We start from the raw sequence: 144,179 nt of genomic DNA, 5'->3' as shown, positions 1-144,179 counted from the left end.
TGTAATGTTAATAAAAATTACATAATTCATGATACATTTCTTATCAAATATATTTTTTCTTAAATGCCTAGTTTGTACTTAATTTACACATTTATATCAAACATAATGCTTCAGATACTTCTTCATAAATTACATATATGTGAAATCAGTTTAACTAAATTTTATTGCATTCTGTTTTTCCAACTAGTGAAATTAGGCAATAGTTATATTGAATTTTCAATTTTTAATTAAAATCCAAACTAATATATTGTTTCAGTTACTTTTCATTTGAAAGATACTATTTTTTCTTTGATAAAGTAATTTTAATGAGACAGCGTAAATTAGTTCACATTTACCTTTTGGCTGTTTGTTTTTTATTACTAATTATAATGACCAGCAATAAACTGATGTTCCCGTTCATTTACACAGCTTCTTACTGGCATTATTTGCTCTATGTTTGTTAAACTGTCAGTATATCTAACAAACATTTTTAAAAATAAAAGTTCATTTTAATCAACATTATTGTTTCAGCTGAAGGCATATTGCTTATAACATTAAAAATATATTTAGCATTTATAAATATAAAGATATATGTGTATATACATGTCCATACACTTTAAGTAGGCTATGTGTATATGCAGAGGTAAAGTTGAAAAGAGGGAACAATTCAGATAACGTAATTGAAAATCATTTTAAAAGAGAAAAATTTTCAAAATGGAATGAGGCGACACAGACCAACCTAATTCACAGAAGCAGTAGTGATTTAGCAGGAAGTCAACAGGTACTCAGGCAAGCTTGTTAAAGGATTTTACTTTCTGGCTTTTAGGGCATGTATCTGTACCATGACTAAGTTGGTCCTGGATTGCTTGATTTATTCTTCATTTTTTTCCTCGGATGTATTAATAGAACAATCAATGAAACCTTGGCAGGGATCAGAATTGGCCATTAAAGGAGCCCAATATAATGAATCATGCATAGAGTTGCTTTTTTCTTTTTTTGATAAGCAAACAGAACTGAACTTCGTTGTGCAAATGTTACATATAAATGCATTGAGTGGCTTTTTATTATATTTATAATATCTACCTTTCAAAAACGTTGGATACAAATTTTTTGGCTCTATAGTCCTTCAGAAAAATTATATAAAAATGTATTAAATATGCAGTGTAAAAAACACTTAAGCAAGTGGTTATATACTCCAGGTGTTTCACACATTTATATAGGTTGACAATTATTTAGGTAGCAGCTGAAAAAAGAGATGATCAAGAATGTCATTTGCTGCAATTTTGTCAGATCATGTTTGTTTTGAATATACATTTCTGACTTTGTAAATTAAAATTGTATTTGTTTACAACTGGCAAAAGTGATGCATTATTAAGAAGATCAAAAAAATTGAATGGTATACAAGAAAAATCATTTTTTCAAGCAAGAATTGCTTATTAGTTTATTTGAGAAGTTAGAAAATGAAATGTTTTACTGATGGGTATAAATTTACCTGAGAATTCCACAGAAAGATTAAGATAATGTAATTCCATTCTGAAGAGAAATGAAATAGTTTTTCAATTTCACATAATCCCAGTTTTCAAGTACATTTGGGTACTACTTTAGAAAAGATCTATGCATATGTTTGCATAATCAATACGGACTAGAAAATTTTGTTCAGTCTTATGTTTGTGACCATGTTATCATTTCATACCATGGACAAAGACATTCCTAAGGGATCAATGAATCAAGCTGATTATCCTGGTCCATTCACTTTGGGACTCCCTTGTGGTATTTGTGAAGCAGGCTCACTGTCCACTGGTTACCACTTTGGCCCACTACATCTTGGGCTGCAATGTCTACTACCTGTATGAGTCCAGAGAGAAAGAACACTCACATGGCAAGTTAAGAAATTTAATTATCCACAGATAAGCAGCAAGGGATGGTAGAAGCCTAGTTTTTGTGGTGAGCCAATCCCCTAAGGCTCAGAGAAGTCATCCAAGTTGAATAGTAACTTGGGCTGCAGATTTGCATTTGCACTGCGGCTAAGAGACCTCAAAAAGTAGTCTGCCTAGGATTTTATACTTTGGTGGGAAAATGACACCCTGGGCTAAAGCGTTGCATGACATCATGTTCTGGGGAAGGCAGGAACACAGCCTGGGCTTTTCTAGTCTGTTCCTCCTTATCTCACATGTTGCATTCCCAGAACAATCTATAGATATTTTTGAGAACTAACTACAAGTGAGAAAGTGAGGAGAACTTGGTTAGTCCAAGGCCACCCAGAGATGTGTCTTGCAACTTTGTCTGCTGGATGGTTGCTTTGAAAGGCATGAAGTTTTGGGGGATTTGTCAAAAGTGAGAAGCTTTCTAGATGATGCTAATATGTATCTGGGCATATTCAGGCATTTCATTTCCTCTTCAATGATAAGCTTGATGATTAACCAGCTCTCCCTTGTACGAAAAACGCGAGTGGAAATGAGATTTGCCCTAGGTGTTTTACCCTCTCCTTTACACAGGACACTAATGCTTACTGGGATTCCCAAGGACTATATTTTAGTTGAAAAAATAATACACACCTCTTTGACCACCAAGCTTTAAACTCAGATCCTCTGGTAATGGTTGTTGGATCCTGCTTAAGGTTCGAGTTACCTAAATTTCTTTGGAGCTGTAATTGGATACAGCTAGAAAAAAAAATGTGCTCTGGAGAGAAACTTAGTGACGGGTAGCAGAAATATTATTAGAAAACTCTTGACTCAAGACATTTGTATAATGTTGGCAGTGTTACTCATCACTTAAGAGTGTTATGAGTTTTGTATTATATAATTGTATATAAAAGACTCAGATGAGTGACTTGGAAATGAATATGTACCAATTCAATGAAGTTTTTATGATGTGTTGGCACTGCAAAGAAAACCTCTCCAATTTTAGCACCATTTTACTTGCACCTACTTTTCCCTTTTTAATCCTTTTGCTTACATCATATTTGACACATATTTTCTCCTTTTCTCCACTTGTTTCTCATGCATATCTTTCAACAAATTTTCTATTATAAATGTCAGAAAGGACTCTGGTGAGTTTAGAACTTGTGACCCCCAGGGTGTTAAAAGCATTAAACAGTTAGGCAAGGTCAACCCTAAAATCAGAATGGGTAAATGGCCTGGTCTCTGAGAGCTTTTTGTTTGCTTTCTTGAAACTAAGGTGAACTAATAATACATTCTTCATTATCCTGAAGTATAAAGCTTTACCTACGTAAGATGCCTTACAAATGTTAATGAATGTTAATAACAGCCATATGGCAAAACTAATTTATGTTTGGATTCAGCATTGGAAAGTTTCCTAATATTTACTCCTAAAGTATGACCATCTAATTTTTGATCTACTCTGGGATACTTTAGCCAGCTCAGAGGATACGGAAAAAGCAAGGGTATGCAAAGGCAGTCATGGAAAGTGCCTGGACTTAGGAGCTGGGTGAACTTAGGCATGTATTCAGTTTCTCTGTGTTGTAGTTTGTTTGCTTGTTTGTTTTGCTTTATTTTTCATTTGTAAAACTTACCTGCTTCATAGGGTTGTTATGAGGATTAAACAAATCTCTGCATGTAAAGAACAGTTCCAGCAACATAGAAAGTGCCCATTGAAAGTAGGCTGGTGGTTTGTTATTACGCATTTTTGAATACAAATTGCATTCACCGAGCACTTCATAAGTGTAAGGACCTGTAGTAATATCATATACTCTTTCAATTAATAATTTTTATTTAATACATGAATATTACAATCCTGCTATTGCTTAAAGCACATAATTGTAGCTTTGTCTTCTGGCAAAGTATGTTGTCATCATTTGATTAAAGCTACGGTTTAAAATTCTTGGTTGTGGGGTTGACTGACTTCAGATTTGGAGCCCAGACGATTACTCTTTTCTGCATTATGATTAGCCGTGGTTAATATTCATTTATTTTGCAATATAATAACAATTATTTTAGAGTAAAATAGCATGACACTTCTATCAGAGGCCAAACAGATAAAAATGAGTTTGTTTCCACAGAGGAAGAAATAAAATACCTGTAGACATAGGATCTTCCAACATGTCAATTGATCCAAAACATTCTAAAAATGTTTTGGGTGGGTACCTAGATTTCTCCTTAATTCTAGAATTGCAGAACGTTAACATTAATTGGGGCTACTAAATAATGGAGCTAACATTATTTAGTAGCTAGCTCTACTGTCCTCAGTAGGAAAAGTTCCTGACTTTCTTAAGATCACTGAAGTAGTGGAATTAGAGTCAGAAAGCGGCTCTGCTGATTGTTTGGAACATGCTATTTTCTGCCTTGAGCACAACTAACCCTTAGAGCAAGGTGTATAGAAGACATTTAATAAGAATTTGTGGAAGGAATGAATGCTGACTTAAATTCAGGACTCTTTGTGTTATTTCCCAATTATCTGTAACTTTAATCTTACCAAAGGCTCTGAGACTGATGTTATACTAAGGCCTGAAAAATATAAATTACCCTTGGTTAGTGATTCCTAGAGGAGGATTGAATAAATAATGCTCTATCTCAGCCTGGATTTTGAGTGTTATTCTTGCAGTCACCTGGTGATTTGGGTCCTGTTTCCTTGTGCTTATGTCCCCCTATGGGGTAAATCAGTTGATTAGCTACTGAGTAATTTCTATTAGCCCAGTTTTCCCAGTGGCTGGAGTCCTATCTTGTTCCCTTTGCCCTTCCTAAGACTTGATATAAAATGAGGCTGATACATTACTTGATTTGTAAGGATATCATGATGAATCATTGAATTAATGCATGTAAAACCCTTAGGTCCAGGATATAATAAACACTTAATAAATATTAATTCATGAGACAAAATATATAGTGCAATTAAGTTTTTTCAATATTACCCTGAAAACCAACCTCTTTCTTTACTGAATCAACTTTAAGAATCAATAAAGAATATACATAAAATTCAACTTTCTTTGCGTATGAAACCCAAAGATCAAACCCAATTTCATAACTAGAATAAAGTAACTATGTTTGTTGAAGGGCCTGGTAGAATATGGCCGCACATATTGCAGGTTCAAATGGTGATGCTGACAGCAGAAGCCACTCCTGCTAGGGTAAGTTATTCCTAGCCAGCCTTATTGGGTACCTTGTCAAACAGTTGTCGAGAGTGGAATATTGGGTAAATGAGACAAGCTAGTGGAGACAAGCGTGGGCTGCCAGCAGAGGAAAAAAGGCAGAAAAGGACAGATATTATTTTTAAAACTTGGCAGATAGAAGAAAAACAAACAGTAATATAATTAGGTGTCTCATTCAACAATTAGAGGAGTCAAGGGATAATTCTTTTCTCTTTTTTTTGAGACAGAGTCTCGCTTTGTTGCCCAGGCTGGAGTGCAGTGGCACGAACTCAGCTCACTGCAACCTCTGCCTCCCAGGTTCAAGCAATTCTCCTGCTTCAGCCTCCTGAAGCTGGGATTACAGGCACGTGATAACATGCCTGGCTAATTTTTGTATTTTTAGTAGAGACGGGGTTTCACCATATTGGACAACTGGTCTCGAACTCCTGACTTTGTGATCTGCCTACCTTGGCCTCCCAAAGTGCTGGGATTATAGGGGTGAGCCACCGCGCCTGGCTGATAATTCTTAATTCTCAATGTGGTGAAATCCCTTGGATATTTCCAAGACAGTTGAGTTGTCATTGTTCTTATTGATTCTGTCCTTTTGGGAAGTAGTCAAGGTAGCATCAGCCAGAGACATGTCTTCCTCCTCATGTTCTTATAGCCGCCCAACTTCTCCTTTAAGGCCATCACAGAACAATTCTTTATGACATGAACTGCAACTGGAGAGAGAGATTCAAAGCATCTTTTACTGCTGTACAGGTCGGTGTAGCAAAGATAGAGAGAAAGGAGTCAGTACTTAAAATTTTTAGAGAAACAATCAGGACTTAAAGGACTTAAAGATTGATTATGCTCATGCAAAGAGGAGTGGAAGAAATGTGGTTGAGAGCTATAAATAAATGGTGGTGTTAATGTAAATGGTAACAGATAGGAAAGGGTTGGGTGGATTTAGAAGCCTGGACAAAAGCAACCTGCCTCTCAAAAATAATTCTTCAGGACAGTTGCAATTTATTTCACCACTAGCAGCATCACAGATACGAGTAAGCCAACAAGAAAATGTAAAATTTAAAAAGCATCATGTATGCGCAAGGCAGATAAAATCTAACATAAAGCTCTCTTTCAAGTGTATTTTGTCACAGAAACTTTACCTCATTGCAATGAATTCATTTTTCTGTATTTTGTTTAGAGTATATAAAAGAAAATATAGGCCTTCGAATAGGACACTTTAAAGTATTCATGTCTTCTCTCATCACAGCTTGTATTGTAAGCAGATTGTTACTTAGTTGTATAAAACACACTTAAATGTGTTGTAAATAACTTTGAGAAAGTGCAGGAAGTTTATTAATAGTACTTGACATGTGTTTAAAGTATTGAAGCATATTTGACCTCAAATTATGGAACAAGAACATTAACCCACATTTTCTGTGATAAGAAGTCATAAAATAATACTTCACATTTAACTCCATTGAACATTTTGATTAGGGCTTGCTTTATCATGGTGGAAAAAATAAAAGAAAGAACATTACTATTAAAATTATTGCAAGGAAAAATGGCAGTACATATGCCAATCAATAAGAATTAATTAAGTATCCACAGTGCCCTCACCACTAGGCACTAGATAACAGTAAAAAATTGTTGCTTACTTTATATGTACTTCTCCCTATTCTTACTAATAGAGCTCTCGTGTTAACCAGAGTGATCGTCTTGGGTTACCTGTCATTCCTCTGACCAAAATGCTTTCTTCTAGTCACAGTATAATGTAAAATTTTTACACAGGCATTCTAAGGAGCCCTGCATGATCTAGACTCCTGTTACTTCTCTGACTCTGTCTCTTACTGTTTTTCCCACCTGGATATTCTCTGTTATAGCCATTGGTTTCCTTGCTTTCTCTAACTTGCTTTGCATGATTCTAATGCACGGCTTTTGCACTGGCTAGTTTCTCTCCCTGAAAGATTCTTCGTGCAGATATAAGGCTAATTTCTTCTCCTTCAGTAACTCTCTACTTAAATGTCATCTATTCAACAAAAGCCACCAGGACCACCCTATTAAAAATTACACCCACCTGAAACCTCTACCTGCCTGACCATCACTCCTAATCCCCCTTACCTGCTCACTTTGTCTGAACAGTTACCATGTTAATGTACTATGCATTTATTAAGCTCATTGCTTACTGTTTGTTATTTACCACTAGAATATAAGCATCACATATGCAGATTTTTTGTCTACTTTATTTATTACTGTATCTATAAATCCCCAGAACAGTGCCTGGCACATAGAAGATGTTCAGTTAATATTTGCTGAATCAAATTTCTAGCTGTGGTAATATGTCTAGCTAAATTTTCAAATTCCTTTAAAGATTCAGGTCTTGTCTATGAGATTTAAGCACGAGTTCTTTTCATGGACTCTTCAGGAAAGTTTTGTTGTTGTTGTTGTTTTCTTTTTTTTTTTAGAATTTTTTCTCCTGTATTCTCTGTATTTTTTTGAAAAGTAAAAATGTATCATTTTTTAGTTGCTATGTGAATTTTCTCAAAATGAAAGCATTCTAGTCATCAATAATACCGATCCTTCCTCATTCATGCTACGTATTCGGTAGTTCAACGAATCTACCTATTTTACTTTCAAAGTATCTCACGTTTTCTCACTCTTCCAGTTTCTATTGCCACTTTCTGAATTGCCCCCACCCATTTCACTATAATGAATTATATTTACTAAAATAGAAATCTGTATCATGTCACCACACCCTTTATTCTTTTTTATTTTGTTTTTGATACGGAGTCTCGCTCTTTCACCCAGGCTGGAATGCAGTGGCGCGATCTCAGCTCACTGCAACCTCCACCTTGTAGAATCAAGCCTCAGCCTCCTGAGTAGCTGGGACTACAGTCACATGCCACCACGGCCGGCTAATTTTTGTATTTTTAGTAGAGATGAGGTTTCACCATATTAGTCAGGCTGGTCTTTAACTCCTGACCTCAGGTGATCCACCCGCCTCAGCCTCCCAAAGAGCTGGGATTACAGGCGTTAGCTGCCACACTCAGCCCAAACCCTTTATTCTTATTTTTCCTTTGCTTACAAAATAAAGTACTAACTACTCATCATAGAACTCTAGATCCTTTGAAATCTGTTTCCGCTCTATCTTTTAAGAGTATTCTTAACTCGATCCCCATTCTCCTGCACCCTAAACTCCAGTCACACAGATATAATTTTGTTGTCCAAAACTGTTGTAAATTTTTCTTCAGTTTTGCCTTTGCAAGTGCTGGTTTTTAACTAAAAGTACTTTCTGTCTTGTGGTTGGTAAAAATGCTGCTTATTTACCTTAATTGGGACATGTAATTATGCTGAAGTATAGCATGCAACCTCTAACTCGTGGTTTAATACAATATAATGGTGGTATTCAAAGTATGGTCCATGGACACCTTGAAGTCCCTGAAACCCTTCCAAGGTCCTGGTGAGGGCAAACTATTTCAAAATAATATTAAAATGGCATTTTTCTTTTTGACTTTGTTGACATTTGCACCCATGATAGTACCTTGTGGGGAAAGGTGGTGGCATCAAACAAAGTTACTATTATGCATTATATTCTTCACTACATAAGATTCTACATTTGTGCCCACAAGAGGAAAAAAAAAGGTTAGTGTTCTTTAAAAAATGTACTTGATGAGGCAGTGAAAATTATCAATTAAATTTTGACTCTTGAATACATGTCTTTTTAATATTCTGTGTGACACGATGGGAAGAATACACAAAGCACTCCCACTGCATGCAAAGTAGGATGATTTTCTCCAAGAAAAGTACCTATGCACTAGTTTGAGTTTTGAGCTGAATTGGCACATTTTAATGGAACACTGTTTTTACTTGAATAACGACTGACAAACTACATTTATTCGAAATTAGATATTTGGCAGACATTTAAAAACATCAATGAAGTGAGTCTGTCACTTCATGAAAATCAACAGAGACTTTTATGATCAATGATACATTTCAGGATTTCAAATGAAAGAATTTTGAAAATCATATGTTTGCCACAGGGAGTTTGATGGCACCCAAATACCTGAAGATTTTGCCGATGAGACTGGTGGTGATAGTAACACTTGTAACTTTTTTATTTTTATTTTTTAGATGGGGTTTCACTCTTGTTTCTCAGGCTGGAGTGCAGTGGTGTGATCTCAGATCACTCCAACCTCTGCCTCCCGGGTTCAAGTGATTTTCCTGCTTCAGCCTCCCGAGTAGCTGGGATTACAGGCACGTGCCACCATGCCTGGCTAATTTTTGTATTTTTAGTAGAGATGGGATTTCACCATGTTGGCCAGGCTGGTCTTGAACTCCTGACCTCAGGGGATCCACCTGCCTCAGCCTACCAAAGTGCTGGGATTACAGGCATGAGCCACCACTCCTGGACAATTTTTTTATATTGAAAAATAAAACTTGCCAAAAGCTAAAAGATCTGAATGGCTAAGTCAACCAATTTTTTTTTCCAGATGACCAATGCATCATGTTAAAAAATCGTGACAATAAAAGATCCATTCACAGTGCAAGATAAATGATGGATATTAATGTAACAATATAAAAAGTTCATTGATATGGTTTAGGTTCCAGATTGCAATTAACCTTTAATAAAGTATAATTTATTGAGTATTTTCATTTAACATCAAAGAAGAAGATACATAATTACCTGGAAAGATTGTTTAAACACTCTTCGTTTTACCAACTACATAGTTGTATGAGCTCAGATTCCTTCATATGCTTCTACCAAAACAATGCATCTCAACTGATTTGATAGAGAACCAAGTAAGAAAAACTAATTTTATTCTATGAAGGCAGACATAAGAAGACTTGAATTTGTAAGTAAATTAAATGCAACTTGCTATGATCTAAGGTTTGTGTCCACCCAAAGTTATATGCTTAAATCCTAACCCCCAAGGTGATGGTATTAAAAGGTAGGGCCTTCAGGAGGTAATTAATGAATGAGGATGGGGCCCTCATGAATGACATTAGTGTACTTATAAAAGAGGCCTGAGGAAGGTTGTTTGCCCCTTCCACCACTTGAGGACCAATGACAATGTGAAGCTGCCATCTATGAACCACAGAGCAATCCCTCACCAGATACCAAATCTGTAGACACCCTGATTTTGAACTTCCCCATCTCTAGAACTATGAGAAAAAAAATTCTGCTATTTATAATTTACTCAGTTTTGCTGGGTGCGGTGGCTCATGCCTGTAATTCCAGAACTTTGGGAGGCTGAGGCAGGAGGATCCCCTGAGGTCAGGAGTTCAAGACCAGCCTGGCCAACATGGCAAAACCCTGTTTCTACTAAAAATACAAAAATTAGCTGAATGAGATGGCACGAGTCTGTAATCCCAGCTACTTGGGAGGCTGAGGTAGAAGAATCACTTGAACCTGGGAGGCGGAGGTTGCAGTGAGCTGAGATCATGCCACTGCACTTCAGCCTGGGAGACAATGTGAGGCTCCATCTCAAAAAAAAAAAAAAGTTACTCAGTCTAAAGTATTTCATTTTAGCAGCCCAAACAGACTCAGATAGGTCTTCTCACTCACTAATTTGTTCTTTTTAATTTTATTTTTAATATTTTTTTAATTTTTTGTTTTATATTTTAATTAAGATAATATATTTTATGTTAAGGTTGATTAAAATATATTATTTTAATTAAAATATAAACAATTTAACAAATTTCTATTTTATTTATTTACTTGTTATTTGTATAAATTCAAGTGGTACAAGTGCAGTTTTGTTACATGAATATATTGAGGAATAATTAGGTCTGGGTTTTTATGTATAACCTTCACCTAGTAAGTAATTTCTCATCTCTCACCCCTGTCCCACCCTCTCACCTTTTGGAGTCTCCAATGTGTTCATGATTCCAGACTTTATGTCCATGTGTACACATTATTTAGCTCCCACTTGCAAGTGAGAACATGCAGTATTTGGTCTTCTCTTTCTTAGTTGTTTCCCTTAAGATAACGGCCTCCAATTCCATCCATGTTGCTGCAAAAGACATGATTTCATTATTTTTAATGGCTAAATAGTATTCCATTGTGTGTATATACACATATGGTAATATTTATCATATATATGTTGTATGTGTGTGTATATATAGATATATAAAAATTGGCCATTTGTATGTCTTCTTTTGCATGACATCTATGCATATCCTTTGTCCATTTTTAAATAGAGCTATTTGTAAGGCAGGATTTTTCATGACTACTTTGTTGGACCTGTGACAGGGATGTCCTGTTTACTCGGTCTGCCATGCTCAGCTCCTTGCAAGAGCGAGCACATGAGTGAGCAAGTCTTGCTGCTCCAGATACCAGCAGGAGCAAGCTCCATGCAGAGCCCACGGCAGTGCCCAGGTGTGGGTGTGGGCGATACCAAAGACCAGAAGGCATATTACAATGCTCTCTTAGCTCTGCTGTCCATAGAGATTGGTGTGTCATTAGCTCAGCTGGTCCCTTTCCTTATCACATGGGGCAAGCTGCAGTCCACTGGCGAGGGCAAAGGGCCAGTGTGGAAGCCTTTTTTGGGTACTTGCACTCAGTGGGTCCCAAGCTCTTGTTCAGTGTCCAGGAGGAATGAGGTCAAGTGGACACTTGAAATATAGTGAAGGCTGGTAATTTTATTTAGCAATGGAAATGGCTCTCTGTGGAGAGGGGAGCTGAAAAGAGGAGCTGGAGAAGGGACAGGATGGGCAGGTAGTCTTCTCTTGAGGTCTGACCAGCTCTTGCCTGAAGTAAAGCCATCTCTCCAAAATCAAACCATCTCTCCTCTGAAGTCCAACCATCTCTAAGAAGTCAAGTTGCCTCTCCTCAGTCAAGCCACCTCTCTCTCCTATAGCAACTGAGTCTAGGGTCTTTATAGGTACAGGATGGAGGATGGGGTGGGCCATATGTAGTTTTGGAGAAGGCAACATTTGATTGGCAAAAAGGCATTATTCAGAAAGAACAAATCAGGAGAGAGCAGGCAAACAGGAATAGAAGTTCTTGCTTTGGACAGTGGCTTTTGGGCTTTTTGGCTTGAAGATGGGCTTTCACCAGGAACCTGATCCTGTCTGCCTCCTGCCTCTATCATATTTTGTTATTGTTGTTGCTATTTGAGTTCCTTGTGTGTATAGCAGTCTCCTGTTAGATGCTAGTTTGCAAATATTTTCTCCAGTTCTATAGGTTTTCTGTTCACTTTGTTGATTATTTCTTTTTCTATGCAGAAGCTTTTCAGCTTGAGCCCCATTTTCTATTTTTGTTTCTGTTGCTTGTGCTTTTGAGGTCTTAGTCATGAATTCTTTGACTTAGACCAATGTCAAAAAAGTTTATCTAGGTTTTCTTCTACTATTTCTATTTTTCAAGTCTTACTTTTAAGTCTTTAATCCACTTTCAGTTGATTTTTTTGTATATGGTGAGAGATAGGGGTCCAGTTCCATTCTTCTGCATATGGCTATCCAGTTTTCTCAGCATTATTTAATTGAAAAGGATGTCTTTTCTTCATCATATGTTTTTGTTGACTTTGTCAAAGATCAGTTGGCTATAAGCATGTGGCTTTATTTCTGGGTTCTCTATTCTGTTTCATTAATCTCTGTGTTTATTTTTATATTAGTACCATGCCGTTTTAGTTACTGTAGCCTTAAAGTATAATTCAAGGTCAGGTAATGTGATGCCTCCAGCTTTGTTCTTTTTGCATAAGATTGCTTTAATTTTTATTTTAATTTGAAGCACAGTAATTATTGATAGATAAAACCTACATACAAAAAAGCTCTCTGGGGTCCTCAATAGTTTTTAAGAGAGTGAAGGAATTCCGAGACCGATGTGTCTGAGAACAGACCAATAAAATTTGCTTTCTCATTTATGCTACAGGCCTAACACAGTAAGCTAGGAGATCATATTTCAAACTGTCATTCAGGAAACCAGGATGAGAGGGGCTTTCCTATCTTGCATTTATACCATTTGTAAATTTTAACTTGTTTACGAGCAAGGAAACAGATGTAAAATACCCATAGCCACAGGCTAAATTCTGTGCAGTGGTTTAAACATATCTAGAGACAGGAAAAGACAGTGAGGGAAGATGTCAAGAAGGAGTTTCAAGCAGGAAGTATTAGATGAGTTTAGATATTCAATTAGTGATAGTAAATATACAGATGAATTGGTTGGCACAGGAGGAGTATTCACAGACAGATGAACAACATTGAAGAAGGTTCTGCTGGATTTGTCACAATGACATTCATGAACGTGAGGAATGGTTTCCAACATTAATGGAAGGTCTACATTAGTGGATGGAGGGAGAAGGGTATTTGGAAAGCCAGGTAAGATCAGATAGTGATGAAGTTTTTTATTTTTATTTATTTTTTTGAAACGGAGTCTCGCTCTGTCGCCCAGGCTGGAGTGCAGTGGTGCAATCTCAGCTCACTGCAGCCTCCACCCTCCTGGTTCAACTGATTCTCATGCCTCAGCCTCCCAAGTAGCTGGGACTATAGGCATGTGCCACTGCACCCAGCTAATTTTTGTATTTTTAGTAGACATGGGGTTTTACCATGTTGGCCAGGTTGCTCTCAAACTCCTGACCTCAGGTTATTTGCCCACCTCAGCCTCCCAAAGTGCTGGGATTAGAGGTGTGAGCCACCATGCCCGCCGATAGTAATGTATTTTTAAAATGAGGCCAAACAGTTCATATTTGATTTATAAAATACAAGAGTTTTGATTTTGAGAAGGGTTATGATGCATGTAGCACTTGAAGAAGTTTAGATTGGTATCAGTGGTTTGTGGAATCGTTAATTGAATGTGTCTGAGACTGAAATTAGCAAAGTCAGCTAAGGATTTTTGAACAAATCCTAAGCATTAGCAGTATTTATTTGTAACTGGGGGTTGAGGGAGAGAGTTTAGAAAAGGTGAGGGAAGAACAAACATAAGAGACAGTTGGAAAAAAACATAAATTAGTTTTGTTGGCTGACTGGATATTGGGAATAAAAAGTTTGAGGTATTTGTGTAATACTTCAAACTTTATACTCTTTGTAGAGTTTTTTGACTCTTTTTCTAGCCATTTCTCTACTTAGAAAAAATTCCTCCATTCAATATATGCCCACAGAAATTATCATTCCTAACTTGAGTCACAATTTTTTTTTTTAGAATAAAATTAATTTAATTTTCTTTTTTTTTCTTTTGAAATACACTATTGATTATTGTAAACTATAGTCACCGTACTGATCTATCAAACAGTAGATCTTATTTTTTCTTTCTTTTTTTTCTTTTTATTATTATTATTATTATTATTATTATTATTATTATTATACTTTAGGCTCTATGGTACATGTGCGCAATGTGCAGGTAAGTTACATATGTATACATGTGCCATGCTGGTGCGCTGCACCCACCAACTCGTCATCTAGCATTAGGTATATCTCCCAATGCTATCCCTCTCCTCTCCCCCCACCCCACAACAGTCCCCGAAGTGTGATGTTCCCCTTCCTGTGTCCATGTGTTCTCATTGTTCAATTCCCACCTATGAGTGAGAATATGCGGTGTTTGGTTTTTTGTTCTTGTGATAGTTTACTAAGAATGATGATTTCCAATTTCATCCATGTCCCTACAAAGGACATGAACTCATCATTTTTTATGGCTGCATAGTATTCCATGGTGTATATGTGCCACATTTTCTTAATCCAGTCTATCATTGTTGGACATTTGGGTTGGTTCCAAGTCTTTGCTATTGTGAATAATGCTGCAATAAACATACGTGTGCATGTGTCTTTATAGCAGCATGATTTATAGTCCTTTGGGTATATACCCAGTAATGGGATGGCTGGGTCAAATAGAATTTCTAGTTCTAGATCCCTGAGGAATCGCCACACTGACTTCCACAAGGGTTGAACTAGTTTACAGTCCCACCAACAGTGTCAAAGTGTTCCTATTTCTCCACATCCTCTACAGCACCTGTTGTTTCCTGACTTTTTAATGATTGCCATTCTAACTGGTGTGAGATGGTATCTCATTGTGGTTTTGATTTGCATTTCTCTGATGGCCAGTGATGGTGAGCATTTTTTCATGTGTTTTTTGGCTGCATAAATGTCTTCTTTTGAGAAGTGTCTGTTCATGTCCTTCACCCACTTTTTGATGGGGTTGTTTGTTTTTTTCTTGTAAATTTGTTGGAGTTCATTGTAGATTCTGGATATTAGCCCTTTGTCAGATGAGTAGGTTGCGAAAATTTTCTCCCATTTTGTAGGTTGCCTGTTCACTCTGATGGTAGTTTCCTTTGCTGTGCAAAAGCTCTTTAGTTTAATTAGATCCCATTTGTCAATTTTGGCTTTTGTTGCCATCGCTTTTGGTGTTTTAGACATGAAGTCCTTGCCCATGCCTATGTCCTGAATGGTAATGCCTAGGTTTTCTTCTAGGGTTTTTATGGTTTTAGGTCTAACATTTAAGTCTTTAATCCATCTTGAATTGATTTTTGTATAAGGTGTAAGGAAGGGATCCAGTTTCAGTTTTCTACATATGGCTAGCCAGTTTTCCCAGCACCATTTATTAAATAGGGAATCCTTTCCCCATTGCTTGTTTTTCTCAGGTTTGTCAAAGATCAGATAGTTGTAGATATGTGGCATTATTTCTGACGGCTCTGTTCTGTTCCATTGATCTATACCTCTGTTTTGGTACCAGTACCATGCTGTTTTGGTTACTGTAGCCTTGTAGTATAGTTTGAAGTCAGGTAGTGTGATGCCTCCAGCTTTATTCTTTTGGCTTAGGACTGACTTGGCGATGCGGGCTCTTTTTTGGTTCCATATGAACTTTAAAGTAGTTTTTTCCAATTCTGTGAAGAAAGTCATTGGTAACTTGATGGGGATGGCATTGAATCTGTAAATTACCTTGGGAAGGATGGCCATTTCCATGATATTGATTCTTCCTACCCATGAGCATGGAATGTTCTTCCATTTGTTTGTATCCTCTTTTATTTCCTTGAGCAGTGGTTTGTAGTTCTCCTTGAAGAGGTCCTTTACATCCCTTGTAAGTTGGATTCCTAGGTATTTTATTCTCTTTGAAGCAATTGTGAATGGGAGTTCACTCATGATTTGGCTCTCTGTTTGTCTGTTATTGATGTATAAGAATGCTTGTGATTTTTGTACATTGATTTTGTATCCTGAGATTTTGCTGAAGTTGCTTATCAGCTTAAGGAGATTTTGGGCTGAGACAATGGGGTTTTCTAGATATACTATCATGTCATCTGCAAACAGGGACAATTTGACTTCCTCTTTTCCTAATTGAATACCCTTGATTTCCTTCTCTTGCCTAATTGCCCTGGCCAGAACTTCCAACACTATGTTGAATAGAAGTGGTGAGAGAGGGCATCCCTGTCTTGTGCCAGTTTTCAAAGGGAATGCTTCCAGTTTTTGCCCATTCAGTATGATATTGGCTGTGGGTTTGTCATAAATAGCTCTTATTATTTTGAGATACGTCCCATCAATACCTAATTTATTGAGAGTTTTTAGTATGAAGGGTTGTTGAATTTTGTCAAAGGCCTTTTCTGCATCTATTGAGATAATCATGTGGTTTTTGTCTTTGGTTCAGTTTATATGCTGGATTACATTTATTGATTTGCGTATATTGAACCAGCCTTGCATCCCAGGGATGAAGCCTACTTGATCATGGTGGATAAGCTTTTTGATGTGCTACTGGATTCTGTTTGCCAGTATTTTATTGAGGATTTTTGCATCAATGTTCATCAAGGATATTGGTCTAAAATTCTCTTTTTTTGTTGTGTCTCTGCCAGGCTTTGGTATCAGGATGATGCTGGCCTCATAAAATGAGTTAGGGAGGATTCCCTCTTTTTCTATTGATTGGAATAGTTTCAGAAGGAATGGTACCAGCTCCTCCTTGTACCTCTGGTAGAATTCGGCTGTGAACCCATCTGGTCCTGGACTTTTTTTTGGTTGGTAAGCTATTGATTATTGCCACAATTTCAGCTCCTGTTATTGGTCTATTCAGAGATTCAACTTCTTCCTGGTTTAGTCTTGGGAGGGTGTATGTGTTGAGGAATTCATCCATTTCTTCTAGATTTTCTAGTTTATTTGCGTAGAGGTGTTTGTAATATTCTCTAATGGTAGTTTGTATTTCTGTGAGATCGGTGGTGATATCCCCTTTATCATTTTTTATTGCATCTATTTGATTCTTCTCTCTTTTTTTCTTTATTAATCTTGCTAGCGGTCTATCAATTTTGTTGATCCTTTCAAAAAACCAGCTCCTGGATTCATTGATTTTTTGAAGGGTTTTTTGTGTCTCTATTTCCTTCAGTTCTGCTCTGATTTTAGTTATTTCTTGCCTTCTGCTAGCTTTTGAATGTGTTTGCTCTTGCTTTTCTAGTTCTTTTAATTGTGATGTTAGGGTGTCAATTTTGGATCTTTCCTGCTTTCTCTTGTGGGCATTTAGTGCTATAAATTTCCCTCTACACACTGCTTTGAATGTGTCCCAGAGATTCTGGTATGTTGTGTCTTGGTTCTCGTTGGTTTCAAAGAACATCTTTATTTCTGCCTTCATTTCATTATGTACCCAGTAGTCATTCAGGAGCAGGTTGCTCAGTTTCCACGTAGTTGAGCGGTTTTGAGTGAGATTCTTAATCCTGAGTTCCAGCTTGATTGCACTGTGATCTGAGAGATAGTTTGTTATAATTTCTGTTCTTTTACATTTATTGAGGAGAGCTTTACTTCCAAGTATATGGTCAATTTTTGAATAAGTGTGGTGTGGTGCTCAAAAAAATGTATATTCTGTTGATTTGGGGTGGAGAGTTCTGTAGATGTCTATTAGGTCTGCTTGGTGCAGAGCTGAGTTCAATTCCTGGGTATCCTTGTGAACTTTCTGTCTCGCTGATCTGTCTAATGTTGACAGTGGGGTGTTAAAGTCTCCCATTATTAATGTGTGGGAGTCTAAGTCTCTTTGTAGGTCACTCAGGACTTGCTTTATGAATCTGGGTGCTCCTGTATTGGGTGCATATATATTTAGGATAGTTAGCTCTTCTTGTTGAATTAATCCCTTTACCATTATGTAATGGCCTTCTTTGTCTCTTTTGATCTTTGTTGGTTTAAAGTCTGTTTTATCAGAGACTAGGATTGCAACCCCTGCCTTTTTTTGTTTTCCATTTGCTTGGTAGATCTTCCTCCATCCTTTTATTCTGAGCCTATGTGTGTCTCTGCACGTGAGATGGGTTTCCTGAATACAGCACACTGATGGGTCTTGAGTCTTTATCCAATTTGCCAGTCTGTGTCTTTTAATTGGAGCATTTAGTCCATTTACATTTAAAGTTAATATTGTTATGTGTGAATCTGATCCTGTCATTATGATGTTAGCTGGTTATTTTGCTCATTAGTTGATGCAGTCTGTTCCTAGTCTCGATGGTCTTTACATTTCGGTATGATTTTGCAGTGGCTGGTACCGGTTGTGCCTTTCCATGTTTAGCGCTTCCTTCAGGAGCTCTTTTAGGGCAGGCCTGGTGGTGACAAAGTCTCTCAGCATTTGCTTGTCTGTAAAGTATTTTATTTCTCCTTCACTTATGAAGCTTAGTTTGGCAGGATATGAAATTCTGGGTTGAAAATTCTTTTCTTTAAGAATGTTGAATATTGGCCCCCACTCTCTTCTGGCTTGTAGGGTTTCTGCCGAGAGATCCGCTGTTAGTCTGATGGGCTTCCCTTTGATGGTAACCCGACGTTTCTCTCTGGCTGCCCTTAACATTTTTTCCTTCATTTCAACTTTGGTGAATCTGACAATTATGTGTCTTGGAGTTGCTCTTCTCGAGGAGTATCTTTGTGGTGTTCTCTGTATTTCCTGAATCTGAATGTTGGCCTGCCTTGCTAGATTGGGGAAGTTCTCCTGGATAATATCCTGCAGAGTGTTTTCCAACTTGTTTCCATTCTCCCCGTCACTTTCAGGTACACCAATCAGACGTAGATTTGGTCTTTTCACATAGTCCCACATTTCTTGGAGGCTTTGCTTGTTTCTTTTTATTCTTTTTTCTCTAAACTCCTTTCTCGCTTCGTCTCATTCATTTCATCTTCCAGGGCTGATACCCTTTCTTCCATTTGATCGCATCGGCTCCTGAGGCTTCTGCATTCTTCACGTAGTTCTTGAGCCTTGGTTTTCAGCTCCATCAGCTCCTTTAAGCACTTCTCTGTATTGGTTATTCTAGTTATACATTCTTCTAAATTTTTTTCAAAGTTTTCAACTTCTTTGCCTTTGGTTTGAATATCCTCCCGTAGCTCGGAGTAATTTGATCGTCTGAAGCCTTCTTCTCTCATCTCGTCAAAGTCATTCTCCGTCCAACTTTGTTCCGTTGCTGGTGAGGAACTGCGTTCCTTTGGAGGAGGAGAGGTACTCTGCTTTTTAGAGTTTCCAGTTTTTCTGCTCTGTTTTTTCCCCATCTTTGTGGTTTTATCTACTTTTGGTCTTTGATGATGGTGATGTACAGATGGGTTTTTGGTGTGGATGTCCTTTCTGTTAGTTTTCCTTCTAACAGACAGGACCCTCAGCTGCAGGTCTGTTGGAGTACCTGGCCGGCCGTGTGAGGTGTCAGTCTGCCCCTGCTGGGGGGTGCCTCCCAGTTAGGCTGCTCGGGGGTCAGGGGTCAGGGACCCACTTGAGGAGGCAGTCTGCCGGTTCTCAGATCTCCAGCTGTGTGCTGGGAGAACCACTGCTCTCCTCAAAGCTGTCAGACAGGGACATTTAAGTCTGCAGAGGTTACTGCTGTCTTTTTGTTTGTCTGTGCCCTGCCCCCAGAGGTGGAGCCTACAGAGGCAGGCAGGCCTCCTTGAGCTGTGGTGGGCTCCACCCAGTTCAAGCTTCCAGGCTGCTTTGCTTACCTAAGCGCGTCCGGGCAATGGCGGGCGCCCCTCCCCCAGCCTCGCTGCCGACTTGCTGTTTGATCTCAGACTGCTGTGCTAGCAATCAGCGAGACTCCGTGGGCGTAGGATCCTCTGAGCCAGGTGCGGGCTATACTCTCCTGGGGCACCGTTTCCTAAGCCCGTCGGAAAAGCACAGTATTCGGGTGGGAGTGGCCCAATTTTCCAGGTGCCGTCTGTCACCCATGGAAAGGGAACTCTCTGACCCCTTGCGCTTCCCGAGTGAGGCAATGCCTCGCCCCTGCTTCGGCTGGCGCACGGTGCACTCACCCACTGACCTGCGCCCACTGTCTGGCACTCCCTAGTGAGATGAACACGGTACCTCAGATGGAAATGCAGAAATCACCGGTCTTCTGCGTCGCTCACGCTGGGAACTGTAGACCGGAGCTGTTCCTATTCGGCCATCTTGGCTCCTCCCCCGAGTCACAATTTTTTTCCTTACACATATACTTAGATAAGTAGATCTCAAAAGTCATCAGTATAAGTTAAGTTCCATATACCTCTGTGGCCTAACACAATGGTTGGCATATGCTCAGTTCTAAATATTTATTTACTGTATAGTTGCTTTATATATTTAATGTTTCAACTTAGGAAGAATGATTTATTTGTTCATCTAAGGCTCGGAAATACAAGAAGGAGTATCATTGGGTATATATGTATTTTGAAAAAGAACATTGACCAAATTTCAGTTTTAATTTAAACTTAGTAAATTTTAAAGTCAGAGTTACAGAATACATAGCATCCTATATACACTGTAGCATTGTTTTTCCTTTCTATGTTGCATAATTGCATAAAATATATTTCTATTAATAGTAAATATTGTACTATAAGTCAATCTGGGAAAGTCTATTAGACAAAATTATAGTGAAAAATAATATAAAAGTGTGAATTCCTATGTATGACTTACACTTTCATGTATTTTTAGTATATTAGGAAAGGTATGAGCCCACACTTATACGTCATCAGGAACTGGTCAGATATTTTTCTAAGTGCTTTCAACACAGTAATTAATTTAATCCTCAAAATAACACTATGAAGGAGGTATTATTATTATTTCTGCTTTACACGTGAAGAAATTGAAGTAAAGGATCATAAGGAACTTGCACAGTGTCATGTAAGTGTATCATATATGTTTGTGACAGAGGCAGTATTTGTCTCAGGCAGTCCATAACCTCTGTCTTTGGAATGGAGCTTTTCCTATTAGGACATCATAGAGTTATAAACATCTCATAAAAATGTCATTAAATTCCATATGATAGTATTTTATATATATATACAGGGTGATATTTTTCTCCTTCAAGAAAGAGCAGATTGAATTTTGCCAACTGGAGAATACAGGAAGAATTCACAGTTTCTTAGAAAATCCTATGTATTTATAGATCCAAAATAGTCAAATGTGTCTTATTTTACAATGAAATCTTAAAGTTAGGATCTGAAATTAGGAAGTAAGGATGCAAAGCTCTCCTCTATGGATTTAGAAACTAAAGTTCTCAAACACAAATGCAAAATTAGCTATGTAGATGATTCAAAGCATATGTGAGTATTGGAAATAGCAAAAGGCTCTTATCAAAAGAATAAGCAGCATGTTATATACACTAAGAACTTCTAAAAAATGTGCATGTGAGAGCCACCAAAATCATGAACACATCATTATTATTATCATTATCATTATCATTTTCATCAGTTGCTATTTTTTAAATATACAGGGTTCATGATACAGAATTAAATGCTGCAAGACCACAAAAATATTTAAAAATTGCAAAAGAGCTCAAAAAGTAAAAACTGCTGTGTGTTACTAGAGAAATTAAAATAGTGGCTCATTTACTGATTAAAGCTTAACACTTTCCAACAAGTGAAAGTATGACATTTAGTATTTTGCAGGTAGTTTCTACAAGAGGGAAATTGTATATGAAAGAGTTAACATAGAGTTAAAATTATCTGCAATCAGACCCTGCTGAATGTTTGAGAATCTGACTCAATATTTGGAACCAATTAAATTTTCCTATATATAGAGTTGACATTCCTGCTTAAAAAAATCGAAGTGCCCTTTTTCTTTATTGTTTTGCTGCAGGTAGATTTATGATTTTTAGAGGGAAACTATCTCTTTCCACACAAGGATTTAGATTTAAAATAAAATCTTGAAGTCCAAATGACAGCCTTTATAGACATAACATACAATCAAATTCAGTGACATGGTTGTTTATTTGAAAATAGAATGAAAATGTGCTTTCTTAAAAGAAAAGGTAGTATTCAGTTCACATTTTCACATTACAATTAAAACAAACAAAATAAATCAAAACACAGTTGCTTTAATCTTTAAATGATGCATAGAGCATATAGGTTGGGATTAAAATAAGATAATCATTCCAAAACTTTATCCTTATGGGTGAGTAAAACTAGTGGACCAGTTGCCAAATACCTTTAGAAAAATGATACATGGGTATACTTTTTATATAGAATGGATCTGCTTGAAGAGTTGGCAGAAATTTAAATATTTTTGAAACTAAATTAAATATTAGTTGTCTAGAGGTGACTACAATTGAAATGACCCTGGTAAAAACTGTTTCCTGTAAATTGTGAGTAGTAGCTTCATAAATCTACTTAGCATGCTATAGTTTTATGCATGTCTGCATGTATGTATTGAGTAAAAAATAGACTTAATTTTATACTGTTCATTTCATTTTATTATTCATTTTAATTCTTATTGTTTTGGAGAAGCTCAAAAAGTCACAGAAATATTTGAAAAATATAGACCTATAATGTGAAGGTGGCCAGCCCTCTCTAAGAAATAGAGATAAAAATCTATTCTCTTGAAACAAGTAAATTAAGGGATAATGATTTATATCTTAAAATCACCTTGAGGATTTCTTAAAGAGTGACTTTTCTCTGATGAGTGTCAGAATCACCTGGTTCAGGTATCTGGGATTTAAGCAAAATTCACAAGTGATGCTGATGCACACCAAAATTTCGTTGCTTGATTGCCTTAAAAATTATCTTGATTCATAGAAGTTCCATGACACATTTTATGCTCTTTCTTTGGTTCCCTTGGCATTGTCTCAAGAACTTTCACCCTTGAAGCTTTGCTAGACAGGCAACTCTACTGCAATCTGTAGGTTTCCACCACTGAGGCTAGCTAGTTCCACAGCAGTCTTTGTATCCTTCCCCAAAACTTGAATGAACTGTCATACCTAGGGATGTGTAATCTTGCCTTGAGAGAGGCCAATTACCTTATCCAGATGAAGCAACCAGAAACACAGCAAAGTTCACCTACTGTCAGGAGAAATTTGACTAATGGAAATAGGCAGTGGGAGAGAATTGGGTAGATGTATCATTCTCTTCTGTTCTTCCCGCAGACTACCCTGAGGCATGATTTCTCCATTTAGCATACCTAGAGATGTAGCACGTGACTGAATGGACACACGTGCTATTGATTTACTTTCACAGCTCATCAACAAGCTAGTGCAACTCTTCTCATTCTTTGTTTCACTAAATTTTTACTCCTGTATTTTATCCTGTATTTTTTTTTTAAAGAAACTAAGGCAAAGACAGTCTATGTGCACACATTTTAAAAGAAATATATCTATTATATTAAGTCAAACATGTTTGTATTTATAAAGTATCTTTAATTCAAGTCTACAAAAATAAAATGAATCACAGAAGAAAACAAATCCAGTCTTATTATAAGAGCTATTAATGCAGAAACCCAGAGTTGCATAGAGAACACAAATTATTTATTTTCATGGTGTTTTTGACCAACACTTCTTAAATGTCCCAGTTCACAATCTAATTTATTGAGATAAAAAAGATTCTTGAACTCTTTCTTTCATTCCACATACCCACAAGTCCCTACTAATTCCCCCATAAAACCAACACTCAGAAGTAATTGTTTTATTTTGAAGAAGTGGAGACTGTAAAATGTGTTTACTTGTTATTATGAAATGCAAGCGACTGTGATGTATGGAAGAATCAGTGGGAGTGATGCTTTTCTTATCAATATTAATTATCTTATTTTCTCATCAATTTAATCGGTAGTGGAGGAAATAGAGGACAAAGATGGCCAAATGTTTTAAAATTTGATTAGTATATTTCCAGCTTGAGTCCTTCAAATTAAGTAGCCTTCTTCCCTTTTCGCTTTTTTATATAAAAATTTCACTTAAAAATCATCCTAGATTAAGCTACCATTTACTTTCTTCACAGAATTGGAAAAAACTTTAAATTTCATATGGAATCAAAAAAGAACCTGTATAGCCAAGATAATCCTAAGCAAAAAGAATAAAGCTGGAGGCATCATGCTACCTGACTTCAAATTATACTACAAGGCTACAGTAACAAAAACAGCATGGTACTGCTACCAAACTGATATATAGACCAATGGAACACAACAGAGGCTTTAGAAGTAACACCACACGTCTACAACCATCTGATCTTTGACAAACTTGACAAAAACAAGAAATGGAGAAAGATCCCCTATTTAATAAATGATGTTGGGAATACTGGCTAGCTATATGCAGAAAGCTGAAACTGGACCCCTTCCTTACACCTTATGCAAAAATTAACTCAATATGGATTAAAGACTTAAACGTAAGACCTAAAACTATAAAAACCCTAGAAGAAAACCTAGGCAATACCACTCAGGACATAGGCATGGGCAAAAACTTCATGACTAAAACACCAAAAGCAATGGCAACAAGCCAGAATTGACAAGTGGGATCTGATTAAACTAAAGGGCTTCTGCACAGCAAAAGAAACTATCATCAGAGTGAACAGGCAACCTACAGAATGGGAGAAAATTTTTGCAATCTATCCATCTGACAAAGGGCTGATATCCACAATCTACAAATAACTTAAATAGTTTTACAAGAAAAAAACAAACAACCCCTTCAAAAAGTGGGTGAAGAATATGAACAGACACTTCTCAAAAGAAGACATTTATGCTGCCAACAAACATATGAAAAAAAGCTCATCATCACTGGTCATTAGAGAAATGCAAATCAAAACCACAATGAGATTCCATCTCACACCAGTTAGAATGGCGATCACTAAAAAGTCCGGAAACAACAGAGGCTGGAGAAGATGTAGAGAAATATGAACGCTTTTACACTGTTGGTGGGAGTGTAAATTAGTTTAACCATTGTGGAACACAGTGTTTCGATTCCTCAAGGATCTAGAACTAGAAATACCATTTGATCCTGCAATCCCATTACTGGGTATATACCCAAAGGGTTATAAATCATTCTACTATAAAGACACATACACATGTATGTTTATTGCAGCACTGTTCACAATAGTAAAGACTTGGAACCATCCCAAATGTTGGTCAATGATAGACTGGGTAAAGAAAATGTGGCACATATACACCATGGAATACTTTGCAGCCATCAAAAAGGATGAGTTCGTGTCCTTTGCAGGGGCATGGATGAAGCTGGAAACCATCATCATTCTCAGCAAACTAACACAAGAACAGAAAACCAAACACTGTGTTCTCACTCATAAGTGGGAGTTAAACAATGAGAACATATGGGCACAGGGAGGGGAACATCACACACCGGCCTGTCATGGGGTGGGCAGCTAGGGGAGGGATGGCATTAGGAGAAATACCTAATGTAGATGACAGGTTGATGGATGCAGCACCCACCACGGCATGTATATACCTATGTAACAAAACTGCACGTTCTGCACATGTACCCCAGAACTTAAAGTATTATTAAAAAAGGGTCATCTTAGAAATAAGAATCATGTTTTACATGAAATGGAGGATCTATATTGTGACTTGTTTATCTATATGTGTTCTCTAGATTAAATACAAGTCTGCTGCAGTTTGTTGGAAGTCCGCTCCAGACCCTGTCTGCCTGGGTATCAGCAGCGGAGGCCGCAGAACAGCAAAGATTGCTACCTGCTCCTTTCTCTGGAAGATTCATCCCAGATTGGCACCGGCCTGATGCCAGCTGGAGCTCTCCTGTATGAGGTGTCTGTCACCCCCTTTTGGGAGGTCTCTGCCAGTCAGGAGGCACGGGAGTCAGGGACCCATTTGAGGAGGCAGTCTGTCCCTTAGCAGAGCTTGGGCACTGTGCTGGGAGAACCCTCCTTGTCAGGATCCGCTGCACTCTTCATAGCCGGCAGGCAGGAATGTTTAAGTCTGCTGAAGCTGCGCCCACAGCTGCCCCTTCCCCCAGGTGCTCTCTCCCAGGGAGATAGGAGTTTTATATATAAGCCCCTGACTGGGACTCCTGCCTTTCTTTCAGAGATGCCCTGCCCAGTGAGGAGGAATCTAGCGAAGCAGTCTGGCAACAGCCACTTTGCCGCACTGTGATGAGTTCTGCCTAGTTTTGAGCACCGTCAGGGGAAAGTGGCCAACTCAAGCCTCAGTTATGGTGGATGCCCCTCCCCCCACCAAGCTCGATCATCCCAAGTTGACTTCAGACTGCTGTGGTGGCAGTGAGAATTTCAAACCAGTGGTTCTTAGCTTGCTGGGCTCCGTGGGAGTGGGATCAGCTGAGCGAGACCACTTGGCTCTCTGGCTTCAAGCCCCCTTTCTAGGGGAGTGAATGGTTCTGTCTTGCTGGGGTTCCAGGCATCACTGGGGTATGAAAAAATAACTGCAGCTAGCTCAGTGTCTGCCCTGGTGGCGTAGGCATACGAGGGAATCTCCTGGTCTGCGGATTGCAAAAACCATGGGAGAAGCGTAGTATCTGGGTCAGATAGCACAGCCCCTTGTGGCTTCCCTTGGCTAGGGGAGGGAGGTCCCTAGCCCCTTGCATTTCCCAGGTGAGGCAACGCCTCACCCTGCTTCTGCTCGCCCTCCATGGGCTGCAATCACTACCTAACCAGTCCCGATGAGATGAGCAGGGTACCTCAGTTGGAAATGCAGAAATCACCCGCCTTCTGCCTTGGTCTCACTGGGAGCTGCAGACAGGAACTGTTCCTATTCAGCCATCTTGCCTCTATCTGTAAGAGATTTTTACTGTTCTACGACAAATTACCAGAAACTTAGTGGCTTTGAAATGACATTTAACATCTCACAGTTGCTTTGGATCTTTGGATCAGGAGTTTAGCCAAGGCTTAGCTGGGTTGGTTCTATACTTCAGGATCTCTCACAAGCTGAAGTCATGGGGTTGGCTAGGCAGTAGTCATCTCAAGGCTCAACTAGGAAAGGAGCTTCTTCTAAGCTCATTCACCTGGTGGAGGGTAAGATTCAGTACCTCTTGAAGTGGTAGACTGAGGGCGTCAGTTGTTTGCTGAACTGTTGGAGAAAGGCTGCACTTAGTTCCTTGCTACTTGGGTTGCTCCACAGAGTAGCTCAAAATATGAGAGCTTGCTTTATAAGAGCAAGTAAGTTAGAAATGTGAGCAAGAGAGAAGATGAGAGAGAGAAAGAGAGAGAGAAAGAGAGAGCTAGAGAGAGAGAACAAAATGAAAGTCACTGTCTTCCATCATTTAATTTTAGCATTGACATCCCATCTCTTTTGCCACATTCTACTCATTAAAAGAAAGCCAAGGAGAGGGTATTACACAGGAGCATAAGTAACAGGAGTCAGAGAGCATTGGGAACCATTTCAGAAGCTGCCTAACGTCATCTCCTAGAATTTATTAAAGACTAGGGAATAATATATGTATAAATTCATTTTATGCTTATAAATTCATTTTATACAAGTAAACAAGTTTTTTTACAAAAATAGTCATCATTGTGAAGAAATGTCTTAAAACATTTTCCTTAAATAAATATTTTGCTCTAACAGTATCATTTAAAAACAATTTTATTTGTATATTGTCTCATAGATGCCATACTTGGTAATATGCATTTGGGCCCAGTTTAAATCTAGCTATCTGTCAATCAACCTACTATTTCTGTTTGAGGTGAGTTGTATGTTGTAATAAAATATACAAGTTTAAAACATGTGTTTTGTTCTCAAGGAACTAGCCATCTTCCTGAAAAGCCAAACCTATAAAATGTGAAAAATTATAAATTAAACTTTACATGTATAAGTGATAAACTGAATGATACAGACATTAAATAATGCAGAGATTGCTAGAGAAAAAAAAATCAACAAAGTTGAAGTAGGTACGAAAGGTTTTATTTAGGAGTTGAAGCTTGAGGTGGGCCTTGAAAAATAGTGAGTGCATTTGTTATTCTCTGCCTACAAGTCTACAACCTCCTTCCTAATTTTTGGGGCATTCTCAATTGTGTATTTTCTAGCAAAAAGAAACATCTTACCTCTCAAAGTACCGATTATCTCCATGCCAACTGGCACGGAGTGCACTGATGAATGACTTTGTCTATCAAATATTCCTTAGCTAAAATTTTTCATATGCAGCAAATTAGACAAAGATGAAGTAAATTCCTTTGTGGTGGTGTGTGGTGATGTGTTCTTTGCTGCTTGGCTCTCCAGAATTGCTTGGATTTTTCTTGATTTTTCTAGGTCTAGTTTTCCAGTAATTCTGTTGGCTGCTTATCAATTCCTCTTCTGCTTTAAGATAGACAGCATCTGTTTACCTTGCTTGCTTTCATCAAATTGGTAGACATAGCCAAATGACATGTAGGTAAAGAACCATGGTAAGTTTGCTTCAGGTTAGGGAGACAGCATGAACAAAGGGCTGTGGGCCTACAATATGTTACTGGTGTTTGAAAACTATTTGGTATTTTTCGGCATAATTAATAACATGGACAGATGTTTATGTCTGATTTGGTAAGCATGTTTGTGACAAGCACCATAAAGTAAATAGAGAATGCTAATTAGATAACACCTGTCTCTGATATAGATGAATGTGCATATTTTCAGTCTTAAAAGCTGAAAAAGCTTTGTGCCACTTCATGGAACTAGGAACTGGAAGAAAGTTGGACTGACAGGGCTTGCCTCCTGTTATGCAGGCAATCCTCCAAGCAATAGCTTCTGCATTGGAAAATGGGGCTTGTAATAGAGAAAAAATAAGAAGAAGTAATAGTTTGTGTGTGTGTGTGTTTGATTTTGGAGTGTAGGGTAAAGAGAAAGCAGATGTGATTGGAAATTTAAGACTCAGACCCCTTTTCTCAAGAAATATAAGTAAATAAGACCTCTTGTCTTATTTACTTTTCGGTTGAGAGGAATTAGTCTGCACAATATTTGGAGATGAAGGAGAATCCCTTGAATTTCCAAAAGTTGTCCTGTGTCTAGGGTGGTACCAGCACTTTGGAGAGACAATGATTTCTAAACTGCTAAATGCCAGATATTTTACTCCGGGAAGATTTGTTGCTGCAATAAAGCAGCAAGCATAAAGACCTTAAATATAAAGTAATTTTTTTAGTTATTAACACAGCCTTTAAAAATAATTTTTTTTACTATAACCTGGAGCTAGGTGGCTTTGAGGGACTATAAAACCAATAAAGCATTCAGCATAGCATAATATGAAAGTCGAGGTAATGTTATTTTAATAAACATTTAAGTCCGTCTGAAGTCATATGCATTTTTAATTGCTTTCACCTCTTTACCAGACCTTGCTAACTTGAAAGAGATTGCTATAGGGTGTCACTACTGTTTATGCATATTATTGAACAGTTGGCTTCTGAAATTTGTGGAATCTATTTCCAAAGTGAAGGCTGAAATTTTAATGTGACCCCTTAGCATTCTATTTCTGCTAGACCCATAAGCCTTGTAAGTGCAGAGTTAACAGTGCATTTCACTCTGACTTCATCATTTACTAGTAAACCTAAATAGCATTTGAGAAGAGTACATAATAAATGCATTCAGACATTGCAGCTGTTTTTTGTCTGTTTTCCAAACACATAATGTGCTAATTTGGAAAAAAAAATCAACAACAGCTGCAAATACATGTCAACAGCAAGGTCTTCAAGGGAAGGCCTTAATAGGTTTTGTTAATCAGTGGTGAACCAGGTGTGAATAAATAATTAACACACTTGATAACGGAGGCTTGTTGCCACTACTGCTGTAGCTAAAGTTCTGATAACCTTTCCTTTAAGTTCAGGATTTACCCACAATATTTTTTTTTCAAATGTAATCACTACAAATTCAATAAAGTTAATGTCATATTTTTTTAAAAGAATATTGAGTATGGATATCAGGAAAGAAACCTCACATAATTTAGGATGCCTTTTAATCTTACAATAACAATAAATGTCTAATAATCTATTTCATTAGCATATTATTTTGTTAAACAAAGACCTTGTGCCTGTTAGTATAGAAATGATTAATCAAAATTAATCTCATATAGAATATGTCAGTATATTTATTAACATTATGATTGTTCATTTTCCTTTTGACAACTGAAAATTCCATAATACAAAAGATGCATGATCATAACAGTATGTGAGCATAAGATGCACACAAGAACTCTGTGGTTATTACCCTTAAATCTGGTATGGTAAATGTTAATAAACTTACATGTATTTTAACCACTTACTGTGTAAGGGAATAGAAAAGAAATATAAAGCACATTAACTATTCTTATTGTGTATAAAATATAATTGATGAAATCAACATTTGTGGATATTAACAAACAGGCAACAAGACAGAAGAGTCATCATTTTATAGAAGATGTACCTACTATGCACTAGGTTTTAGAATATGCCAGTAGTTCTAAACTAGTGGTTCCAGGATCAGCCACATCAGCATCACCCGGAAACTAGTTTAAAAGGCAGATTCTGAGGCCCTTCCAGAAACCCAGTCTGAACTCTGAGGGTGAGCCCCAGAGATTTGTGGTTTAAGAAGCCCCTCCGGGGGATTTTGATGCTTGCTAAATGTTAAGAATTATTTTTCTATGTTAGCCACAAATTTGTATAACAGAACAGTGTTAATTGCCAAATGCATGGTTGGATGACTAAGGCCCACATCTGGGAACAAAAGCTGTTTTACATGCCACACACACTCTGTCAGAAAAACCAGCAGCTGTTGGTGTCACTTCTCTGTTAGACTTTCTGGAGGCACCAGGCAGCAGAAAAGTCACTTATCACCAGTTTTTTTTTTTTTTTTTATCTTGATATAAGAAATGGACAGTGTGGGAAAAGGTTCAGTCACCTTTTGAAAAAGAGCAGTATATATATATATATATATATATATATATTTTTTTTTTTTTTTTTTTTTTTTTTTTCTTTGGAGACAGGATCTCACTCTGTTACCCAGCCTGGAGTACAGTGGTGGGATCATGGCTCACTGCAACCTCTGCCTCCCAGGCTCAAGCATTCTTCCCATTTCAGCCTCCCAAGCAGCTGGGACTACAGGTGCACACTACCATGCCCAGCTAATTTCTTATATTTTGTAGAGACAGGGTTTCTCCATGTTGTCCAGGCTGGCCTCCAACTCCTGAGCTCAAGCAATCTACCTGCCTCTGCCTCCCAGATTGGTGGGATTACAGGAGTAAGTCTCTGCGACTGGCCTAAAAGAGCAGTATTCTTAAAGTAGGGCTATCCCCCTTCTCCAGCTCATGGCAGTTGAGGAGATTAGAGGTGCTTTGCTTTCCCAAGTTAAGGGTGGGAACATCAAGTGATTGACTAGTAAAGTGACAATTGACAAAATGCTCACTCCTCCAACAATAGAAGGATTGATATTAACCTGTCAACTGAAAACTGGAATCAGAGGAGTGCCTAAAGAGGTCGACCAAGCTTGGAAGCAAGGCTAGAGAAGTTTCTATAGGTAACCTATTTTGAAGCTGTTGGCAATTAATTAGGTTGAAAGGAATCACTTGTCTATACCGAAGAAGAGGGTTAGATAGGATATGTAGAGACCTAGGATCTAGAAAATAACTCTTTTGACATCATGTTTTTCACTGGCCATGTAACCTTGAGCAAATCTCATTTTGTTTTAAAAATTAGAATAATAAGACTATATAGCTTAAAGAGTGTTGTATAGATTAAGGCAATGTACATTATTTAGTTTGAGGCATGATACATAGTAATTGGTCAATAAATTGAGTGTACATTAAGATTTTTCAAATCTTATTGTTTTTATATTTTTGATCAAAGTTCTAAAAGGTGGTTTATAAAATTAGCCACAACTGCAGGTACAGAGAACTGACTATAATATTTGGATATTTATTATTTTCTCCCTTCCTGTGTTTTACATTTTCCTCTGGAAATATATATATATGTGTATATATATTTATAAATATATATATGTGTATATATATTTATAAATATATATGTGTATATATATTTATAAATATATGTGTATATATATTTATAAATATATGTGTATATATTTATAAATATATATGTGTATATATATTTATAAATATATGTGTATATATATATAAATATATATGTGTATATATATTTATAAATATATATGTGTATATATATTTATAAATATATATGTGTATATATATTTATAAATATATATGTGTATATATATTTATAAATATATATGTGTATATATATTTATAAATATATATGTGTATATATATTTATAAATATATATGTGTATATATATTTATAAATATATATGTGTATATATATTTATAAATATATATGTGTATATATTTATAAATATATATGTGTATATATATTTATAAATATATATGTGTATACATATAAAAAAAGTGTATATATAAATATATATAAGTGTATATATATTTATATATGTGTATATATATTTATATATGTAGATATATAAAAATATATATATATAAAAATATATGTATATATAAATATATGTGTATATATAAATATATATGTGTATATATATAAATATATATGTATATATAAAAATACATATATAAATATATGTATATATATAAATATATATGTGTGTATATATAAATATATATAAATATATATAAATATATATGTGTATATATAAATATATATAAATATATATGTGTATATATAAATATATATAAATATATATGTGTATATATAAATATAAATATATGTGTATATATAAATATATATAAATATATATGTGTATATATAAATATATATAAATATATATGTGTATATATAAATATATATAAATATATATAAAATATATGTGTATATATAAATATGTGTATATATATAAATATATAAATATATATGTGTATATATATACACATATACACATATATATATGAATATATATATATATATATATCCTCTGGATTTAGGTGGCCTTGTGTACCCAGTTATGTATAAGAAATAATTGCTACCTGCCGACAATGTACAGCTATATTTTGTTTCAACATGCAGAATGTGTTCTGAAAGGTGACAGGGATGTTTACATTAAGTTTAGCCAGTGCAGAGATCCTCTCTCTCAGATTTTGTTACTGGAATATGAATGCTTTGTTGGTTTCTCATCAAGTTCAGGCAGATTTCGAGTTTCCATTTACTTTTAAAGGCCTGTGTACCTCTTTTGTTTTATTTTACACGCCACAAAATCTAGTTTCTCAAAAAGTGCACATGTGCACAATATTGAGCTAGAACCATCCATCACATAAGTGATACTTAGCAGATAAGCAAAACACATTAACATTTAAACAAAAATGAGTTTTTGCCCCATCATGTTACCTACTTCTGATATAGGAGCTGTGAGAAACAGGCACTGAACAAAAATGCCTATCGGGAAACATGATTGAACCTGCAGTAAAGCTGGATTCCTGTGATGGAGAAATCTTTTATAATGAGGTGTGACTGAATTAAACACCTGGTGGTTGCAATATCAAATTAAATCACACCCTTTGAACTCAATTTCACTTATGAAGTAACTGTAGTTTTTTTTTTTTTTAAATGCACTGTGAAAATAAACTCATCAACCAGAATGCTGTGAAAGTGGGGATAAGGTAAGGGGAAGCTGGTTTCAAAAAGGCGTCGTTATCGTCTCTTCTTAATTAATAAGGAATCATCTTTGTATTCATCTATATAAATTAATTTTGGTAAATTGCTTCATAATGTCTGTCATAACTCACAATAATATTTCCAAGTTGCGAGTTAACGATTTATGTTATTCGTTTTTCTACTCAGTCTCTTTTAATGGATAGGTGATCAAAATTATACTAACAATCATAACAAAGCAATACTACTTCGAACAATTATAACTAACATCTACTAAACGCTTTCTTTGAAGCATGTATACTTGTCATCCTAGAATCTTTACAGGCATTAACTTAAGTCACAAGGAAGACACTTTATGTGGATTACCTCTGCAAGGTCCATAAGAAATTACACTCCCTAAATTGGCCCTTCACCCTTCACCATGACTCCTAAGGTTATCTGGCTGCCACAAATGATGCAGCATTCCTTGAGATATCTAGTTCTCTTCCATTTCTGAGTCTTTGACTTGTGGTTTGCCCTTTGCCTTAGAACTCCCTTTAGCTTTCCACTTCAATTCCAATCCCCCTTTTGGACTAGTTTTAGGTATCACTCTCTTTAGGGAGACTTCACTTTCTTTGTCTGTTTTGTGTTGCTATAGGAGAATACCTGAAGCTGGGTGATTTCTAAAGAAAGAAGTTTATTTGACTCACAATTCTGTGGCTGGAAAGTCCAAGATTGGGCAACTGCATCTGGTAAGAGCCTCCCTCATGCTGCCTTGACTCATGATCCCAGAATAACGAATGCTTCCTGCAATCGTCATCCTTACCAGGTTGGGAACACTTGGATATCTTATGCTCCTTGTGAATAGGGACTGTATTTTGTTATTCACATGTAGCAAAGTTCCAGGGCACAGTGGATTACCAATATATATTTGCTGAAACCATGAATAAGCTAGATACTTTTAAATTTTTATAATTACATTTAGACTATTTTCCAAATAATTCCTGGGTTACAAAACAACATACATAAAAAAGGCTGTGGACACAGCAGGGCAAGAATATTCAGGCATTTACAAATGAACAATTCACTTTCTGTGAAAATCTTGATATGTTGAAAAAAGGATAGAGAAATAGATCGTGGAGCATTAGCCAGTTAATTCTAAGGATATTGACTTTAAAAAGTCCTAAGTCAGGGTTTTACTTTACCCTTTAGTCATTGAGGATTTTCAAGTCCACTTAAAAGGCATTGCCAAATGTGTATTATATGAGTGTTTTAAAGCTAATAGCAAGGGAATTGGATGAATAAAAGGAAACAAAGAAGAACTCTAAAATAAAATAAAAATGCAAAATGAGAATCTAAGCTGTATGGAGTTATATAGAATGAATAGTCAATTGCCGCATTTCTGCAAGATGTATTCATCTGTTTCTTGAGTAAAGTAATGTTCAAACTAACTTTAAACTTTATTGTTTTTTAGCAGGCTTTTGATGATTAATGATACCTCTAATTTGAGTGCTTTGAGGAGCAATATTTAAATAGGAAGCAGATAGTGATTAAATAGCAAACAAATTTTGTGAAAATTTAATCTATGACTTTCAGAAATCAGATAAGAAATAAAAAAACATATATATATTTTAAAATAAGTATTGAAAACAAATCAAATGTTGTGTGGTGTAAATGGCATGCATTATTTATAGAATCAATTACAATCAGAAGTATTACATATGCACATGTATCAATTATGCTAAATAGATTTCACATATTTAATGACTAAAGACTCATAGCTGCCTCAGAACTAATTATAAAATGAATAAGCTATTACCCATCTTCCTAGATGTTTCTAAAATGTCTTTGAATATTTAGCATTGTTTTGAGCAAGATGTTGTATTAGTTTTATACATTTGACAGCAAATTAAATGTATTAATCACATTGATTTGCATTCATTTTTTTCACTATCATGCCTAGAATGATTCAGTTCTAGAAGAATTATCTAAAGGAATTTTTGTAGTATGATTGAAACATTATGAGCTTCCAGTTCTGTTGAAATAGTAGTGCCTTGAAAATTTTAGTAGCTTTTCTTATTCTACATGCATGTTTTGTTCATATTTCAGATGATGCAAACTTGGACCATAATAAATAATAACTAAAACAAGGTAATTTTTTTCCCAGGTATCAGGAAAAAATACAGACAACTCTTCTTTAAAATATGAAGTTGGTGTTTCTGTTCACCTATTAAAGTTGTTGCTTTAAAAAAATAGTATTAAAAAGGAAGTGTTTCCATCATTTCCTTCTTTGTGTTCCTGTGATCAGTATGAGGAGGTCATGGTATGTGGTGGCTAAAAATGCCCGCTTTGTTCTTGGTGTCTGACATATTTTATGTGCTCAATGAAAATTTATTGATGAATGGATTCAAATTCTCTTTCACTCTTTGTCGTCATGTACTTGGGCAAGTACTTAGTGTCTCTAAGCCCCATTTTCCCTGTTATGATTAAATGATAGATTTGGGATATGCTTAGACTTCTTAATTATGTTCTATCTTACCAGTTCCCTGTGGTCCTAGACCCTCCTTTTACCATGTACCCTGAAAGCAGGGAACTTCTGTATGGAGAAGCCTCTGTATCTAATGTGTTTGCTGGATGTAAATAACTTGGTAGTAACTGGCTACATACCATTCTTATATAAATGTCCCTCTCTTCAAAGTGTTAATTATTCCTGGCACTTCATGAAATTAGACATATTCTGATTGTAAGCCTACTCTCCAGAGCTTATTGTGAGAAACTGCTTAGGACTATACTAGACCAAGCTGCTAGAGGTGCTCTGTGGAAGACACAGAAGGCCTAGCTGGTTGATTTGTTTCAAGACAGTTATCTGAAGTTCATGCCAAGAATGTAACAATCTAGCTGCCATGCCATGTATGTTGCCTAATTTATACAATGATGAACAGCATTTTATTGTTCACACAGAGATTTCTTCATCCTGTTGTTGAATATCAGACATTTTCCTTCATGGGAAGCTAAAGTTGCCATGACAAATGGTGAACTAAGGTCAGATACAGGACGTTTTGGTAATTTTCTTTTTTCCAATATCATTTATATTAAAATTTTCATGCAATTGTGAGTAATAAAATACTAAAGTAGTGAAAATATTTCATATTGAAAGTTTCAGTAGTTCAATTTATTATTGAAGTATTATTATATATTGAAGTTTCAGCAGTTCAATTTAAAAACAGTGATACACTTACCTGTTAAATTTTTTTTCTGAAAAATGTCAACATTTAGGACTTTTAAAAAATAAGGCAGATTCTTATTAATTGCTTCTAAATTGTGTAGGTTCCTTCCACTCACTGTACTTTGCTACCTGGTTCTATGAGAAAGTCCATTTTTCCAAAGATGCTTGACTTCCATGCTCTTCACATAAAATTGCTGTTTTTAAAATTCTTAAAAATATGTTAAGTACATTTATTATTCTGTCCTCAGGCTGCTAATAAAGACATACCTGAGACTGGGTAATTTGTAAAAGAAAGAGGTTTAATTGACTCATGGTTGTTCATGGCTTGGGAGGCCTCACAATCGTGGAGGAAGGCCAAATTAGGAGTAGAGGCACATCTTACATGGTGGCAAGCAAGAGAGCATGTGGAGGGGAACTCCTTTTTATAAAACCATCAGATCTCATGTGACTTATTCAATATCATGCCAACAGCATGGGAAAGACCTGCCCCCATGATTAAATCACCTCCCACCGGGTCCCTCCTGCAACATGTGGGAATTATGGGAGCTACAATTCAAGATGAGATTTTCATAGGAACACAGCCAAACCATATCAGTATAGTACCAGGCAGATAGCAAATGCCCGTGACATAGATACTTTATTATGTATCATGGATAAGGCAAAAGGCCAGGCTTAAGAATTTAATTGGATGGTATGAACAGAATTTGTTTTCATAGGCAGTTAATTGACTAAAGTGGAGATGTACACAAAAGTACTTGAATAAAAAGAACCCATCTGAATCTCCTGACATTGCATGGTTTCTATGTGGAAGTCATTCCAAATTTTCTGATTTAATCTTATCTTTTTAAGTAATGGAGAAACTCAGTGCTGTTAGATGGAAGTGCCCACACAGAATTCAAGGCCTTACTCAGAAATATGGTTTTCCTTTAAAGTAAAGACACTTCTTCCCTGCATATAAATATGAGCTCAGCAATTACCAGCAGATATAAATAACCAGCTGTCACTTATTGTGGGGATAATTGTAGGTACTTGATCCTTCCTAATTAACAATTTGTTCTGAAATACATATCTGTCTTTGTATATGAGAATCACACATCTCTGAGAGGAGATAACTTGTTCAAAGTCACATTTTGGGAGGCAGAATAGAGAACTGAACCAGGCTCAGTGCAGTCAAAGCCTATGCTTTTTTCTTATGTTGCTATCCTGCTTGTCTTACTCATAGCTAATTCTTACAGTACATATTGGATTCCCTTTTGTTGACTCATTGCAGAATGCCTCTGAATAAAGAAGTTCTCCATAGAGGTCCACATGATTTTTTTTCAATGCCATATCATGGCTACAAATCAAGGGAATGGAGATATTTTTTTCTCTCCTTTATACCAGGTGAAGCCAAAGAGAGGGTTAAAATGTCTCGGATCAAATATTGCTAGTTTAGCAGAAAGCTAATATCTTGAAAAATAAGAAAAAATTTCTAGAAATTATTTTTTTCTATATTTATGCTTCAATATTTTAGGATTATTTTAGTTTTTTTCTGTTTTGTTTGAATGTCCTCGAGGTCTCCTAATATCTTTCTCTCTAGGTGTAGGCCAAGAACCAGCACCAAGGACATTTCATGGGGACATTTGAGAAATGCAGACACACAGGTCCCACCCAGACCTAGTGAATCAGCACCTGCTTTTTTTTTTTTTCAAAATCCTTAGGTGAGTCATAGGCACATTAAAGTTTGAGACTCTCTGTCTTAATATGCCATCAGAATGCTTTTAAAAAGCCTTGGAAACTAGAGAGTAAACACAAGCATTATGATCTCTCAAGGATCAACAATTCTATTTTGATATGCTTATACTTCCTAATGGGAACAGAAGCATTTCATAAATAATCAATCATCTGTCAGGTCCACTCTGGTTCCCAGCCTCAGTAACTGGTCTCCCTACAATTGATGTCACTTGTCCATCTGTAGAACTCCCTTACCTTGCTTCTGAATTCCTGGAATAAACACTTATCTAACAAAAGAGCGACTTTGTATTCTCTGGTTCAGCCTCAAGTCATCTCTAGTTTTCTCCTGGTTCCTGCAGTTTATATAATTTGGCTTGTCTCTTGTATACTGTTCCTGTGTCTTCCAATTAATAAAGACTCACATAATGCATCTTTCTCTCTCAAGATTACATTTCCCTTCTTTCTGTTTTTTTTTCTTTCTTTTGAGATGGAGTCTTGCTCTGTCACCCAGGCTGGAGTGTGGTGGCGCAATCTCGGCTCACTGCAACCTCTGCCTCCTAGGTTTAAGCGATTCCCCTGCCTCAGCCTTCCCAGCAGCTGGGATCGCAGGTGTGTGCCACCATGTCCGGCTAATTTTTGTATTTTTAGTACAGACTGGGTTTCTCCATGTTGGTCTGGCTGGTCTCAAACTCCTGACCCTGTGATCCACCTGCCTCAGCCTCCCAAAGTGCTGGGATTACAGGCCTGAGCCACAGCACCTAGTCCCTTCTTTTTTTTTTTTTTTTTTTTTTTTGGTCTGGTGGTTGGTACCTGCGCACCTATTGGCCTGCCAATAGTTTGCTTCTTGTATTTTCTGATGTCACCTTTCAGCCTTGTATTTGTCCATTTTCACAATGGTATAAAGAAATACCTGAGATTCAAGAATGTATAAGAAAAAGAGGTATAATTGGCTCATGATTCTGCAGGCTGTACAGTAAGCATGGCAACACATGCTTCTGGGGAGACCTCACGGAGATTTTACAATCATGGTGGAAGGCAAAGGGGAAGCAGTCTTGTCTCACATGGCCAGAGCAGGAGGAAGGTGAGGAGAAGGTGCCACATACTTTTAAACAACACTTTAAGAACTCGCTATTGAGACCAAGAGGGATGATGCTAAACCATTAGAAAATGCCCCCCGATCCTATCACCTACTACCAGGTCCCATTTCCAACCCTGGGGATTAGAATTCAACATGAGATTTGGGCAGAGACACGGATTCAAACCATATCATTTCACCACTGGCCCTTCTCAAATCTCATGTCCTTCTCACATTGCAAAATACAATCATGCCTTCCCAACAGTCCCCCAAAGTCTTAACTCATTTCAGCATTAACTCAAAAGTCCAAAGTCTAAAGTTTCATGTGAGACAAGGCTAGTCCCTTCTGCATATGAGCCTGTAAAACCAAAAGCAAGTTAGTTACTTCCAAGATACAATGGGGGTACAAGCATTGGGTAAACATTCCCATTCCAAAAAGGAGAAATTGGCCACAAGAAAGGGGCTACAAGCCCTGTGAAAGTTGAAAACCCAGAGGGCAGTCAATAAATATTAAAGCTCCAAAATAATCTCTTCTGACTCCAGGTCTTAACATATAAGCCACACTGATACAAGGGGTAGGCTTCCAAGGCCTTGGGCAGCTCTGCCCCTATTGCTTTGCAGAGGGCAGCCCCCATGGCCCCTTCTCCCTTTTAGAATGGGAATATTTACCCAATGCCTGTACTCTTATTGTATCTTGGAAGTAACTAACTTGTTTCTGATTTTACAGGCTCATACGCAGAAGGACTAGCCTTGTCTCAGATGATACTTTGGACTTTAGACTTTTGAGTTAATGCTGAAATGAGTTAAGACTTTGGGGGACTGTTGAGAAGGCATAATTGTATTTTGCAATATGAAAAGGACATGAGATTTGGGACAGGCCAGTGGTGGAATGATATGGTTTGAATCTGCGTCCCTGCCCAAATCTCATGGTGAATTGTAGTCCCCAGTGTTGGAGGTGGGACTTGGTGGGAGATGATTGGATCTTGGGGACATTTTTGAATGGTTTAGCACTGTCCCACTTGGTTGCAATAGTGACTTCTTCTGAGATCTGGTTGTTTAAAAGTGTATGGCACCTCTCCCCTCTCTCTCTTCCTCCTGCTCTGGCCATGTAAGACAAGGCTGCTTCCCCTTTGCCTTCCACCATGATTGTAAAGTCTCCCAGATGCCTCCCCAGAAGCAGATGTTGCCATGCTTCCTGTACAGTCTGTGGAATCATGAACAAATTAAACCTGTTTTCTTTATATATTACTGAATCTCAGGCATTTAGCAGTGTGAGAAGTGACTAATGCAAGCTGGATTGCCATGCTCTTGCCTGCTCCAGCATCCTATTACTTAGCTTTAATAGCAATATTTCAAATCTATGCTGCCTAGTCCTTGTGGTAAGGACTCATTTAGCTTTATTCTTTGCCCCTTCAACTCCACATCTTTTCAAGGCTGACACTGGAGGCATATTTTCTGTCCTGGAGGGTGATTCGAAATCCAAATTCTAGAGAATTCTTGTCTCACTTTACGTGACTAGGAGCTCCAAAACTTGGCAATATGGCCCAATCAAAATAACAAACATAGATAAGCCTGTGAAAAAAATCTTTTGTTTTGGATATCATTTTAAAAACATATAGATTAACTATGAATTTGTAAAAACCGGCATGTCTGTCTTTCCCTTAACTATGTTCTGTCAGTTTTCAATGAAGAAGAGTATGATTTTCAAAACTACTGAACTTAAAAAATGTGGTAAGTTGGGCTATTTTCATATTTTCTTTAGAATCCACTAACAGCAGAGATATTATTAATTCACTATGTGAAATGAAAGTTTTGGCAAAAATAAAATCCATGAAACTTTAGAAAACAAATGTTAAAGTTTATTCAGAATATTATTCCGAAAAAGATAAAGATTTGGCTTTAGCTTAGCTATTTGAAATTAAAAAAATAAAACCGACCTACATCTATGCTGCTTGGTCCTTTTCCTGGCCCAGCATTATTACCAATCTTCAGGATATCTTACTTTTGAGGACTTGTGTCTAGAGTGAAGACAGAGCACCAGATTTTCCTAGAAATCTCCTTCTCTGTCTGACTTTTCCTCTGCTCTGTGCTTTAGCACTACCTACCTTGCTACCTGAGGTCTAATATGCATTGGAACAAACTCATTCATTTTTCTTGTCATGTTACATTCAGTCACTTCTATCGTCAGCATCCCCTGTTAGAATTTACAAAATCCTCTCTTTTTTCACCAAAAATTCTAGTTGTCACTTTGATTAGCATAAAACTATATTGCCATAATCTCTTTTTTATTGGCTTCCCAGTGTCCATTTGTTCTTTCTCCAATAGTTTGTGTATGACTTTCAGATCACTTGAAATGCCTTCTGCTCCCAATATGGCCATTTACTTAGTGAACATATCCAACTTCCAAAAAGAAAAAAAAGAACCACATGGTTTAAATTTCTCTATTCTGTCATTTTAAAAGAAAATTTTAGTATTAAAGATTTGTACTCTCTGTATACACATATTATATATGTTAATACAATGTATGCACAAATAATCATGTATGTGCATAATATTTATATAAATATATAATATATACATGTTAGTGTTGTATATGTGTATCTGTCTAGACACACATATATGGGAAAATACCCATAAGTATTCAGATCAATGCATTTTCATGAACTGAATACACTTGAGTAACACTTCAGTTCCCAGATTAAAGAAGAGAACATATCTACCATATCTTTTAACTTTGTACTAAGGTAAAGACATTATTCAGAGTGCTCTTGTTATCATGTTCCTATGATCATCAGTCAGAATGGGCTAGGTCATGCTGCAGTAATAAACAATGCCAATCCTCAAAGCCCTATTTATTGCATTCTTACTGTGTATTAAATATTGTGTTTAGCACTATAAGTTAAACAGCTTAAATAAAAGATGTGAATTTGACTCAAGTGCTATAAAATCATACTGGAAGATATGTAAGGTTTTTGCTGAAGATGCTGTTTTTCCCAATTTGTTTGAACTATACTACCAAAATGGCATTCAAGGCTTATACTACAAGTTTCGGCCCACCCTTGAAGTAACTCTCTTATGTCTACAGGATTGCAAGATCATTGGAAACTATTTCCATTATGTCCTAAAATTTTTTGTGTGTCATATCTAAAAATTTTTTGCCAAACCTCAGTTATAATAATTTGCTTCTATGTTTTCTAGATATTGTATAGATTTAGATTTTATAATTATATCTATGATTTATTTTGAGTTAAATTTAATTTATGCTATGAGACATTAATCAAAATTTTTTATGTTTATATGGATATTTATTTGTTCTAGTACTATTTGTAGCAAAGATGTATCATTTCCCACTGAATTTCTTTTTGCAGTGTTGTCAAAAATAATTTTTCATATACATTTGGGTCTATTTCTGAACTGTATTCTGTTTTATTTTTAAATCTGTCTATCTTTATGCCCAAGTCACAACTTTGTAATTACTATAGTTTTATAATAAATATTGAAACTAGATAGTGCTAGTCCATCACTTTTTTTCTTTTGACAAGATTTTTGGCTGTTATACGTACTTTAGATTTCCATGTGAATATTAGAATCAGTTTGTCAATTTCTGAAAAAAAAATCCTGCAGTGATTTTAATTGGGATTATGTGGGGGAAAATTGATACCTTAACAGTTTTAAATCTTCTGAACTATATGTCTTCATTTATGTGGTCTCTATTTTATGTCTACCATGTTTTCTCATAGTCACATTACTGATATAGCAGATTTTTTGTCAGGTTTATGCCTAAGTATTTCATTGTTCTTGATTCTGATAAAAATGGGATTTTTATAAAGGTCATACAAATAGGAAGAGAGGAAGTCAAACATCCCTGTTTGCAGATTACATCTAACACCAGTCAGAATGCTGTTATTAAAAAGTAAAAAAAAAACAGATGCTGGTGATGTTGTGGAGAAAAAGGAATGCTTATACGCTGTTGGTGGGAGTGTAAATTAGTTCAGCTCTTGTAGAAGACAGTGTGGTGATTCCTCAAAGACCTAGAGACAGAAATCGTTCAACACAGTTGAGTATATACCCAAAGGAATACAAATCACTCTATTATAAAGACCCATGCACACATATGTTCATTGCAGCCCTATTCACAATAGCAAAGACATGGAATCAACCTAAATGTCCATCAATGATAGACTTGATAAAGGAAATGTGGCACATATACACCATGAAATACTATGCAGCCATAAAAAAGAATGAGATCATGTCCATTGCATGGACATGGATAGAGCTGGAGGCCATGATGATTGGCAAACTAACACAGGAACAGAAAACCAAATATTGCATGTTCTCACTCATAAGTGGAGGCTAAATGGTGAGAACACATGGATACATAGAGGGGAACAACACACACTGGGGCTTATCCAAGTGTACAGGGTGGAAGGAGAGAAGAGGATCAGAAACAATAACTAATAGGTATTAAGCTTAACACCTAGGTGATGAAATAATCTGTACAACAAACTCCCATGACATAAATTTACCTATGTAACAAACCTGCACATGTATCCCTGAACTTAAAATAAAAGTTAAGAAAATAAAGAGTGTGGTTCAAAATATGTAATATTTTTAAAACTTTCAAGTCCTTTTTTGGTTGTATTATTTAAGAGGGTGATTTAGGGTTCCTAGTACATATCTTAACTTATCACACAGTCAAATCATATTATACTACTCAGTTTGTATACAAATCTTAGAGCCGTACATTTCCATTTCTATCTCTTTCCACCACCTGCCTTCTCAGACAAAACAAAGCAAAACAAAGCAAACACAAAAATCAAACAAATCCTTACTTTTTTGGTAGAGTACTTGACTTTCTTTCATTGATGGTGGTTTTGAACTTCTCACCTCAAGAACTATTAAAGAATAAATTTGTGTTGTTTTAAGCTATAACTTTTGGAGTAATTTATTAAAGCAGAAATAGGAAGCTAATACACTTCTCAAATTTCAGGGATCATTATCTTTTGTTGGCTAGTGACTTAAAAACAATTATATTATATATTGTGTTTGTTTCCTTTTGGCTATTCCAGGTTGGAAGATAAGTCTGATCTCTGTTACTCCATCTGAACTAAAACTAAAAAGCCTAACTGATTTTTTTTTAAAAAATTGAGGGGAACTGTAAAGAAACAATTATTTAATTTCCTTAAGACTCATGCATGGAGTTTCTTGTTTTATGGATCGAAGTTATTATTCTTCAGTGTATAAATTTTATGCAGTTGATGACTTGAAGGTAGGAAATGTGAGTGGTATAAAGATGGTGTCTCCTCCTAATAGTAAAAAAGAAAGTAATTTATACTGCTGTTTGGTGAAGGTAGCGTAGTACAGTGTTTAGAAAAAGAGCTTTGCAGTTAGATCTCAGTTTATTTTTTTATTTTACTCCTTTCTACTTTGCGATTGAGGCAAAGTGTTATCTACTCTGAGCCTTGATTCTGTTATCTACAAGACAAAGGTAATGTTCTGATGATTATTGCAAAAAATGTTTTTTGATTTATTATCTTTTCTAATGAAAGAGTGAAACTTTAGACAATGCAGAAATTCTAGGACCAGGCTACTATTTCCTCTTAAAAAATGGTTAGAGTTGGGGAAGAAGGGTTTAGATGCTTGGTTAGTATCTAGGGGCTTTTGATAAAAACTAGAGTGCTAAGGAAGCAATTGTAAATTTCCATATGGTAAGTGATATTTTTATAGTTAAAGCTGAGACTTGAATTGTCTGTAAGAATTTTTCAAATTGAGACTATCCTTTAGTCTCAAGAGTGAGCTAAAACTGAGCCAAAACTGAGAGCCAAAATTCTTTTGTTCCAAGGAAAATACTTTGAATGATCTGGTTAATTAACTTCAAAGTAAATCCCAAAACATTTGGTCTGATTCAGCCCCCTGATGGAGCCACCCTCTCCCAAGTGAACTCTAGGCCTTACATAAAAGGAAAACAGCACTTACTGAATGCCTACCATTTACAATTTTAGCCCTTAAACCACATGACTTCACAAACCCCACACCTTTCATCATGGGTGTTCTCCCATCCTCTGACTCAGCTCTACCCACTTGCTGCTTCTCCACTGCTTTTTATCTTGTTTGCCTCTGTCATTCCACACATGTTGATTTTTGATAACTGTCTGCCTATATCTGGTCCAGGGACTTCTCCCGTTTGTTAGAACATTCCCGAACTCAAGGAACGAAAAGGTTACATTACAGAATAAAATAAACTGAAATTTTATGTTATATAACTCTTCTAGGATATAAAATTTTTTATATTATAGTTTATATTATCCTGACCTAGAGGTAGGCTACCCACTTTGAACCTTGCCCACTATTTCCTAACTGTGTCTCCATATGAAAGCCGCTTAATTTTTCTTATCTCCCTTATGTGTAAACAGAGACAATAATGGTATCTCTTTCTTTAGGTACCTATAAGAATTAAGTGACTAATATGTGTAAAAGCGCTTAAAACTGCGGTGCATGAAAAGCACAAGATAAATTAATAATCATATTTCAAAATGTATGAAAATATATTGTGATAATTAATGGCTACTAATGATGTTATTCTACTGATAAATATATTAATTACCTGGTTTTTATAACATTGCCAGTTGATATTTAAAATCCTTCCTTCCTGTAAGTATTTTAAAATACTTCCTGTAATATTTAAAATACTTACTGTGCCTCCTAAATAACATATACTAAGGGAAACATGATGATTTCTTCCCATTGATTATTTCACTTATATATATTCCATATTAGAACTTGGCTACCAAATATAGATCTATTAGGAAATAAAGACAAAGTTGGAAATCTTCTGCTGATTTAAAAATACACAAAACACCTAAATTTTGGATTATTTCTTTTCTCTCTAGAAAGCCTATGTGTTTTGCTAATATAATCTTATGTTTTGATACACCATCAGAGGCATCAGAATTATAGACCTAGCGATTGTTACTGAACTGCTTTTGCAAACTCAATGCCCTGTTTTACAGACAGGTAAGGAATCAGGTAACTCATAGCTTTGCGGACATTGTTTTATATTGTTTAATCTATTAGGGCAGAAGTTAGTGGGGAGGAAGAAATGAGGAGCTATTATTTAACAGCTTTAATGTTTCAGTTGTGCAAGATGAATACGTTCTAGAGATCTGCTGTACAACATTGTGCCTATGGTTAATAATATTGTATTGTACACTTAAAATTTGTCAAGAAGGTAGATCTCATGTTACGTGTTCTTACCACGATAGGCTATGTAAGGAGTGTGGATTGCTTATTTGCAAACGAATATCCCAAGCATGATCTAGACTTCTTTATAATATAATATACCCACAAATCATTTAGGGAGCTTGTGAAAGTATGGATTCTGAATCTGGTCTTCAGTGTGGCCTGAAGATTCTGCAGTTATAGCAAGGTCCCAGGTGGCCTGTCAATGCTGCTATTTCCTGAACCACACTATGAGCAGCGAGGTTGTAAGATATAGGGGACTGCAGCAAGGATAGGCTAAAAACTAAAGCACATTAGCTATTTTGAGGTCCACTACTGGTCCCCAAGTGCATCTTCTGCACAAACTTGAGATGAATGTATTCTGTCGTTTTGAGATTCTTAATAAATTGTATTACTAAAATGTGCCTCCTGGATAACATGTACTAAGGGCAACGTGATGATTTCATCCTATTGATTATTTCACTTATATACATTCCACATTAGAACTTGGCTACCAAATATATATTCATTAGTAAATAAAGACCAAGTTGGAAGTCTTCTGCTGATTTATGTGTGGTCATAACATAAACATAACAAGTTGAAAATTAGATCATTTAAAAAAATCATTCAAATAATTAAGTTGCCTATAGAATACCAAAATTTATGCCCTACTTCTTCCCTAACCCCTTGTCAAAATAGTTATAATCAACAGATCTATAGACATAGATAATAATATGTTCATACACATGTTGCCTTAAAAAACAAATAAACAAATATTGGCTGAGGAACTATCTGAATACAAGGCAAATTTCTGAAAATTTAAATACAATAGCAATGATTAGAGAACAGCAAATCATTAATATTGGAACATGTATTTGTAAGGCAAAATATTTCAAAGAAAGATGAATAATTTTTAATTAATGTTTATTTTTAATGGAAAACATATGAAGGTATCAAAATATTCTACAGAAGAAAATCAAATAAATGTTCCTTGGTAGCTTAATTCCAAGAAAAATTACTTTTGAAAATTTAATTCTCTCATCTCTTTAAAGAATAGTTAGAATAGTTTGTTATTTACCTCATGTATGCAAGCATTCTACTTCTGAGAGATCTTGTTTTTGTTTGTTTGTTTGTTTTGTTTTGTTTTGTGGTTTTTTTTTAGACGTAGTCTCGCTCTATCACCGGGCTGGAGTGCAGTGGTGCAATCTTGGCTCACTGCAATCTCCGTCTCCCCGGTTCTAGCGATTCTCTTGCCTCAGCCTCCCGAGGAGCTAGGACTACAGGTGCCCTCCACCACGCTGAGCTAATTTTTGTAATTTTAGTAGAGTCGGGTTTTCACCATGTTGGCCAGAATGTTCCCGATCTTCCGACCTCATGCACTGCCTGCCTCGGCCTCCCAAAGTGCTGGGATTACAGGCGTGAGCCCCCACGCCCGGTGGAGATCTTGTTTTAATCTAGCTAACATTGGTCTAGGCATCTACTGCTCATCAGTCTCTATTATGCTTGAAGGTTAAGATATTGTGCCCTAAATGACACACTGGTTACCATTCACAATGCTATGCACTAATACAGATTTATTTTTCATAAAAGATTTGAGCCCAAATAGAACAATATTAGATAGCTTTGCTGCTTCAAAAAGGTGCTTTGCCTTTCCCACAATTTCCTTTAATTTCTTTGATTGTTATTTCTAATTACTAGAGAATTTTACATTTGGGTCCCACTACCTTATAAAGCTGTTATCTCTAGAAGTGTTTATGACAGGGTTGGATGTTACCATGGAAATCATTGTGCTACTATACATTTTACATTCTGATTTTGATGTAATATTAAGATGATTATGGATTATAGTTGTTCAAATTTTAAAGATTTAGTACTATGATGACAAGGAATAAAATTTTAAACATTTAAAGGTTAACAGATTTATGTTACAATGTGAACATGTCAAGTGTTCTTTTTCTCTGTTATGAATATATTCATTAGGGGGAATAATACAGTTTAATAACCTTTAAATATATGAAGCTATCATTTTATTACCAATTAAGTAAAAAATGATTCCTTCAATGAGCGAAGATTTGTTTTACTATCCTTATAAATGGAATTAATTAGGTCCAATAAGTGTAAAGTCACTTGCCATCTTAATAAAATCCATATTCTTGATTGCACTAAACCAGTCACTTTCCAGATACCTCTAATTCATTTAGTGTGCATTCATTTTGCTTCTAACAAGTGCTTGAAAGATACAAGTGACTACAATGGGTGTTATTTCTCCATATTTTATTTATTTATAAGTTAGAGATCTGGTTACAAAGATACAGAGTAGGAACCGGTCATTGCTGTGCTTATTTCATTAAAATGATGTATTTTGGTTTCAAAAAGAAAGGTACTATCAATATCAAAATAGCAGAAATCCCAGCGAGTTAGGCAAATTCTAGCTCTTAGATATTAGGTTGCTTTCCCATATGTTATTTTTGGAGCGATGAAAGGCTTTTTAGTAGCTCTTTTCAGAAATATTGTTTTGACTTGCTTCATTATTTCATTCAGTCTGCTAAAACATCACATCCTAAGAGAAGATCTGAACACACTATGTAAAATAATAGTTCCTAACCCTCGGTACTTATTCCATGGTATTTTTTTTCAGAGCACCAATTATCGCTTGGGATTGTATATCCTTTATTTAAAAACTTAGATATAGTTGTGATATTCTAATGCACTCACTAGTCTATAATTTTCATGAAGGCAGGAGCCTGATTTACTTTACTCATTGCTCATCCTAGCATCTTGAGCAATATCTGGTATAGCATGTGCTCAACAAAAACGTTTTCTTGGGTGAATAAAGGAATACATTACCCACTGTGAGCACTGCCCAAGGGCAAAGCATGCAGATTACATATTTGATACCAACTGTTACACTGATTCAGAGTAGTCAGTTGTTTTTGAAAACACAGCAAAGTAGGGAAGGGGCAAGTCAACTGCTTGAAACACAGATGGGCTCACCTTATCCTCAGGAGTCTGTCTTTATATTTAATTTCTTGATTTCTACCTTTTCCTTGCTTTATATATTTTTCCTTACACACTACTATTTTCTTTGTAATTCAAAATGAATTGATAAATAGTGTGAGAGATAAAAACCAAAATAAATGAATCTTTATTGTACAACTGCTAAAATTTTCACAAATGGCTAACAAGAAGTGAGAGAAACAGATAAGAGAACTTGGGCAGGGAAACTTTAGTTGTTATTTCTTCACACAATATGTAACATTTGGGGAACAGATTTAGTAATCTGTCTTGTTGTTTATATTGAAATAATTGTTGCCACAAACAGATGAACTTCAGATGAACTTTAGTTTTAAATATTATTTAACATTTCTTGAAAGAGACTTTTTTTAATACAGTGTCCTTGCTGTGCAAATGGAAACTCCTAAAAATTCCACTAGGACAAAGGGTAAATTCTAAAGGAAAAACAAATTGAAGTAGAGAACAATCTTCTTGGATTTGTTTTTCTTTATTTACGTTTCCGTCCATACACCACGCCATTGCTCATATGCCTCTGGCCACTGTTAGAAATGATCAAGACAATATTAACAATTGATCTTCCACATCTAACTCAAGATAAAAGCCAAACTAAATCAATAATTTCACCATTGTACAACACTTTGCTGTAATTTACTTCTAGGGTAATTTACTGCGTATGTGCATGAATGATCGAGAATTTTATCCACAAGAGTGTCTTCAACTCAGCCTTAAGGCAAGTTGCAAAAATATCATTCTACTCATTCTCATATTTTATCTGCCCCGAGCAGCTATACTTTTGGATCTACTCAATACAATTAATTTCTGCACATTTCAGAGAAGGGAATGTGGTTCCACAGGTGTCATTTGTATTTCTATATTAACTCATAAACTTAGGGCATTGTATTAGGTTTACAGAAAATGCAGCATGAGAAAATCGCTTTACAATCAGTGGGAGACTCCTAGGGGGTAGATTATTTCCTAGGAATAAATGTGTGACTGTGTGAGAGAGATAGGATCAGGGCTGAAAACTCGCTTGTTCATTTCACTATGCCTCAGCTAAATGACTAAGCAGTGAGGTAAGAATATGGAAAGAGGGATTCCATTAAAACGGTCTCCAGGGGGTTTAGACAAAGAATCTTGTGATTACAGGTTGGGCTCATCCATGCCCTGTCGTTTTGAACTGAATTGGCCATTCAAAGACAGATCTTAATTTTTCTTGGTCGTTAGAGTAATAATAATGGACCTTGCTTGTTCTCTACAAAATACAAATAAAAACATAACATTTAAACAAACAAAAATGAAAACTTCACAAATCCGAATTTTCTATCTAAAACTTTTTTTTTTTTTTTTTTTTTTTTTACAGAATGAACCCAAATTCTAAAGCTGCATCAAAAACATGAGTGTTGTTTGTGACAAGTCCCAAGTGGATGGGACAAAGGACTATTAGCCATGAATGGTTCTTATTCTACCTCAGACTAATTAAGTAACATTAAGCAAGTCATTGGACATCCCAATGTTTCCAGAGTCTCCTGGTGTGTAAAATGGAGATGTTCCCTATCCTAAAGCACAGTTAAAGTGCTAAAGTGATAAAATGGTATTGTGGATACAAAAGGGCTTGGAAGGGCCATGCCAGTGTTTTGCAAATAAAACTATCAATAAAGATGTCCATATATATATAATATAATATACAATATTATATGGTATGTTTTTATATAATATATATATTATATTCTACATTTTTATCCAGTTTATTAAGCAATTTAGGGAAAGTGCTAAGATGGAGTATAAAAGAACTATAGCTAGGAAACAGGTTGATTGTAAGAATTACTATAAACTCAACCAAACTTTGGTCAGTTTGGTCATTTGCTATTATTGTGTGATTTTTTTTACTAAATATAGATAGATCTCCCATATTATAGATGTGTGGAAGCTTAGGTTCTTAACTCCTAAACTTACTACCAAGTGGTAATAAGTGCAAATCTCAAATTCATTCTACCATATACAACAAATAAACAGTTAACTAGAGCACACACATACTCTTATAAAGCCTCCGCTTGCTAAACTTTTAGGAATGTGTGATTTTATCTTTCTTAAAGCATCATCAAGATACATGCAACAATATTCTAACAAAATTTGATTTATGAATGAGGTTATGCAATCTGCCTGTAACGTTTCTGGACAGAGGATCTATCAGACCACTAAACTTTAAATGCTATATCTTCTTCATACAAATAAGGAAGTATCTGTATAATATTTATTGCTGTTTCACATATTTTAATTTCATCCTACCAGTGAATATCATCTCTGATACCAGTATCAGAACAAAGGTTCTGTTGGAAGCTGGATGAGAGATAAAGGTAATTGAAACAGTAGCATCTCTGAATATGAGTTTAACACTTGAATATTTCAAATGAAAACCAAGCACCCCTGAAGAGCTATTTCTGACTGAAATTCCTCAGATTAGTAAGTACCAACAGGGTGTAGATTAAAACAAATTTACACTTACTTGTCATTTTGCCTATTCAGAAAGATTTTAAAGTAAATTGCTAGCAGTACAAGAGCCCTGTGTGCAAATTTATCAGTATATTTCCTGACTTCTTGGTTCTAATCAGAATATTGCTCAGTCACCAAGTTCTAATATGGTCAGTTATTCTATGATGCTTGTTTAGAAGATGTAAATTTATTCCAATGTGTTTGATATGCTAGGGAACAATTTGAGTGTAACATTAATTTTGCATTTATTTATGGGCAATTTCATCCATGAGAAACTGTAAGTGAATACGGGAAACTGTCCCCGGTGAACTGAGCCTGGTAGGATACACAAACTACACACATGTAACACACTCCTTAGTTCATCACAGCATGTGTGATGAGCCACACCTGTCCACATGTGGTATGTAACTTTCAGGTAACACTTCCACCACCTCCTGATAAGCAAACTTTCTTTTCAAATAAAATGCCATATTAATTGCAGGATTTATGTATTTCCTAACCACGTAACATGCAAAATTTTACTACTTTTTTTGGTTGCTATCATTTCTTAAATGTGTTACCGTTGAAGATTTCAAGTGTTGTTCATGACCAAATTTTCCATGGTTGAGTAGATTTTTTTAATGGTTTGATTTTGTTTAGCACAGTGATTCCTAAGAACATATGAGATTTAATTGCAGAACTGGCAGTATTTACAACGAAACTCCCCACATAGTGTTTTCAGATGTCTGCAGTACTGGCTAGAAGCACAAACAGCATATAGGCTACTTTTTGTAGAGTCTATATAACTCTGTAACTACTTTTCCTTATTTTCATAAGTAGTGGTGATTGGCCTAGGTAACTGGGTAAAGTGTGTTGAAAGTAGATAAAGATATTTCAGTGTGCTTCCTGATAAGCCATGGGATTATCTGGAAAAAAAAAATAAGATGACTTGGCTTTTAAAATTTTACTTGGAATTTCCCTTGATTGTTGGATTTATTTTCTCTCAGTCTCCATGTCTCAGAGTTTATATAATAAACTCTTGATATTAGTTGAGTAAATATACAAATATATGAACTGTGTAGATACCTTTAAAAGAATAAGTAGAAATTCCCCCACAAAATACACTAGGGATATAGAGGCAGCATGGTCTGATGATGGTCAGCGTGGTCTAATGATGACATCTACCAGGCACCAGCTGATAGGAATCAACCAAAGCCATGGCACCCCTTGTTCAGTCAATAGAGATACTGGCTACTCATTTGTTGAAAACAGAACATGGGATTAGCTTTTTAGTCTCGCTAAAAGACCATGTGTTGACCCTAGACAAAGCAACAATTTTATCATCAGGCTATTTCAGTTAAGAAAAATATGTTAGAATCATTTTCTCTTTCTTTCTTATATACATAATGACATGACCAGAAAAACTAATCATTTAACAAATATAATCTGAACTAATGTTAAACAAAATGTATACAATCTGAAGATTTGTGGCAAGTTTTAATTTACTAAATAATAATGATATAAGTGAATTTCACTGCTACATTCAAGTCCATCAGCCCAGAGAGCATCTCACATTCACTGTTTCTCAGTATGATTAGATCCAAGTGGGAATAACAGGAGACTTTCAATATTTTCTGGTCAATCAATTGCATTGTTTCAATGATATTTCTTTGGACTGTGTATGGGTTATTGTATCCATACCCGTGGAGCATTTGTAATATTATTCAAAATAAGGTTCACAGTGATATTCATTTCTAAGTAAAGAAGAATCCTGTTAAATAGAAGCCACACAATTAGAAAGCTTTGTCAGAATTTTCCTACGTGTATATATGGACCGTAATTATTCCTGCTTGAAAGATGAACCTGAGGTTCTGTCAAATCCTAAATTGTCTATTGAATTATCAGTATGAATTTGGAATAATCAGTATATTCATATTCTACTGAATGCAAATAATTTGAAAATATGTTCTACATAGATTATATCAATGCTGAAACAGATCTTTCAGTGAAGCATAGCTGTTTGGAATAGAAACTCTCATAGCTTTAAGTCATTCAGACATGAGTTAAAATCTTGGGGTTTTCCACTAGTTACGACTTCTGTCATCTCATTTTACTGTTATAAGCCTCTGGTTATTCATATATGAAATGGTACACTCATGTTTACTTTACATGGTGATTATAAATTTAAATGAGATAACACAATATCAAATACCTGATGTATTTATTCTCAGTGCAAAGTATTGGTTTTCAATCTCTTATTCTTCCCCTTCATTCTCTGACAATTTCAGTTTTAAATGACATTTTATGGCAATATGTAATTCAGCAATTGATTTATAAAAATATTATTTTGTCGGGGTTTTGAAAGAATTGATGCTATCTTCTAAGTTATGTTGTAAAAAAATAAACAGGGTGGTAACTTTCTTCACTCTAACTTGATAATGTTAGTAATATAGAATATAGGCTTCAATAACTCTTCTAATTCAAATATAGCCACAAAACTCCCATCAAAGCTCATCCTGTTTTTGGTATAACAATGTCTAGCATCACAAAATTTCCCACAAGATCAGCAGAATTATATAGCTTCCTCCAATGCAACAAAAGTTTTATGTGGTTGATCATTCAGTAATTGTCCAGTGAAATTTGTAAATAATGAAATTCACTAGAAGGAGTTGAGAAGTCATCCTCATTTGGCTCTTATAATCAGTTTTGCTTCTTCCTTTCTACACGTTGGCAACAATGTTTTAGGATATCAGAACTAGATTTCTGTGATTGGTGTTTGTGTAGTGTCACCCATGGGATGTTTGAACATTTTACTGGGGAGCAGTGGGCCTACTTTAAAATCTGATTGATAGATTTGCTTATGGAACACATGAAAATAAAATAATTATATGGGTCACATGGTCCATGTATAAATGATATGAAAAAAGATTCTGTGGTTCATAATAAAAGCATCAAGTTTGCAAAAATCTTAAAATCACAAACTCAACTTCTTAGAACAGTATTTTTTCCTTGAGATTTTTTTTTTTGACAAGAAGGCATCAGAATAAGTAAGATTCCTTGTTTTCTTTTACTTTATTTAAATTGTAAGTAGTAATGACATGGCATATTTATTAGCATCTGTTCCTGTCAGTCATGCAGAAGACATAACATAAGAAAATTCTATTCTCATTTTCCTACAATTAGATATAATGAACCATGATGGTCTTTTTGATCAACTACAAAGATTAAGTAACTTTACCTTAAAAATTTCGTGAAGCCAGCTGTGTGAGTCCAACATCTCTCATCTTAATTTATTACCAAAAGTTGGTGGATTTAAATTACTTTACATAGAGATGTTTAATAATTTGAAACTATGTACCATATTGTAGATAATTGAAAACATTTCCTGAATTAATTAAGAGAGCTTCTTAAATTGTTTCAAGTTAATTTTTCAGTCCTGAGATATCCAGAAAATTTCTTTCAATTTACTTTGCAAACTCAAAATACTTCATGGACTCAAAGTTTGGGGTTGAGGGATTTTCCAAAGAAGTGTGTCCTTAGAATAGTACCCAGTCTTTGGGTAGAGATTCCTAGGAGGATAAACCTTTGAAGTAAGGATAAACTACAAATAGATGGGCTCTCACAGGGATAAACTCAGGTCTGAAAAATCTCAAACTGATTGGATTAAGGTATTGTGAGATTGCTAGTGTCCATAGCACAGCTATGTAGATATGTATGTATATAGTTATGTAGCTATATAAGCTACATAGCACAGCTATGTAGATATGTATGTATGTATACAGCTATGTAGCTATATAAGGTAGATATAAGTACTCTTTTATGAAGAAAATATCACTATCTTAAATCATTCTTATAATTTATGTATAATGTCTAGTGTGCAATTAAAAATAAGACATTTAGGGAGGCAATGCTACAGCACTGAAAAGCAAGAGGAATAATAGATAGTAAAAGGAGACCTAGAGAGGACCTAGGTAATGGGAGAAATTCAGAGAAAATAATATAAATGATTACAGAAATTGAGATGGAGAAAATATTTTAAGAAATATATAAAAATTCTTGAGGAATATAAACGGAAAAAATACTGTAACCCAACTTAAGAACTCAGTCAATGTGTTTAATAATAAATTAGTTATAGGTAAAGAAAGTTGGTGAACAGGGAAATAGGTCTCAAGTGAACATTGAGACTGATATTTGAAAAGACCAAAAAAAAAAAAAAAACCAACAACAACAACAAACAAACCACACAAAAGGTTAAAATAAGCATATGGATAAGATGACAATATATTCATGCTATTTAATGACAAGAATATGATCTGAGAAATTTGTCCTTAGGTGATTACTTCACTGTGAGAACATCATAGAGTGTACTTACACAAACCTAGATGGTATAGCCTACTACACACCTAGACTATGTAGTATAGACTATTGCTCCCAGACTACAAAGCTGTATGGAATGTTACTGAACTAAATATTATAATATGGCATTATAATCATATGAAACTACTAATGTATACGTGATCTGTTCTTGACAGAATTGTCATTATGTGGTGCATAACCACAATTAATTTCTAAACTGGAAGGTTTGAGAGTAAAATTTGGTCACCAAATTAGTTCAATAAATATATTATTTATAAACTTTGGTCAGTAAAACCAAGATACATTGTCATTCCCTACATAGCATACATTTAAAAGGCCAAATATAGTGTATTTCAAGTCACAGAATGGGAAAATTAAGAAAATGGAGTGAATAAGTATTTGCAGAGATAATAGTATAGAATTTTCCAAAATTAATGAAATACATCAAGTCAAAATTTCACCAAACCCTATGAAGCCCTTCAAAACCTGTCCAAACTCAAATTCACTTTTGGTATGAAAGATTAGGCTCCTAATAAATAAATCATCCAAATATATAACTATTTACTCTAAAATACAAAAACAACTGTCTCAGCGAACTAAAGCGGGAGAACTTTGCTAGAAGTATCCAATTTGGTGTGAGCTTTGCATTTCCTGGATAAACTCTGCCATCTTCTAGGTTAGGGTATTCAAAAGAAGGAGACTTAGACATAGGGCCACAGGACAGCACAGAGGGAGCCCCAGAAAGAAGTGAGAGAGAGTACATGCCCAGTTTAGTGTATAATCTCTGCCATTGTATCTCCCTGACTTATGAACTGCTCATATGCAGGGTAGATGAAAAGCATTCTAAACTGTGATCCAAGCTGCTTCACACTTCAGATGTAGCAAATTTGCAGTCTAAGCATTACCAAGTTAATTTTCAACCAAAACAAAAACAGTCTTTGAAACTATATACTGGAACCCAAAGCAATATAAAAGTACTCTTCCTAAGGTCATGAGAAGTGAATGGCACCCAGATGATGTTGGAGTCACCCTCCTCACTCATTCCTAGGCTGCTGCTGGAATGGTGCAAGAGTTGTGCCTGCCACATCTATCTCTGGTTCAGGTTTCCAATTGCAGAGGGGTTGGTGGTTACATCATTGATATTCACAATGTCCAGGATAAATATGCCAAATTATTCAACATAAAAAATATTAAAAGGTAAAAATAAAAGAAACTATGACCATTTCAATAGATGAAGAAAAAGCAAAAGAGCTTTTGTGCATTGAAAAAATTCAACACACATTCGTGATAAAATAAATCGGCAAATTAGGAGTAATAGAGAACTTCATTAACTTCATGAGTGGCATATATGGAAAAACCTTCAGGTAACATCATAAACTGATTTAAAAAAAATGAAGTGGTTTCCCTCTAAGATTGAGAAAAAAGCATGAATGTCTTTTCTCTACAATTCTAACCAACATGGTACTGAAGTGATAACTATTCCAACTGCATAACTTAAATAGATGCACTATATTGTAAGTAAATTATTCCTCATATAAGCATATTTAAAAATCCACTTACATTTAATAGCCATCAAAGTCTGCAAGAAACTATGAAAGAATACTAAATCTTGGTAAATAATAGTAAAACTTCAATAAAACAAAGACAAAAAGGAAATCTTTTTTTTTAACAATTTTTTTTTCTTTATTATTATTATTATTATTAAATGATGAGTTCATGTCCTTTGTAGGGACATGGATGAAATTGGAAATCATCATTCTCAGTAAACTATTGCAAGAACAAAAAGGAAGTCTTAAATGCAGCTTGAGAATATTATGAAGTTAATATTTTATGTCCTGCATTGTCCAATAAACGTTATCCATAGACTTGAATAAGTAAAAAATCTGCATTGCAATCTCTAGAAGAACTGTATTCAAAATGCTTCAAGATTGCATAGAAAAAAAATAATTGATGTAAAAATGTGGAATGAAAACAATAATCAATTCAAAGATGTTAAGTAATGAAAAACAGGCATAGATTAAGTGAGACAAATTAAATGCTAATAGTTTATTATGCTAAATATCATAATTAAATGGCAAAACCAATAAGACTGGTTAAGAAACAGCAACTACATGCTACTTAGAAGAAACACACTTAGAAAAATGAAATTAGAATAATTGAAAAATATATGCCATGCAAATACAAAAGAAAAGAAATCTAATAAAAATGTTTAAACTGCAGATAAGATGAAACATCTTGTTAGCTAAAGAGTGACATTTTATGAAAATCTTTTGTTATGACAGGAATATATAGCGATTCTAAATGGTAAGACCCATTAATATAACTTCAAATATAGCTAACAAAATTGGCAGCAACTGAAAAGAAAAAAGATAAATACACTATTATATTTGGAGATTTTCAAATAATTTTCTCAGTAGCAGAACAAGTAGACTGAAAATTAGAAACATATACAAGAGTTTAACAAAAACTAAGTCAACAAACACGGTCTAATTATCATATACACAACATTGCACCCACCAAATGAAGAATAAAGATCTCTTTAAATAGCTCAAAGATAATTTACTGAAATTGAACATATGCTGATGCATAAAGCAAGGAACAACAATTTCAAGTGAATAAAATCTTAGAATATGTTTCAGATCCAGTGGAGTTAAGACAGAAATCATTAACAAAAGAAAAGGTAGAAATCTAATAAATAATTTGAATTCACAAAATGCATTTCTTATAACTTTTAGGTTTAAAGAAAATATAGAAATGGGAATGTGTAAATATGATATATCAAAAGTTGAGAGATAGATCTATATTTCACTGAAAGAAAATGTAGAGCCATACATGTGTACATTAAAAAGAAGAAAGCTGGAACATTAATAATCCAAGACTATACTAAAGGTCATTAGAAAAATCACAGCAAATTATGCCTGACAATAACAAAATATAGAAAGCTGTATGGGAACAAACAGATATGTTTAAAGCAGAAAATAAACCTATAAGTAGAGCTGTAACTAAGTCAGAAGGTAGTTCTTTGCGAAAACCAATACAACTGACAAACACTTCAAACAGCTAGAAAGACTAATAAAGAACGAGTAACTAATAATTAAGCAATATAATAAATTTGAAAATATATAAAGAAAGATACATCTAATTTTAGAGAAAAAATAGCATGTATTATGAAAAAGCTAGGTCAATAATTTTGATAATTTAAATGAAATGTACAAGGTCTAAAAAAATAAACCTATCAAAACTCACATAAGAAAAAAATAAACAATTAAGACTTTTGATACATACTCAGTATTAATCATCTATCACTCTGGCTCAGATTGCTTCACTGATGAATTGTATCACATATTTAAGGACAGAATAACATCTCTCTTATGTAAACTGTAAGAGTAAATAAGAAGACAGAAAATATTTCTCAACTTTTTAAATGAAGTCAGCATTACCTTGATAGCAAAACTTTGGCACAGTCGTTGTATCAGTCTGTTCTCACACTGCTAATAAAGACATACTTGAGACTGGGTAATTTATAAAGGAAAGAGGTTTAATTGACTCACAGTTCAGCATGGCTGGGGAGGCCTCACAAAACTTACAATCATGGCAGAATGGGAAGCAAACACATTCTTCTTCACATGGAGGCAGGAAGGAGAAGAATGAGAGAAGTGCAGAGTGAAGTGGGGTAAAGTCCCTCAAAAAACCATCAGATCTCATTAGAATTCACTTACTATCATGAGAAGAGCACAGAGGAACTGCCCCCATTATTCAATCACGTCTGAAGAGGTCCCTCTCCCAATATGTGGGGACTACAATTCAGGATGAGATTTGGGTGGAGACACAGAGCCAGACATATCAGTCATGATAATAAAAGGAAAGTACAAGCCAATCTCATTTATTAATTCAGAAGCAAAAACCCTAAACAAATATGAACCAACAAAATTCAGCGACAGAATTTACATCAATAACCAAGCAGGACATATTTCAAGAATTCCAGAATGACTTCCTATTTGAAAATCAATCAATATTACTCAGAAAGCTAATGGAGTAATAATATTAATACAATCATACTATTATCTCAAAATATTTAGAAATACATTTGATACAATCTGAAACCCATTCATAAGAAATTTGTGGAAACCTGAAAACTTTGGAAACCTTTATTATTATTAAATAACAGTTTATTACTAAAATGATAAAGATACTTATAAAAGAGACTTCATAATATACCACACATATCTGTGAATGTTTTTTTCAAATCTGCTTTATTCGTATGTGACATCATCTCCTGAAGAAGCTGTAAATTCTTTTAAATTGGGAGCCATGCCATGCAATCAATTTTGTATTTGTCTCTGCCACTGTACTGGGAAAATAATGCACACTGAATTGATTCCAAAGTCAGGGATTTTTATTCAATTTTCTCTCTGCTTGGAATTCTGTTGATCCCTATCTTCATAGAGCTAGTTGATTGTCATCATTCATATCTACTCAAAGATCTTCTCAGAGAGAACCTTGCCAAACGTCCTAGCCAAAATCATTCCCCAAAGTCTCTCTGGAGAAGGATGTAACTATGTTATCAGGGATAAAAACAGTCAGCTGATGTGACTATGCATTCATGTATGCATGCCACAGTATTAAGTCTTTCTAAGTGTCAAGGGTTCTTCTGCATAGATGGGATAGAATAGTGATGAAAACGTAACCCCTGATCTGCTCCATTTTCTGAGAAGATAGATAGTTAAAGCAGCAAATATTAAAATCTCAGAAAATGATGAATGCTTGATGTTAATAAATCATAGTGGCACCTACAAAAGAAATTGTAGCACTTTCCATCCCTGGGTTCCTCCTGTCAGTAGTAGCACCAAAGATTGAGATTATATTTTCATAATTCAAAAAATGCATTATGATAATCACTTTCTCCTTAACAATATGTGTTTCAAAAAAGTAGTAAAATGAGATTATATGTGTGTGTGTGTGTGTGTGTGTGTATATATATATATATAATTTATTTATTTATTTATTTTTTGAGACAGAGTCTCCCTCTGTCCCCAAGGATGGAGTGCAGTGGCACGATCTCAGCTCACTGCAACCTTCACCTCCCAAGTTCAAGCAGTTCTCCCTGCCTCAGCCTCCTCAGCAGCTGGGATTACAGGAGCCGGCCACCACACCTGGCTAGTTTTTATATTTCAGTAGAGATGAGGTTTTGCCATGTTGGCCAGGCTGGTCTCAAACACCTGACCTCAGGTGATCTGCCCGCCTCGGCCTCCCCAAGTGCTGGGAGTACAGATGTGAGCCGCCATGCCCGGCTGTATTTATATTTTTATAATCTTTACAATTACATTAAAAATGAGATCTGTATATTTTGATCAACATTTAGAAACAATGTTTTTAGTACCACATATTGGAAACTTTAAAAAATATTTTTCAAAATGATTTTGATGTAGTTTTTAGTAGGAGTTAGGCATTAAGAATGTGACTTTTCCTTTCCTGTAAACTCCAGAATTTATCCTCCAAATTGTCAGGTGTATACTTCTTTTTAATAAAGCTCTTGTCATTCTGTAGTGGTGCATTACTAATTAGACAATTATTTCTGTACTGGTAAAGCATCACTTGAAGTATTTATTATAGCTCTTGGACTGTTAAAGAGTTACCCAGTTATAAATTGCTAACATTACATTAGGTATCATTTGCCACACAGTTCAAAATTGCTTGTCTTTTCTCAAAGCAAGTGTTGCATAATTGCAGTAAGTGACTGCAATTACAAACCCATAACTTCCAAGAATGACATTTATTGACTTAATTGAAGTAAATTAGGAATGAAACGTCTATCTACAAACACAAAGTTAATAAATATTGCCCTTTATAGAAGACCTTAATTGTATAAATTTTGTAATCTGTACATTCTGTATTTGTTTCTATATTCTTGTATTCAACAAATATTTTTAGAGTACCTAGTATATGTAAAGAAACGTAGACACGAATATCAATAGGATCAGCATTATAATGTAATGAGAGTTAATGATTTCATGTTCAATGTGACCTGGGAATTTGGCTGCTTATATGCCATCTTAGCCAGAATTAGTAGAAGCATGGTGACTAAATTGAGAGAGGCAATATTTCCATTCCATGGTGATCCATGTTGGTCAGATAACAGATAGGATTATACTTTTTTAAAAAAATACAGGGCCTCACTCTGTCACCCAGGCTGGAGCATAGGGGCCTATTCATGGCTCACTGCAGCCTCCACCTCTTGGGTTCAAGAGATGCTTCCACCTCAGCCTTCCAAGTTGCTGGGACTACTACCCACCTCAAGAGGGTCCCTGACCCTGTGCCACCTGTCTGGGTGAGACCTCCCAACATGGGTCTGCAGACACCTCATACAGGAGAGTTCCATCTGGCATCAGGTTGGTGCCCTTCTGGGATGAAGCTTCTGGAGGAAGGATCAGATAGCAATCTTTGCTGTTCTGCAACCTTTACTGGTGATACCCAGGTGAACAGGGGCTGCAGTGGACCCCCAGCAAACTGCAGCAGACCTGCAGAAGAGGGGCCGGACTGATAGAAGAAAAACAAACAGGAAGCAACAACAACGACAACAGCAGCATCAACAAAAAAGACCCCACAAAAACCCCATCCAAAGTCACCAGCCTCAAAGGTAGATAAACTCACAAAGAGGAGGAAAAACAAATGCAAAATGCTGCAAATCCCAAAAGTCAGAATGCCTCTTCTCTTCCAAATGGTTGCAACATGTCTCCAGCAAGGGAACAGAATGGGGCTAAAGCTGAGATGGATGAACTGACAGAAGTAGGTTTTAGAAAGTGAATTTTAGAAAAATGAATTTCCCTGAGCTAAAAGATTATGTTCTAACTCAGTGCAGAGAAGCCAAGAAGCAGGATAAAAAATTACAGGTGCTGTTAACTAGAATAACCATTCTAGAGAGGAACATAAATGACTTGAGGGAGCTGAAAGACAGAGCATGAGAACTTTGTCATGCAAACACAAGTATCAATAGCCTAATCGACCAAGCAGAAGAGAGAATATGAGAGCTTGAAGACTATCTTGCTGAAATAAAACAGACAGACAAGATTAGAGAAAAAAGAATGAAAAGAAACAAAAGCTCCAAGAATTATGAAACTATGTAAAAAGACTGAACCTATGACTGACTGGAGTAGCTGAAAGAGATGGGAGAAAGGAACCAAGTTGGAAAACACACTTCAGGATATCATCCAGGATAACTTCTTCAACCTAGCAAGACAAGCCAATATTCAAATTCAAGAAAGCCAGAGAATCCCGATAAGACACTTCATAAAAAGATCTACCCCAAGACACATAATCATCTTATTCTCTAAGGTCAAAATGAGAGAAAAAATGTTAAGGGTAGCAAGAGACAAAGGCCAGGTCACCTACAAAAGGAAGTCCATCAGACTAATGGCAGACATCTCTGTGGAAACCTTGCAATCTAGAAGATTGGGGGCCAATATTCAACATTCTTAAAGAAAAGAAATTCTAACCCAGAATTTCATATCCAGCCAAACTAAGCTTCATAAGCAAAGGAGAAATAAAATCTTTTTTCAGAGAAGCAAATGCTGAGGAATTTTGTGACCACCAGGCCTACCTTGCAAGAGCTCCTGAAGGAAGCACTAAACATGGACAGGAAAACCTGTTACCAGCCACTGCAGAAACACAATGAAGTACACAGACCAATGACACTATGAAGCAATTACATTAACAAATCTGCAAAATTTACCAGCCAGCATCATGATGACAGAATCAAATTCACACACAACAATATTAACCTTAAATGTAAATGGGCTAAATGCCACAATTAAAAGACACAGAATGGCAAGCTGCATACAAAGACAGGAACCATTTGTGTGCTGTACTCAAGAGACACATCTCATGTGCAAAGACGCACATAGACTCAAAATAAAAAGAAGGAGGAAAATTTACCAAGCAATTGGAAAGAAGAAAAAAGCAGGGGTTTCAATCTTAGTTTCTGACAAAATAGACTTTAAATTAGCAAAACTCAAAAAAGACAGAGAAGGGCATTACATAATGTTGAATTGTTCAGTTTAATAAGAAGAGCTAACTATCCTAAATATATATGCACCCAATACAGTAACACACAGATTCATAAAACAAGTTATTAGAGACCTACAAAGACACTTAGGCCTCCAAACAATAATAGTGGGAGACTTTAATACTCCACTATCTGTATTAGACAGATCATCAAGACAGAAAATACCACCAGAGAATATTATAAACACCTCTATGTAAATAAACTGGAAAATCTAGAAGAAATAGATAAATTCCTGGACACATACACCAGCCCAAGACTGAACTAGGAAGAAGTCGAATCCCTGAATAGACCAATAACAAGTTCTGAAATTGAGGCAGTAATAAATAGCCTACCAACCAAAAAAAATATCCCAGGTCCAGATGGAGTTACAGCCAAATGCTACCAGAGGTACAAAGAGAAGCTGGTACCATTTCTCCTGAAACTATTGCAAACAATTGAAAAGGAGAGACTCCTCCCTAACTCATTTTATGAGGCTAGCATCATCCTGATACCAAAACCCAGCAGAGATGCAACAGAAAAAGAAAACGTCAGGCCAACATCCCTGATTACCATCGATGCAAAAATCCTCAGTAAAGTACTGGCAAACTGAATTTAGCAGCACATCAAAAAGCTCATCCACCATGATCAAGTCAGCTTCATCTCTGGGATGCAAGGCTGGTTCAACATACACAAATTAATAAACATAATCCATCACACAAACAGAACTGAAGACAAAAACCACATGATAATCTCAATAGATGCAGAAAACACCTTTGATAAAATTCAACATTCCTTCATGTTAAAAACTCTCAATAAACTATATTGAAGGAACATACCTCGACATAATAAGGGCGATTTATGATAAACCCACAGCCAGTATCATACCAACTGGGCAAAAATGGAGGCATTCCTCTTGAAAACTGGCACAAGACAAGGATGCCCTCTCTCACAATTCTTATTCAACGTAGTGTTGGAAGTTCTGGCCAGGGCAATCAGGCAAGACAAAGAAATAAAGGTTATTCAAACAGGAAGAGAGGAAGTCAAATGGTCTTTATTTGCAGATGACATAATCCTATATCTAGAAAACCCTGTCATCTCAGCCCAAAAGTTTCTTAAGCTGATAAACAACTTTAGCAAAGTCTCAAGATACAAAATCAATGTTCAGAAATCACAAGCATTCCTATACACCAACAGCAGACAAACAGAAACCCAAATCATGAATGAACTCCCATTCACATTTTCCACAAAGAGAATAAAATACCTAGGAATACAGCTAACTAGAGAAGTGAAGGACCTCTTCAAGGAGAACTCTAAACCACTTCCCAAGGAAATCAGAGAGGACATAAGCAGATGAAAAAACATTCCATACTCATGGATAGGAAGAATCAGTATCAAGGAAATGGCCATACTGCCCAAAGCAATTTCTAGATTTAATGGTATTCCCATTAAACCACCATTGACATCCTTCACAGAATTAGGAAAAACTATTTAAAAATTCACATGGAACTAAAAAAGAGCTTGCATAGCCAGGACAATCCTAAGCAAAAAGAACAAAGCTGGAGTCACCATGCTACCCGACTTCAAACTATACTACATGGCCACAGTAACCAAAACAGCATGGTATGGGTAAAAAAGCAGGCACACAGACCAATGGAACAGAATAGAGAACTCAGAAATAAAACGACACATCCAAAACCATCTGATATTTGACAAACCTGACAAAAACAAGCAATGGGGAAAGGATTTCCTATTCAATAAGTGGTGCTGGGGGAACTGGCTAGCCATATGCAGAAAATTGAAACTAGATCCTTTCCTTACACCTTATACAAAAATTAACTCAAGGTTGATTAAACACATAAATGTAAACCCAAAACTATAAAAACCCTATAACTAAATCTAGGCAATGCTATTCAGGTCACAGGCATGGACAAAGACTTTATGATGAAATCGCCAAAAGTAATTGCAACAAAAGCAAAGTTTGACAAATGGGATAATTAAACTAAAGAACTTCTGTACAGCAATTAAACTATCATCAAAGTGAACAGACAACCTACAGAATAGGAGAAAATTTTTGCAATGTATCCATCTGACAAAAGTGCAATATCCAGAAGCTGCAAGTAAGTTAAGCAAATTTACAAGAAAAAACAACTCCATTAAAAAGTGGGCAAAGGATATGAGCATACAGTTTCAAAAAAAAGACATACATGTGACCAACAAACACAGGAAAAAATAGCTCAACATCACTGATCATTAGAGAAATGAAATTCAAAATCACAATGAGATACTATCTCATGCCAATCGGAATAGTGATTATTAAAAAGTCAGGAAACAACAGATGCTGACGAGGTTGTGGAGAAATAGGAAAGTTTTTACACTGTTGGTAGGAATGTAAATTAATTCAACCATTGTGGAAGGCAGTGTGGCAATTCCTCAAAGATTTAGAACCAGAAATACCATTTGACCCAGGAATCCCATTACCGGGTATATACACAAAGGATTATAAATCATTCTATTTTAAAGATACATGCATGTGTATGTTCATCACAGCGCTATTCACAATAGCAATGACATAGAATCAACCCAAATGCCCATCAATGATAGAATGGATAAAGAAAGTGTGGTACATATACACCACGGAATACTATGCAGACATAAAATAAGGAACATCACGTCCTTTGCAAGGACATGGATGAAGCTGAAAACCATTATCCTCAGCAAACTAACACAAGAACAGAAAACTAAGCACCACATGTTCTCACTTATAAGTGGGAGCTGAACAATGAGAACGCATGGACACGGAGGGGAACAACACTTACTGGGTCCTGTTGGGGGAAGGCAGGGGTTGGAGAGCATTATGAAAAAGAGCTAATGCACGATGGGCTTAATACCTGGGTGATGGGTTGATAGGTGCTCCAAACCACCATGGCACATGTATACCTATGTAACAAACCTGCACATCCTGCACATGTACCCCAGAACTAAATAAAAAAGAAAAAAGAAAAAGAAAAATGACCAACCAAACAAACCAAAAGGAACCTGAAGGAAAGTTATAATGAGGATAAAAACGGCTAGTAATGAATAAAAAAAAAATCAATAAGCCCATTTAAAAAAAGTATTAGTTCTTTGAAAACAAAAAGTAGCTAAGCCTATCAAGAAAGAATAAAGGGGAAAAGTGACATCAAATTATATATGAAAAAAAGTAAGATAATATATAGGTGAACCTTGTAAAATACTGGAGAAAATAAAATATTTTATATGAAATGTAAATTGCCTGAACGGACTTCAGAAATGCTGGAAAAGCAATGATCAAACATCCTGGAAAAAAATGAGAGCATAAAATACATTAAGCTCTCTGCCCCCATGTCAATTCTTTCAAATCTTTAAAAAATTCCAAACTCCCTTGCTACTTTAACTGTTTCAGAATTGAAAAGGTGGGGGGCGGTGGATTACAGATTATTTTCACAAAGAAAGTGTAAGATTGTATGAACTTCCAAAACAACATGTAAGTGAAAACTACGATACATTAGCCTCACTTTTGAAGCTTAGTGTAAAAATGCTTAAAAATATTAACAAATAGAAATATGCAACACATTAAAAGACAAACTTATCATGTAAGATTGTATCCATTAACAAAATATAGGTTTTTTTATAAATCTACTATTTTAATTTATAAACAAAATTAATCAAAAGTAAAATAACACTAAAAGTGTTTATAGTTACTTAAAAGGCAATTGATGAAAATTAATATTCATTTCTGATAAAAACTGTTTCAGAAATATGTATGAATATACACACATACAGCCAAAGCCATAATCATGCTTAAATGTGAATTGCTAGGTCATTACCGTTACAGTCAACAATGCTCAATGTTGGCACTATCTTAAAGTACTTTCTGACAGTTCTTGACAATGCGGTTAATTAAGAGAAAGACATAATTAGTATAAACATTGGAAGAAAAAAATCTAAGTTCTTATTATGTGCCAGTGATATAGTATTATACCTGGAAAACATGAGAAAGTCAATAGAAAAGTTCATGGAAACAACAGAAGAATTCAATGAGAGCTATTTATAAGATAAAATACAGGAAAGCAATAGCTTTTTTACCTGCATATTATAAATATACAGAATATACTAAGTCTCTGCAACTGGAAGTGTTCAAGCAGAGAGAAGGCAATTGTCTGTCAGTGATAATGTGGAAGGACCACCTACTTGGGTAGGAGTGCAATTATTCTGGGTGAGTATTCTGAATATCTTCTTGGACATTGGACCTTGGCCCATTGTTCTGACTTACTGTATGTACATACATGATTTTGATTCCTGCCTCTTCCCTCTTATTGATTTGAACTTGTCTTGATCCTTCCAAATAGACCATATCAAACTGAATTTTTCAATCGGATGGATTTCTGTCTTCTAATTAGATCTTCAGTATGTACTCAAAAGTCTGGAACATAGTGAACATTAAATAAATACTTATACAATGATCACATTTGCCCTAATGTTCCACTTAATTCTCATTTACATATTGGTTTTGTCTCTCAGGATGAGGGTTTTGTAAAGTTTGATATGCATAATTATTTCCAGATTTCTGTTCCAATATTGAGGATTAGAGTTCTCCTATTCATCCTGTCCAAAATTATGTCTTCTAGACATTCTTCACTGAGAATCTTTCCAAACCAAAAATATATATGTGAAAGGTTCAGGGGTTTTGGAACTATGCTAATTATAAAGAAAGGTTTTTATTTATATGCATATATTCCATTATTTTTTCTGGAAAATTGGTTCATAAATTTCATTTTAATTACACTGTATATCCTTTTCCTGTGCTTTGCTGTGTCTTGCTGATCCCAGACCCATGCCTTTCAATACTCACATTTGGGTGACAGAATTTGTGTTCCTGGAGATGCTGCATTTGATATTTTCACCATCATTATCAATGATACGTGTGAATGATAACATTCAGCCATTATATAGGGCAAAGTGTATGGGCTCTTTTTTGTGTCCACAGTATATTATATGGTGTTTGGCATATGTTATAGGCTAAAATATTTTTTCATGACTTAATGCCTGAGTTAATCAGTGAATAAATTCCATCAAGACAGTTTACTTAATACGATCTTCTAGGACACACTCAGTTTAGCAGCGTAGACACAATGAAAAAGAATAACTTAACCATAGAGAATACCTGACAGCATGAATTTTCAAATGGCTATTTTAGGGCTAACTAGGCTTGCATAACTATAATCAGAAATAGCCAAAAAAGAGATTAGGCCAACAGTGTAGAGTGTTTTAGCCTCTATTTCTAGGAGGCAATTGCTATCACTGTATATCTCTACGTGACAAGCATAACTTTGAGTTTTAATCTAACTATATTTTCACTCTTTCATTTTTTATTTATTTTTGCTACTGTGATGTATGCCTTAGGGAAAATGTATCTTGCTAATTATTTTAGTCTTAATACTTAAAAATCAATAGTGTATATGTGCCATGTATTAAAAGAATAAGGATAGTTGGCAACAGTACAATCTCTAAATGTGGGCTCTGTAGGATGCATCAACTACCAAGAGGAAACTTCTTGTAGCCATTCTCAGAGACGGGAAGCTGAACGGGGAAAGTAGGAAACTATATTTCTTCTGTCCATATACTTATGAGAGCAAAAATGATCATAAGATTAAATACATATTCTATTTTTCATCTTTCTAAATTTAGATATGCCATGTGTTCTTGAATGCAAAATAATTATACCTAAGCAAAATGCTCCTCAGTGACATCCTATTTTGCTCCCCATGACTCAGGTTAGAGAAATTGGTGGAGATCCACAAGTCCTTATGGCACAGTCACTAGTTATTTTAATCAAGTTAAATGTTTCCTAATTTCTAAGGGTTACACAATTTCTGATAAAAAAATCATTACATGATGTCATGATGTATTATGTAGTGAGAAAAATACAAAGTTAATTTTTGGTAGTTTGGATATCCTGGTTTCTAAATTATGAAGACAATTAAACGAAAAAGAATTGTTTCTTTACATATTTTTAGGAAAGGGGATAAAATGAGCTTTACTGTTTATGAAATTAGAGTAGCATTTTTCCTACAAATGTTTATAAATTAATTATTTAAAAATATTTATACCCATTTATGTTAACTCATTTTTAAAGTCCAATTCAACTTTTAAAAATTTTACTTAAGTCTAATCTTACTTTACAAACCACCTCAATTAAATAAGCATTTACTGACACTCTGAAGTATTATAGTAGTCTGTGATGAAATGAGGTAAAGCTGAATAGACTTTAGTTCTGTTATCAAAGAAACAATCATCTCATTTATAAGGCAGACAAATAAACAAAGTCATAAAAAATTCTTTTATGTATCCTTCCTTTCCATTCCCTAAACACTCTCTTTTACTCTGCTCCATTTCTCCCTTTGTTTAGACTTCTCTTCATGTATTCTTTCATACCCCAACTTTTTCCTCTCATGAGACTCAGCTTATACTCCATTAACATTAAGCATGCTTCTTATTATAAATAAGAAATTTTGGTAGCAATCGAGGATGTTTATTTACATATAGAGTGATAAACAGTGATATGAGATCATTATTTAAATTGCTAGATGTAGTGATTTTATTGTGGTTATGTAAGAAGGCATCTTTATTCTTATGGATGGATATTGAAGTACAATGAGCGAGAAGTCACAAATTTTAACTGACCTTAGGTGCTATAGAAGGAAAAAATATGTGAAGCATTTACTTCAATATACTATTAATTATTAAATCTAGAAGATGAATGCATGTATTCTCTTTATAATTCTGTATATTTGAAATTTTTTATAATAAAAATTTAGGAAATGGGCCCTTGGAAAGGTGCAAATGCATACATTGTCCTTTGTGTCTCAGATAAAAGCATTCTCACAATGAGTGCGCCTGTATTTAACCCATTATGCTTATATTTTATTCTCCTTCCAAATTGCCTACTAAATTGTTTCTAAATTGCTTGAAGACAGAGATCCAGTATTTTCTAAACTTTAGGAATCAGCCTTGTCTTCAGCATACTTGCATTTCTCTAAAACATTTGTATCATGCATGAATTGTAAATCAGACAATATAAATAAAAGTGGTTTAAACAATGTATCATTATCTGCCTGATCTTTATTCTAGAGTGGCTTCATCTTTAACATTGCCATAGCCAAGATGGCTGATGAGGTCCAGTCTTCCTGTAAGTGTGGAGAATAGAAATGAGACAAGGGATCAAAACAGCCAGTATTATGTGTTATTATCTTAAGAAGCCTTCCCCAGGGTACTATTCAACAACTTTCCCATGAATCTCCATGGCCATGACTAGTTAGGAGGGAAGTTGAGGATTCAGTCTTTTAGCTGGACAAGTTGCCACCTTGAATACAATTTATTTTATGTTTCTGAGAAGGAAGAGGACAGTAAGGTAGTCAATTTACATTCTCTGTACAACTTTGGTTGACAATAAATTATGTTTTGTAAAAGTTAAATTTGAGTAGGAGTAGTTAATATTGACCTTTGTGAAAGCTATATATATAAATTCTCATTCAAAGACAGTAACTGTTGTCCATATTTTAAGAAAGTTAAATAATCTTTGGCTTATAGAGAAAACTGGTGCTAATTTAAAAAGATATTCATCATTTTATTCTTAATTAGCTTTATAATATAGTAGATACTCCATTTCCCCTCTGTTCTGTTATTATTGTTGGGCCACAGAGCCCATAATCTAGCATAATAATTAAATATAAGAAGAAAGCCTAAAAAATAAAAACTAACTTTTCTGCTGTACAATATATTAACTTTTCTAATGGTTATCAGTCATCCATAAGAATTATTTTATTTTTGCTTATGTTGCTACTGTGTAATCTGAAATGGTTTCTTAGCTGGATGATTTTTATTCTATGAATTAAAGAAACTTCACTGACACAGTTTGTCATTATTCTTATATTCTTATGTTATTAGACTTTCAACTATGTTATCAAAGCTAATGGTTTATTACCCCTCCCTGTCACTCTTTCCCTTTCTTCACCTGACTTCTCTCTGTAGCTGCCTTTCTGTAGCTCTCATCACCATAGAAAGGATTGCCTTTTTCTTGTGATCTGTCTGCGGCCAAACAACTTGAAACCAGAATTTTATGTATGGAACAAGACAGGAAAGAGTGAAATGAGGGAGGAAGGAGGATAACTTCATTATTATTAGGAGAGTGAGATTGATGCTGTAGGTACTCAAATATATCTGTGGCAAGTGAATGAATAAATAAAAAGATACACTTAAGACAGAAAAGCACAAAGTCTCACCCTAACGAAACAGAAAGCTTGGTCTCAAGCCTCACGTACTTTGTATAAAGCATCACTAGTGTTCTTTATCAAAGAAACAATCATCTCATTTAAAAGGCAGACAAATAAACAAAGTCATAAAAAAAACTCTTATGTATCTTTCCTTTCCATTCCCTAAACACTCTCTTTTACTCTGCTCCATTTCTCCCTTTGTTTAGACTTTTCTTCATGTGTTCTTTCATACCCCAACTTTTTCCTCTCATGAGACTCAGCTTATACTGCATCAACATTAAGGGTGCTTCTTATCATAAATAAGAAATTTTGGTAGCAATTGAGGAAGTCTATTTACATACAGAATGTTAAACAGTGATATCTTTTAGCCCAGTGGTTCTCAAACTGGCTACACATTGAAACTATCTAAGGGAACTTTTTAAAAATTCTCATACCTGAGCCGTATCTCTGGAGAGCCTCATTTTATTGATCTTGTGTGGAGTCCTGGTCTCTCTAGTTGATCATTCTGTGCCTTCAGAGTTGAGAACCACTTTTAAGCTTAATTGTTTTTCTTAGAAATTACAAATGGATCTGACTTTTAGAACTTTGCATTTCTTTGGTCATCCAGTTAATTGTGATACAGTTCTTTCAAGAAATAAACTGATAAAACATTTCTCGATTTTTGATTTAATTAGATACAGAGGAATAAACTTTGCTGTTTAACTCTTCTTTGGATTGTCAGCCAATTTAACCGTCTACTCTGAGCGAGGTATCTGTTGTGCTAGTGGCTACATCAGCTGTTCTTCACAGACTCTTTATTCCATAAAGAAGAAAAATTATTGCATGATGTGTGGGACTTCTAGCTTTGATTGTTTACTGCAAAGTAACTTATAGGGATTAGAATTAGAAACATGGTTCTAATCTCTGAAGCTGGTTCTTGATGTCCCAGATCAGCAAAATATCCAGTAAGTTTTACATTCAGACTTATTATTTCAGACTTAAGTAATGCCCTTTTCCTTCTTAACATTAGTTTTAACAAATAGAATATTTAAGTAAGAAACTGTGAGTTCCGAGTGTTTTTGAAAATCTCAAAATTCCACTCCAAAATTCAGTGTTTTTGAAATGGTTGAAAGAATTAACAAATATTCCAGATTAGTCTTTCAGCAATGACTATTCTGAAAATATGGCTACTTCTTTTGGGATTGACTGGTGGGGGGGAGGCGGAGGGTTTACAAACATAGAAAATAATTCAGGAATAAGGTATCAAATGTATAGAATTACCAAGTAAATTTATTTGCATCTGTAAGCCAAGTATATCAATGAGGAAGATGGAATCGAAAAAGAGAAAGAAGTGGATCTGTAGCCTTAATATGTATTGATTTATCTTACTCAGATTGACAGCGTAAATTGCCCTGAAATCACCGGGTAATTAGGCAACCTTCTGCATGGCCCTGAAGCGGCAGTCTTGCTACTACATAATTAATAATGTTCTTTTCAAAGTATGAGAGATAATCCTTTGATTGAATGCTCAAGTTTCGTTACATTACTAAATAAAATGAAACAATAATTAGAACAATGTGCAAGGTAAGGGAAGTCCATATCTTTATGTGTTTGTGTCTAGAGCAGCAGAAGAATTAATCAAATGAAACATGAAATTATTATGGATAATTGCAGGCATATGGAGATGATCAGCTTGCTTGCAATCAGAGTTTTGTAAAGGGACAATACACATGCTTATCTTTCCTTGATGAAGCCATGTACATTTTGGTTTATAACTGAGCTCTAATATCTAGAATTACAGCAAAGCCTTTATTCTTTTTTAGGGGTCTTTGTAAGGTCCCTATTAAAAAATTGAATATTTCATTTTAGTTAAACTCTATTCTTAATTCCCATTGTGAAAATTAATTTTTCTTTTCTCGACACTGTCAGAATATCTTCTTTATATCACTCCAGACACCCCTGTTTTAATTGGCTTCTTTCATCCTTATGCCATATCCTTCTACTTTCAGTAATACCTTGTAACTGCCTTACATCTTATTTTCTGAAGTCTCTCCCTACAGCTAATAATATATATGCATGTATTGCGTCTTCAATAAGTGCTTGATGAATGCATGAATTCAATCAAATGAAAGACATCGTTAAACATAAAAAATAATAAAAATAAGACTATACATCCTAGGTCCTAAGGATAATAATTCAAAATGAAGCAAATTCTTTACCCAGCCCCCAAATTAAAATAAATATTCCTGTTAGACTTAGTAAGTACTCATGAGTTATGTAAAAGGCACTATCAGAAAATTCAATGCACACTGAATAAAGGCTAATACCTGTGATTTCAGAATAGAAAGTCTTATTAATTACTAATCACCTATTAAAGCTTCAGTTCCAAATTCTCAACTGTTGGTGGGAATTTTAGTCACTTAGGAAAAAAAATGTTTATTTGTTAAGCGGCAACTATGTGTGTGGAACAATGCTGCATATTATGGGACTGGAGAAGAGAAGAGGGTCTCCATAAGGGACCATATAAATTGTGCATTTCCTAACTGTCAAAAGGGAGTGAAGGATTTATTTATGAACAAAATGATGAGAATGGCACTTCATGGAAAGTGCCTCAAAGTACACACACGTATTAGCATTTCTGCTTTCCTATCATCTTGCATATCAACATACCAAAGGAACATTTTCAGTTTTCTTGGAAATTCAGCAGGTGGTCCACAGTTGAGGAAACTAAGAAATAAATACCTTTTTAAAAAGTTCATAGACAGATTTTGGCATGATTTACTAGTAATAGGCCAAACCATGCAAACTAACTCTCCTCTTCCCCACTTCCCATCCCTACTACCCATAGACTTTATAAGCAGTTGTCTAAGGTTTGGTGGCAGAGAAATATTAGCCTCGTGGTAAATGTGGTGGCATTTATTTTTTCTTCCCTCTAAGTGAGAAGGAACCCAAGGAAACTACCTGGAGAGATTGGTGGTGCCCACCAAAAAGGAGAATAATATGTTCTCTTATAAGATGTTTACTGTTTAGGCCTACCCTGGTGCACCATAATGATACTTGCTTAAAGAGCTTTTCAGAGTTTGGGGGCCTCCAATACTGAAAGAAGTCTAAAGTTAGGAATTTTTCCTAGCAAGACAAGATGAAAGAACGTAGTGAAATATGATGGACCCTCTCAAATTAGTGAGGCAAGACTCTGGGACTGTCTAGTTGGCCAAGAGAATGTTGTAAAATGTAACAGCCTTTAGCAATCTTGACATTCACCAAACAAGAATAATTTCTAGGGAGGAAGGGCCAGGTAATAAGAGGAGCCTGTGGGATAAACTACTCGGGATAGAAACTGAGATAGGATATGTGGAAAGAGATCCCACAAAGATTGGATTATCCATTTAAGAAAGCTACACCAGATGACAATCCATATGAGATGCCTCTCTAGAACTCACATTTATAATTTTCTCAGGACTATTGTAATGAATTTCCACACATATGGTGGCTTGAAACAGCAGAAATATGTCATTTTACATTTCTGGAGGCCAGAAGTCCAAACTCTAGGTGTAGGCAGGGCCATGCTCCCTTTAGAGGCTCTAGAAGAGATTCTGTTCCTTGCCTTTTCTAGTTTCTGGGGGCTGACAGCATTCCTGGACTTGAGACAGCATCTCTCCCATCTCTGCTTCTGTGTTTCACAATGCTGCCTCCTCTTTTGTCTGTCAAATCTCCCTAAATAAGGGAATGAAGAGACTATGTATTATAGTCTGGATATTCAAGGTTCTGCTACAGTGGCAAACCATCTTAAAATATTAGTACTTTGAACTTATGAACCTAAATGTACTTAGGTTCATTTCTTATTCTTTCAAAATGTCCATTTATGGTAGATAATGAGTTCTTCATATTGTATCTCTTTAGGAATACAAGCTATTGGAAATTTCAGTCAATGGCAGAATGAAAGATTTTAGGGCATTGCATTTTGTTTCTTAAAGAATTTCACCTGGCAGTGACACACATTTTATTGGGCAAAGCAAATTATATGTCTACACTCAACTTCAGAAACGAGTGAAAGTGTAAACTACTATATGCCAACTGTGTAACTGGAAGAAGTAAACTAAAAATATTGGTGAATAGCACTAACAGACATCACACTAGGATTGACTTGAAGATTCATGAGATATTTTGCACAGAATTTGAATATTTACATGGTAGCTAGAATTTGGGCAAGAGGAGGGATATAGACATGCTAGGGAGAAATATGGAGAGCCAAAAGACTTATAAAAATAAATAAGTTTAAATTAACTCTATTAACTCCTGTCACCAAACAATAGATTCCTGTATAGGCATGTTTCTCTGATTTCAACCCAAGATTCCCAGGCTTGAAAACTTGGAGTTAAGAAACACATCATGATAACAAAAGCCTTCAGTCAGGCTGCATTTATTCATATCCAGTGTTGCTTTAATGGCTAATCAAGTGGTCTCCTTGTATCTAATACATACTTTTCAAATGCAGTCACTAACTTTTTTTTCCTAAAACTCTCTTTGGTCACTTTCATGCTTAAGAATAATAATTTTCTATTGTGTTTTATGTCAATTGCTTAGTCAGTGTCCAAGAGGTTCTGTATATTGACTACTTAAGCCATCTAAACTTATTTATGCTTCATTTTTTGTACACCCAAAAAAATAGTTCCCTTATTTTAGCAAAGAAAACATGTTAGTTAATAGCACCATGTTCATTAATAGCACTTTTTAAATGTTCTCCAGTTGGAGTACCCATTTTTCCTCTTCATTAGTTCATAAATTGATTCCATTCAAAGCCCACTTTATCCATGAAATAATTTCTATATTACCTCAATATATTTCCTCTTTAAATTGTATAAACAACAACAACAACAAAAAGAAACAAAAGAAAAAGAACTTTAATATATAGATAACTTTGATATAAGTATTTATGTTTTTATTTGATAAAGGAGAAAACTGAAGTTTAGAATCTGAGAAAATATCCCCAAATTATAGAGGTCATATGACATGTAGCTGGGATTAAGTTCCAGGTCTATGCAGTGCTTAAACTTGTTTAAACATTATAACATTTCCTCAATTCTTTTAAGATGAATAGTCTATCATTTTACCTAAATGTGGATTGTTATTTTCCTTGAAATCACTTCCATATGCATGTCTTCTCTTCCAGTTGATGATAAGTAATTCTCATCCAGGGATCTTTGTTTTGTTTTGGTGTATCCCCACACCATTGAGCACTGTGGATCTAAATGAAGACCAACCAAATGAGAAAAGAAAATACTACTTTTCTGTGCCTATTATAGCAGGAGAGTCAGCCACCATCACTTGTGTTTTGGCAGCGACTCAAAGGCAGCCAAAGAAGTGAAAAGTGTTATGGTAGAGAAAAGGGAAGGCTTTAGATGTGCCCTGATAGGAGGCTGTTGGCCTGGGGAAGCTGGAGGAAGCTAACTAGAAGCAAAATATCCTATGTAATTGATGAAGGATATATATTTGGCTTTTTCTGGTTTGTTCTAAGGTGGAGTTGGGGGAAAAATTACAGAAGGTGTCAGTTATTAAGATCTGGTCATTTAGGGCTGATTATTACAGAAGTTATTGGTTAGCTTCCTGGTTGGTCACTAAAGATAGCAGTTTGGCTTCCTGTAAGCCTGACTTATAGCAGGATTAGATACTTAGGTAAGGGGTTGGTTTCCTGGGGTATGGTGCAGCAGATTGTGCTTCTGAGTTCTATTATTAATATTATATGTAGTTTAGCCAGTGTCTGTATATTCTCTAAGCACTGTGTTGAAAAAATGAGAAGCTATCAGAAAACACTCAATAATTTTAATTTGGCTATGCCATAGGGAAGGTGAAGTGGCTCAGTTCCATACCTGAATTGTGATGATCTGGCCATATTTGTGATCTATTATGTATGATTTCTTCACTACAGGACCGTTTCCCACTTCTTCAAGGTCAGAACAGGGATGGAAGAAAATCTCTAGTTTAAGGAGAGTAGCTATCATTGTTTTAAATGACTTTGAGGTTGAACTACCTGAATTCCAGTTTTAATCCTAAACCTTACATGCCATTTGACCTGGAATTTATCACAAAATATCTTTAAACCTCCATTTCTTCTTCAGTATGTTAGAAAGTATGATATTACCTCACTGGACAGTTGTAACAAATTGAGAAAAATTAGGATTTTATTCATGCTAGCTCCAAGAACTGACATGATTACTGAATACCTTCATATATAATTCAAAATAAAAACATTTCTAAACTATGAATTAATTGGAGAAAAGTAAAATTTTACAATTTCCTATGATTCATCATTTTATGTTTCTTCGAAAATACCACATATTAAATTATTTCTCCATTCTCTTTTGGGAGTAGGTTATTTAGGTGTTGTTGGTGCCTTAAACACTTGTTTATTTATTTACTATTTATTAGGTTTTTGGTGGGTAAATTTTGCTTCACTCTTTATAGTGATTTTCACATGTGTTTGAATAAATAGATGCTAATCCATGTATTTCTGCTTATTCTTTTAAGATTAACTTTTAATTGATAAACTATTTTACAAATATATGAGGTACATTGGATTGCTTTGATATATGCATACATTGTGGAATGATTAAAACTAAGCTATTTAACAGAGCCATCATCTCACCTACTTATTTTGTGTGTGTGTGTGTGTGTGTGTGTGTGTGTGTGTATGTAGTAAGAACATTTAAAATTTATCTTAGCAACTTATATACAACACAACTCATTATTGACTATGGTTACAGTGCTGTGCAATAGATTTTGAAATACATAACATAATGTATTATTATTAACTATGGTTACCATGCTGTACAATAGATCACTAAAACTTGTTTGTTCTATCTGAAACTTTGTACCTTTTGAGCAACATCTCACCTTTCCCCAGTCACCCCCTCAAGAAGCCCCCAGCCTTTGCTAACTGCCATTCTACTTTCTGCTTCTACAGGTTCAACATTTTCAGATCCCACATGTAAGTAAGATCATGCAGTATTTGTCTTTCTCTGACTGGCTTATTTAACTTGGTGTAATGTCCTCCAGATTCATCCATGGTGTCACAAATGACAGAATTTCCTTCATTTTTGAGGCTGAATAGTGTCCCACTATGTGTGTGTATATAGAGAGAGCACTCATCCATTGGTGGACACTTAGGTTGCCTTCATGTCTTGGCTATTGTGAATAATGATGAAATGAACACGAGAGAGCAAATATCACTTTGACATACTGATTTCAATCCTTTGAGATATATATCTAGAAGTAGAATTGCTGGATCATACAGTAATTCTATTTTTAGTTTTTTGGGGGAAACTCCGTATTGTTTTCCAAAGTGGCTGTCCTAATTTAAAATCCCACGAACAGTGTCCGGGGGTTTTCCTTTCTCTACATAATTGCCAACATTTGTTACCGTTCATCTTTTTGATAATAGTCATTCTAACAGATGTGAGGTGATATTTCCTTATGATTTTAATTTCATTGTGGTTTTAATTTAATTTGTGTTGAGCATTTCTTCATATATCTGCTGGCTATTTCTATGTCTTCTTTTCAGAAATGTCTGTCTAGGTTCTCTGCCCATTTTAAGACCAGGTTATTTGGTATTTTTTTTTGCTATTAGATTTAGTTCCTTCTAATTTTTGGACATTAGCTCCTCATTATCAGATGTATGGTTTGCAAATATTTTCTGCCAGTTCAGGGGGTGTCTCTTCACTCTGTTAATAGTTTCCTTTGCTGCTTAAGCACATACTTAGAGTCTCTATAATGTATTCCATATCTGGTAGGGATTAAAATAAATCTCACATATAAAATACTTAGCAATACATATTTGTTAATATCATGATGCTAATTAATTGTATTATTGTGTGAGGTTTTGTGTAATCTTATAATGATGAAAGGTGAGTATGTTTCCAAATATGATTTGTAGAAACACATCTATTGTGTTAGAGTACAGCTCTATTTTCTAAAGTGTTTTTTTTTAAACCCTCTAATGTTAACAGGCAAAAGAAAGTTACTGTTTAAGTTGTAAATGTGGTACAAAGATCACCGTTTTAAAGTCAAAAGACCTTTTAGAGGTAACAAAGAATAGAAAAGAACTCATGACATTCTTAAGGGTCAAGTCTATCTTGAACCTCATTTTTAAAAATGTAAGTTTATTTTTTCCCTTTAGCTTGGAGATCTGAACATCTTAGTAAAATACGGAAGGGTTATTTCATAAATGTAGAATAATAAGGCATAACATTGGTGTGCAAAGTGACTAAAATGCACATTATCCTGCATAAGAAGGAATTAACTGTAGGACAAATGGGAAAGTAATAATTTCAGAATGGCCAAATGTAAGCACCTTTAAAGTAATTTGTTTCCAGAAGAAATTTATTTTGCTATAATGTTTGCTCAGAAACAGGTGAAAATAGATTTAACTCAAATTTTCAGGACAAATATATGGTGTATTTTCTATTCGTGTGTTCTTTATTTTCATCAAAGCCTTTTTGTTTTAACATTTCTATTTAAATAAATATATTCATTTTTATTTTGATGTATATTTTCATTATTTTTGTACTAATTCTTTCATTCAATCATTCATTCACTTTTGGATAAATAATATTGACCATTTACTATAGGCTAGTGATTGGGCTAAGCCCTTGAGATACAATGTTAAATATGACTGTCATGGTTCCTATCCTCCCGGATAATAATTTACACAGAAATTTAGAATGTAACATGAGTGGGATTGTGATTGAGGAAGTCCCATGTGCTGTAATACAACATAAGAGAAGATCCTAATATTATCTTGAATGTATGTGTGTGGAGATAAAGGAAAAGAAAAGAGAGGGGTGTGGCATACTTCTTGGAGTTGCATCTAAAGTGAGATCTAAAAAAATGAGGATACTTGATCTCTGGAGAAATAGTGTTCCAGATTCAAGAAGGAGAAAGAAAAGGCATAAAGGCAAATGAGAGCAAAGAGGTAAATGGTAAGAAAAATGGAATTTGGAAATTCATTAAGGATCAATTTACACAAGGTTATGTAGGATAGTTAGTAAGCTTTGAACTTTATTCTAAGGTCAAGGGACAGCATTTAAGATGTTTTTGTTGAAATCTTTCAATTAAATGTTAAATTGATTTTTTTAAATGTTATAATCCACAAATGATTTCAAGTATTTGATGGTAGTTTTAGGGATTAGGTGTTTGCTTTGTTTTATTTTGCCATTTAAAATATTTTAAAGTACGTAGCTTATATAAGGTTTATAAAATTTTGAGTGAAGATTTCACTCAATGTTCAAGGGAGATTTTGTTCCATTTTCTTGTTTTGAAGTATTTCTAAGTTTATGTCTTTGGGTGTTGTAAAGAATAACTTTGCTATAAATGTTAAAAATTACTAGGCTATTTCAGGTCAAATTATTGACATGTACTCCAATATACATGCTAGATATTAATACAAATTCTGATGCCTTAGTTCCAACAGTAACAGGTGAAATTAGTTCAATATTTCATATATCTGTTTTACCCCCTCAACAATCTAGAAGGAAAAGCTAGCCTTAGTGAGGGTTGGAGTAGTCTATTACTTACCTAATTTGATTTAGGGGCTAGAGAACTTACAAGTTTTAAAATATCCTTTATTAGACTGCTGTGGGAACTGAAATATCTACCCTTGGTGTCAACTTTAGAAGGTTAAATGCAAGTATCCTGCCTGTGCAGAAAAATGTAATACAGTAGGTATGCCACTGCCCCAGGATACCTCTACTTATAACATGTAAAGGGTGGTGTCAGTTGAAGGCATAAAATCAGAAGTAATACAGAAGTCTTAAAAGTTTGCAAAGAAATTGTGAGGCCAAATTTAGAATGTAATATACCATAATTACGTTTGAACCTAACTCAAATATATTTTTCAATTTTATATATTTTCAGAGAAAAAATAACTTATATTTTCATTGACACATTGTAATTGTACATATTTATGGGATGTAATTTGAAGCTCTGATAATGCATATATGTTGTATAATAATATAATCAAGATAGCTAGTGTATTCATCACCTCATGCATTTATCATCTGTTGATGATGAAGCCACAAAAGCCACTCTTCTAGGTATTTCATAATATACAGTACCTTTGAAAGCATAAAAAACCTCTCTTCTAGCTGTTTTGTAATATACAATACCTTACTGTTAACCATAGTCACCCTACTGTGCAATAGAACACCATAACTTATTTCTCCTATCTAGTTGTAACTTTGTACCTGTTGATCAACCTCTCCCTTTTCTCCCCTCTCCCCTCCCACCTCCCATCTCTAGTCTCTGGTAACAACTGTTCTACTCTGCTTCTATGATATCAATTTTTTTTCTTTAGATTCCACATATGAGTGAGACAATACAGTATTTGTCTTTCTGTGTCTGGCTTATTTCACTTAATATGGTGTTCCTCAAATTCATTCATGTTATCAGAAATGACAGAATTTTCTCTTTTTAAAGGCTGTGTATTAGTCCATTTTCATGCTGCTATGAAGAAATGCCTGAGGCTGAGTAATTTCTAAAGGAAAGAGGTTTAATTGACTGTTTGGAAAGGCCTCAGGAAACCTACATTTATGGCGGAAGGGGAAGCAAACACATCCTTCTTTGCATGATGGCAGGAAGGATAATGTGTGTCAAGAAAAGGGGAAAAAGCCCCTTATAAAACCATCAGATCACATGAGAACTCACTCACTATTATGAGAACAGAAGCACGAGGGTAACCATGCCCATGATTCAATTACCTCCCACCTGCACCCTCCCCAAACACATGGTGATTATGGGAACTACAATTCAAGATGAGATTTGTGTAGGGACACAGCCAAACTATATAATTCCACCCCAACCCCTCCGAAATCTCATGTCCTCACATTTCAAAACACAATCATGCCTTTCTAACAGTCCTCCAAAGTCTAAACTCATTCTAGCATTAACTCAAAATTCCAAATCCAAAGATTCATCTTAGATGAGGTGAGTCTTTCTGCCTATGAGCCTGCAAAATCAAAAGCAAGTTAGTTACTTCCCAGATACAATTGGGGGTACAGGCATTGGGCAAATATACCTGTTTCAAATGGGAGAAATTGGCCAAAATGTAGGGGCTAAGTCCCCACACAAGTCCAAAATCCAACAGGCAGACACCAAACCTTAAATTTCCAAAATGATCTCGTTTGACTCCATGGGACTACTGGATGTCACATCCAGGTCATACTGATGCAAGACATGGGCTCACATGGCCTTGGGCCGCTCCACCCCTGTGGCTTTGCTGGGTACAGCCCTTTTCCCAGCTGCTTTCACAGGCTGGCGGTGAGTGTCTGTGGTCTTTCCAGGCACACAGTGCAAGCTGTCGATGGATCTGCCATTCTGAAGTCTGAAGAAAGGTGACTCTCCTCTCAGAGCTCCACTAGGCAGTGCTCCAGTGGGGACTCCATGTGGAGTCTCCAACCCCACATTTCCCTTCTGCACTGCCTTAGCAGAGGTTCTCCATGAAGGCTCCGCCCCTGCAGCAAACATCTTCCTGTTCATCCAGGTGTTTTCATACATCCTCCGAAATCCAAGTGGAGGTCCTAAACCTTAGTCCTTGACTTCTGTGCATACACAGGCTCAATACCACATGTAAGCTGCCAAGGCTTGGGGCTTGCACCCTCTGAAGTAATGGTATTCAAGCTGTACCTTGGCCTCTTTTAGCTTCAGCTGGCACTGAAGCAGTTGGGATGCAGGGTACCATGTCCAGAGGCTGCACAGAGCATGGAGGCCCTGGACTAGACAGAGGAAATCATTTTTCCCTCCTAAGCCTCCAGGCTTGTGATGAGAGGGCCTGCAGTGAAGGTCTCTGAAACACCCTGGAGCCATTTTCCCAATTGTCTTTGTGATTAACATTCTGTTCCTCGTTACTTATGCAAATTTCTGCAGCAGGCTTGAATTTCTTCCCAGAAAAGATTTTTTTTTTTCTTTTCTATTGCATTGTCAGGGTCCAAACATTCCAAATTTTATGTTCTGCTTCCCCTTGAATGATTTGCCCCATAGACATTTCTTCTGGCAGATACCCTAAGTCATTTCTCTCAAGTTCAAATTTCCACAGATTTCTAGTGTGGGGCAAAATACTGCCAGTTTCTTTGCTAAAAAAAAAAGCAAGAATCACCTTTATTACAGTTCCCAAGTTCCTCATCTCCATCTGAGACCACCTCAACCTAGACTTCATTGTCCATATCACTATCAGCATTTTGGTCAAAGCCAGTCAATAAGTCAGTAGGAAATTCCAACCTCTTCCTCTTACCCAGTTCCAAAATCACTTCCACATTTTCATGTATCTTTACAGCAGCTCCCCACTCTACCAGTACCAATTTACTGTATTTGTTTACTCTCATGCTGCTATAAAGAAATACCTGAGACTACATAATTTATATAAAGAAAGAGGTTTAATTGACTCACAGTTCAGCATGGCTAGGGAGGCCTCAGGAAACTTCTAATCATGACAGAAGGGGAAGCAAACACATCATTCTTTACATGGCAGCAGGAAGGAGATTGAGTGCTAAGCAAAGGGGGAAAAGCCCCTATTAGACCTGGTGAGAACTCACTCATCATGAGAACAGCAGGATGGGGGTAACCACCCCCATGATTCAATTACCTCCTATGGGGTCCCTCCACAACACATGGGGATTATGGGAACTGCAATTCAAGATGACAATTGGTTGGGGACACAGCAAAACCATGTCAGGCTGTGTAGTATTCTATTGTGTGTGCCTACCACTTTTTAATATCTAATCATCCACTGGTGAACATTTAGGTTGCTTTCATACCATCATTATTGTGAATAATGCTAAAATGTATATGGAAATTCAGATATCTCTTCAATATGCTGATCTTAATTTCTTTGGATATATAGTCAGAAATTGAATTGCTGAATCACATGGTAGTTCTATTTTTAATTATTTTGAAGACCTTCTATGCCAATTTTCATATTGACTATACTAATTTATAATCCCACCAATAGTGTTTAAATGTTTTCTTTTCTCTACATCCCTTGCAACACTTAATTTTGTTCATCTTTTTGATCATAGTCATTCTAACAGGTGTGAAGTGATAACTTACTGTGATTTTAATTTGCATTTTCCTTATAGTTAGAGACATTGAGGATATTTTTCATGTATCTCTTAGTCAGTTGTATATCTTATTTTGAGAAATATATATTAAGGTCTTTGCTAATTTTTACATTGGATTATTTGAGTTTCTGCTGTTGAGTTGTTTAAGTTCCGTATGTATTCTGGATGTTGAGTATTTGTCAGGGATATAGTTTACAAACGTTTTCTCTCATTCTGTATGTTGTCTCTTCACTCTCTTAGTAATTTCCTCTGCTGTACAAAAGCTTTTCATTTTGATGTAATCTCATTTGCCTAGTTTTGCTTTTGTTGCCTGTGCTTTTGAGGTTTTATTAAAAAAAATCTTTGCTCAACCCAATGTCATGGTGTTATCCCGATGTTTTCTTCCAGTAGTTTTATAGTTTTATGTCTTATGTTTGTTTTTAATCTATCTTGAATTGAATTTTGTTTACGGTGAAAGTTGGGGATCTAGTCTTATTTATTTATTTTTTTGCTTATGGATATCCAATTTTCCCAGCACCATTTTTTGAAGAGAATATTGTTTCTCCAGTGTACATTCTTGGTACCTCTGTTTAAAATCAGTTAGCTATAAATATGTGGATTTGTTTCTGGGCTCTCTTTTCTGTTCCATTGACCTATGTATGTGTTTTTCTTCCAGTATGATGCTATTTTGGTTACTACAGATTTGTAGTATAGTTTGAAGTAAGGCAGGGTGATATATTGAGCTCTGTTCCTTTTGCTCAAGACTGCTTTGGACAGTTGAGGTCTTTAGTTCCATATGAATTTTAGGATTGTTTTTCTTCTTTTGTGAAGAATGCCATTGGTAGTTTGACAGAGATTTCATTAAATCCATAGATAGTTTAGGGTAGTATGTTTATTTTGACAATATCAATTCTTTCAATCTGTAAACATGGCCATCTTTTCATTTACTTGTGTTCTCCTAAATTCCTTTTACTAATACTTTATAGTTTTCCTTGTAGGGGTCTTTAAGCTCTGTTTATTCCTATGTATCTTTTTTGGAGCTATTGAAAATGAATTGTTTTCTTGATTTCTTTTTGGATAGTTCACTATTTGTGTATACAATTACTACTCAATTTTGCAGGCTGATTTTTGTATCCTGCAACTTTATTGAATTTATTAGTTCTAACAGCATTTTGGTGGAGACGTTAAGGTTTTCTGTATATAACATCATGCCATCTTCAAACAGGGATGATTTGATGTCTTCTTTTCCAATTTGGATGCCTTTGTTTCTTTCTCTTGCCTAATTGCACTGGCTAGGACTTTCAATGCTATGTTGAATAAGTGGCGAAAGTGGGCATTCTTGTCTTGTTCTTCATCTTAGAGAAAAAGTTCTCAACTTTTCCCTGTGCAGTATAATGTCAGCTGTGGGGTGGTCATATATGGGTTTTATTGTGTGGAGGCACATACCTTCTATACCTAATTCATTGAGAGTTTTTAATCATGAAGGGATATTGAATTTTGTCAAATTTTTTTGTCTGCATCTATTGAGATGATCACATGCTTTTTGCCTTTCTTTTAATGTGATATATCACATTTATCGATTTCCATATGTTGAACCATCCTTGCTTTCCTAGAATGTCTCCTACTTGATCATAATAAATGATCTTTTTAATGTGCTGGTGAATTTTATTTGCTAGTGTCTTCTTGAGGATTTTTACATCTATGTTCATAAGGAGTATTGGCCTGTAATTTTATTTTTTGTTGTGTCCTTTTCACAACAAAATGTTTTGAAATCAGGGTAATGCTGGCCTACTAAAATGAGTTTGGAAGTATGCTCTTCTCTTCATTTTTCTGGAATAGTTTGAGGAAAAGTGGCATCAGTTCTTCTTTGTATGTTTGATAGAATTTGGCAATGAAGACAGCAGGTGCTGGACTTTTCTAAAAAGCCAATTTAAATGCTACATCTATGTTAAAATTCTGTGGTATATAATTTAAGAAGAAAAATGCAACTAAGTAAAGAATCCAGGGTTCATTAAATATGGGAAGACTAGTTTTTGAATACTATTTCAGGACAAAATCTTCAGAATGTTATTTTGAAAATCAAAAGTTCTAGAAAAATCAACCATAAAGCAGAAACTTTGAAGGCCTGTTTGGGAGGAAAGAAGAACATCACCCCTGAGCATTTTCATATCTTCTGATAGAATTTTACACACACACACACACACAACACACACAAAAAACTAAACAAAAAGAAAAGATTAAGAAAGAAGAGGGGGGAGAGAGAGAGAAATCTGACTTTCATCTAAAAGCTCCGAATCAAAGCATAAACTTGAATGGAATTACCAGAATACTTATCATCGAATTTGAATATACTACAGATGTTCCCTAATTATTTAGCAACTTTCACTTGATGAAAGGCCTATATCATTGATTAGTTTATGAATTTTTTAGTACTTTTATTTTTTTGAGGAAAATATATCTATATTTGTATCTCAATCTTTTATAGCTATATGACCAGTTGCCTTGAGTAGAAATATGATGATATTGAGAACATAGTTTTTTAAAACCTAATTGACACTTGTTTCAAGCCAGTGAAACATTGTGGTAAAATTAAATTATAAATAACTTGCTTATAATTAGAATTTAAGAAATTAGAATGCCTGTTTCCACTAGGCACTAGTTTAACAACACAGTGAAAATCCATGCTACTAAAGCAGGGAGAAAACTGAAAGTGTTACAAATGCTCTATTAAATGCCAAGTAAGTATATGCATAGCCTGAAGAGTGTTGGGATATCTCCAATACACTACCCTTGAGAGTAGTTCAACTGAATAGCTAGCTGGTGAAGTCAAGAACAAGGGGCAGAGTCTTTTGGATCAGTGGGAGAAGAACAAGAATAATATTAGATTTATGGATACAGTTTAGAGAGCACATCTTTCTAAAAACAGAACTATGACAATGAGAGATATTTATTAGTGGAAACATTGCTGCTGGAGGAAGCTGAAAACAGAGGAAGGGCATACAAGGAAAACTGCCTACAGAGGGTAACTGCTCACTATAATTTTTTTGTTGTTGTTCCATGGAAGAATTTATTTACTCATGAATAACACCCTAATATTTCTCTTTGGGTAGATTGAAGTTAATATCATTAGTCTTTCCCAACCTGCTTTCCATTACATACTTGTACTGTTTCCTTCTTCTACATGTTCATTCATTTTATCATTTTTTTCACTGGTAAATATGCATGGAAGACCTATTACAGATGTAATACAAACATAAATGGGTATCACTTTTTCCCTAGACAAATCCTAACCCCATAGTGCTGGCAAGTAATTCTCTAGGTTGTAGAATTATTATTTATTCAGAACACTAAGCCTGATTCAGTTTTCTGCTAAGCTACAAAATAAGTAAACATGAATTAGTTGGATTCCAGGATCCTGGATATAGTCTAAAGATGGCATTCCATTATATTTAGAAAATAACTGTTAAGTAAGAGAGAATTTCCAGTGTTTTGAAAATACCTTTTTCAATTTGTTCACAAGTTTCTAGGTTCATAGCCAATGTATAATGTTCATGTCAATGATCTTAATTGATTATGATAATAAAAGATTAATTAATCAATCAACTCATGTTTGTTAGTACTTACAAATGCTACTTGTGAACTTATATCCTTAATTAATACACTTTAATTAAAATTAAAATATAGACTAAGTCAGAGATGCAATCACCTTTTAGACAAGTTACCTACAATCAACAATGCTTTCTTTGTGGCTAAGTAAAGATTATTTTCAGTCTTGATCTATGATAATCCTCTGCTTAATTTGAAATTGGTGACTCCTTTCCATTGGCTCCCATAGAACAGCATACATTTTTGACCAACTACTACATTCCTGTTGTAATCTCCTCCTTTCCATCCGTGCCATAAAACTCAGTGGTTCTTTGAGGTTCTGTTATGAGCCCTGTTCTGATACTTTTCCACGCATTCTCTCTATTAGTTTTCTATGCATTCTCTCTGTGAAACTAACCTCCTCCAACTGCTTTTCTTCAGATGACATGTATATGCAGGTGATGACTCACATATTTTCATGCTGAACCTGGTTCCTGAGCATGTATATTCAATTTATCATTAAACATCTTCACTAAAAACATCTTATTATCACTTCAAACCTACTTATCCCAAACCAAACCCATTGTCTTCCTATCCTTCACCCCATAGTCCTCCATTATTCTCTATCTTAATGATATCACTGTCCTCCCAAATCCTTGAAAGTCTTCCTTGATTTCTTTATTCTGTCCTCCCACATGCAACCAATACTTTTGTTAATTATTTATTCTCCAATATGTCCTCTTCTTTCCTTTCTCACTTATTCAAAGTCATGATTCAGGCCACATATTCTCTCCTGGATTTTTACATTCACCTCTTCAATGGGTTGTAGTTTTGCCCTTTCAATTTATTTATCCAAATATATACTAAGTAATCTTTCTAAAATGTGATAATTTCCCTTGCTTTAAACATGACATCAACTCTGTTATCTCTGACATAGTGTTAGAGGACTTTCATGATTTGGCCCCTGCTTACAGCAACAGCTTCATCTGTTGCTCCTCTCTCTCCCACTGTAGGTCCAGCTAAAGGGAAAATTTGAAGTCTCATTAACAAGTATACCCCTTTTGGCTTCCTGGACTTTGTATATGATCTTTTTCTCTAACTGAAACACCCATTATTCCATTTATCCCCATGGCTAATTCTTACTGAATTTTGAGTTTTGGGCTTGAAGTGTAACTCCTCTAGGAACCTGGATTGCTTCTCTTAATGCCCCTCATGGAATCCAGGAAGTGCTGTAGAATCTTATAATTATCTCTTTTAGCCACTATCACACCGCTTGGAAATCGTCTTTTTACTAATTTTTCTTCCTATTGTAAACTTGTGGAGGGCCAGCACTCTTTCTTCTTCGTGGTGGTAATTCCAACACCAAAATACTCTGTAACATACTATGGGTATAATAAATGTTTGTTACATAATATAGGTACTGTGATTCATTATTACAAAACTAAACCCAGCAATTCATGTTAACACAGATGAAACTTATGTGAACTGTTAAAACAAAAACTTCAGCCAAATTAAATTTAAAAGAGTTTAGTTGAGCAATGAACGATTTGCAACTCAGCCTCCTGAGCCAGAGTAGGTTCAGGGAAACTCCAGCACAGCCACATGGTGGAAGAAGATTTATGGACAGAAAAAGGAAAGTGGCATATGGAAAACAGAAGTGAGGTACAGAAACAGCTGGATTGGCTACAGTTCAGCGTTTGATTAGTTTGAACATTTGGTTGGCCAAAACTTGGTGATTGGCATAAGTGTAGGCTACGGCCTGTTTACACTGCCACTTGTTATAGTTCATGATGTACAGAAAAACCTTTAGGGTGAACTTAAAATACGTAAGGAGGGAGCTTTAGGCTAAACTTGATTTGACAGAATATTAGAGGAAAGACTTTTCATCCTTGGGGCGTAGGTAAGGCTGTGCCAGGGAGTATAGATATGAGAGCAAAGTATGAGACAGATTTCAGTCCCTATTCCTTTCCTCTCCTCATGGGTAGAGCGTGGGGAATAGCTCAGGGCACAAATGGTACAACCAACCACACGTTTCAGACCTTCTAATTTTGTATAGAACTAGTTGAAGTCATGAGGATATCAGTGCACAGCTGGCATAAAATGCACATTTAATGAGATGATAGAGCAACTAAGGTTAGCTAAAGGATCAGTCTAATTTTGAAACTGGCGCTGAGTAGGTTCGTTATACATTTTACTCATTTTTGAAGTGATCTGAGTTACTTTTATTATCATTTCAGGTTACCTTTGGTGTTTCTTCTATCAGATTCTACTAATAAGAAATAATCTGAACTTTAACTCAACTAAGATATATATAACTAATAATCTCATTTATTTTAAAATGTTACTGCCCCATCAATATTCCTGTTGATGGAATGTATCTTCTACCTTCCTAGTATTATTGAGTGTTAGAAACCCTGTGAATGAGGAGGTATTAAAACAAAATAGGCCAGGCACGGTGGCTCACACCTATAATCCTAGCACTTTCGGAGGCCGAGGTGGGCAGATCACGAGGTCAGGTGTTCGAGACCAGCCTGGCCAATATGGTGAAACCCAGTCTCTACTAAAAATACAAAATTAGCCAGGCATGGTGGTGCATGCCTGTAATCTCAGCTACTCGGGAGGCTGAGGCAGGAGAATTGCTTGAATCCAGGAGGGGGAGGTTGCAGTGGGCCAAGAAACAATAACCAAAACAATATCTTTACAACATTTTTGAAACAATGCCATTGCACTAGTTTCCAAGGACTTCTTTAACAATGTTCCACAAACTGGATGCCTTAAAACAACAGAATTTACTCTCTCACAGTTTGGAGGCCAGAAGTCCAAAATCAACTGTCAGTAGGCCATGTGAGGGGACAAAATTCTCTTGCTTCTTCCAGCTTCTGGAAGTTGCTGATAATTCTTTGCTTGTGGGCTGCATAACTCTCATCTCTGCCTCCGTCATTACATGACCTTCTTTCCTCTGTCTGAGTCTGTGTCTTCACATGATCTTTTATAGGAATACCAGTCATTGGATTTACAGCACACCCTAATCCAGTATGACCTTACCTTAACTTGATTAGTTCTGCAAAGACTCTGTATCCAAATAAGTTCAGTTTCACAAATATGAGGCAGGGTTAAGGATTTAAACATATCCTTTTGGAGAACACAAGTTAACCCACAACAACCACATGTACTAGAGCGTAGTCTATCAATCTACACTATTCACTCTGCAATCATACTCCTCCTTCTAAAAATAAAATATTTCTATTGGAGGACAATGGGTCTGGAACAGTATGATTCTTTTACTCCACAATGTGCTTTGCTTCATTTCTCAGCAAACTTCCCCAATTATAATGTTATGTATCCATAAAAAATAATCTCTTTCCTCTCTGAGTAATCTCTCCTCAATCCCCTTTTCAGCTTCCCATCACAGCTTTTCTCTCTTTCATAATTTCCAGTCTCCTTTTTTGTTAGAACCTGAAATATGTAGTTGTTTTCACTCATTGTTTCCATTTTCTTTTAAACCAATTTTCATCAGGTTTTTGTCCCCTACAACTGTAATTGGTGGTCTTGTCTCAAGGTCATGAATGACCTTTATTTTGTTATTTCCAGTAGTCAATTCTCTACCCTCAGTGTCTACTTCCCCTTAGAAGGATTCATCATAATTAATTGCATGTCTTGTTTTCTCTCCTACCTCAATGGGCACTCTTTAAAATCTCTTTTCCTGTTTTATTCCTTGCCTTTAATGTTAGAGGGTTTAGACATTGGTCTTTTTTCCTCTCTATCTACTTCACTTACATGGTGGGTTTTTTCCTTCAGATTTATGGCTTTAAATACCAGTTACATGCTAATAACTCTCAAATGTGTATAACCAACTTAGACATCTCTTCTTAACCCTAGACTTCTTTATTCAACTGATATTTTCATTTGAATATGTGTTAAATATCTCAAGCACAGTATTTCTGAACTCTCAGGTTGCACCTATTCTTCTCTCTCACTTCCCTCTCCTTAAAATAAGAATCCACAAATCAGCCTGTTCTCACTGCATTTATCCAGGGTCTAGTTTATGGCAAGTTTTTACAAGTGGTCAAGTCAAAGTATTTTGAGACCATGGAGACTCTTCTATTTCTCTCACAACACACATACTGTCTGGTAGACAATGCTGTTCAATTTACATTCAAAGCATATCTCAAATCTGACCCTGTCTCTCCTTGCTATCACCCTAGTTGGGCCATCAGTGCTTCTCTCCCAGAGTACTTCAGTAGGCTCCTAACTGAAGCCCCTTGCCTCTTACTCCTTAATTTGTTCACAGCACAGCATGCAGAGTTATCATTTAAAAGCAAATATAACCATCTCACTCCTCTGCACAAAACCCTCAAATTCGTATTTGTTTTACTGAGAGTAAAATCCAAGGACTTTACAATGGGAGACAAGGTGGTAGCTGATCCTGGCTTCTTACCTTCCTGTTATCCTGCTCTCATCTCATACTTCTCTTTGCTTTGCTAGTTCGGCTATAGCTGTAGTTGTCTCTTTGCCGCCTTAGGGTCTTTGTATTAGCTATTCCTGATATTAGTAGCTCTGGCCCACACTTCCTTCAATCCTTTGCTCATAATTCACCTTTTCAAATAGATGTACACCTTATTTAAAATATGCACCATTCCCCATTCCCTGTCCCCTTCATCCTGATCTTCTAATATTTTTCCATATCATCTCTCTTCTTCCAATATGATTTATTATTTATTAAATTATGGTCTTGATTTAATAGTATGTGGTGGAAGGTTAGTTCCATGAGAAGGAAATCTGTTTTAATTCCTTGTGTACTCCAAGTACCTAAATTAGTGTCTAGCACATAATAGGTGCTCAAGTTCATATTTTTTCAACGAATGAACAAATAAATGATAATGTAGTTTAGCAGTAGTTTCACAGTATATGCATGGAATAATGATATTTATTCATTTTACATTTACTAATGAATAAGCTTTCAGAGAACAAATGTCATCACAATAATCTGCACCACTATTGTTGGTAGAGTTTTTCTATGTGCCTAGAGATTCTACATAATTCAATCCTACATAATTCAATTTGGTCCTACATAATTCAATTTTATATTCTTCCATATTAAAGACATCTATAAGTAAGACAATTGAGGCTTTGCAAGATTAAGTGACATTATCATGTCTAAACAGCATGTACAGAGTCAACAAGAGCTCTGTGTAGACTGAAATTCCTCTTTAGCCATTCTGCTCTATTTCCACTTTCATAGACACTCAGGGAGCAGGAAGAAAAATTCTCTTTTTCCTGAAACACATATGCACTCTCATATGTTGCTGACGGGCATTTATATGTGCACAGGCAGCTGCTGCTCATCCAGCCCTGAATTTCTTAGTCCAGAATTGCTAAAACTATCACTGATATTGTTATTGCTGTTTTTTCTATTGTCATCTGCTTCTTTTTTAAAGCAATCTGTGACACATTGAGAGATGCTTCTAGGAAATAGCTTTGCAACTCAAGAATGGCACTTCAGAACTAAGTAATTTAATATTTCACAGAGAAATGTACTGAATGCATCAATTTCCTCAGGGCTTTAGTTGGACTTACAAAAGTGACAATGTGCTACTCTGTAATAGGTCTTAAGCTTTCTTTACAATAGGAGTTTTATGGAGGTGGCCAAGAAATCATTGTGACATTCACCTAAATAGGGATTCACTAACTGTGCCTTATTTATCTGTTGCCTTTTTGGCTTTTTTAATCACTTGCATTATTGTTACTTGCAGCTGGCTTTGTTAACTAAGTAATTTTCTTTTCTATTTGTGGGGATGGTATTACTTTCTGAAATAAATAATTTCCTTTCCCATAAATGGCTACAGTCATACTTCTTATGACTTTGGACTGATTCAGTTGCATATTCCATTAACAAACTTTATTTTAGATGTGTCTACATGGCTTCAAAGTACTGGATAGAAAAGAAAAGCCTAGTATTAATCTAATACAATACCATATACTAAACACAATAAAAAATAGGTAGAAATTCCCCGCAGCGAGACCAGAATTAAGAAGAAAGATTGAAGAAATGATAACATCAATATGATTTTATTTCAAATGTTTATATTTTGAACTCCTCAAATTAAAAAATCGTATTAGATGATGACATATGCTAATTATACCTTTCAACGATAAAGAGAAAATGATAGCTCAGTTTGAGCATTGACCTGTTTGAAGGATATTGCATAAGGAATGAAGGTTGGATAAATACACAATTACTTTCCATGGTGGAACTGTTTACCAATAATTTATTATGATGGTGATTGAGAAATCTTTATATTAAGTTTAATTATCCAAATCTGAATCTGAACATATATGCCAGTGTCAAATGAAAGGCAAGAACTGAGGTTGAAAACTGAGATAAATGATATTTTTTCTCAGGTGAAACCAAAGTTTGGAAGTTGTTAAAATATTTTTATCAATTAAGGTACACATATGAAGAGCTGTGATTTTTTATAAATAAAATTATATTACTTTAAAAATTTTATAATGAGAGTTCTCTTACTGCCCAGGAAACTTGAGTCTCTTAGGCATACAATGTTTGGGCTCTGATATCTGAAGACATTGGAGATATACTTAATTTATACATGCATAATTTATTCTTTAATTAAGGATTCTGTTATTTGGAATAAAGTTGTATGGTTGATAAAGAGTAATTTGTGTAGAATACCTGTATCTGTCTATGGACTCACATCTCACATGCAACAATAAAATAAGAAATTAAACACTAAAATTATACACATTGATAGAACAAACTGAAAACTGTAGATCCCTACATATTTGTTATCTTCCTCACCCCCAAAACTTCCCCACATAAATAAGTAGTTTTCAATGAATATAACTATTTTATTTACTAGGATTTTCCAATTATTTATTATACCAGTAAACATAAGGATTGCTGAATGTGGAAATATTTGATTCTTATGATGAAGCTACACACACCTGTATTCCTGTAAGTCTTAAGGCTTCTGTCTAGTTACTCTGTAGTCAAAAAAAAAAAAAAATGGTTAAGAGAACATTTCTGGATATTTTAAACCCAGAGATCAATGTAAAAACTTATGATAGTTTTAAATAGAAATTTTGTTAAAGTAAACACAAAGTTATTAATTGGGTGAAAAGTAGTTTGAAAAGTTGGGTTGTGATCACTACTACTAAGGAAAGAAAGAAGGCAGATGAGTTAGCATAATCTTCTTGTAAACATCTTAATAACTGAACCTCGTAGTAGTAGACAAATGATACTTGCTAGAAGGCTAGTGCTTATCTCTGGAATGCTTTTAGCAGGATGTTTCTGGTTTGCTTGTGGTAAAGAAATGCATATTGTAAGAATTTTTGAGTCACAGTTTCTTAGAAAATGTCATACAAATCAGCAGTTCCCAGCCTTTTTGGCATCAGGGACTGGTTTTGTGAAATAAAATTTTTCTGCGGACCAGAATGTGGGGGATGGTTTCAGGATGATCAAGCGCATTACATTTATCATTGGAGTCTCATAAGGAGCGCACAACCTAGATCCCCGCATGCACAGTTCACAACAGGGTTCGTGCTCCTATGAGAACATAATGCTATTGCTGATCTGGCAGGAGATGGAGTTCAGGCAGCAATGCTGGCCCGCCGCACACCTCCCGTGGTGAGGCCCAGTTCCTAACAGGCCATGGATGAGTACTGGGGGTTGTGGACCCCTGATATAAGCCATAGAACTATCTGTGACTATAAAATTGAGATGCTTCATAAGCTAAACTCTCCCCACTGTTGGAGGTGTTCTGTAAACCTCACAGGAAACCTCTTATATTACTCTGGCCCAGAGAGGAAATGCCAGCGCTGACCAAAAAGTCATGGAGAGCCACACAGAATGCTCCTGATCCCTCCCTAATTGACTCATGCACCTTGATTGCTTATATCTTTGAAATTACCAGTAATAATTGCTCCTGACTAAGAACTGTGATTTGTATGAGTCTGACTTTCAACAATGTGATACTAAACATTAGATAATTAATCCTCAGCATCCATTTCTTCATTTAGTACTAGTTCATGTCTTCTATTGCAGATACATGGTATTTTTAAATACAACGCTGAAGTCATAAGAATTCCAAGAAAGAATAATGTAATACAAGTCTTTAATAAACCTAGTGCCTTCTGTTCTTACTATGTGTTTAGGGATCCAATGTATCATAATAGAAAATGTTTCTTGGGTAGAAATGAGACACTTCATAAAGGGGTTTAAGGTCCACAGAAAATTAGGATGTTATTTTGATGATCATTTAATATTTAACAATAGAATAGTTACTTGAATAAGCTAAAAGTCTGAGAAATTTGTTCCTTATATTACCATTGCAACTTATTTTTAGATATTTTAATTGCATTTTCTATCTGCATAATTTTGTATCTTCAAACCACCTAAAAAAATTGAAACCCCAAAATTTTAATTTCCAACTCATTAAACAATCTTGGCACATTCTCTTACAGGTTTTGTCTAGTTTATTTGTTGGAGCCAAGGCTAACCAGAGGGATATGGGCACCTACATGACAAATAAAGAGAGAGACTTTCAACTCTTTTTCAAAATTCCAGCAAACTCTACAACCCAAGGAAGAAAGAGAAAGGCCCAAGAAATACAACTTCAGTTTACCCCCAAAGAGGAAACATTTAACTGCAGACTGTGTATTAGTCTGTTTTCATGCTGCTGATAAAGATATACCTGAGACTGGGAAGAAAAACAGGTTTATTTGGACTTACAGTTCCAATGGCTGGGGAAGCTTCAGAATCATGGCAGGAAGTGAAAAGCACGTCTTACATGGTGGCAGCAAGGGAAAAATGAGGAGGAAGCAAAAGCAGAAACCCCTGATAAACCCATCAGATCTTGTGAGACTTATTCACTATCACAAGAATACCACAGGAAAGACTGGCCTCCATGATTCAATTACCTCCCACTAGTTCCCTCCCACAACACTTGGGAATTCTGAGAGATACAATTCAAGTAGAGATTTGGGTGGGGACACAGAGCCAAATAATATCATTCTGCCCCTAGCCCCTCCAAATCTCATGTCCTTACATTTCAGAACCAACTATACCTCCCCAACAGTCCCCCAAAGTCTTAACTCCATTTCAGAATTAACCCAAAAATCCACAGTACAAAGTCTCATCTGAGACAAGGCAAGTCCCTTCCACCTATGAACCTGTAAAATCAAAAGCAAGCTAGTTACTTCCTAGATACAATGGGGGTACAGATATTGGGTAAATACAGCCATTCCAGTGAGAGAAACTGGCCAAAACAAAGGAGTTACAGGGCCCATGCAAGACTGAAATCCAGCAGGGAAGTCAAATTTTAAAACTCCAAAATGATCTTTGACTCCATGTCTCACATCCAGGTCACGCTGATACAAAAGGTCAGTTCCCATGGTCTTGGGCAGCTCTGCCCCTGTGGCTTGCAAGATACAGCCTCCTTTCTGGCTGCTTTCACAGGCTGGCCTTGAGTGTCTGTGGCTTTTCCAGGTGCATAATGCAATCTGCCAGTGGATCTACCATCCTGGGGTCTGGAGGATGGTGGCCCTCTTCCCACAGCCCCAGTAGGCTGTGCCCCAGTAGGGACTCTCTGTGTGGGGGGGGTCCCATCCCACATTTCCCTTCCATACTACCCTAGCAGAGGTTCCCCATGAGGGCCCCATCCGTGCAGAAACTTTTGTCTGGGCATGCGGGAGTTTCCATACTTCCTCTGAAATCTAGGTGGAGGTTCCCAAACCTCAATTCTTAACTTCTGTGCACACACAAGCCAAACACCACATAGAAGCTGTCAAGGCTTAGGGCTTCCATCCTCTGAAGCAACACCCAAGCTCTATGTTGCCCCCTTTCAGCCATGACTGGAGCAGCTGTGACACAGGGTACCAAGTCCCTAGGGTACACACAGCATGAGGACCCCAGGCCTGGCCCACGAAACCACTTTTTCCTCCTGGACCTTTCGGCCTATGATGGGAGGGGCTGCTGTGAAGGTCTCTGGCATGGCCTGGAGACATTTGCCCTATGGTCTTGAGGATTAACATTAGGCTCCTTGACACTTATGCAAATTTCTGCAGCTTGCTTGAATTTCTCTTCAAAAAATGCGTTTTTCTTTTCTGCTGCATCATCAGGCTGAAAATTTTCTGAACTTTGATGCTCTGTTTTCTTTTAAAAACAGAATGCTTTTTACAGTACCCAAGTCATCTTTTGAATGCTTTGCTGCTTAGAAATTTCTTCTGCCAGATACCCAAAATCATCTCTCTCAAGTTCAAAGTTCCACAAATCTCTAGGGCAGGGGCAAAATGCTGCCAGTTTCTTTGCTAAAATGTAAGGGTCACCTTTGCTCCATTTCCCAACAAGTTTCTCATCTCCACCTGAAACCACCTCAGCCTGGACCTTATTGTTCATATTACTATCAGCATTTTTGTCAAATCCATTCAACAAGTCTTTAGGAGGTTCCAAACTTTCCTACATTTTCCTGTCTTTTTCTAAGCCCTCCAAACTGTTCCAACCTCTGCCTGTTACCCAGTTCCAAAGTCACTTCCACATTTTCAGGTATCTTTTCAGCAACGCTCCACACTACTGGTACCAATTTACTGTATTCGTTCATTTTCATGCTGCTGATAAAGACCTACCTGATGGTTGGTGAGGCCTCAGAATCATGGTGGGAAGTGAAAAGCACTTCTTACATGGAGGCAGCAAGAGAAAAATGAGGAAGAAGCAAAAGTAGAAACTCCTGATAAACCCATCAGATCTCACGAGACTTATTCACTATCACAAGAATAGCATGGCAAAGACCAGCCACCATGATTCAATTACCTCCCCCTGGGTCCCTCACATAACATGTGGGAATTCTGGGAGATACAATTCAAGTGGAGATTTGTTTGGGGACACAGCCAAACTATATCAGACTGTATATACTAAACATGAAATTAATAGGAATGAAATTTCATGTAGTATAGACAGTAAGAAATAGGAGTTGGGGGAGGAGCCAAGATGGCCGAATAAGAACAGCTCCGGTCTACAGCTCCCAGCGTGAGCGATGCAGAAGACGGGTGATTTCTGCATTTCCATCTGAGGTACCGGGTTCGTCTCACCAGGGAATGCCAGACAGTGGGCGCAGGTCAGTGGGTGTGTGCACCCTGCATGAGCTGAAGAAGGGCGAGGCATTGCCTCACTTGGGAAGCGCAAGGGGTCAGGGAGTTCCCTTTCCTAGTCAAAGAAAGGGGTGACAGACGGCACCTGGAAAATCAGGTCACTCTCACCCGAATACTGTGCTTTTCCGACAGGCTTAAAAAATGGCGCACCAGGAGATTATATCCCGCACCTGGCTCAGAGGGTCCCATGCCCATGGAGTCTCGCTGATTGCTAGCACAGCAGTCTGAGATCAAACAGCAAGGCTGCAGCGAGGCTGGGGGAGGGGCACCAGCCATTGCCCAGGCTTGCTTAGGTAAACAAAGCAGTTGGGAAGCGCTAACTGGGTAGAGCCCACCACAGCTCAAGGAGGCCTGCCTGCCTCTGTAGGCTCCACCTCTGGGGGCAGGGCACAGACAAACAAAAAGACAGCAGTAACCTCTGCAGACTTAAATGTCCCTGTCTGACAGCTTTGAAGAGAGCAGTGGTTCTCCCAGCATGCAGCTGGAGATCTGAGAATGGGCAGACTGCCTCCTCAAGTGGGTCCCTGACCCCTGACCCCCGAGCAGCCTAACTGGGAGGCACCCCCCAGCAGGGGCAGGCTGACACCTCACACAGCCGGCCAGGTACTCCAACAGACCTGCAGCTGAGGGTCCTGTCTGTTAGAAGGAAAACTAACAAACAGAAAGGACATCCACACCAACTAGGGTTGCAATCCTAGTCTCTGATAAAACAGACTTTAAACCAACAAAGATCAAAAGAGACAAAGAAGGCCATTACATAATGGTAAAGGGATCAATTCAACAAGAAGAGCTAACTATCCTAAATATATATGCACCTAATACAGGAGCACCCAGATTCATAAAGCAAGTCCTGAGTGACCTACAAAGAGACTTAGACTCCCACACATTAATAATGGGAGACTTTAACACCCCACTGTCAACATTAGACAGATCAATGAGACAGAAAGTCAACAAGGATACCCAGGAATTGAACTCAGCTCTGCACCAAGTGGACTGAATAGACATCTACAGAACTCTCCACCCCAAATCAACAGAATATACATTTTTTTCAGCACCACACCACACTATTCCAAAATTGACCACATACTTGGAAGTAAAGATCTCCTCAGCAAATGTAAAACAACAGAAATTATAACAAAATCTCTCTCAGATCACAGTGCAATCAAGCTAAAACTCAGGATTAAGAATCTCACTCAAAACCGCTCAACTACATGGAAACTGAACAACCTGCTCCTGAATGACTACTGGGTACATAACGAAATGAAGGCAGAAATAAAGATGTTCTTTGAAACCAACGAGAACCAAGACACAACATACCAGAATCTCTGGGATGCATTCAAAGCAGTGTGTAGAGGGAAATTTATAGCACTAAATGCCCACAAGAGAAAGCAGGAAAGATCCAAAATTGACACCCTAACATCACAATTAAAAGAACTAGAAAAGCAAGAGCAAACACATTCAAAAGCTAGCAGAAGGCAAGAAATAACTAAAATCAGAGCAGAACTGAAGGAAATAGAGACACAAAAAACACTTCAAAAAATCAATGAATCCAGGAGCTGATTTTTTGACAGGATCAACAAAATTGACAGACCGCTAGCAAGATTAATAAAGAAAAAAAGAGAGAAGAATCAAATAGATGCAATAAAAAATGATAAAGGGGATATCACCACCGATCCCACAGAAATACAAACTACCATCAAAGAATACTACAAAAACCTCTATGCAAATAAACTAGAAAATCTAGAAGAAATGGATAAATTCCTCGACACATACACTCTCCCAAGACTAAACCAGGAAGAAGTTGAATCTCTGAATAGACCAATAACAGGAGCTGAAATTGTGGCAATAATCAATAGCTTACCAACCAAAAAGAGTCCAGGACCAGATGGATTCACAGCCGAATTCTACCAGAGGTACAAGGAGGAACTGGTACCATTCCTTCTGAAACCATTCCAATCAATAGAAAAAGAGGGAATCCTCCCTAACTCATTTTATGAGGCCAGCATCATCCTGATACCAAAGCCTGGCAGAGACACAACCAAAAAAGAGAATTTTAGACCAATATCCTTGATGAACATTGATGCAAAAATCCTTAATAAAATACTGGCAAACTGAATCCAGTAGCACATCAAAAAGCTTATCCACCATGATCAAGTGGGCTTCATCCCTGGGATGCAAGGCTGGTTCAATATATGCAAATCAATAAATGTAATCCAGCATATAAACAGAACCAAAGACAAAAACCACATGATTATCTCAAAAGATGCAGAAAAGGCCTTTGACAAAATTCAACAACCCTTCATGCTAAAAACTCTCAATAAATTAGGTATTGATGGGACGTATCTCAAAATAATAAGAGCTATCTATGACAAACCCACAGCCAATATCATACTGAATGGGCAAAAACTGGAAGCATTCCCTTTGAAAACTGGCACAAGACAGGGATGCCCTCTCTCACCACTCCTATTCAACATAGTGTTGGAAATTCTGGCCAGGGCAATTAGGCAGGAGAAGGAAATCAAGGGTATTCAATTAGGAAAAGAGGAAGTCAAATTGTCCCTGTTTGCAGATGATATGATTGTATATCTAGAAAACCCCATTGTCTCAGCCCAAAATCTCCTTAAGCTGATAAGCAACTTCAGCAAAGTCTCAGGATACAAAATCAATGTGCAAAAATCACAAGCATTCTTATACACCAACAACAGACAAACAGAGAGCCAAATCATGAGTGAACTCCCATTCACAATTGCTTCAAAGAGAATAAAATACCTAGGAATCCAACTTACAAGGGACGTGAAGGACCTCTTCAAGGAGAACTACAAACCACTGCTCAAGGAAATAAAAGAGGATACAAACAAATGGAAGAACATTCCATGCTCATGGGTAGGAAGAATCAATATCGTGAAAATGGCCATCCTTCCCAAGGTAATTTACAGATTCAATGCCATCCCCATCAAGCTACCAATGACTTTCTTCACAGAATTGGAAAAAACTACTTTAAAGTTCATATGGAACCAAAAAAGAGCCCGCATCGCCAAGTCAATTCTAAGCCAAAAGAACAAAGCTGGAGGCATCACACTACCTGACTTCAAACTATACTACAAGGCTACAGTAACCAAAACAGCATGGTACTGGTACCAAAACAGAGATATAGATCAATGAAACAGAACAGAGCCCTCAGAAATAACACTGCATATCTACAACTATCTGATCTTTGACAAACCTGAGAAAAACAAGCAATGGGGAAAGGATTCCCTATTTAATAAATGGTGCTGGGAAAACTGGTTAGCCATATGTAGAAAGCTGAAACTGGATTCCTTCCTTACACCTTATACAAAAATCAGTTCAAGATGGATTAAAGACTTAAATGTTAGACCTAAAACCATAAAAACCCTAGAAGAAAACCTAGGCATTACCATTCAGGACATAGGCATGGGCAAGGACTTCACGTCTAAAACACCAAAAGCAATGGCAACAAAAGCCAAAATTCACAAATGGGATCTAATTAAACTCAAGAGCTTCTGCACAGCAAAAGAAACTACCATCAGAGTGAACAGGCAACCTACAAAATGGGAGAAAATCTTCGCAACCTACTCATCTGACAAAGGGCTAATATCCAGAATCTACAATGAACTCCAACAAATTTACAAGAAAAAAACAAACAACCCCATCAAAAAGTGGGTGAAGGACATGAACAGACACTTCTCAAAAGAAGACATTTATGCAGCTAAAAAACACATGAAAAAATGCTCACCATCACTGGCCGTCAGAGAAATGCAAATCAAAACCACAATGAGATACCATCTCACACCAGTTAGAATGGCAATCATTAAAAAGTCAGGAAACAACAGGTGCTGTAGAGGATGTGGAGAAATAGGAACACTTTTACACTGTTGGTGGGACTGTAAACTAGTTCAACCCTTGTGGAAGTCAGTGTGGCGATTCCTCAGGGATCTAGAACTAGAAATTCCATTTGACCCAGCCATCCCATTACTGGGTATATACCCAAAGGACTATAAATCATGCTGCTATAAAGACACATGCACACGTATGTTTATTGTGGCATTATTCACAATAGCAAAAACTTGGAACCAACCCAAATGTCCAACAATGATAGACTGGATTAAGAAAATGTGGCACATATACACCATGGAATACTATGCAGCCATCAAAAATGATGAGTTCATGTCCTTTGTAGGGACATGGATGAAATTGGAAATCATCATTCTCAGTAAACTATCGCAAGAACAAAAAACCAAACACCGCATATTCTCACTCATAGTTCGGAATTGAACAATGAGAACACATGGACACAGGAAGGGGAACATCACACTCTGGGGACTGTTGTGGGGTGGGGGGAGGGGGGAGGGATAGCATTGGGAGATATACCTAATGCTAGATGACGAGTTAGTGGGTGCAGCGCACCAGTATGGCACATGTATACATATGTAACTAACCTGCACATTGCGCACATGTACCCTAAAACCTAAAGTATAATAATAATAAATAAATAAATTAATTAATGAAAAAAATAGAAAAAGAAATAGGAGTTGGGAGGGAGCATTAAAGAATACTAGTCTCACAGCTAGAATTCTAATGAGTCTGATCCCTCTAATCTGTAATTTACTTTATTGAACTCTGTTGATTAGAAGACAACTCTTTTGAACTCAGGGTCTGAGAGTATGGACTCAAAACTGTAATCTAATTCCTTCACTGCGTAAGACATTAAGTTGGAAAAACTTACGTTCTTTACAACTGCTAGAAACTCATCTAATAGTCATTAATATAATTTCTGTTATCATTACACACACTAGCTTATTGTTATACTAATAAACACTGATAAGATACAGACTAGCTTCTAGCTGATATAACAAGAACATATTAATCAGATATATGATTACTAAACTGACTTTTTGTATTATAATATCTAGAGGGATTTCTTGACAAAATGTCTCATGCGAATTTAAAGACTGAATGAAATCTTAGACTTGTGCTTTATAAAAATGGGAAGAGGACACGAAATTTGGAAGAAATACAAGTAAATTAATTTTACCAAAAAATTTAAAAGAATAAACAGAAATATATTATTCTATAAATTACCAACATGATGACCAGTGCTATGGTATGAATGTTTGTGTCCCTTCCAAAATTCACACTGAAACTTAACCCCCAATTCAACAGTATTAAGAGGTAGTACATTTAGACAGTGACTAGCCCCTAAGGGCTCAGCTTTCATGGATGAGATTAGCAACCTTATAAAAGGGCTGGAATTAGCTAGCTAGGTCCTTTTGCTTTTCCACCCCATTTACCCTTCATTCTCTTCTGTCATGTAAGGACACAGCATTTAACCCCTCCAGAGGACACAGCATTCAAGGTGCTATATTGGAAACAGAGAACAGGCACAAACCTATTGTGTTGGGCACAAACCCAACTTGTATAACTGTGAACAATGAATTTATAAATTACCCAGTCTCAGGCATTTTGTTACAGCAGAATTAATGGACTAAGACAGCCAGGGACTAAACAAATCTAGACAAATATTCATAACTGTACTCAATAATAGCATAAACAGTTATAGACTTTACAAGTGAAAATCCAAATTGTTAACTGCAACAAAAATTTAAAAAAATCTATGCAAGAAATGTAACAATAACAAACATTATGGGCACTATAAAGATAAAAGAACACACTTTTTTCAGTGATGTAATGAACACTTGTTAGGGAAATAGTTTTGGATGGAAATTTTGATTATTCTAAAGATTTCAAATCTTCTTCAATTAATCCATATTTAATATATTTCCAACCATAAGCCCCATAAAAGTTTGTGGTGGCTTAATAAAGACATACTAAAGTTAATGTGGAAGTATAAATATTTTAGATGTGTTGAGGGGCACTTATGCTACTAAATATTAAAATGTATTTATAAAGTTACAATAACTTAAAGAGTATAATAAAGACTAAAAATTGACCAAAAATGAATGGACTAAAAAAATCAATGTCTGAGACCCACACACACATGAACAAATATATTTTCATTGAGTATATGATGAAGGTGGCCATCATATCAGTGGAGAAAAAGGAGTTAGTTGGTAATTGAAGCTTGGAATTATAATAAATATATATTTTAAAAATCACATTAGGTCCATATCTCACCACACATGCAGCTATAAACTGCAAAAGCATTACCGAAATGTAAAATTTGGAGACACGGAATTTCTAATCTAAAATATTGATGACTATTTTGTCATCTTGGAACATGAGAGGCCTTTCCAAGAATAAAACCAGTGAAAGAAAGCACAAATAACAACAATCACAACAAAAGAGGTAACTTCAACTTAAAATTTTTAAAAATAATTTCATCAGTATGCATAAATAAGCTAGAAGGTCAAACATCAAAGCTAGGAAAAAATATCTTCTCAAACAAATCAAGGAAAAGGTTAAAATTCTTTCTAAATAAAATGTAATTACAGTGCAATAAGAAAAGCATTACATCCCCAATAGAAAAATGGTGAAAACATACATATATTCATAGAAAGGGAAATGCTACCTTCTGTTTATAAAAAATGGCAATATGTGCACATTTTTAAAAATAAACTTTTTATATTCTTCTTAAATTTCTTTAATGAGAATGAACATTATCAGTGTAAAAATTATGAATTATAAATAAAATATATAATTAATGTTAATTTTGAATTATTTCACTTTGACTCAGTGAAATACATTGCTTTCTTTATCCTTGATATTCACATTGTTTTCTTTTTGAAGCTTATAAACCAATAAAATTCATTTGGCATGCTTTTCCTGTCAGCAGTATGTTTTACTTTAGAAAACAAACAAATACATTCTTTGTAGCTGTAATAAGCTTAAAAAAATTGCAAAATGGCACTTGTGAGAACTGTGATGGAAATTTTTATCTCAATCAGCACAAGCTTGCCCTATCTTTAATTGATTTGATAAAATCAGTATATCTAAATCATGTCTGCATATTTATATATTATGCTGAAAACTTTAAACGTATGTAAAGTGTATAATGCTAATTAGTTATACACACTTGTTATAGAGACAGGTATTAGTCTAGAGTCTGGCTTCTCGTTAGGATACTACATTAATATTGTTAACTATTTTGCAGGGTGAAAATAACTATGGACTTATATGAAGTGTACATGTAAAAAGTACAAGTACAGTTTAATCTGCAACGTCTCTACACTGCATGCAACATACATGACTCTGTACCTTTCAAAATACAAACAAGTCATAAGTATATATGTTTTCTCTCCAAGAAAATATTAATTTGACATCGAAACAGTCATAATTATTCTTCTCATTTGTATTACGTGTAGCATTAATGACCTTCCTAATGATTAATCTCCAGTATACGTGATTTGTGAGGTACAATTTCTCTAGTTAACAGAAGAAAATAATAACATGAGAGTTATTTTGTATATATATAATAAGGTCAGAAGTAACACAATTTGTTCTAACTCACAAGACTCCTTGGTGGTAGAGCTAAAACTCAAGCCTCCTTATTCTTAGTTTGGTCTTTGAGTCTGTCTTAGTCTATTCAGGCTGCTATAACTAGATAACATCAACCGAGTAGTTTACACACAAAAAAAGAAATGTATTTCTCATAATTCTGGAAGCTGAGAAGTCCAAGATCAAGGTGCTGGCAGATTTGGTATCTACTGAGGCCCTGCTTCCTCAGAGATGATGCCTTCTAGCTATGTCCTTACCTGCTGAAAAGAAAACGAGTAATTCTCTTGGGCCTCTTTTATAAAGACACTAATCCCATTCCTGAGGGCGCCAACCTTATGCCCTGATCCCGCTATTTCCCCACTCCACCAAAGGCCCATTTCCTGATACCATCACCTTGGCAGTTAGGATTTTATTATATAAACTCTGGGGAAACAAAAACATTCAGACGATAGCAGAGTCTTCAGCCAATTTTAAATGAAAGTTATTGGTTAATAATCTTGTCATTCAATGTTGGCCTTGATAGCAGGAAACTTAGAAAGACTGAACATTACTCAACTGCAAATTGATATATTTTTTTTCATTTTTCTTGAGTATGCTTATGATATAGTTTGACTTTGTGTCCCCAGCCAAATCTCATCTGGAATTGTAATCCACTCATGTTGAGGTAGGGACATGCAATTGCCACGTGTGGAGGGACGGGGGTGATTGGATCATGGGGGCAGTGTCCTCCATGCTGTTCTCATGATAGTGAGTGAATTCTCATGAGATCTGATGGTTTTTAAAGTGGCAGTTTTTTCCTGTGTTCTCACTTCTCTCTCTTGCCACCTTATGAAGAAGGTGCCTGCTTTCCCTTTGCCATCTGCCACAATTGTAAGTTTCCTGAGGCCTCCCCAGCCAGGTAGAACGGTGAATCAATTAAACCTCTTTTCTTTATAAATACTAGGTCTCAAGTAATATCTTTACAGCAACGTGAAAATGAACTAATACAGCTAACATACTGACAAACATTGTCATCAAGGTTCTTTGGGGTACACCCGGAAGTCTTTCTATAGGTTTTTATTTATATGTGAAGGGAAAATATTTCTCACATTATTTATACTTTTAAGGAGTTTTTGTTGCATACCTACTGTTAGTGTGGCATTGTTTAGGCACAAATGATGGTGACGAACAATTCTCTATATTCTTAGATGTTAAATGTTGTCACTCATTCAGGCTTTAAGCAAAGAGTCACATACAAAATATTGACTGTAATTATTACCAGTGATATTGAAGAGAAATACAGGATGTTATAAGAACATGTAATGAAAGACTAGGTTTGTTTTATGATAAAAACTGAAAGTTGGTTGGATGCAGTCTAAAACAATGAGATTTGGAGCTGGGGATGATGTGCAAGAGATGGAAAGAATATTCTATGCTGAAGAAACATGTATAAAGTCCCTAAGATGGAGTTTAAGTCACTGGAGAACAGTAACTTAAAGAAGCTGAGAAGCCAGCATTGCTTGGAATAATGAATGAGGGGAAATTTATGCCAAAATAATGCAAGAGTTATAGTCAAGGACAATGTCACTTCACTAATTATACCCTTTGATATGGGCAGAAAAAAATTTGAATAAAATTCAACCATTTGTTCAATGTAAGGGTTAGGCTGAATTATTCCATGACCTGGCAGGGCACAAAGTTGACAGTTACTATGAAAGTATTTTAAATGCACACCAAGTTCCTCGGGGATCATCTAGTTCTAAGTCAGATAGTGATTATAGGACATTTAAGAAACAAGGGCTCTGCCACAGTCAACAGGTAAGAGAAGAATATGCTAGATGTCTTGCTCTTGCTTTATTGCAAATGGCCTTGAACTTTAGCAGTGACCCGACTTTGTATATTCCCATAGATTAGTGTCAATCTCGAATTACCTGGAGATTATAAAAAAATCGGCTGGGCACGGTAGCTTACGCCTGTAATCCCAGCACTTTGGGAGGCTGAGGTGAGAGAATCACCTGAGGTCAGGAGTTCGAGACCAGCCTGACCAGCATGGAGAAACCCTGTCTCTACTAAAAAACAAAATTAGCCCAGCATGGTAGTGCATGCCTGTAATCCCAGCTACTCAGGAGGCTGAGGCAGGAGAATCGCTTGAACCCAGGAGGTAGAGGTTGTGGTGAGATTGCATCCTTGCACTCTAGCCTGGGCAACAAGAGTTAAACTCCATCTCAAAAAAAAATCTATACTTACTTTGTGTGCCTGGTATTTAAAATCCTCTTCCTGGTAGTATGGCTCTTACCTCACTTGTTAGGTTATGAATTCCTTTCCTCCACACCCTAGTTTAAGGTTGAAAAATAAATAGGAATCTCAGAGCAGTGCTTAATTCGAAGGACTCTGTTCAATAATTCTGAATTACTTGTTGTACATTGGCCATGCACTAGAATTTCACCCTGTCATATAGATGTTTTCCCTTGGACATCTAATTCCCCAGATACTCAATGTAGATCACAAAAGTGAAACATTTATTATTTGAAAGGAGAATGGCAGTGAGAAATGTTTGTGAGCTCTTTTAAAGCTGTGAGAAACAGCAGTTGCTATTTCCCCCACTTGACTCTGTGTCATGTGGGATGATGAAGTGACAAACCTTAAAGATATGTTATCTTGTAGCATTTGTCTTCACTTCATTCCTCAGTTCCCTTGGGTCTTCCTTTTATAACACACAAGACCAATAGTTTCCAAGTCATTTAATATTTTAAAGGAAATTAATATTTTAGTTAGTGATAGATCAAACTACCAAATTGAATCTTGGCTTGTAGACTGATGGATTGAATAAATGTCCAGAGGAACAGTAACCAAGGTTATTGCTCTCTTGGAAAACAAAACAAAATGAAACAGGTAAAAGCTTCTATGTAAGTTGAATCCCTGGTTATGATCTCTGTCACCCAGGCTAGAGTGCAGTGCCAAAATCATGGCTCCTTGTAACCTTGAATATCTGGGCTCAAGCGAGCCTCCTGCCTCAGCCTCCTGCATAACTAGGAGTACAGGTGCATGCCACCATGGCTGGTTAATTTAAAAAACAATTTTTAATATAGATATGGCATCTTGCTATGTTGCACCAGCTCCTCTCAAACTCAGCCTCAAGCAATTTTGCAGCCTCAGCTTCCCAAACTGCTGGGACTAAAGGCACGAGTCACCACACCACACCCTCATTTTCCTTTTTAAAAGGATCATTTATAACCATTCTTTTCCATGATAATGTGTTTATTTAGAAAGGAATCCATTTCTTTCTATGGTTATTCTTTTGTGATATTCAGGGACATTTGTGAGATGGTGTTAATTGTACTCAAGACAGGTGTTATTTGTAGACACTTTCTTAACATATCTTGTATCTTAATTACTTATTTTCTTTTCCAACTTCAGGCTACAAAAGAGTCAGTAAAGCTAGAATGAACAACAACAACATCAATAAACTACTGTTTTTCAGAAGATTGAATCAATTTCCTTGACATATTTCTATATATTTCTCCAGTAACCACAATGTAATTTTTTTCAAAAAGGGAGTCAGTTCCGGTGGCTTTATTTGATCACTAATTTGTTCCTTTTATGGTTTTTTTTTATTGTGTTTACATGTTGCTCTTTTTTTTTTTAAATTTTCTTTTTCCTTTGTTTTGCAAATTGTTCATTTCTTTGATTCTGTCAACCACCGTTTTTAGTCTGTTTAGTTATTGGTGATTTTTCTTTTTAAAAATTTTAAGCTACTTTAAATATCATAATTACAACAATGATGCCAGAAAATTTCTCTCAGTTTTTTTATGATTTATTTTATCCTCAACAGCTTTCTGTATAGGGTGATCATATGTGTCAGTTTGCCTGAAATAAGTTCTTGCTTGTGCCTGTTTCCCTCAAAAGCATCCCAGTTTGGAAAAGTAGGGATCTCACCAAACATCTGAAAGCTCTAGACTTTCAGACTTGGCTGTGATGTCTAAAGACACTATTAACAACTAAGACAATGTAACAAAGACCCCTCTGTCACCACAACTGGGTAAATCCATTGTTCCTGACTTGCTGAAGCTGAGAATCAGACACTGTTGCTAGCGCCTATTCTGCTGCAGTCACTAAAACCCTGAGTGTCTTGCTAAGCACGCTTTCCAGAATGGTTTCCCTGCTATGCCTGTTTCATCATGCTTCCAATCCAACTCTCACTTCTGACTGACAGAGACTAGGGACAAGGAAGGCTGGGAAAGTGAGTTTTAACTATGTGAAAGGTGTTTGAGAGCCACGGTTCAACAATCACATAGTTTACCGTTAGAATTACTCTACCTTCATGTTTGTTTTTATATGTAGACAAAAACGTATGATGACAAACATGAATTTAGAATAATAAAGAGTGTTTACTATCTGTGAAGTTTAATTTCTTTAAAAGCAAGTTGGAAAACAGAAATAAACAAAAACCACTAAAAACTCAGTAATAAATAAAATGAACAAAACTCAGAATTTGAGAACCCATAGAGCCCAGATCTAGTTTAAAGATGTAGATTTAAATTTTGTATTACAAAGACTGCTATTCTTAGGAAAATTCAGAGAAAACCATAAACTATTCAATGGAGCTCCTTAGAGTAATTGATTATATCATGCACCTAAAAATTTCTAAAACTGCCCTTGCAAATTGTTCCTCATGAAAAGAAGGAGACCATTAAGACTGGTACTATGAATATTTTAAAGTAGGCTTTCCCCTTGACTGTTGTTGACAAGTCTCACTGGCTTTTCTAATTATTTTTCTAGGTTGAATGGCTGGTGACATTTTTTTTCATTTAGCACTTTTTCTTTGTGAAACATGTAGATAGTGAATAAAATATTATTAATATTAGCTAATGATTACTGAGACAGACACTGCCAGATGCCTACCCAATATCAATTTCTTCTTCTTTTCAGTATCAGAAGCTAATTACTATTTGAGATGGCTATCTACACATCTTTAAGAAATCCATCCATGGCCGGGCGCGGTGGCTCAAGCCTGTAATCCCAGCACTTTGGGAGGCCAAGATGGGCGGATCACAAGGTCAGGAGATCGAGACCATCCAGGCTAACATGGTGAAACCCCGTCTCTACCAAAAATACAAAAAATTAGCCAGGTGTGGTGGCGGGCACCTGCAGTCCCAGCTACTTGGGAGGCTGAGGCAGGAGAATGGCATGAACCCGGGAGGCGGAGCTTGCAGTGAGCAGATATCACACCACTGCACTCCAGCCTGGGTGACAGAGCGAGACTCCATCTCAAAAATAAAAAAAAATAAAAATAAATAAAAATAAATCCATTTCCCTGTCTCCCTTTCTATTAGGCTGGTCATGTGACACAGTCTTGACTTATGGGAAATAAGTGGAAGAGGGCTTTTATCCTTCATGCCTGACAGGTACTAAAGTAGAGCAGCTCTGACTTCTTGTTTCACAATTAAATAATTTGCTCACTACAAGACTTGAAATTTAGAGAGAAGCTGATGAGAAAATGAAGAAGCAAATATACAGATCTAAACTCTGCAGAGTCAAATAGTGTCTTATACTGTCCATACAGAAGGAAGTAATATTAAATGAGTAACATTTAGGAGTCATAAAGGTTTGTCTAAGCTATTTTTGATTAATTAAATCTTACTTAAAGCTCAAGCTATAAACTAATTTACCTTGCTCAGTTAAAAATATGAATATCATATTCAAAACATTTGTTCAAAGAATGAATATTGAAAAATGAAGCTAGCTGAGTGTGGTCTCTCATGCCTGTAATCCCAGCACTTTGGGAAGCCAAGGCAGGTGGATTGCTTGAGGTCGGGAGTTCAAGACCAGCCTGAGCAATATGGTGAAACCCCGTCTCTACTAAAAATACAAAAAATATATATATATTAGCTGGGTGTGGTGGTGGGCACCTGTAATCCCAGCTAGTCAGGAGTCCAAGGCAGGAGAATCACTTGAACCCAGGCGGCGGAGGTTGCAGTGAGCCGAGATCGTACCATTGAACTCCAGTCTGGGCAACAGAGTGAGACTCCATCTCAAAAAAGAAAAAAGAAAAAAAAAGGAAAAAGTAAGCTAACATTGCACTATAAATTTTTGCATCTCCTTTATAACAAATATTGGCAACAACTATTCGAGATCTGCAAACAGTAATGGCTTGGGGAATTTGCCAGTAGTTCTCAATATCAATTGCAGCTTTAATCTGGCTTAAACCATGAATTATTTTTCAGGTTTCAGCAGCTTCTAAATTATTGCTCCATTAAGGTTGTAAAGTTAATCCCACAGACATACTTGTACAACCAATAAATATGCTGTCCTGCGCATCATTTAAGACATTACCAGAAGCATTTTCTATTGATACAGTAGCAGAGAAAATATTTCATCAATATAAAGCAATATCTTCCTAACATCTCTGGAAAATGTTTAGAAACAAAGAGAGCATATTGTTTATTGCTAGAATGCACTATCATGGTGCTATATAAATTATTTTCTCTCCAAACACAGTCACTATTCCTACAGAATAAAAATTGTTATTTTCTTAAGTAAATTTGAATAATTCTAGTGCTATGGCATATACTTTGCTCCTGTCTTATTTTTACATGCTGCTGTAGAGCTACATTAGAATTTAATTTGCTTTTTAAAGAAATATATTTTAATGGTAACAACTTCATCAAAATCTAGATGAACTATGAAATTTTAATGTCTGAGTACTCTTCCACTATATTAATGTTCAATTTATGCTTACAAATATGCTGTTGAACTTGTATACAGTTCTTAATAGTAGTATTTTTATTGCTTCTTAAGAATTATGAAACATAAAATAGTGACTGTTGATAACTTTCATATTATGGGTAATGTACAATATAACTATATTTTATTATTTTAGAATCTGAATATAGAAGCAAGGCTTTGAAGAATATATAAAAGCATGATAAAGTTCATTTTCTATTATTATATTTTGGAATTGCATTCTGTACATATGCATTAGTTAAGCTTGTTAACTTAGTTGTTCAAATTCTTTCTAGTTTGTTTATTGCCTGTTCGTTTGTTTAATTAATGTATCAACTTCTGAGAGAGATGTGCCAAAAATTTACTGTGATAAATGCGTCAATTTCTCCTTGTAGTTCTGTTGGTATTTTTTTTATACATTTTGCTGTTTCATCATTAGCTTCATATAATTTTAAAATTGCTACATTTTCCTAATAAATTAAACATTTTTATCTTCACTAATAGCTTCTTTTTTAATTCTAACTTACTGACTGATATTAACAGAGTTTTACCAGCTTCTTTATAGTCTTTTGCCTGCAGTACTGTTTTAAGTTATTCTATTTGAATATTCTTGTGAGTATACTTTTTCTGAGTTTTTTGTTTGTAGTATCTAGCTTTATTAAAGCTTATTCAAGAAAAAACACAAAATCTGAATATATCTAGTATCTATAACTAAAGCTACATATATAGTTGAAATTGCAAACAAAACCTTCTCACAAAGAAAACTCTAGGCCATGATGGTTTCACAGATAAACTCTATCAAAAGTTTAAGGAACAAGTAATACCAATTTTGAAAAAGCCTCTCAAAAAATTTAGGAGAAAGGAACTTTTTCCAATTAATCTTAGAAAGCCTATATAATGATACCAAAACCCGATGACATTACAAATCATTATTCTTCACCAACACAAATGCAAAAGTGCTCAATCAAATATAAAAGAATAAATATATTATGAGCAAGTGGGGTTCATCCTATAAAGGCAGTTAACTAAATATTTATAAGTAAAATAATGTGATTTACCATCTGAGTATAATTTTATGTCAGTAGAGGCAGACAAATTATTTGACAGCATTCAACAGCCTTTCATGATAAAATATCTCAGCTAAATAAAAATTGATGGGAAATTTCTGAATCTATTAAAGGGCATCTGTTGTGGACTGAGCTGTGAACCTCCCACCCCCCACAAATTCATGTGTTGAAACCCTACCCCCCAATGTGTCCATATTTTGGAAACAGGGATTTTAAGGATATAATTAATGTTAAATGATGCTGTAAGGATTGGACCCTAATCTAATAGGACTGGTGTCCTTATAAGAATAGGAACAGACATCAGCAAACTCTATCTCCTTCTCTGTATACACACAGAGAAAAAGCCATGCGAGGATACAAAGAGAAGATGGCCATCTGCAAGCCAGGAAGAGACTTTACCAGAAACCAATTCTGATAGCACCTTGGTCTTGCACTTCAAACCTCCAGAACTATGAGAAAACAAATGCCTGTTTTTTTAGCCACTCAGCCTGTGGTGTTTTGTTAACGCAGCCCAAGCTGACTAATATAACATCAATGAAAGTCTGCAGATAACCTTATACTAAACGGTGATGTATTGAATGTATTCTCTCTAAAATCAGAAAAAGAGGCAGCATATTAACTCTTACACTTTTGTTTAACATCAGATTGGATGACACAGTCAGTACAGTATGAAAAGAGAAAAAAAGAAAAAAAAGTTGTTTTTATTTGTACTTGATATGTGAGTCTCCATAGAAAATTGTAAGTAATCTCCTATAATACTAGAACTAAATAGCTAGAACTAATAGGTGAATTCAGCAAGACTGCAGGATGCAAAGTCAATATACGCAATTCTATTTTATTTTTATGATAGCAAGAAACAATTGGAAAAAGAAATTTAAACAAACGGTACAATTTGCAACAGCATCCAAAACTTCCACACTACAAAAATACAAGCTATTGCCAAAATTAAAGCAAGCCTGTATAAGTGGATACACACATTGCATGGCCCAATACTGTCAAGATGTAAAATTTCCTCACGTTGATATATAGATTAAAAAGTCTAATCAAAATACCAGAAACATTTTTTTGTAAAAATGAACAAATTCATTTAAAAATACATATGGAAATGCAAAGATCTAGAATAGCCTAGCCATTTTATGTTAAAAGAATATATTTTGAGGACTTATACTACCTATTTTAAGGCTCATAATGAAGCTACATTATTATCAAGAAAAAGTGGTATTTGATTAAAGATAGACAAATAGGCCTTTACATCTGAGTAGAAATTCCAGAAATAGAACTGCATATATACGATTCAGATGATTTTTTACAAAGTCACTGAGGTTACAAATGAAAGAATAGTCTTTTCAACAAATGGTGCTTGATACATTGGCTAAACACACATGAAATAAGACTAACATCAAATTATAGTTCACACCAAACACAATTAATTTCCAAAAGATCATAGAGTTACATATACAAGCTAAGCTTATAAAATTTATGGATTAAACCTAACAGAAAATCCTTGAAATCTTGAGATAAACTAAGATTTCTTAGTACAAAAAAATAAAAAAAAGTAAAAGCACTAAGCTAGACATAAATAATAAAAACATATGGATGGGCTTCCAGTCTGTAGAAATGTGATTCCTGACAGCTGTCTTCTTGCACTGCACATGGCTGAAATATTTACCTCATGTGGAGAAACTTGGAAGACTCAAATTCACATCTTACTGATGATACTAACAGGAGACATGGAAATACTGAGTAGAAGAGGGTGGTTCCCCTGCAAAGGCCCCACCCTCAAGCCTAGAAACCCACAGCCCTAAATGGGAACAGGAATCCCTGTTTTCAAGCCCCAAATTTGCCTTTTGGCCTGCCACGCCTCCCATCCTGTGCCCATATAAGTCCCAAACCCCAGGCTCCACGAGGAGATGAAGAGAATGAGCAGAAGAATGGCAGGACGGCCTGGCAGAGAGAAGAGAAGGAGTGTCTGAAAAGGAGAGGAATTCGGCTGGGGGTAGTCAGAGTGGAGATCCGCTGCTGGACAGCCAAACTCCAGGGGAAGATTATGTTATTACTCCATCCCCTTTCCAGATCCCCATCCATCCCACTGACAGCCACCTCCACCACTCAATAAAACCCCCACATTCACCATCTTTCAAGTCTGTGTGCAACCTAATTCTTCTGTACGATGAACAAGGACCTGGGTACCAAAGGGGAACTGCACTGAGCAGGGTAGCACTTAAGTGGTCTGCAGACCATTTGGCTTCAGGAGTTGCAGGCATCCACCCCTAGACGCTACTGTAGTGCCAGAGCCCAGAAAGCACTCACCATGGCTCCTGAACCTGTCCATCTGCGTGTTCCCACTCCTGTAAGGGGTTTGAGTGCACCTGGTGGCTGAACACATGAGCCACACCCCTGTCGCATGTCCTGCGAGGCGGGTCAGGGAGGTCTCCCATTTCACTGCTTCTGGACCCAGATCCAGTCAGCCTGTACCCGCATTCTCAGCTTACTCCTCTGTGTGCCTATTCCTCTTCAGAGCCGCAGAGGTGCTATCGTGTTTTTGAGCAGTGCTAATTATTTTTATTCTTATTTTCAGATATCTTAGTGTTTGAAGTGGAAGAGGAAAAATAATGCATGAGCTTACAAAGCCATCTTGACTGGAAGTTTCAGCAGTATTTTTAGACAAATTACATGACAAAATCCTAAATGAAACAGGAAGAAGGTGCATTCTTTTCTGTGGATAAAAGCACAAAAGTGGCCAGGTGTGGTGGCTCATGCCTGTAATCCCAGCACTTTGGGAGGTCGACGCAGGCGGATCACCTGAGGTCAGGAGTTCGAGACCAGCCTGGCCAACATGGTGAAACCTCATCTGTACTAAAAATACAAAAGTTAGCCGGTCGTGGTAGGCAGGCACCTGTAATCCCAGCTACTCTGGAGGCTGAGGCAGGAGAATCACTTGAATCTGGGAGACGGAGGTTGCAGTGAGCCGAGATCATGCCATTGCACTCCAGCCTGGGCGACAGAGCAAGACTCTTGTCTCAAATAAATAAATAAATAAATAAACCACAAAAGCTATTTGTGGCACAATGGCATGGGTCTTAGAGGAGCCACAGAAGCAGTGATGTGAGGGCTGTAGTCCTTGGGCTGCTTAGAAATAACTAGATCAAGGGGGACATGAGGAGGAGCAAAACAAAGTTGTCAGCTTTGTAAATTGGTTCAGCGCTGTCTTTGGCCTTTTGGTCATTTAAGGCACTTTGCATGACTCAGCAGGTCGGATAACATCCCCATCAGCTGTCCTGACTTTGAATATACAAAATGAAAGTGCAAATTGTAAGGTAAAAACAAGCGGTAATAACCACACCAAACTGGTGGATTCTTAAGCATCACTTTATACAAGTCATTTTTAGTTACTCGAAAATTACATTTCCTAATTTTAAAATGTTTGACTTAGCCCAAAAGTGGAATTTCTTTCACACCATTAACTTGTAATCAATGGAGTGATTTTTGAAAAAACATATACAAAATATACTTTCTCCCACTTCAACAAGTCAACATTGCTGTTTCTGCACTCTGTCAGCCTGAAACCAGTAGAAAGAAAAAATCTGTAAGCTTTCCGTGATCATAGGTTTTGGAGAAGAATTCTTCTAAACAACTACATTTTTGAAGTAGGCTAAAAATATTTCTACTTACTTACAATGAAATTTACATATCATGGTGAAGACAAATGTTACCAAATCACAAACTCACGCCTTTGTGTTTTTTAAAAAGCAGGTAATGAACCATATTTATACTTGGCAGGATTGAGAGCAAATTATACTCATTTGTTCCCCTTATCATTTTTATTCAAGCTAAAAATAATGATTAAAATGAGCTACGAAGGCAAGCTTGAAGGGAAAAGCTTTGCTAATGTTGTTTGCGGTGTTCTAGAGTGTTCCTATATATGTCTCAGTAGTGAAATTTTTCTTGTTGTTGGGGTGGTTCAATACCATTTCCAGAATACCTTTGTATAAATCTAGGTATGAATATTAGAAGCCCTTAAGATAAAAGGACTAAAAGTTTGAACTTAAACATCAAAGAAAACTTGATTTTAATATCTCTGTCTCTCTCTCTCTCTCTGTCTCTGTGTGTGTGTGTGTGTGTGTGTTTTGAGGCAGAGTCTCGCTCTATCGCCCAGGCTGGAGTGCAGTGGTGTGATCTCAGCTCACTGCAACCTCAGCATCCCAGGCTCAAGCGATTCTCCTGCCTCAGCCTCCCGAGTAGCTGGGATTACAGGAGTCTGCCACCACGCCCCATTAATTTTTGTATTTTTAGTAGAGAGACAGGGTTTCACCATATTGGCGAGGCTGGTCTCAAACTCCTGACCTCAGGTGATCCGCCCACCTTGGACTCCCTAAGTGCTAGGATTATAGGCGTGAGCCACCACACTTGGCCCTATGTGTGTTTTTTTATGAAACATTGCATGGTGCTAAATATCCTCTTCCTTTGTTTTAATTTTCATAAGACATGGTGTATTCATTTCCTGTTGCTGAGGCAACAGACTACCACCAATTTAGTGGCTTAAAAACCACAAGTTTATTATCTTACATTTCTGGAAGTCAGAGGTCTAGCATGAGTCAGCTGGGCTACATTCCCTCTGGGAGCGCTAGGAGAGAACCAATTTTCTTGCTTTTTCCAGCTTCTAGGAACCCCCTCGTTTCTTGGCTCATGTTCCCACATCTCTCCAAACTTTTTTTTTGCCATCACATCTTCTTCTCTCATTCTGACCATCAAGCCTCCCTACTATAAGGAATCTTGTGATTTCACTGCATCCACCCAGATAATCCAGGATAATCTTCCCATCTCAGTATTCTTAACTATATTTACAATGTCCCTTTTGCCATAAGATATAATATCTTTACAGATTCCTGGCATTAGGCCATGGACATCTTTGGGGGACCATTTTTCTGTCACATAGAGGATTCAATATTATAATACTTTTGACTTTTTTTGAAAAAACATAAATTTTTTTTTTTGAGAAAATCAATGAAGTATAGATACATGTCAATAAAATAAAGGAAATTTAAAAATATCCTACAATTTGACTCTCTAGAAATAACAACCATTGATGTATTTTAGGGTAGATAGATGCCCACAATTATCAAATTAATTGAAGCAAGATTATCAAGGTAGTCTTTCAATTTTTATACTTGATTATAATGCCTTTTGACTTAATAATGGGTACATCTAATTTTTATGTTAATAAGTATTTGCCTCTAGGATTAGTTTTACTAACAAAATAATAAGTTTTCCTTTGTATGTCTCTATGGTTATTAATCCAGTGGACCAATGCTAAACTTTTGAGTTTGGCACATATTCATATCATTTTCTTAGGCTAAATATCTAAACAGAATTACTGGGACAAAGGTATGACATTCTATTACAAATTTATCTGTAGATATGTGTAACTAAATAATTATTTGCTATCAGTATTTAAAGTAGCTACTTTCCCAAACCTTCCTGCATATTGGTAATATGATTTTATTTTGTCCTAATCAATTTTTAGGAAATTATCCCTCACTATGATTTTAACCTTGTCACAACATGACACAAATTTTAATAAGTAAAAAGTGTCAAAAAATTCATAACAGTGACTTTGATGTCAATTGTCTAATTCCCTTGAATAGAAGAGAGAATGAAAATTCCATCCATCTATTATTTCATGTGTCTTCATTCATACATTTACTTTTAATCATTACAGATTCCTCAGTACTGTTAAGAGGCGGGAGAATTGGCAATAAACCACACTGTGAAAGTCACTATTCTCATTCCTGTGGTTTTTTATTTGTGTATATGAAGGAAGGTCACAGACAAACAAGTAAATATCTGAATGAATGAGATAATTTCATAAAGTGAAATGTGCTAAGAAGATGACACAACAGAATGGTGTGGAGTACACTCTACTTGAAATGGAAATAGATTGAATTTAAAGTAGCCAGGTATGCGGAGATCAGGAGACTGAACTTTGGGCAAAGGGATTACCCTAACTTAGAAACGAGGGAACAGAAATGAGGTCAGTAAGGCTGGAGTATATTGCCTTGAACAGGTTAACACTGAAGTTGAGCATGGTTTGATGTGGAACATTCCAGACCATTTTATTAAAAAATTAATTTTCATTAACTGCAATGAGAAATCACTGTAGGATTTTAAGCAGGAAATTATATGTTGTAATTTAGGGTCAAATCAGGTTACCTTGGTTGATATGTAAAAAATGGTGCATATGGTTTAAGGGAGGAAACGGGAAGACCAGTTATGAGGCTATTTCAAAGGGCTACTGCGTTGGTTCAGGGTGGTCGCAGTAAAGATGGAAAAAACGGATATTTGGACATATTTGGGGTATATTTTGATGCTCCTTTCTAGACCATGAATAGTACAATGATGAACAGATATAGGATTTTGTCGCTCCTTCCACGTCTTTCATATCCTCATCTCCAATCTCAAGCTGGCCTTCAGTACTCATCTGACACTCATTTTAAGGATATGGAAACAGCTATTCCCTGATCCAGTGGCAGTCTCGGTAACGGCTAATAAAGTGAGTTAGGACCAAATAATGAAACACAAATTCTAAGGATAACTGTGTCCTATAAAATATTTATAAGAAAGCACTTTTCTTAGTCCATTTTGTGCTGCTATAACAGAATACCTGAGAGTGTGTAATTTATAAAGAACAGAGATTTATTTCTTACATTTCTGGAGGCTGAGAAGTTTAGGATCAAGGGGTCAGCATCTGACAGAGGCCTTCTTGCTGAGTCATCCCATGGTGGAAAAAATGTCAAGAGAGGGGAAGAGAGAGAGAGAGAGACAGAGAGTGAGAGAGAGAGAGAGACAGAGAGTACAAGAGAGAAGACTCACAGCCTCAAGCCCCTTTATAATTGGCATTAATCTATTCATGAGGGTGGAGCCCTCATCACCTAAACACTTCTCCTTAGGCCCCACCTAACAATACTGTTGCATTGGGGATTAAGTTTACACATGCTTTTGGGGGGATGCATTCAAACCATAGAAACACCCTTCATTATTAGTTTTTCTATTTTAGCCTACTTGCTCTGGGTGCCATAAATGAACACCAATTTCTTTCATATTGATGCTTTGTAACCAGAATCCTCCTGTAAAAGCAAAAATAACTTATTTGACAGTAGTAACCCATTAGCATTCTCATACTTTAGCACAAATTAGATCATAAGGATGACTGAATTTATAGCTGAAAGGATCCTTGAAAGATATGTTCTGTGAAATATGGGCCATACAGAAGATCAAGGCCCTTTGTTATGGGTTAAGTGAAGGTTGCCTGGTGGAGACTGTTAGGAGGAAGTTATAAATGGAAATGCTATACAAAATGTATTATGTTTGCAAGTCAGGAGTTTCTCCTGTTCAGCCTGCCTGCCACTGGACCTCCGTATTTGTTTGTTTCATGTCCAATAAAACCCTATGTCTCTTTTGTGGGCTCTGGGTCTCTTCTTTGGTCTCTCAAACATGGCACCATCCCTGCTCAGGTTAATAGGGGTCCAGAAGGATGGTCCACTGATAAAGATCCACAGATACAAGTTGTTGGAAAAGAAAGCACACCAGAAACTGTGTGCACTAAAATGGCCAGATAATGTGGATCATTGATAACATCCCGCTAGTGGGGCCAGAAAATATTTTGACTGTCTGAGGACCACAAAGCTGACTCTGTGGAAGGTATATTGTAGGAAGACCCCAAGGGAGTCATGCTCTGTATAATCTCTTATTCTTGAATGTGGGCATGACCTGTATATGTCATAGATTAGATTATGTTCTATAGTCAAGGTGGGGATTTTTTAGCTGTCATCAAAGTCCTCAGACAATTGACTTCAATAAAAAAGAAGGTAATCTTACGTGGCTCTGACTTAATCAGACAAGCCCTTGAATTCCCAAAAGATGCTAAAGCCAGGCTTAAAGAAGCAAATTTCCATATTGTAGAGAAGGCCAAATGGCAGAAAACTGTGGGCAGCTGCTAGTAGTTGGGGATCTCACTCCGGTAACTGCAAGGACCTACATTCAGCCAAGAACCAGTGAGCCTGGAAAAAGATTCAAAGCCTCAGATGAGACTGCAGCTTTCTATTAGTCCATTTTCATGCTGCTGATAAAGACATACCCAAGACTGGGTAATTTATAAAAAGAAAAAGAGGTTCAATGGGCTCACAGTTCCATGTAGCTGGTGGGGGCTGGACTCACAATCATGGAGGCAGGGGAAAGGCTCTTCTTACACGGTAGCTGTAAGAGAGAGAATGAGAAGCAAGTGAAAGGAGTTTCACCTTATAAAACTATCAGGTCTTGTGAGACTTATTCACCACCAGGAGAACAGTATGGGGGAATCAGCCCCCATGATTCAATTATCCCACTCTGGGTGTCTCCCAGAAAACATGGGAATTATGGGAGCTACAATTCAAGATGAGATTTGGGTGGGGGCACAGCCAAGCCATATCAAGCCCCCTCCCACAGCCATATAAGAGCCTGACTTCAGGACCGTATTGTGCTGTATCCAGATTCCTGGCCTATGAAAACTGTGAAATAATAAATGTGTGATTTATTAAGCTGCTAAGTTTTCGGTAACTTGTTAAACAGCATACAAGCTAATACATAAAATGACGAATAACTCAATTAATAATGAGCAAAAGATCTGAGCAGACACCTCACCAAAGATGATATACAGATGACAAATAAGCATTTGAAAAGATGCTCCAAACATATGTTCCTAGGGAAGCACAAATTCAGACAACAATGACATGCCATTACACATCTATTAGAATAATGAAAATCTGAAGCATTGACAATATCAAATACTGGTGAGGATGTGCAGCAACACAAACTGTCATCCATTGCTGGTAGGAATGCAAAATGGTACAGCCACTTTGGAGAGATTTTGGCAGTTTCCTACAAAATTAAACGTATTCTTACGATATGAATCAGCAGTTGTGCTCATTGGTATTTACCCAAATGAGCTGAAAACTCGTGTCCAAACAGAGTTTGCATATGGATGTTTATAGTAGCTTTATTCGTAATTGCCAAAACTTGAAAGCAACCAAGAGATATTTCAATAGGTGACTGGATAAACAAACTATAGTACATTCATATGAAGAAATATTTTTCTGCCGGGCATGGTGCCTCATGCCTGTAATTCCAGCATTTTGGGAGGCCAAGGTGGGCAGATCACAAGGTCAGGAGATCAAGACCATCTTGGCTAACACAGTGAAACCCCGTCTGTACTAAAAATACCAAAAATTAGCACAGCATTGTGGCATATGCCTATAGTCCCAGCTACTCGGGAGGCTGAGGCAGGAGGACCGCTTGAACCCAGGAGGCAGAAGTTGCAGTGAGCCAAGATCACACCACTGCACTCCAGCCTGGGCAACAGAGTGAGACTATGTCTCAAAAAAAAAAAAAAAAGAGAAAAGAAATATTTCTCAGTGATACAAGTAAAATGAGTTTTCAAACCAGGAGAAGACATAGAGATAACTTAAATGTGTATTTCTAAGTAAAAGATGCCAATCTGAAAAGGCTATATACTATTTGATTCCAACTATATGGCTTCTTGAAAAGATAAAACAATGTAGACAGTAAGAAGGTCAGTGATTACCAGGGCTCAGGATGGGGTTGCAGGAGAGGGAGGAATGAATAGGTGGGATACAGGGAATTTTGGGGACAGTGAAACTATTCTTTATTCTACCAGGACACTGTAATGGCAGACACAAGTCATTGTACATTAGCCAAAACCCAAACAGAATATATAGCACAAAGAGTGAACTCTAATGTAAACTATAGACATTGATGAGGCTCATCAATAAAATGAGTCAATGGGAACATATGTTGTGGAGCATATTTTTAAATACTTATTTGTCATCTGCATATCATCTTTGGTGAGGTGTCTGCTCAGATCTTTTACTCATTATTAATTATTTGTTGTTTTATGTATTAGATTTGTATGCTGTTTGACAAGTTACCAAAAACTTAGCAGCTTAATACATCATATATTTATTATTTCACAGTTTCCATTTTATTGATGTAGTACATAAAAAATGTACTACATTAATGCAAGATGTTAATAGTAGGTGAAATTTAGCAGTGGGGAGGAGGAATGAGGCTATATGGAAACTCTGTACTTTACATTCAATTGTTATGTACTGCTAAAACTGTTTAAAAAATGGTCTATTAATTACAAAAGAAAAAAAAAACAAAATCAAAGTTAGGATTAGTACCCAGGCCATTCTATTTTAATGTTATTTTTCCCTCACCAAATTTTGTTGAGAATCAATTTATGTCCATAGCCTAACATGTGAGTTCATTTGAAATAAGTTGTATTATCATTTTCTTCCTTTGCATATATATGAGATATATTCCCAACCTTATTAATTGCATAATTCAGATCCCTTCTACTATTTATTATGTTTGGCCAACTTCCCCCCTGGATTGAGAGAACTGAGGTAAAATCTGTAATTTTGCTACCTTAATATTCTGCTTGTATTTCTTAACATTTTGGCTTCAATATTTTGATGCTACATGACTTGTATACATAATGTAAAAGCATTATATGATTATATATGAACTTGAGGGAAGGCTAACTCCACTGTCTTGAACAGCTCACTAACTTTCCCTTGTACCCTGCTTTTGCCCCCTTTCCTATTTTTGTAGCTTAACTAGAACTGTTCCAATTTAGCGTAATGGGGGTGCAGTCTGATTCCAGCCACTGTGCTCCAGAGGCTCCTTGTTTATGATGAGACAATTTCCTAGACCAAGAATCTCTCATTATTAAGTAGTTCCCTATAAACGTGTAGTGTTTTAGAATGAGGAATCTGTCCTGTAACCTTAGAGCCTGCATATAACTTATGTATTCAAGCTAAAGTGTTAGTCCCATTCTTTTTTCATTTAGTATCATGCATGTATTTTCCATGTGTCATCTTATTATATATGAATTATATCTATACACATGCATACATGCATACCTATATTTTATGTATATGATATATAGTTATGTGTTTTTAATGTGTTAATATCTATGCTACATGTATTTGTGTTTACATACATGTTGTGAGATATATATATATAGGTATATGTTTAAATAAATATATAGAATCTCTTCTGATAATCTATAAGTTTTAAAATCTGGTTTTGGTTAAAATAATTATTACATCCATAACACTAAATCATGTTATTCATCCATATCTCAATTTATTAACTTCAGTGTCCAAATAGTGTGCTGTGAAAACGATCTCCAATTTGGGTGCTTTCGACTTCTCTGCATTTTTCTGCCCCCTTTTGAATCTCACATATTAAAGGGTAGGGTCAATCAAGCTATTTTTAGTTCCTTTATCTTTCCTCTCCCCATTCTACTCTATTGCATATCCAGGCATAATGCTTAAATCATTGCTCTGGTGTTTATTTTAGGTTGGGAGGCAGCACACTTCTCGTTTATGAGCCTTCAGTTAATGCCGTGTTTCAGCAGAACCGGAGGGTAAGTCGGATAATTGTTCTCCTATACCCTGTTGAATCCTACTCTTTTTCCCAGAGGCAGAAGAGGTTAAAGAGAGTCTACAGATGAATATTATTTCCTCAATTTAGGTTGAGTATATCACCTGGCAGGAGTCTGGGTCAATACAAAGTTTCTTGGGTCAGAGGGCTCTTTCTTGATGGATCATTTTTTATTTCATCTATCGTGTATTTGGTCAATTGCTCTGTGTCAAGTTCTCAGCTTAATGATTTCTGCATCTGATTTCCCCCTCACCATTAGGAAGTGGTTGAGAAATACAATTTAAGTATTTTTACCCTGTCTTCCAATGTTGTAGAAATGGTCCCCAACTTTGGTGCTTTTCAATTCTCCTGCATCTTTTGTTCTGTCCTTTTTTTGCTCTTCTTTTTTGCCCTTTTGTTTTTTCGCTCCTTTCCTTTTTCACTTTAAGTTAAAAGTTGTTGATGAGGACTTCATAATTATTCTATTTTCTGAAGTGTATTGTTCTCCCAACAGAAGGAAGGCGTAGCAGACCATGAAGTATCTCTTGGTTGATTTCTAGAAGTCATTGTTTCTGTCACTTGCATTTTAGAGTTTACTTTATTATGTTGCTTTAAAAAAAAGTAGTAGAGGTTTTCTTCTTAATTGGAGTTTTTTGTGTTGTTGTTTATTGCTGTTAATCTCATGTAGGGAAGTAGGACAAATATCCGTTCATCATTCCACCTTCAGTGGGAAACTTACATAGACTATGCAATGGAAGTCCCTGGGCAAGAGAAGTTAGTATGAGAGCAACAGCAATCCCGAAAGGCAGAAGTCAGGGAGGATTGGAAACTACTCAAGTATTTGTTGGGACCCAGATTCGAACATACATTTTACTATTCCACTTTTATCCCTTTTTCTGTGGGCATAAGGGAAAAAAATTGAATACTTTCTGAACCTTCTGCTGCCCCCCTAAAAAGAAAGAAGTGGGATCTGTTTATACATTCTTGTACTTGGGATAACTGAACTTATATTGTTTGAACAAAAACTTTGCTTCATATACTGTGCTAGGTAGTTTTGCTTATCTAATGGGAATTTTAACCTTGAATAATCTTTTTTGTTAAACATGATTATCTTGGTATGCATTACATGAGGGATACATACCATGGTGCCAAATGACCTAATTTGGATGCTAGGGAAGATGAGTTCTAGCTTTGGTTCTGGGTTAATCAATTGCAATACAAAGCATGTTAGAAGTGATATAATTTTTAGAGAGCTTAACTATATCCATGTTCTCCAACTATTGGATATTTGTGCCTTGTTAAAAGGCATAGAATTATTATTATGGGTCTAAGAATTTGTATATGTTTATTTTTAAAATCTGTTTATTGTTTTATATCCTGAACCAATAGAATACAAGCTTCAGGATGATATATGTTCCATGGCACATAGAATTATACTTAAAACAAACTAACAAATATATTTTTAATTTAACTAATGTAGTTAAATTTAAAATTTTATACCAAGATGCCTGCAGATGCAACAGAAAATCTCTCCCTACACATAAATATTATAAGAATATAATTTTTATTGAGATAAAATAGTTGGGCACATTTTGGGGGAACATATGATATTTTAATACATGTATACAATATGTAATGATCAAATCAGAGTAATTGGGACATCCATCAAAACACAGACTTTTAATGGGTATTTATGGTGTGACAGGCACCATAGAAAGCATTGGGGGTTCAATAATGAGCAAAAAATAGCATGTGCCATTAATTTAAATAAACACAGAAACAAATTTGAAATTAAAACTGTGAGAAGTGCTAAGGAGTCCTTTTCCCAATTAATATTTACTGAAGCATATATATGTGCTTATTTGTTTATCATCTATTCTATATTGCCTCCTTCAACTATGCAGAAAGAGCTTCAATCGATTGTGTTTACTGCTAGACATATCCCAACATATAGAACAGATTCTGACACATATGTTCAATGAAAAAGTGACAGTCAATTAAAGATTTCTTTGAGCTATTCAAGGCAATCAGCACAGGGGATTCGAGGATAGCTATGCTAAACTGAGTTCTGAAGAATGGGTAGGCCTTATTTAGATGCAAAGGAGATGAAAGAGTGTGTCAGGCAAAGGGAAATGCTATGAAAAAATTAGGAATAAGCACAGTGAATATGAAGGATTTAAAAAGGCCAGTGCAGACATGAAGGGAGGAGAGCAGGCACGCCGCTGGAGACAAAAGTGGCAATAGATCTTCTCCAAACCTTTTGCAGACAATGCTAATCAAATTTTTCTTTTTTCTTAGAGCATTGAAAATAACTGAATAAATGTAAGCAGTGGTGTGAGATAATCAGATTTGTGCTTAAAAAAGATATCTCTGTTGGTAATTGTTCATAATGAAAGTGTTCATAATGAAATATAGATAAAAAAGAAAGGCCCTAACATAAAGCTTAGATAATTTTTTCATTTATGTCTATTAAAGGAACATGAGATAGCAAAGGAGCCAGAATGTGCAACCAGTGAGATTGGAAAAAAACATCAGTGTAGTACTATAATGAAAGATAGGTCAAGAAAGTGTTTTAAGGAGGGGACAGTCCACAGTATTCCATGCTTCAGAAAGGTTAGTTGAATTGTAGAATTAATCAAATATCTACTGGATATAAAGACATGGAGAATATTGTTGATTTTAACAAAAGAAGATTAAGCAACTGTGTAATACACACACGTGCACACACACACAATCCTACAGCTACTGGATAAGAACAATAAGCCTTCTTTCTAAAACATGTTAACAGTCCAGAGAAAAGTAAGACTACTGTCAGGAGCCAAATTTAAGTGGGACCAGAAAACCTTAAAATCTAAACTGTCAGCATGAGTTAATGATGGTAGTTCTGTCAGATAATTGGTCTTTTATGAATTTAAAGCTTCGGGTTTTAGCAGCTCTGCTGGCTAAAGGAGACAAAGCGTTGTGTCCATGTGAAGTGGTGAATTAGAACTGAGATCCTTTTATAAAGGCTAGACCACCAAATAAGTATGCCTACTGAGAAAGAATGAACAAAACAAATAACAAGCAAAAGTTTTACTCTACAGAAAAGAGAGACCACAAGATTATTGCCCAGTCATATTCTGCTGTTACTGGGAAAATAAGTATATACTAAAAATCAGAAACCAGAGTTCTGCTATCATTTATGTATATACGTATTTATGTATGTATATACGTATTTATGTATGTATATATGTATGTATGTATGTATGTATGTATTGGAGACAGGGCCTAGCTCTATTGCCCATGCTGGAATGCAGTGGCACAGTCATGGCTCACTGCAGCTTTAAACTTCTGGGCTCAAGTGGGCCTCCCACCTCAGCCTCCAAAAGTGCTGTGGTTACAGGTGTGAGCCACTCTGCTCAACATCTGCTATCATTTATATAAGGAATGTAAATATTCACTCCTTTTGGAGCCTGGAAAAACCCCAGCCAAGAAATTCTATTTAATGTGATCACAACCATCTTGGGACAATAGATAGCATCAACGCAAATCCTTTTTGGAGAAAAAAACACCCCAGGATCTCAGAATTTTCAGAAATCATGAACATCAAATATGGGCATAATGGTAAATTAAACCACATATGAAGAAAGAAGCAGCTATGAATTATAGCAAAACAACAAATAGCAGTATCAAACTTTGAAGGGTGAGAGATATTGGAATGATTAGAGACACTGAAATAATTATGTGAAATATTTAATGACTTAAAGGAAAAAGAGGGAGGTAAAAACATAACAAGGCAAAAATAGACCAGCAAAATTGAATAGGCAACTTTAATCACCTTGATACGGTTTGGATCCATGTCCATGCCCAAATCCCATGTCAAATTATAATCTCCAGTATTGAAGGTGGGGCTTGGTGGGAGGTAATTGGATCATGAGAGTGCAGTCCCCATGAATAGGTTAGCACCATAGCCTTGGTGCTGCTCTTATGACAGTGAGTGAGTTATACAGATATTTGGTTGTTTAAAATTGTGTAGCCCTGCCCCACCTCTCTTGCTCCTGCTCCTGCTGTGTAAGATGTTTTTGCATCTCCTTCTCCTTCTGCCATGATTGTAAGTTTCTTAAGGTCCCCTCAAGAAGCAGAAGCCTCCAGGCTTTATGTATAGCCTGCAGAACCATGAGCCAATTAAACCTCTTCTATTTATAAATTATCTAGTCTCAGGTGTTTCTTTATAGCAATGTAAGAAGGGGCTAATACATAAAATTGGTACTGAGTAGTGGGGCATTGCTATATAGATACTTGAAAATCTAGAAGAATCTTTGGAGCTGGATAAGAGGCAGAGGTTAGAACAGTTTGGAGGGCTCAGAAGAAGACAGGAAGATAAGGGAAAGTTTGGCACTTCCTAGACAGTTGTTGAGTAGTTGTGACCAAAATGCTGATAGTGGTATGGAAAATGAAGGCCAGGCTAATGAGGTCTCAGATGGAAATGAGGAACTTATTGGGAACTGGAGCAAAGTTCACTTTTGTGGCAAAGAGCTTGGATGGATTGTTTCCCTGCCCTAAGGATCTGTGGAACTTTGAACTTGAGAGAGATGATTTAGTGTAACTGTTGGAAAATATTTCTAAGTAGCAAAGCATTTAAGATTTGGCCTGGCTGCTTTTGACAACCTAACTCATATGCGTGAACAAAGAAGTGACATAAAACTGGAACTTATACTTAAAGGGGAAGCAGAGTGTAAAAGTTTGAAATATTTGCAGCCTGGCCCTGTGGTAGAAAAGAAAAGTGCATCTTTGGGGAGGAATTCAAGCCAGCTGGAGAAATTTGCATAACTAAAAGGAAGGTAAGTACTGATAGCCAAGACAATGGGGAAAAAGCCTCAAAGGCATTTCAGAGATCTTTGTGCCAGCCCGTCCATCTCAGGCCCAGAGGCCTAGGAAGGAAGAATGGTTTTGTGGGCCAGGCCCAGGGCCTGACTGCCCTATGCAGCCTCAGAACACTGCTCCTTGCATCTCAACTGCTCCAGCTTCAGCAATGGCTAAAAGAGGCTCAGGTACAGCTAAGGCTGCTGCTTCAGAGGTTGCAAGCTGTAAGCCTTGGTGGCGTCCGTGTGGTGTTAAGCCTATGGGTGCACTGAGTGTAAGAGTTGAGGCTTGGGAGCCTCTGCCTAGATTTCAGAGGATATATGGAAATGCCTGGATGTCCAGGTAGAAGCCTGCTGCAGGGGGTGGAGTCTTCATGGAGAACTTCTACTAGGACACTGCAACGAGAAAATGTGGGGTAGGAGCCCCCACAGAGTCCCCACTGGGGCACTGCCTAGTGGAGCTATGAGAAGAGGGACATCATTCTCCAGACCCTGGAATGGTAGAGTCACTGGAAGCTTGCACCTTGCACTTGTAAAGGCTGCAAGCACTCAACACTAGCCCATGAGAGCAGCTGTGGGGGCTGAACCCTTAAAACCACAGCAGCAGAGGTACTCTAGGCCTTGGAAGGCTAACTGTTGTGTCAGTGTGCCCTGGATGTGAAACATGGAGCCAAAAAAGATTATTTTGGAGCTTTAAGATTTAATGACTGCCTTGCTGGGTTTTAGAATTGCATGGGGCCTGTAGCTCTTTTTTTGGCTGATTTTTCCCTTTTGGAATGAGAGTATTTACCCAAAGCTTGTACCTTCATTGTGTCTTTGGAGTTAACTAATTGTTTTTCTTTTTTTTTTTTTAATAGTAGAAGGGACTTGTCTTGTTCTAGGTGAGACTTTAGACTTTGGACTGCAGAGTAATGCTGGAAAGAATGAAGATTTTGGGGAACTGTTGGGAAGGCATGCAATGTGAGAAGGACATTAGATTTGAGAGGGGCTGGACAGAATGATATGGTTTGGATCAGTCTCTATTTTCTTCTAGTATCTTTATAGATATAAAACTATAAAGATACTTTAAAAAAATAGGAAAAACTGGAAAAACTCTTCTGGACTTTGGTCTAGGCAAATAATTCATTACTAAGACTCAAAAGCACAGGCACCAAAACCAAAAGTAGACAAACAGGATTTAATTAAACTAAAAAACTTCTGCACAGCAAAACAAATAATTAATTGAGTGAACAGATAGTTTGCAGAATGGGAGAAAATATTTTCAAAATATGCATCAAGCAAGGGTCTATTATATACAATATATAGGGAACTCAAACCAGTCAACACACACACACACACGAACCCACAAATAATCACATTAAGAAGAAGGCAAAGGATATGAATAAACATTTTTCAAAAGAAGATTTACAAATCACCAATAAGTATATAAAAAATACTGAACATCACTAATCATCAGATAAACACAAATTAAAATCACAATGAGATATACTCTTAAACCAGTCAGAATGGCTGTTTTTAAAATGTCAACAGATAACAGATATTGGTGAGGATATGGAGATAAGGGTACTCTTGGTGGGTATGTAAACCAGCTCACCCTCTATGAAAAGCAGTGTGGAGATTTATCAAAAAGCTACAGAGAACCATCATTTGATTCAGCAGTCCCACTACTGGGTATTTACCTTAAAGAAAGGAAATCATTATATAAAATAATACTGGCACTCATATGTTTATTGCAGGACTATTCAAAATGGCAAGACATGGAAGCAACCTATGTGTCCATCAACAGATGATTGAAAAAGAAAATGTGGTATTTTGAGATGTAGTACAATGGAATGCTATTCAGCCATAAAAAAAGACTAAAATCATGTCTTTTGCAGCAACATGGATGAAATTGGAGACGATTATCTTAAGTAAAACAAATCAGACACAGAAAGACAAATATCACATGTTTTCACTTATAAGTGGGAGTTAAATAATGTGTACGCATGGATATAGAGTGTGGAGTGATAGACAGTGAAGACTGGGAAGGGTAAAGGTATGGGAGCAGGGTGGATGATGAGAAATTACTTGATTGCTAAAATGTACATTATTTGGGTGGTGGATACCCTAAAATCTCTGACTTCACTGCTATGCAATTCATGCATGTCACAAAACTGCACTTGTGTCTCATAAATTTCCACAAATAAAGAAAAAAATTAAAAAAAAATAGGGGATTTTAGAAATGAGACAAAATTTCTAGAAATGCAAAATAAAATTATTTTAATTAAAAAATCAATAAATATGTTACATAATATAAATAACTCAAGGGAGAATGGTCTAAAATACATTATATATAAATTTACAAAGGAACAAAGAAAAAAACATTATAGAGGAATAACCATAGATATGGAAGTAAAATAACAAAGTCTAAGATATATTTAATTGGAATCCCAGAAGGAGCAATCCAGAGGGTTCGAAGAGGCAACATTTAAGGTAATAATTTAATGGAATTTTCCAGAAGAGACGAAAGATGTAAATGTTCAGACTGAACCAAGCACATGCAACAGAAACATGAAAAAATATATATAAATGCAAATTTAATTAAATTTTAATAAAATTTAAAACTTTTGGACACTAACAAAAAAATCCTAAAAATATCCACAATGAAACAAAAAATTACCTATTAAAAAAAAAAGCAGCCAGTGCAGTGGCTTACGTGTGTAATCCCAGTACATTGAGAGGCCAAGGCGGGAGGATTACCTGAGACCAGAAATTAGAGATCAGCCTGGGCAACATAGTGAGACCTTTACTCTACAAAAAGTAAAAAAATTAGCCAGACATGGTGGCATGCACCTGTAGTCCTAGCTAATGAAGAGGCTGAGGTGGGAGGCTTGCTTGAGCCCCAGAGGTTGAGGCTGCAATGAGATGTGATTGTGCCACTACGCTCCAGACTGAATGGCAGAACAAGACCTTGTCTCTTAAAAAAAAAAAAAAAAAAAGGAAAAGAAAAGGAGAGAAAATAAAACAATACTATCAATAGCAGACTTCTTCTGTGAACCAACGGAATTTAGAAAATTCTTCACAGAGTAATAAAGAAGAGAATTTAAATAATCATCAATGTATGAGTTTTTATGTAGTTTAAATAGCTACATTTATGTAGTTAAATTTAGTCATCATTCAAGAAAAATGGCAGAATGAGGTCTTTTTTACATAAATTTTAGAAAGTTTATCAATAATGGACACTCGCAGAATTTCTTAAAGGTGTATTTTAGAAACAAGTAAATTGGCCACAGAAAAAAGACTTCAAACTAGGAATGAATAGTAAAATAAAATGGTAAACAAATGCAAAAACTAAACAAAACAAAAATGTTGAAATATACAACAATAATAACCTCCTAAGATTATGTTGAGGATTAAAAAAGAATTTTACAGAGTTTAAAATCGTGATTTGCACATGGTAAACATTTATGATTGTTTGTTAAATAATTTTAAACAAAGTTAAAATGCTAACATAGACCTGAAATATTTGACAAAGAAAATAATGGATGTTTGGCATTGTTGGGTACTTTATGATTGTAGTTGAAATATACTATAGTTCTGGATTGTTTTGGGGCAGTGTATGGATACTGCCTCACTTTAGAATTTTAAAAATAGATTTAAATACAAACAACCATTAAAACATATAAATAAATCATTTGATATAAAACCATATGCAATAAATGGAAAAATAATCAATTTTAAAGATGGCATAATATATACATAGAAAAAAACAGAAAAATCAGTAGTAATAGAAAGCAAAAATTAGGTGAAACAAACACCTGTAGGGACTATAAGATTTATTTTTATGAATCAATTTATGTTTAATTCACAAGAAATTCATATAAAGCTCAAAGAGCTAGGGACATTAAAAGAAAAGGAATATAATCACCAATCAGGCTAGAGTTGAAGTTGAGACAAAATTGAACTTAAAGTTGAAACCATTCTCTGAGATAAAATCTTTCAACTAATATGAGGCATATAGAGCAATTCTACATTTTCGTACCTAATAACATATTCAAAGATACAAAAAAAAAACCAGATGATAGGGAGAACTTAATAAATCTACCAACGCACGGAGAGGTTTCATTTTACTATTAAGAGATCTAAAACCTAATTTACTGAATATATGGAAGATCTGAACAATACAGTTACTTTGTTCACATGAGCATGTATTGAATCTGGAATTGCAAAGCTGGAGAACAGGTAATTTATTTTCCAAGCACACATAGTATATTTATAAAAATTGACCCTGAAATAAACTGTAATACACATCTAATCAAGCTTCAAATAATTGGCAATGTAGCAAATTATACAAATTACTAAAATATTATTAAATTAGAAAAAAATAATTTAAAATACCAAATAAATATATTCAGAAATCTTTACTTCCAGACAACTAATGGGTTAAAAAAGGAAATATAACAAAAATTTCAACATGAACCAAACAATAATGAAAGCACCCCATATCAAAATTGAACCAAATACTTACATATAAAAAAGAAAAAGCTAAAAATCAAGGAGGTAAATACCCATCTTGAAAAGTTACAAAAATATAGCAAATGGAGCCCCCCCTAAAAAGGAAAGAAAAATAAAGATAAAATGTACATGTAAAAATTAAATATAAAATAAAGAGGATAGACAAAGTTAGAAATCAGTACTTTAAAAGAATAGTAAACAACAAATCTCTATCAAGATTGCTTAATATGGTGGGGTGTGGTGGCTCATGCCTGTTATCCCAGCACTTTGGGAGGCCGAGGCTGGTGGATCACCAGAGGCCAGGAGTTTGTGACCAGCCCGGCCAACATGGTGAAACCCCGTCTCTACTAAAAATACAAAAAGTAGCTGGGTCTGGGGATGGGCGCCTGCAGTCCCAGCTACTTTGGAGGCTGAGGCACAAGAATTGCTTTAACTTGAGAGGTGGAGGTTGCAGTGAGCAGAGATCATGCCACGGCACTCCAGACTGGGCCACAGGGCAAAACTCCATCACAAAAACAAAAACGAACAAACAACAAGAAAAGATGGCTTAAGACAAAAGAAGAAAAAAAGATACTCAAATATAAATATGGAAATATACAAAGGGTCATATAATAGAATAGAAATTTAATTTATTTTTGAGACAGAGTCTCATTCTGTTGCCCAGGCTGAAATGTAGTGGTATAATCATGGCTCACTGCAGCTTCAACCTTTCCAGGCCCAGATGATCCTCCCACCTCAGCCACTCCTGAGTAGCTGGAACTACAGGTGCATGCCACCATATCTGGCTAATTTTTACATTTTTTTTGTAGAGATAGGCTTCCCCTTGTTGTCAAGGCTTGACTCAAACTCCTGGGCTCAAGCAATCTGCCTGCCTCGGCCTCCCAAGAAATTAAAAATTATATCAAAAAAATGTAGTCCCAATTTTATGTTAGAAAACATATAAAATTACTTATAAAAACCATAGCCTACCAAAACTCATTCAACATGACACAGAAAGATTAGTAGTACAATAACTTGAAAATTTTGAATCCGCTCAGTAAATAACACCAGGTACAAAAAAGTGTTAGCAGATAATTATTCGAAATATTTAAAGCATAGATAATTTAATTCTATACATTGTTTTTAACAAAAAACAGGAGGAATGTATTTTAAATGATAGGCAAGAAGTTATATTAAAATGCCTTGAAGAATCAATGGGGAACGTGAAAATGGAATCAGAGTAATATCTTGTGGTTTGAATGAGGTTGCTTTGTAGTAGGAGAGACTTGAACAACTTGAAAGGTAAAGACTAACTTTTATACAAAGTTAAGGGACTTTTATGCAAAGTTAAGGGGCTTTTTATACAAGGAAAACAAAGAAAAATTCCCGTTATTTATGTTGCCAGATATTATAAAATTAGAGAACTGAGACTAAAATGATATCTATTAATAAAACACAATTGACATACTGAAAATGTATAAATGCATGTCTCTTGTAAGTATATTGATGGAATATAGAATGGGTGTAGAGCAGAGTAGGTTTATAGTTTTTCATATTAGTAAAATGAGGTATTTCCTATTTGCATGGCTTCTAATTTCTCCAAAAATTAGAATTTGAGGTCATATTTTAGAGTCATTGGAAGGAGAAGCAGTGAATGGTTGGAAGTTCTCAGTTAGAGAATTTGAATGTTTGGGAGACAGGGCAAAGTGAGAGATTCTCATATTTGTAATAGGGATCCTGAGCAGGGTTCAGTACACATTTGAAGTAGGTCATGACCATCAAAGTGAGTCAGCTGGCTCTGTTTTATGACTTGCTGGCTGGGCATCAGTTGACATCTTGGTTCCAAGCAGAAAGAAAATTAAGCTTTGGACTGGGTGCAATGGCTCATGCCTGTAATCCCAGCACTATGGGAGGCCAAGACAGGAGAATTGCTTGAGGCCAAAAGTTGGAAACCAGCCTGGGCAACATAGTGAAAATTTAGCGTCCACAAAACTTAATCTCCACAAAAAATAAAAACATCACCAGCATGGTGGCTTACACTTGTAGTCTTAGTTACTTGGGAGACTGAGTCAGGAGGATCGTTTGAGCCAGAAGTTCGATGCTGTGGTGAGCTATTATCACACCACTGCACTGCAACCTGGGCAACAGAGTGATACTGTCCCCAAAATAAAACAAAGATAAAACATAAATTGAAAAAATCAAGCTTTGGATTTATAGTTGTATAATAATTAATAAAATATACATTATTTAAAAGACTTACAAAGCACATGTTAGTATGCATTTTTTCAGTCTTGGGCAGTTCTTTATAGCAGTATGAAAATGACTTAATATGCGTGTGAAGGAATCCTATCTTCCTAACATTATTAGAATTTGCTTTAAGGTATAAATGTTAGCATGATTTGAATAAGCTACTTAGTTTTGCTTAGTAGAATTCAGTAGATGTTGAAGATATAGCAATTCTTTCATTAGAAATATGAATGATAAGATTACATAAAAATGTGTGCTAATCAAACATAAAATTAAACAGATCATCTCTCTTCTATACAAAGTCACGCAACTGCACTTTCAAAGTTTGTAACTTTACTTAGATTGTTAACTTTCTAGGGAAACACACAACGGTTTTGTGTGTAGTCAGGCACTTAGAAAAAGGATCATGGAAGATTTTTAATGATGATAATGCAATTGTGATGAAATAATAAACATGTATATTTAGCTCAGTGAATGATGGTATCGATTGAATAGTAAATGGACTACCCATATTGTGTTTCAGATATGGACTTCTTATACATTATAAGCCCAAATGTGCACAGAGTGTTCTGCATCAGTGGAATGGGCAATGAGCCAACTAACCCCAGACTCATCAAACTGTGATAGAGAAAGCATAACTCTCTGGCTGGGGAGAAAGAGAATTCCGAGCCATAATGCTCATTCTTTAGTATAAAATGGGCACTAATAGGCTGCATTGAGCTGCTGACAGTTTCTATGAAGACTCTCTATTCTTTCAAATGCAAATATTTCAGAAACAGTCAGGTTCCCAGCACATGGATTTTAAAACCGAGTCATTCTTCACAGTGGACCTACATAATTGCACACTTGGGACATTATATATTTATGCAGATAATGGATACAATTCAAGCAGCTGCCTACTGAAGTTAATGGAAGGCCTATCTTCTGAGAAGAGAATGTGAATATATACATATACACATATATATTTATACATTTTCTTCCTTTTCTTCCCACTCAATCTCTGACTAGCCTTTTGTATAATGCCTTTTTTTCAATAATTTGAATTCCTTGAGTTTGAACTTCACATGATCAATCTTGATTTCTGTATATTTTTAAAAATTGTTATTTATGGGGAGTAGAAAGAGTTGAAAAATTATACATATGTATCTGAAACTGCAAATCATATCTCTGTAACTAGGGTGAAAATGCTTCAGGGTTACAAGAGTTATGGATATTCCATTAAAGGGAACAGATTTTTGGAGTCAAACACCTTATGTTTTCATCCTGGTTCCACTGATTACTAATACATGTCTTTAGGTTACTTAACTCCTCTCAGGCTCAGTTTCCTTATTTCTAAAATGATATTTTTCTTGCTAAGGACTTATTGCATGTTAGGTACTCAAAAAATTTGATTTATTTACCTTTGTTTTCTCAGGGTATGTTAATGAGAGTGTTAAAAATGCAATTCCTGGTGATAATGCATTATGAGTTTTTCTCTTTTTTGGAAGTTTTACAAAACAGTATTTATTCTTAAAATATATGATGAGTTCTGGTATCTAGTCTATTTCTTCTTCTTTTTCTTTTTTTTATTATACTTTAAGTTCCAGGATACATGTGCAGAACGTGCAGGTTTGTTACATAGGTATACACGTGCCATGGTGGTTTGCTGCACCCATCAACCCGTCATCTATATTAGGTATGTCTCCTAATGCTATCCCTCCCTGAGCCCCCTACCTCCCGGCAAGCGCCACTGTGTGATGTTTCCCTCCCTGTGTCCCTGTGTTCTCATTGTTCAACTCCCGCTTATGAGTGAGAACATGCGGTGTTTGGTTTTCTGTTCCTGTGTTAGTTTGCTAAGAATGATGGTTTCCAGCTTCATCCATGTCCCTGCAAAGGACATGAACTCATCCTTTTTATGGCTTCATAGTATTCCATGTTGTATATGTGCCACATTTTCTTTATCCAGTCTATCATTGATAGGCATTTGTGTTGGTTCCAAGTCTTTGCTATTGTGAACAGTGCTGCAGTAAACACACGTGTACGTGTGTCTTTATAATAGAATGATTTATAATCCTTTGGATATATACCCAGTAATGGGATTGCTGGGTCAAATGAAATTTCCGGTTCTAGATCCTTGAGGAATCACCACACTGTCTTCCATAATGGGTTGAACTAAAGGGTTGAACTAAATTTACAATCCCACCAACAATGTAAAAGCGTTCCTAATTCTCCACATCCTCTCCAGCATCTGTTGTTTCCTGACTTTTTAATGATTGCCATTCTAACTGGCATGAGATGGTATCTCATTGTGGTTTTGGTTTGTATTTCTCTAATGACCACTGATGATGAGCTTTTTTTTTTTTAATGTTTGTTGGCCACATAAATGTCTTCATTTGAGAAGTGTCTGTTCATATCCTTTGCCCACTTTTTGATGGGGTTCTTTGATTTTTTTCTTGTAAATTTGTTTAAGTTCTTTGTAGGTTCTGGATATTAGCCCTTTGTCAGGTGGAGAGATTGCAAAAGTTTTCTCCCATTCTTTAGGTTGCCTGTTCACTCTGATGATAGTTTCTTTTGCTGTGCAGAGCTCTTTAGTATAATTAGATCCCATTTGTCAATTTTGGCTTTTGTTGCCATTTCTATTGGTGTTTTAGTCATGAAATCTTTGCCCATGCCTATGTCCTGAATAGTATTGCCTAGATTTTCTTGTAGGATTTTTATAGTTTCAGGTCTTACGTTTAAGTCTTTAATTCATCTTGAGTTAATTTTTGTATAAGGTGTAAGGAAGGGGTCCAGTTTCAGTTTTCTGCAGACGGCTAGCCAGTTTTCCCAACACCATTTATTAAATAGGGAATCCTTTCCCCATTGCTTGTTTTTGTCAGGTTCATCAAAGATCAGATGGTTGTAGATGTGTGGCATTATTTCTGAGGCCTCTGTTCTGTTCCATTTGTCTGTATATCTGTTTTGGTACCAGTACCATGCTGTTTTGGTTACTGTAGCCTTGTAGTATAGTTTGAAGTCAGGTAGCATGATGCCTCCAGCTTTGTTCTTTTTGCTTATGATTTTCTTGGCTATACGGGCTCTTTTTTGGTTCCATATGAAATTTAAAGTAGTTTTTTTTCTAATTCTGTGAAGAAAGTCAATGTTAGCTTGATGGGGACAACATTAAGTATATAAATTAATTTGGGAAATATGACCATTTTCATATTGATTCTTCCTATCTATGAGCATGGAATATTTTTCCATTTGTTTGTTTCCTCTCTTATTTCCTTGAGCAGTGGTTTGTAGTTCTCCTTGAAGAAGTCCTTCACATCTCTTGCAAGTTGTATTTCTAGGTATTTTATTCTTTTTGTAGCAATTGTGAATGGGAGTTCACTCATGATTTGGCTCCCTGTCTATCATTGGTGTATAGGAATGCTTGTGATTTTTGCACATTGAGTTTGTGTCCTTAGACTTTGCTGAACTTTCTTATCAGCTTAAGGAATTTTTGGGCTGAGACAATGGGGTTTTCTAAATACAGGTTCACCATGTTGTTACCCACAGAGAGTTATCTGCCAGCATTACACACCTTACAAGTGTACAGTCAAAGGCATTTTTACTTTTTGTTATAGAAGAAGCTCTAATGTATGGTGTCTTGTAAATACAGCTAATCAAATTTGAAAAGATTTAGTTAGGACAACTGAATCTTTAAGCAAACCAGAAACCCTTTTAGCCTCCTTTGAGGTGCTGGGCTCCAGAAGGGGACCTTCTCATAAGCACCATGTCTCTTCTCCATCGAGCTTCTGTGCAATTTGAGAAAATAACAGAGAGAATAAGAAGTCTAAACATCACTTTTACTACTGATAAAGTTAGGTAAGGGTATACAACTTAGTATAAGAGATAGATGGGACTACTATATGAATTTTAGATATAGGGAAAGTTGCTCACTCAATTCTAGGCAGTGCTGATCTGGGGCAGGCTCTTGCTGTGGTAGTGCAATAGTGATGGTGGGAGAACATGTGTTCCCTATAGGCAACAAGAGGAGAAAAGGTAGAGGTTTTAAGTGGGTGGAGAAAGGCCTAGGAAAAGAAATCCCTCATCATGGAAATCAAGAAGGGAGTAAAAGGCGCTTACTCCCTTCTAATAGTAAGATGATTATATTTTCATCAAGACCAAAATTCTTATTCGCACTTGTTCCAAGTGTCTAAAGGTGTGAAAATTCCTTTTCAAGGTTAACAATACAAAAAAATCAACTTTTCTTTAGAAAGCTTGAAGTTCAGCACCACAGTGTATATTGTCAATTACATTTCCAGTTCACAGTGAATTTCTCAAGAAGGTATTTCAGTGACTGAGGAAGGGTTAAATGCAAAAAGAAATGATCCAAAGGTGTTTGGATCACTATTTCTTTACCGTTGTCTAACCCTGTTTGTCAGACACTGTGTTAGATGCTATTATTATTTCGATCTGAAGAACAACTCTCTGGTGTAAGTAATATAAATTCAATTTTATAAATAAGGAGAATGAGGCACTAGGGGTAAAGTAATTTGAGACCATTTTTCGGTAAGAAATAGCACAAACAAGAAATGAGTCTGATTAACTCCAAATCTTTACCACATTCCACTGCACTGTGGTATCTCATTAACATTATATCCATTTAGAAATCCTGATTGCAAGCAACAGAAACTGATTATTGTTATCTTAAATAGAATAGAATGGAAAAAAAGAAGTGGCTTACTGAATAAATGGCTGCTTAGAGAATTAGACTTGGAAGTCTTGCAAGAATCAAAGTAGCTCTACAGGGTCCAGAACAGGAAGGACAATGAGCATTTTTTAGCACAAGGATAGAACAGGTAGACCAAGTCACTGCTGCTGGTCACCACCACCACAGGTTGTAGCTATTACAAGTTTTTCTCTAGACAGCACTGCTCCACATAGTCTTGCATAACTAAGGGGGAAAGATTCATATTACGGGAAAAATCAAAGATGCCCTCCAAATTGATTTTAAAATGCTTCTTAACAGGCATCTAGCTAACTGTTTTGTCTTCACAAACTTCATCATCTTTATGTTGCAGTCTCAG

This window comes from Pongo abelii, chromosome 3 (assembly GCF_028885655.2).
Source record: "Pongo abelii isolate AG06213 chromosome 3, NHGRI_mPonAbe1-v2.0_pri, whole genome shotgun sequence".
In the NCBI taxonomy this organism is placed as follows: domain Eukaryota; kingdom Metazoa; phylum Chordata; class Mammalia; order Primates; family Hominidae; genus Pongo; species Pongo abelii.
Note: the sequence above shows the minus strand (reverse complement) of the source record.